This window comes from Oncorhynchus nerka, linkage group LG15, assembly GCF_034236695.1.
Source record: "Oncorhynchus nerka isolate Pitt River linkage group LG15, Oner_Uvic_2.0, whole genome shotgun sequence".
Lineage (NCBI taxonomy): Eukaryota > Metazoa > Chordata > Actinopteri > Salmoniformes > Salmonidae > Oncorhynchus > Oncorhynchus nerka.
The window spans coordinates 49,022,291-49,166,469 of NC_088410.1; the positions used below are offsets into that span (position 1 = coordinate 49,022,291).

The 144,179-nt window shown below is 42.3% G+C and overlaps 3 protein-coding genes across 13 annotated transcripts; 2 read left to right on the top strand and 1 right to left on the bottom strand.

Annotated features, from left to right (window-relative positions):
* Positions 1–21,061: 21,061 nt before the first annotated feature.
* Positions 21,062–59,666, top strand: LOC115142842 (replication termination factor 2-like). Of its 4 annotated transcripts, none has more exons than XM_065001656.1 (10): positions 21,062–21,245; positions 22,596–22,690; positions 22,988–23,081; positions 23,176–23,315; positions 27,294–27,372; positions 32,698–32,868; positions 54,797–54,910; positions 55,861–55,915; positions 58,132–58,209; positions 58,699–59,666. In XM_065001656.1, the coding sequence occupies exons 1-10, from the start codon at positions 21,177–21,179 to the stop codon at positions 58,890–58,892; spliced, it is 1,089 nt and encodes a 362-aa protein (XP_064857728.1). In that variant the 5' UTR covers positions 21,062–21,176; the 3' UTR covers positions 58,893–59,666. The 4 variants fall into 4 exon arrangements, with proteins under 4 accessions (XP_064857728.1, XP_064857729.1, XP_029538490.1 ...); XM_065001657.1 differs by having other exon boundaries at positions 58,702–59,666; XM_029682630.2 differs by lacking the exon at positions 32,698–32,868 and having other exon boundaries at positions 21,065–21,245; positions 58,702–59,666.
* On the bottom strand, positions 30,288–50,780 carry LOC115142841 (beta-1,3-galactosyl-O-glycosyl-glycoprotein beta-1,6-N-acetylglucosaminyltransferase 7-like). Of its 4 annotated transcripts, none has more exons than XM_029682625.2 (5): positions 49,472–50,780; positions 47,048–48,073; positions 45,567–45,662; positions 31,831–32,057; positions 30,288–31,609 (listed from the first exon to the last, which is right to left on the bottom strand). In XM_029682625.2, the coding sequence occupies exons 2-5, from the start codon at positions 48,012–48,014 to the stop codon at positions 31,322–31,324; spliced, it is 1,578 nt and encodes a 525-aa protein (XP_029538485.1). In that variant the 5' UTR covers positions 48,015–48,073; positions 49,472–50,780; the 3' UTR covers positions 30,288–31,321. The 4 variants fall into 4 exon arrangements, with proteins under 4 accessions (XP_029538485.1, XP_029538484.1, XP_029538486.1 ...); XM_029682624.2 differs by lacking the exon at positions 49,472–50,780 and adding an exon at positions 48,636–49,440; XM_029682626.2 differs by lacking the exons at positions 45,567–45,662; positions 49,472–50,780 and adding an exon at positions 48,636–49,442.
* Positions 59,667–61,224: 1,558 nt separating the features above from the next.
* Positions 61,225–77,283, top strand: LOC115142843 (transcription factor AP-2 gamma-like). 5 transcript variants are annotated; one of them, XM_029682633.2, is made up of 8 exons: positions 61,225–61,303; positions 65,236–65,685; positions 65,894–65,945; positions 67,881–67,964; positions 68,961–69,183; positions 72,926–73,044; positions 74,524–74,665; positions 75,672–77,283. In XM_029682633.2, exons 1-8 carry the CDS (start codon positions 61,274–61,276, stop codon positions 75,964–75,966), a joined length of 1,395 nt encoding a protein of 464 aa, XP_029538493.1. In that variant the 5' UTR covers positions 61,225–61,273; the 3' UTR covers positions 75,967–77,283. The 5 variants fall into 5 exon arrangements, with proteins under 5 accessions (XP_029538493.1, XP_029538495.1, XP_029538491.1 ...); XM_029682631.2 differs by lacking the exon at positions 61,225–61,303 and adding an exon at positions 63,643–64,043; XM_029682632.2 differs by lacking the exon at positions 61,225–61,303 and adding an exon at positions 63,643–64,043 and having other exon boundaries at positions 67,881–67,952.
* Positions 77,284–144,179: the final 66,896 nt, after the last annotated feature.

Genomic DNA, 144,179 nt, shown 5'->3' on the forward strand with positions numbered 1-144,179 from the left:
ATCATGAGCAGCTAAATAGGGAATTCTTAGGGAATTCAGTGTCAGTGAGACCTGATGCAGGGAAAAAACATTAATGATCTTCAGAAATACTAGTACAAACCTAGCTCTTACAAAACTGCTTAGTTGGAATCTTAAGATCAGAGTATCACATTTTGCATACATAGCCTATTGTCTATAGCTATGTTTTCAAACAATTGGTGACAGATTTTCATGCAAATACTGTTGAATCGGCATAAAGAAAATATGCACATTTTCCCACCAGTGGTGTTTCCACCAAATTGACTTTTTGCGGATGAAAATCAGTGCGTGATGACGACGTGCATACAAAATGCACTTTTTCCCTGAAATGTTAAGTTATAAAAATGTAAAGTTCAATATGTTTCCATCTCATTTCCAACTCTACCGTTGCATTAAATAGCAAATGTGCCTAGTGTGTTCTTGGCATGTGCACAGTCTACATCAGTGATCACCAACATTTTCTGAGTCAAGGTCATTTTCAGAGTCAAAACGCAAGATGTAACACTCAGATTTTGTTTTAAACTACTTCAAAAACAAGCTTATGCAACATTACCCAATTAAAAACTGTTCTGTAGCAATGATGTTTATGCAGTAGGATATAGCCCCAATACATTATAAGTGCATATTGGCTACGCTTGAATTGCCCTGCTAATGTTTTTCTTCTCAGAATATTTTGAAATTATTTTTCAAAATTGTAGGTATATAAATCATACTGGTTTAGATCATTTGTTGTATTACTTATGAGGCACAGCTGAGTGAGCATAATAATTCGCTTTTTGTATCGAAACAAACTGAACCAATTATATTAATTTGGGGACAGGTCAAAAAGCATAAACATTTATGGCAATTTAGCTACTGTTGACTAACCCAATTCCCTACAAATTTGTGCAACCGCGGCATTCAAACGAAGCTGGATTGAAAACTAATTCGACTGCAGCGACTGTGTTGGCATCAAAATCTGGGATCTGAACTACGTTTCTATTCAAGCGTTGATTGACATGGTAATGGCCCGATAGTATTGGAGAAAAGATGAAAAAAATGGACCCCTCCGACGCTGTACATTAAATTGTGACGTGTCATGACGTACCGTACAGCACGCATAATGCAACTCATTCTGTGTCGTACAGCCTCTCTCCACCAGGTGTAGCGCTTCTCTCACAGATTAAAAACAAGAAAGGGACAGGGTGAGGAGGGATAACTAGTCAATTGTACAAGTCATTACTGCAAGCCATCATGACTCTCAAAGCTGCGACAGACACTGTTCACTTCTGAAGATAACTTTAGCGCCGCTCTTAAAACCTGATTCAAATTCGACACAAACCTTCAAATATGTTTGTAATGATACATTATATAAACTCTTTATAGTGTTTTATTTTCATTTTCGAGATAAGTTGGACAGATCAGGTGAAAAAAGTTGTTTCCCCACGCGACATATCTCTCCCCCTTTCCCTATCATGCAGTAGGTTTCACTTCCCCACCCGCCATTTAAAAAAACAAACACAACGGAGCTCATTGCCTTCTTCAAACATGCAGAGATGGGCAGCATGAAGGTCTCGTCATTGTTTTCGTTGGAAAGGGAAGAAGTTGTGCTTTACAATGGCATTCATATTACAGTTGCCTTGGAAGTATTACATTTTTGGGCACTAAAATAAGGTAAATTGTACATTACAGCGTAATGTACAAAGGTGCGTTAGCTAACACTAGCTAGCTTGCTTTTGCTAGCTAATTTGTTCTGGGATATAAACATTGGGTTGTTATTTTACCTGAAATGCACAAGGTCCTCTACTCCAACAATTAATCCACGGTCAACCAAATTCATTCTTGTCATCTCTCCTTCCTTCAGGCTTCTTTTTCTTCTTTGGACTTTTATATGGCGGTTGGCAACCAACTTTACAGTGCATTACCACAAAGATGAGTACATCTTTCAATCACCCGTATGGGTATATGCTCCTAAAAACAAATACGGAAATGGCACGTGGGTATATGCTCCAAAAAACAATGAGGAGATGGGAGAGGCAGGTCTTGCAGGGCGTTGAGGGTCACAAATAGAACCAAGTTATATTTTAGCGCCTGGCCACACAGACTCGCGAGCGGTGTGGGTGCAATGATTGTTTGTGTACATTTATTTTGCAACGTGAGCGATGTTGTCAGCATGTGGGCTGAAAAAAACGATGTATTATTAGCTAACTAGCTACAGTGCAGGCTAACTCAATGAGCTAGCTAGTTGGATCTAGCCAACATACTGTAGAGATAGCTAGCTAAGTGAATGAAATATCACCAGCTACCAAACTTCATATTAGCTAGCTATCTTGATGTATTCGTCAATGCGAAAAACAAACTCCAAATGAATTTGTAGGTAGCAAGCTAACAACCATGGGGCGGCTATCCTTTCACCCTCCTCCAACTGTAAAAGTGAGAGAGTAGGCTATTCTGGATAGGGCAGGTACTTGTGTAGTTCCAATCACTAGAAGTAAGTACGTAGATAATAGTAACATAATATTCAATGTGGTGTAATTTGAGTATAATGACGTCTGTTTCTTGTGAGGTTTTCTGTCCTCAGATAAAGAGAGCTATGAAAGCCTGTCTACAGATGAAGAGATCCCAAGGAAGAGCAGTCGTTCTCAGTCCTGGTCCTGGGGACTCAAAGGAATGCCATTTTTTTGTTACCTTAGCACTATATAGATTAAGGAAATTAGATATTGAGCTGAACCGGTTTTACATTATTTACATGATGTATAAGAAGTGTAGTGTGCTGTTTAAAAAAATATTTATGTATATATGAATTACAAATCAGCTTTTAACTAGTTAAATCATGTTTCTAGTCTATTGCATAGTTACAATGTGTAGCCATTTGATGTCCCAGGACCAAGATTGGTAAACTCTGTTGAAGTGTATGTTTGTAATACATACAGGCAGACACAGCATCATTCAAAGACTGGAATGTGATACTCCTGGTATTGGATATGACTGAAACATGAGCTCAAAGACATTCATACCTGAACTGCACCTTTATTTGCCAAGGTAGAGTACATGATCAGTGAATATGTTACATGTACAGGCTACAATGTGGGGATCTCATGCATGGTAATAACTACATGTGTATATATGACTTGCATCCTTGGCACAAAGTTATATTTTATTCTACTCAATCCATAGGCTTCATTAATGTCATTCAGACTGTTTTGAAGTTGATACAACTGGCTATGATAGCTGAGGTTCATAGCTAGGTTCTGAGCTAATGTGTATACCAAACGCTTTATGGTCCATACACAGACCGGCGACATAGCTAGCTACACATCCATAGGCATACAGGTATTTTTATCCTCCACTGCACAATAAGCAATAAAATAGTTAGCTAGCTACTTTACTTCATCTGCATTGCATGGCAAATATCATCAAGGCAAGGTTACAAAATGGTAAATTACATTCAATTTGTAGTAAGTAAATCCACATTGATGGGACAGTAGTGGAGAGGGTAGTAAGTTTTAAGTTCCTCGGCATACACATCACGGACAAACTGAATTGGTCCACTCACACAGACAGCGTTGTGAAGAAGGCGCAGCAGGAGCCTCAGGAGGCTGAAGAAATTTGGCTCGTCACCAAAAGCACTCACAAACTTCTACAGATGCACAATCGAGAGCATCCTGTCGGGCTGTATCACCGCCTGGTACGGCAACTGCTCCGCCCACAACCGTAAGGCTCTCCAGAGGGTAGTGAGGTCTGCACAACGCATCACCGGGGGCAAACTACCTGCCCTCCAGGAAACCTACACCACCCGATGTCACAGGAAGGCCATAAAGATCATCAAGGACAACAACCACCCGAGCCACAGCCGGTTCACCCCACTATCATCCAGAAGGCGAGGTCAGTGCAGGTGCATCAAAGCAGGGACCAAGAGACTGAAAAACAGCTTCTATCTCAAGGCCATCAGACTGTTAAACAGCCACCACTAACATTGAATGGCTGCTGCTGCTTGATTTGATTTAAATGGAAGAATACTCTTATTGCAAATTGGATGGCTCTTAAAACAGCCTTTGGTTGTGCATAGTACTATACAGTACATGGTGTTGCCAGGGAACAGCACCCTCTTCGAAGAAGTAGGAGATGAAGATATGCCACACACAGATTGCCTCTTGCTGCGTTGTTGGACCCCATCTTTAAAACTTCCTGTAGAGCAGCAGACTTTTCCTCTGGCACTGTATCGATCTGCAGATCCCGTCCTGTTCCTTGTGTCCATCCTCATGAAGTTATGCAGGACATAGTTAACCTTCACACGCCTGAATTCCTCCAGGAGGCAGTCCCAGATGGCCCTGGTCACCCAACCTTGCATTGTCCTACGCGGTAACTGTATGTAATCGTTTTGAAAGAATCTCCAGTTACAAGGTATATACAGTGCCTTGCGAAAGTATTCGGCCCCCTTGAACTTTGCGACCTTTTGCCACATTTCAGGCTTCAAACATAAAGATATAAAACTGTATTTTTTTGTGAAGAATCAACAACAATGGAACGACATTTATTGGATATTTCAAACTTTTTTAACAAATGAAAAACGGAAAAATTGGGCGTGCAAAATTATTCAGCCCCCTTAAGTTAATACTTTGTAGCGCCACCTTTTGCTGCGATTACAGCTGTAAGTCGCTTGGGGTATGTCTCTATCAGTTTTGCACATCGAGAGACTGAAATCTTTTCCCATTCCTCCTTGCAAAACAGCTCGAGCTCAGTGAGGTTGGATGGAGAGCATTTGTGAACAGCAGTTTTCAGTTCTTTCCACAGATTCTCGATTGGATTCAGGTCTGGACTTTGACTTGGCCATTCTAACACCTGGATATGTTTATTTTTGAACCATTCCATTGTAGATTTTGCTTTATGTTTTGGATCATTGTCTTGTTGGAAGACAAATCTTCGTCCCAGTCTCAGGTCTTTTGCAGACTCCATCAGGTTTTCTTCCAGAATGGTCCTGTATTTGGCTCCATCTTCCCATCAATTTTAACCATCTTCCCTGTCCCTGCTGAAGAAAAGCAGGCTCAAACCATGATGCTGCCACCACCATGTTTGACAGTGGGGATGGTGTGTTCAGGGTGATGAGCTGTGTTGCTTTTACGCCAACCATAACGTTTTGCATTGTTGCCAAAAAGTTCAATTTTGGTTTAATCTGACCAGAGCACCTTCTTCCACATGTTTGGTGTGTCTCCCAGGTGGCTTGTGGCAAACTTTAAACAACACTTTTTATGGATATCTTTAAGAAATGGCTTTCTTCTTGCCACTCTTCCATAAAGGCCAGATTTGTGCAATATACAACTGATTGTTGTCCTATGGACAGAGTCTCCCACCTCAGCTGTAGATCTCTGCAGTTCATCCAGAGTGATCATGGGCCTCTTGGCTGCATCTCTGATCAGTCTTCTCCTTGTATGAGCTGAAAGTTTAGAGGGACGGCCAGGTCTTGGTAGATTTGCAGTGGTCTGATACTCCTTCCATTTCAATATTATCGCTTGCACAGTGCTCCTTGGGATGTTTAAAGCTTGGGAAATCTTTTTGTATCCAAATCCGGCTTTAAACTTCTTCACAACAGTATCTCGGACCTGCCTGGTGTGTTCCTTGTTCTTCATGATGCTCTCTGCGCTTTTAACGGACCTCTGAGACTATCACAGTGCAGGTGCATTTATACGGAGACTTGATTACACACAGGTGGATTGTATTTATCATCATTAGTCATTTAGGTCAACATTGGATCATTCAGAGATCCTCACTGAACTTCTAGAGAGAATTTGCTGCACTGAAAGTAAAGGGGCTGAATAATTTTGCACGCCCAATTTTTCAGTTTTTGATTTGTTAAAAAAGTTTGAAATATCCAATAAATGTCGTTCCACTTCATGATTGTGTCCCACTTGTTGTTGATTCTTCACAAAAAAATACAGTTTTATATCTTTGTTTGAAGCCTGAAATGTGGCAAAAGGTCGCAAAGTTCAAGGGGGCCGAATACTTTCGCAAGGCACTGTGTATATATATGGTAGGTACACCTATAGCTCATCTCTTGGCAGTAGTACTGCAGACTACTTTATCACTGACCTCAACCCAGAGTCTCTCAGAGAGTTCACAGTCAGCCCACTGACACTCCTATCAGACCACAGCAAAATCACAGTCTACTTAAACAGAGCAATACTCAATCATGAGGCATCAAAGCCAAATGAACTGAGTAACATTAAGAAATGCTATAGATGGAAGGAATGCAGTTTGGAAACCTACCAAAAAACAATTAGGCAACAACAAATTCAATCCCTTTTAGACAATTTCCTGGGTAAAACGTTCCACTGTAATAGTGAAGGTGTAAACTTGGCAGTAGAAAATCTTAACAGTATATTTGACCTCTCAGCTTCCCTATCAAGTCTAAAAATCTCAAATAGAAAACTGAAGAAAATGAACAACAATGACAAATGGTTTGATGAAGAATGCAAAAATCTAAGAAAGAAATTGAGAAACCTGTCCAACCAAAAACATAGAGACCCGGAAAACCTGAGTCTACGCCTTCACTATGGTGAATCACTAAAACAATACAGAAATACACTACGGAAAAAGAAGGAACAGCATGTCAGAAATCAGCTCAATGTAATTGAAGAATCCATAGACTAACCACTTCTGGGAAAATTGGAAAACACTAAACAAACAACAACACGAAGAATTATCTATCCAAAATGGAGATGTATGGGTAAACCACTTCTCCAATCTTTTTGGCTCTATAACAAAGAATAAAGAGCAAAAACATATACATGATCAAATACAGATCTTAGAATCAACTATTAAAGACTACCAGAACCCACTGGATTATCCAATTACATTGAATGAGTTACAGGACAAAATAAAAACCCTCCAACCCAAAAAGGCCTGTGGTGTTGATGGTATCCTCAATGAAATGATCAAATATACAGACAACAAATTCCAATTGGCTATACTTTAACATCATCCTTAGCTCTGGCATCTGCCCCAATATTTGGAACCAAGGACTGATCACCCCAATCCACAAAAGTGGAGACAAATTTGACCCCAATAACTACCGTGGAATATGCGTCAACAGTAACCTTGGGAAAATCCTCTGCATTATCATTAACAGCAGACTTACACTTCCTCAATGAAAACAATGTACTGAGCAAATGTCAAATTGTCTTTTTACCAAATTACCGTACAACAGACCATGTATTCACCCTGCATACCCTAATTGACAACCAAACAAACCAAAACAAAGGCAAAGTCTTCTCATGCTTTGTTGATTTCAAAAAAGCCTTCGACTCAATTTGGCATGAGGGTCTGCTATACAAACTGATGGAAAGTGGTGTTGGGGGTAAAACATACAACATAAAATCCATGTACACAAACAACAAGTGTGCGGTTTAAATTGGCAAAAAACACACATTTCTTCACACAGGGTTGTGGGGTTAGACAGGGATGCAGCTTAAGCCCCACCCTCTTCAACATATATATCAACGAATTGGCGCGGGCACTAGAAAAGTCTGCAGCACCCGGCCTCACCCTACTAGAATCCGAAGTCAAATGTTTGCTGATGATCTGGTGCTTCTGTCACCAACCAAGGAGGGCCTACAGCAGCACCTAGATCTTATGCACAGATTCTGTCAGACCTGGGCCCTGACAGTAAATCTCAGTAAGACCTAAAATAATGGTGTTCCAAAAAAGGTCCAGTCACCAGGACCACAAATACAAATTCCATCTAGACACTGTTGCCCTAGAGCACACAAAAAACTATACATACCTTGGCCTAAACATCAGCACCACAGGTAACTTCCACAAAGCTGTGAACGATCTGAGAGACAAGGCAAGAAGGGCATTCTATGCCATCAAAAGGAACATAAATTTCAACATACCAATTTAGGATTTGGCTAAAAATACTTGAATCAGTCATAGAGCCCATTGCCCTTTATGGTTGTGAGGTCTGGGGTCCGCTCACCAACCAAGACTTCACAAAATGGGACAAACACCAAATTGAGACTCTGCACGCAGAATTCTGCAAAAATATCCTCCGTGTACATTTACATTTACATTTAAGTCATTTAGCAGACGCTCTTATCCAGAGCGACTTACAAATTGGTGCGTTCACCTTAAGACATCCAGTGGAACAGCCACTTTACAATAGTGCATCTAAATCTTTTAAGGGGGTGAGAAGGATTACTTTATCCTATCCTAGGTATTCCTGAAAGAGGTGGGGTTTCAGGTGTCTCCGGAAGGTGGTGATTGACTCCGCTGTCCTGGCGTCGTGAGGGAGTTTGTTCCACCATTGGGGGGCCAGAGCAGCGAACAGTTTTGACTGGGCTGCGCGGGAACTGTACTTCCTCAGTGGTAGGGAGGCGAGCAGGCCAGAGGTGGATGAACGCAGTGCCCTTGTTTGGGTGTAGGGCCTGATCAGAGCCTGGAGGTACTGAGGTGCCGTTCCCCTCACAGCTCCGTAGGCAAGCACCATGGTCTTGTAGCGGATGCGAGCTTCAACTGGAAGCCAGTGGAGAGAGCGGAGGAGCGGGGTGATGTGAGAGAACTTGGGAAGGTTGAACACCAGACGGGCTGCGGCGTTCTGGATGAGTTGTAGGGGTTTAATGGCACAGGCAGGGAGCCCAGCCAACAGCGAGTTGCAGTAATCCAGACGGGAGATGACAAGTGCCTGGATTAGGACCTGCGCTGCTTCCTGTGTGAGGCAGGGTCGTACTCTGCGGATGTTGTAGAGCATGAACCTACAAGAACGGACCACCGCCTTGATGTTAGTTGAGAACGACAGGGTGTTGTCCAGGATCACGCCAAGGTTCTTAGCGCTCTGGGAGGAGGACACAATGGAGTTGTCAACCGTGATGGCGAGATCATGGAACGGGCACTCCTTCCCGGGAGGAAGAGCAGCTCCGTCTTGCCGAGGTTCAGCTTGAGGTGGTGATCCGTCATCCACACTGATATGTCTGCCAGACATGCAGAGATGCGATTCGCCACCTGGTCATCAGAAGGGGAAAGGAGAAGATTAATTGTGTGTCGTCTGCATAGCAATGATAGGAGAGACCATGTGAGGTTATGACAGAGCCAAGTGACTTGGTGTATAGCGAGAATAGGAGAGGGCCTAGAACAGAGCCCTGGGGGACGCCAGTGGTGAGAGCGCGTGGTGAGGAGACAGATTCTCGCCACGCCACCTGGTAGGCGCGACCTGTCAGGTAGGACGCAATCCAAGCGTGGGCCGCGCCGGAGATGCCCAACTCGGAGAGGGTGGAGAGGAGGATCTGATGGTTCACAGTATCGAAGGCAGCCGATAGGTCTAGAAGGATGAGAGCAGAGGAGAGAGAGTTAGCTTTAGCAGTGCGGAGGGCCTCCGTGATACAGAGAAGAGCAGTCTCAGTTGAATGACTAGTCTTGAAACCTGACTGATTTGGATCAAGAAGGTCATTCTGAGAGAGATGGCGGGAGAGCTGGCCAAGGACGGCACGTTCAAGAGTTTTGGAGAGAAAAGAAAGAAGGGATACTGGTCTGTAGTTGTTGACATCGGAGGGATCGAGTGTAGGTTTTTTCAGAAGGGGTGCAACTCTCGCTCTCTTGAAGACAGAAGGGACGTAGCCAGCGGTCAGGGATGAGTTGATGAGCGAGGTGAGGTAAGGAGAAGGTCTCCGGAAATGGTCTGGAGAAGAGAGGAGGGAATAGGGTCAAGCGGGCAGGTTGTTGGGCGGCCGGCCGTCACAAGACGCGAGATTTCATCTGGAGAGAGAGGGAGAAAGAGGTCAGAGCACAGGGTAGGGCAGTGTGAGCAGAACCAGCGGTGTCATTTGACTTAGCAAACGAGGATCGGATGTCGTCGACCTTCTTTTCAAAATGGTTGACGAAGTCATCTGCAGAGAGGGGAGGAGGGGGGAGGGGAGGAGGATTCAGGAGGGAGGAGAAGGTGGCAAAGAGCTTCCTAGTGTTAGAGGCAGATGCTTGGACTTTAGAGTGGTAGAAAGTGGCTTTAGCAGCAGAGACAGAAGAGGAAAATGTAGAGAGGAGGGAGTGAAAGGATGCCAGGTCCGCAGGGAGGCGAGTTTTCCTCCATTTCCGCTCGGCTGCCCGGAGCCCTGTTCTGTGAGCTCGCAATGAGTCGTCGAGCCACGGAGCAGGAGGGAGGACCGAGCCGGCCTGGAGGATAGGGGACATAGAGAATCAAGGGATGCAGAAAGGGAGGAGAGGAGGGTTGAGGAGGCAGAATCAGGAGATAGGTTGGAGAAGGTTTGAGCAGAGGGAAGAGATGATAGGATGGAAGAGGAGAGAGTAGCGGGGGAGAGAGAGCGAAGATTGGGACGGCGCGATACCATCCGAGTAGGGGCAGTGTGGGAAGTGTTGGATGAGAGCAAGAGGGAAAAGGATACAAGGTAGTGGTCGGAGACTTGGAGGGAGTTGCAGTGAGGTTAGTGGAAGAACAGCATCTAGTAAAGATGAGGTCGAGCGTATTGCCTGCCTTGTGAGTAGAGGGGAAGGTGAGAGGGTGAGGTCAAAAGAGGAGAGGAGTGGAAAGAAGGAGGCAGAGAGGAATGAGTCAAAGGTAGACGTGGGGAGGTTAAAGTCGCCCAGAACTGTGAGAGGTGAGCCATCCTCAGGAAAGGAGCTTATCAAGGCATCAAGCTCATTGATGAACTCTCCGAGGGAACCTGGAGGGCGATAAATGATAAGGATGTTAAGCTTGAAAGGGCTGGTAACTGTGACAGCATGGAATTCAAAGGAGGCGATAGACAGATGGGTAAGGGGAGAAAGAGAGAATGACCACTTGGGAGAGATGAGGATCCCGGTGCCACCACCCCGCTGACCAGAAGCTCTCGGGGTGTGCGAGAACACGTGGGCGGACGAAGAGAGAGCAGTAGGAGTAGCAGTGTTATCTGTGGTGATCCATGTTTCCGTCAGTGCCAAGAAGTCGAGGGACTGGAGGGAGGCATAGGCTGAGATGAACTCTGCCTTGTTGGCCGCAGATCGGCAGTTCCAGAAGCTACCGGAGACCTGGAACTCCACGTGGGTCGTGCGCGCTGGGACCACCAGATTAGAGTGGCCGCGGCCACGCGGTGTGGAGCGTTTGTATGGTCCCAGCGAGAGAGGAGAGAACAGGGATAGACAGACACATAGTTGACAGGCTACAGAAGAGGCTACGCTAATGCAAAGGAGATTGGAATGACAAATGGACTACACGTCTCGAATGTTCAGAAAGTTAAGCTCACGTAGCAGGAATCTTATTGACTAAAATAATTCAAATGATACAGTACTGCTGAAGTAGGCTAGCTGGCAGTGGCTGCGTTGTTGTTGTTCTATCTCTCTATAGTGCTGTTTCTTGTATTATGGTCTCTTGTGTACAACGTAGAACACCAAATAATGCATGCAGAGCAGAATTAGGCCGATACCCACTAAATATCAAAATCCAGAAAAGAGCCGTTAAATTCTATAACCACCTAAAAGGAAGCGATTCCCAAACCTTCCACAACAAAGCCGTCACCTACAGAGAGATGAACCTGGAGAAGAGTCCCCTAAGCAAGCTGGTCCTGGGGCTCTGTTCACAAACACAAACACACCCTACAGAGCCCTAGGACAGCAGCACAATTAGACCCAACCAAATCATGAGAAAACAAAAAGATAATTACTTGACACATTGGAAAGAATTAACAAAAAAACAGAGCAAACTAGAATGCTATTTGGCCCTACACAGAGAGTACACAGCGGCAGAATACCTGACCACTGTGACTGACCCAAAATTAAGGAAAGCTTTGACTATGTACAGACTCAGTGAGCATAGCCTTGCTATTGAGAAAGGCCGTCGTAGGCAGACATGGCTCTCAAGAGAAGACAGGCTATGTGCTCACTGCCCACAAAATGAGGTGGAAACTGAGCTGCACTTCCTAACCTCTTGCCCAATGTATGACCACATTAGAGAGACATATTTCCCTCAGATTACACAGATCCACAAAGAATTCGAAAACAAATCCAATTTTGAAAAACTCCCATATCTACTGGGTGAAATTCCACAGTGTGCCATCACAGCAGCAAGATTTGTGACCTGTTGCCACGAGAAAAGGGCAACCAGTGAAGAACACACACCATTGTAAATACAACCCATATCTATGCTTATTTATTTTATCTTGTGTCCTTTACCATTTGTACATTGTTAAAACACTGTATATATATATAATATGACATTTGTAATGTCTTTATTGTTTTGAAACTTCTGTATGTGTGATGTTTACTGTTAATTTGTATTGTTTATTTCACTTTATATATTCACTTTATATATTATCTACCTCACTTGCTTTGGCAATGTTAACACATGTTTCCCATGCCAATAAAGCCCTTGAATTGAATATAGGAATATGGAAGATAATGTCATTATTAGACTTTTACATCACCAGGTAGCATGTGACAATAACAGGATGATATCAAGGATAGCATCACAAATGAATACATAAGTACCACTTGAAGCTTGATGATGAGTTGATCATTTGAATCAGCTGTGCAGTGCTAAGGCAAAAACAAAATGTGCACCTCTTTGAGTCCCCAGGACCAGGACTGAGAACCACTGCTCTTAATTGGGACTTCTTCATCTGTAGACAGGATTTCATAGCTCTCTTTATATGAGGACAGAAAACCTCACAAGAAACAGACTTAATTATACTCATTACACTGCACTGAATATTATGTTACTATTATTGTAGTATCTTGAATAGACCAACATATCATAGGAGGACACAGTATGTAATCTTTACTTGTCATTTATTAGTAACTGATTTACACCACTATCTATCATGGAGACCAATACTCAACTATCTCTATTGCTCACAGAACAGTTACCAATATAGACTGGTGATGGCGCCGCCTATTGGTTAGATGAGCCAGCATCATTTATCACACTATAACAATCCTCCCCCCATAAATCTGAACTAACTCTTGGTTAGTTTAACATGTTCAGATTTAACACCTATTGTAGGAGTATTACATCAACAGTTACCATTATCATTGTAACTGGTAAGTCATCTCTTCACTTAGCATCAATAACATAACCTTACAGTGTGTTACTTACATCAACTGAACAACTGATTCAATGTTTTTATTGCCATTTCACTTTTGTTTATTGGAAGCAAGGGTAGACTACCTTACTTCCTAAAGGAGATAAGGGTGCATACTAGCCCATGAGAAACAAATATCTCCTTTACTTTCCTAACTCTTTGTGAGCGTCGCAATTCCCCTCTAGGTGAACCTTAATGCCTTAATAAGTGCATTGTACGTTGGTGGCCGTGGAGTACATGTGTCCTGTGGTAACTCCTCGCCTGCTGGACTGAGCTCTGTGTTGCATGTCATTGGCTCTGCATAGTCCTGTTCCTGTCTGCTGTCCTCGTCTCTGTTGTCTGTCACTGGCTCTGCATAATCGGTTTCCTGTCTGCTGAACAGCTGATCAACGTGCCTACATACTCTTCTACATCACTAGCACAGTTTACGACACTTGTCATGTGATTTCTTGAACCAGGCCAGGTATCCATTTAGGTCCATACCCAAAGATCTGGGTACACCGTACACTGAGTCAACACCTCAATACACCTCAACATCATCTCCATTATCATCTCAACCAGTGAAAGTCCGGTGGTTGAATGTGGCGTGACACGATAGCTAAACGACGCTCTACTCAGTTTTGTCTCCAACGAGTCACCTGCACTCTTTTTCATTAGCTCTTTGAACGTCTGAACAGCTCTCTCTGCCAAACCATTCAACGCAGGATGGTGTGGTGCAGAAGTGACGTGTGTGATTCCATTCTTTGTCATGAACTCCTTACTGTTCTCACACACAAAACACTGAGCATTGTCTGAAACAATCATCTCTGGAATGCCATGAATACTGAAACTGTTCCTGAGGCACTCCACGGTAGCAGCAAATGTAGCTGAGCTCACTGGATATACATCCATTTTGAGTGAGCGTCTACTATCACCAAAAACATCTTCCCTATGAAAGGGCCTGCATAGTCTATGTGTAGCCTTCTCCAAGACTTACTGGGCCACTCCCATGGATGGAGTGGTGCACTAGCAAGTGCTTTCCTTTGCTCTTGAGATGTGGTGCATGACTTTACCTTCGTTCAATGTCAGTCCAAATTAAGTCACCACATGTAGCTCCTGGCCAAGCCTTTCATTCTGGTCATGCCGGGATGACTCTGATGTAGCTGCTCGATCATCGGTGTGTGTCCTCTATCTGGAATGATGGCATGGGCTCCCCACAGCACACAGCCGTCCTGGACACTGAGATTGTGCTGCCTCTGTTTGTATGGAGCAAACTCGGGTCCCACATTATGATCTGGCCACCTCCTCAGTGTGTACTCACGGACCCTCGACAAGACTGGATCTTTCGCTGTCCAGCTCTGGATTTGCTGGGAGGTCATCATTAGGCTGTTCTCCTGATCCAACATCCGCACTCGTTCCTCCGGAGGCAGACTGCTTGGACACTCTGGGAGAGGGAGGCGGCTGAGGGCATCTGCATTACCATTGTCCTTGCCTGCTCTGTAAGTAATAACAATCTCATATGCTCGTAGTGTTACTGCCCATCTCATAACTCTAGGAGATGCCATCTGTGGCACTGCTTTTATTTCATTCAACAGACTGATAAGAGGCTTATAGTCTGTACAGATTTCAAACTTTCTCCCATATAGATACTTATGAAACTTCTGCACCCCGAATACGATAGCTAACCCCTCCTTATCAAGTTGTGAATAGTTCTTCTCTGCAGGTGAGACAGTGCGTGATACAAACCCTATTGGCTTCTCCCCCCCATCTGGCATGCGATGAGACTTGGGGCGAGGCATCACAGGAAAATATCTGTTATTTTCCTTCATCATAATGCACTAACACTCTGCTCGACTGCAACAGTTATTTTGACATTTTGAAGGCCTTTTGTTGTTTTGATCCCCAACACCATGGCTTGTCCTTCCTCAGCAGCTTGTGCATATGAGCCAATAGTGTCAACAGATTCGGTAGGAAACTATTATAGTAGTTGATTAGACCCAGATACAATTTCAGTTCTGTGACTGTGGTAGGCATTGGTGCATCCTGCACAGCCTTTACTTTCTCTAGCACTGGATGCCGTCCAGTAGCGTCCACCCTGTTTCCTAGGAATGTCACTTCCTTCTCCATGAAGCTGCACTTACTCCGTTTCAAACGTAGCCCAGCCTACTCCAGTCGCTGTACACTCTGTCCAGTGTTCGGATGTGGTCCTGATTATTTCTTCCTGTCAGGAGAATATAATTGAGATACCCTCACAGCGTGCAGTGTGTCTCCATAGCTACAGTCCTGTGCTAGCTTCCTTAGCTCCGCCACATATTCAATTAAACTTTCCTCTGGTTTTCTATTTCTTGAGTTGAATTTCCACGTTTGTACTATTTCATTTGGTTTAGGATTTAAATGTGTTTTCAGTACACTCACCAAGTCCTCAAATGATTTCTCCCCTGGCTTTGCCGGGCTCAGTAAATTGCTCATCAAGGTATATGTTTGCATGCCCACACAGCTCAGTAGAATGTCCCTTTTCTTTGCCGCGTCTGCATTCTCATTTGCAACCCAAAAAATGGTTTAGGATTTCGCAATATTCTTCCCACAACTGTGTCTTGTTGTCAAATGGTGCCACCAATCCTACTGTGCCTGCCAACCTGTCCAGTCACACACTGTATTTGCTAGCTTCCCCACGTCAATAGCTGTCACTCGCTTAGCTTAGCATTTCCTAGCGAACTAGCATGCTAATATTCACTCACGTTAGTTTCACCGTTCATAACTCCTAAAATTCCGTATTCTCTCCGAAAACTTCTTCTGATTTTGCCTCGTCGTCAAATATAGTATCTTGAATAGACCAACATATCATTGGAGGACACAGGATGTAATCTTTACTTGTCATTTATTAGGAACTGATTTACATCACTATATATCATGGAGACCAATACTCAACTATCTCTATTGCCCACGGTTACCAATCTAGGACCGGTGATAGCGCCGCCTATTGGTTAGATGAGCCAGCATCATTTATCACTCTATAACACTCCTCCCCCCATAAATCTGAACTAACTCTTGGTTAGTTTAACATTTTCAGATTTAAATCCTACTGTATGAGTATTCCAACAACAATCTCCGTCCTCACTTCTAGGGACTGCCCTATCCAGAATAGCCTTCTCTCTCACTGTGACAGTTGGGGATGCTAAACATTATCCATTCACCTTCCTCCATGGCTGTTAGTTAGCTACCTTCAAATGCATTTGGAGTTTTTTACAGTGTTAAATACATCAATATCAATAGCTAATATGAAGTTAGGTAGCTGGTGATATTTCATTAACTTACCCAGCTATCTATACAGTATGTAAAGTTGGCTAGATAGCTAGCTAGCTCATTCAGCAGCTCATTTGAGTTAGCCTGCACTGTAGCTAGTTAGCTAATAATACATCAATTTTTTTTCCAACATTTTTGAAATGTATTTACTTTACTTGAATAGATTGTCCCAGCCATATGGACAACTGGAAACAGGGCAGCAAAGTTTGTTTGTCACCAGAGTGTTTTATTGCATATTGCTATTGAACTGTTTACCCATTTAATAACTAGACCTTCATTGCTGGATTGGCTTGTGGGGAAAGCCAACTCCACACTATTTATCCCGCATCTGGAGGAGACAGTGGAAGAAACACGTTTGGCAAATCGAAACCTTGCTCATCCAGTGGACCCAAATCGACTTTATCTGTTACTGGGTCAGGAGATGATGCCACTCCCTCTGACTCACCTCCTGGTGCTGCTGGCAGCGATATGTGTGGCAGAGCCCCTTACCACTCACCAAGAGCCAGAACCTAGAGATTGAAAACGCCATTGGGTACTTTAGTAGAACTGAGCAGGGAGATGGACCAACCGCAACCCCTGCAGCCTCTTTCACCACCACATCTATCCCCAGCTCCAACCCCCACCCCTCAGTGCCCAGGTAATCAGGTAATGTTGGTGGGCAGCGACAGCTGTGGGTGCCCTGTTGCATGGTGAATATTGGAGGAGAGATCTGCACCTACCCTGTGGGATACACTCTGCAGGGGGCAGCAGAGTGCCTAGATATAGATGAGTGCAAAGGGGATGGGCCAGGACCATGCATTCTCTATGCCAACTGCACAAACACACCCGGCTCCTACCTGTGCAAATGTCTCCGTGGTTACCTGATGGGTACAGGAGGATGCCAAGATATTGATGAGTGTGCTCTAGCTGAAGTGACAGGGCTGCAGGCGTGTGGGTCTGGGGCTGACTGCAGGAACACCCCTGGATCCTTCTCATGTTCCTGTCCAATTGGATACGTTATGGCTCTCGATGGACATAGTTGTGTGGACGTTGATGAGCGCAGCTTTGAGGAGCAGTGTCGCAGGGAGCTGGGGAACGTGTGTGTGAACACCCCTGGTAGCTTTGTGTGTCAGCCTGGATTCAGAGCCGAGGTCCCAGCCTGCATCGGCCTCACTCACCCCTATCTGAGATATCGATTGCAGCCCTCATCCTCCACATGCAACATCCGTTTTGCCAGTCACATTCTGTTAAAGGTCCCCAAAGCACACACACCCCTGGGTCACTCCTCTTTTCAGTTCAACTGCATCTAGCCACTGGAATAAGCTGTAGCAAACACTCAAACTGGACAGTTTTATCTCAATCTCTTCATTCAAAGACTCAATCATTGACACTCTTACTGACAGTTGTGGCTGCTTTGCATGATGCATTGTTGTCTCTACCTTCTTGCACTTTGTGCTGTTGTCTGAACCCAATAATATTTCTACCATGTTGTGTTGCTATCCTGTTGTGTTGCTACTGTCCCATGCTGTGTTGTCATGTGTTGCTGCCTTAGGTCTCTCTTTATGTAGTGTTGACTCTCTTGTTGTGATGTGTGTTTTGTCTTATATATATATTTTTTTATCCCTATCCCTGCAGGAGGCCTTTTGGTAGGCCGTCATTGTAAATAAGAATTTGTTCTGACTTGCCTAGTTAAATAAAGCTACTTGCTATGCTCATTTCTTGATGCACAATCGAACGTGCTGCTATATGCTGCCAGCACGCCCACAAGCGAGTCACAATGGGCGGCCTAAGTGGCATGCGGCAATTACCGATTGCTAGTGAACATGCCGCGTCCCACGCTACCTTCGCGCAGCCCAAATGTCCCCCGTCCTCTCTGCTTCTCACCGCTTTCCTTCCATTGAAAATGAATGGGAAGCGGTGTTTCACCACGCGTGCTAGTGAACATGGGGCCAGAGAAAGTGAAATATTCCTCGATATTAAAAATGACACAAGCTGCAAGTAATAACAACGCAAGCTTGTCGAAACGCTCATTTCATGGCTTGTAAATATGTGGAACAAAGTTCTAACAGTGCTGAATAACAAATTACATTAGCATACTCATAAAAACAATAGCTCTTTGCTCTATTGGTTTAGTCTCTCTAGTTATGGTTTTAAAAGTTTTTAAATCTCACATAACTTGTGTGCGTTCGAGGCTTATTTTTTGTTTTACTGTCTATGGCGCGAGGAAACTGCAGACACCGTGATCTGAGCTATCTGATTGGCCAGCGGTAGACCTTTAGGTGCACTTGATTTGCTCTCTGGGCCTGCGGGGTAGCTGAAGTTCTACCTGAAGTACAGACACATGAAATTGTTCAAACACTTTGCTTTCCCGGCCCTGGGCTGCTGAATCAAGTGCAGCTACCGTCAACAGCTTGAACCGAACAAATAAATAGGAATGCAAGGCTTTATCGTTGGGTTTTTTACAGAAATGTTGTCGCTCAACTAGGAATGGATTGGAGATCGACCAGAAGATAGTTTGGTGACCACTGGTCTACATGATTAGATTATTATGGAAAGAGTGAGAATATTTGTATTTGTCAAACAGCATTCAATTGTCGATCATGTGTCACCAGAATAAGACACTCAATAGTTTTTTGGAAAGGAGCATCTAGCATTTTCACCACCCTGTGAAGTTCATCATATGTTATTTAATCAATAGCCTAATAAACTGCATGCTTTCCCTAGTCGTAGTGGGAGGACCACCCACCATATCATCGTGTGATTTCAATATGATGGTTATTATATCAATATTTGCGCATAAAGGCATCTTCACTCTTTTTAATAAAGTATGACTTGCTTAAACTGTGGATGGAAATGTGGTTAATGACTGGATTTAAGGAGGGGTGGTCCTGCTGTCTCCTTTTCCTGGAATGTGGCAGAATATGTCACTGGTAACTGAGTGGGTGGCCAAGCACTGCTTGGAGGCCATGCATCAGGTCATTGATATGTTTCAGGAACTGTAAAGACAGAGATGAATCGTGATGAACCCTTACCTAAGGTCTTCACTAAATAAGACATAGCCTAGCAAGTACATTGACTATGTTGCCCCTCAGCAATCTGAGAGAGAGAGAGCCTATGTTTTGCTGTCTATTTACATTTCTTAGTCAGCGGGCTATATAACTTCTGTACCCCTTCCATTTGTTCCCTCCCCCAACCTTCCATCCAAGCTATAAGATTCCTGCCAAAAAAGAGACTCCAAAATGTTAAAAAATAACGCGTTTGGTGTTCGTCAATAGGCATGTGGGAGACTCCCCACACATATGGGAGAAGGTACTCTGGTCAGATGAGACTAAAATGGAGCTTTTTGGCCATCAAGGAAAACGATATGTCTGGCGCAAACCCAACACCTCTCATCACCCCGAGAACACCCACAGTGAAGCATGGTGGTGGCAGCATCCTGCTGTGGGATGTTTTTCATCGGTAGGGACTGGGAAACTGGTCAGATTTGAAGGAATGATGGATGGGGCTAAATACAGGAAAATTCTTGAGGGAAACCTGTTTCAGTCTTCAAGAGATTTGAGACTGGGACGGAGGTTCACCTTCCAGCAGGACAATGACCCTAAGCATACTGCTAAAACAACACTTGAGTGGTTTAAGGGGAAACATTTAAATGTCTTGGAATGACCTAGTCAAAGCCCAGACCTCAATCCAATTGAGAATCTGTGCTATGACTTAAAGATTGCTGTACACCAGCGGAACCCATCCAACGTGAAGGAGTTGGAGCAGTTTTGCCTTGAAGAATTGGCAACAATCCCAGTGGCTAGATGTGACAAGCTTATAGAGACTTACCCCAAGAGACTTGCAACTGTAATTGCTACAAAAGCTTGCTCTACAAAGTATTGACTTTGGGGGAGTGAATAGTTATGCACGCTCAAGTTTTCTGTTTTTTTGTCTTATTTCTTGTTTGTTTCACAATAAAAAATATTTAGCATCTTGAAAGTGGTAGGCATGTTGTGTAAATCAAATTATACAACCCCCCCAAAATCAATTTTAATTCCAGGTTGTAAGGCAACAAAATAGGAAAAATGCCAAGGGGGTGAATACTTTCGCAAGCCACTGTATTTGTAAGGGTGTGAGAACCATGAGCCTCCTAGGTTTTGTATTGAAGTCAATGTACCTAGAAGAGGACAGAAGCTAGCTGTCCTCCGGCTACACCATGGGGCTACCCTACAGAGTGCTGTTGAGGCTACTGTAGACATTCTTTGCAGAATACTGTGTTTTAATCCATTATTTGGTGACGTGATTATATTTAGTTCAGTTTTTTCTAAAAAAGGATCACACTTAAATGTTTGACTATTTTTATTTTTGAAATTCACTGAGGATGGTCTTCCCTTACTCCTCTGATGAGCCTCCACCGGTTTAAAGTCATGGTGATCAACTGCACTGATGGAGTGCAAATCACAGAAAATAGGTGTGGCAGTTGCAGCAGTAAAAAATAAATATTTGGGTGTGAGAGATTTTAGTGCAGAAGGTCTACATAACGTTTTGAGAGATGGGGTTCCATCCTCCCATGCCGATGGCCTGGTGTTGGGTCATTTTGGGCCAAAGTAGTGGGATGGGGTGGTGGGTATTGGGGATAATGTATACGATAGATGGTTGTGCAATGTAAAATAAAAAAATGTACCTTCCCATTTTCATTGTGACCAAAGTGTGCAATCCGCACTCCGACCTGCGAAAGGCAGCAATATGCAACACAGCGTCTAGTCTGCCGGAAATACAAACGAAGAAGAAAATATTACGCGTTTGTTTTACAACCAGCCTGTTCGGTTTTTCTCCTTCAGACCAGTCCAAGAAATTACTTTTGTGCTATTTGTTAAAATGGGATGTGACGGTGGAACTATTCCTAAAAGGCATGAGTTGGTAAAAGGCCCAAAGAAAGTTGAGAAGGTATGTTGTGGTATAACGTTAGCTAGCTTTAACCTATCGTAGCAGGCGTAAAATAAACGAGCTAGCCTGCACTTTAGCTAACCTTCTTTCAAACATGTTAGCCAATTTAAAAAAATGCTAACTGGCTTCGCTAGCTAACGTTTTTTCTTTATCAGGGAAGATGTGTCCGCCCAAACTGAACTAATGTTAGATCAATTAAATGTATACATTTAGGTAGCTAGCTTTCTTGTATTAACTGGTTAACACGCCATGTTCACACAGTCAGCTAACGTTAGTTCTAACTGATTTAGCGCCTATTGACGATGGTATAGTCTGACGGAAGATGTTTTGTAAGAGGACCGACGCTGGCTCTAAACGTTAACACACATCACTTGCGGTACGTTTTTGGAAACATAAGCAACGTAGCTACCTTTTCATATCAGATAAATAGTTTAAGAAACAAAATGTTAAATTACCATACACCTTTTTATATAGGGTTAGGGTTCCCACACGGCCATATTTCCATGTTTACAACGCTTTTTTACGCAACACACGGCGTGGACTAGATAGCTACCTGTGTTAATTAGCATCTCAAAAGCATGGGGCCCGGGTGGGTATAATTTGTGTTACGTTCCAACATGAATCTGTTCCAAAAACTTAGTAACTATCAAGGTTGCCAACAAACAACGCATACAAAGTTGTATAGCGGCAGAATAAGATACCGGGTAGGGAGGGAGTGGGCAATTTTGTGGAGTTTTTCACTCACCACGTTTATTCCGAAAAATGCCTGTCCTGGTTAGCCTATGGACAAACATTAAGAATAAACTACGTGGTGAGTTGATGCCTGTTCGGCAGCAAGTTAGCTAGGTGAATTGATCATGCTACTTTGTGTGCGTTGTTTGGTGGCATCCTTGTTTACGACGTCTTTGGAACAGATTCATGTTGGAACGTTCCACAAATTATACACACCCATGGGGACCGGTTAATATATTTTTAGTTTTTACATTTGAGTCATTTTTTTTCCAGTCCCACAAAAAATGCCGAAGCCCTCACTCTGTCAACCATTATTATGGTGTATGCCTGCCTGTAAGTCTTTGCTAGTGTCTGTGTGTTAGAAACGTGATTTATGTTTCTAGAACCATAAACAGAACATGTAAGGTTCTTGGACTAACATTAGGCTCCTTTAGTCCATTATTGGGCTAGCTAACAAGGGGCTTTATGGCACAGGTGGTAGTCAATCAGAGTTGCACCATGGCTGTAACCTCTCTATCACTATTCTTGCAAGCAAAGTATTTCAGATATAACCAAAAGCAACTGAACAGTGCAGTGGGCAGCAGCTAAATTGAATGTGTAAATCTTTCTGCACTACAGGTTGACAAAAATGCAGAGCTTGCTGCCCGGTGGAAGTACTGTGCTCTCAGTACAGAGAAACTCCGGCGCCCTATTGTTGCTTGTGATCTGGGAAGGTGAGGACTTTTTCAAATCAGTTTGTTGTGAACTAGTCATATAGTATGACACCATTTTGTTTCTAGCAATCTACAATATTTTGTGTTGGCATTATCAGTCTCCTAGGTGTCCCTATTAGATAATTGGATATAATCAGCCTTTTAGTAATATGAAAATCAAGAAGTAAGTGCTACTTGTTGATTGGGTGCAGTTAAGAATTAAATGGCGCTGAATATTATTAGCTTAGGTATAGGCTACTTTTAGATACTTCTAATCACACATGGATTTCATAATCAAAATGCTATTCTTGCTTACAGACTCTATAACAAAGATGCTGTGATTGAGTACCTTCTGGATAAATCTGCAGATAGACCCAACAGCGAGGTTGCATCACACCTTCGTGGCATTAAGGTATGGTAATTTGCCATGATTTCAGCTGAGGCCACATATAATTTCATTATCTAAAGTGAATCAAGTGTGTGTTTGTGTGTGTGTCATTCCACAGGATATAAAGGAGCTGAACCTGACTGACAACCCAGCCTGGGAGGGCGAGAGAAGGAACACCAAAGGGGACCGCTATGAGGACATGCACTGTGCCATGTTCATCTGTCCTGTGGTGGGCCTGGAGATGAATGGTAAACATAGGTATGGTGTGTGTGTGTGTTGCTATGGTGTGCACTAATGAATATGACTCTATATACAAGCATCTCATCAATGTCTGCATCTTATCAATGTCTTTCAATGACAAGCGTAGAGTGGGGCATTTTGACCCGGAAGTGTAATCTCACGATGTCTGCATTTTGCTGAGTTCTGGCACTGAATCATGTCCATTAACCTAGAGCCTGAGTGCCAGCCTGTCTGCGCTATAAGTTTTTTAACTCCGTCACAAACTGATCTGGGACCAGGGTATGTGCAGTAGGCCTCAGTGCTAGACTATAGAGATGAGATTCTGAGTGATGATGTGAGCCACTACACTATTTGTGCATTGCCCCATTTTTATTTCTTAGGTCTAATGCAGCCTTAAAAAAAGAAATGTATCTCTATTTAAATCATTTCTGGGTAATAATTTTAGAACCTTACTGTAATTGTTTTCAATTAAAATGGTCAAAAATAAACAAAATGCTTCTTAGAAAATATAGCAATTTCTCAAGCAAGAATTTTACATTTACATTTAAGTCATTTAGCAGACGCTCTTATCCAGAGCGACTTACAAATTGGTGCGTTCACCTTAAGACATCCAGTGGAACAGCCACTTCACAATAGTGCATCTAAATCTTTTAAGGGGGGTGAGAAGGATTACTTTATCCTATCCTAGGTATTCCTGAAAGAGGTGGGGTTTCAGGTGTCTCCGGAAGGCAGGGACAGGCAGGGAGCCCAGCCAACAGCGAGTTGCAGTAATCCAGACGGGAGATGACAAGTGCCTGGATTAGGACCTGCGCTGCTTCCTGTGTGACGCAGGGTCGTACTCTGCGGATGTTGTAGAGCATGAACCTACTAGCCCTGGGGGACGCCAGTGGTGAGAGCGCGTGGTGAGGAGACAGATTCTCACCACGCCACCTGGTAGGAGCGACCTGTCAGGTAGGACGCAATCCAAGCGTGGGCCGCGCCGGAGATGCCCAACTCGGAGAGGGTGGAGAGGAGGATCTGATGGTTCACAGTATCGAAGGCAGCCGATAGGTCTAGAAGGATGAGAGCAGAGGAGAGAGAGTTAGCTTTAGCAGTGCGGAGGGCCTCCGTGATACAGAGAAGAGCAGTCTCAGTTGAATGACTAGTCTTGAAACCTGACTGATTTGGATCAAGAAGGTCATTCTGAGAGAGATAGCGGGAGAGCTGGCCAAGGACGGCACGTTCAAGAGTTTTGGAGAGAAAAGAAAGAAGGGATACTGGTCTGTAGTTGTTGAGATCGGAGGGATCGAGTGTAGGTTTTTTCAAAAGGGGTGCAACTCTCGCTCTCTTGAAGACAGAAGGGACGTAGCCAGCGGTCAGGGATGAGTTGATGAGCGAGGTGAGGTAAGGGAGAAGGTCTCCGGAAATGGTCTGGAGAAGAGAGGATGGAATAGGGTCAAGCGGGCAGGTTGTTGGGCGGCCGGCCGTCACAAGACGCGAGATTTCATCTGGAGAGAGAGGGGAGAAAGAGGTCAGAGCACAGGGTAGGGCAGTGTGAGCAGAACCAGCGGTGTCATTTGACTTAGCAAACAAGGATCGGATGTCGTCGACCTTCTTTTCAAAATGGTTGACGAAGTCATCTGCAGAGAGGGAGGAGGAGGGGGAGGAGGATTCAGGAGGGAGGAGAAGGTGGCAAAGAGCTTCCTAGTGTTAGAGGCAGATGCTTGGACTTTAGAGTGGTAGAAAGTGGCTTTAGCAGCAGAGACAGAAGAGGAAAATGTAGAGAGGAGGGAGTGAAAGGATGCCAGGTCCGCAGGGAGGCGAGTTTTCCTCCATTTCCGCTCGGCTGCCCGGAGCCCTGTTCTGTGAGCTCGCAATGAGTCGTCGAGCCACGGAGCAGGAGGGGAGGACCGAGCCGGCCTGGAGGATAGGGGACATAGAGAATCAAGGGATGCAGAAAGGGAGGAGAGGAGGGTTGAGGAGGCAGAATCAGGAGATAGGTTGGAGAAGGTTTGAGCAGAGGGAAGAGATGATAGGATGGAAGAGGAGAGAGTAGCGGGGAGAGAGAGCGAAGATTGGGACGGCGCGATACCATCCGAGTAGGGGCAGTGTGGGAAGTGTTGGATGAGAGCAAGAGGGAAAAGGATACAAGGTAGTGGTCGGAGACTTGGAGGGGAGTTGCAGTGAGGTTAGTGGAAGAACAGCATCTAGTAAAGATGAGGTCGAGCGTATTGCCTGCCTTGTGAGTAGAGGGGGAAGGTGAGAGGGTGAGGTCAAAAGAGGAGAGGAGTGGAAAGAAGGAGGCAGAGAGGAATGAGTCAAAGGTAGACGTGGGGAGGTTAAAGTCGCCCAGAACTGTGAGAGGTGAGCCATCCTCAGGAAAGGAGCTTATCAAGGCATCAAGCTCATTGATGAACTCTCCGAGGGAACCTGGAGGGCGATAAATGATAAGGATGTTAAGCTTGAAAGGGCTGGTAACTGACAGCATGTAATTCAAAGGAGGCGATAGACAGATGGGTAAGGGGAGAAAGAGAGATTTTACCAGGACTGTCTGGGAGTGGTCTAGGTGGGGAGGAGGGAAAATGAAAACGAGTTATTGGCAGAGGTTTGGAGCTCTCTTATTGGTCTATTAACTAGTTTCAAGTATTGTGCACAAGTACAGTGAAATGCTTTTCTTGAAATCTCTTTTCCAACAATGCGGTAATCAATATCCGTAGTACTATAAAGTAAAGTAGAACAAAAACACACAAGTAAGTAATTAAGCTATATACAGGGTCAGTGCCAATACCATGTTTACAGAGTGCAGGGATACTGAAGTAGTAGGGGTAGTTACATTTTATGCCATGTAATGCATGTGGACACCTGCTCGTTGAACATTTTAATTTTTTAATCATGGGCATTCAAATGGAGTTAATCCCACCTTTGCTGCTATAACAGCCTCTACTCTTCTGAGAATTTCTGTGGGGACTTACTTCCATTCAGCCACAAGACCATTAGTGAGGTCAGACACTGATGTTGGGTGATTAGGCCTGGCTCGCAGTCGGCGTCCCAATTCATCCCAAAGGTGTTCGATGGGGTTGAGGTCAGGGCTCTGTACAGGCCAGTCAAGTTTTTCCACACCGATCTTGAAGAACATTTCTGTATGGACCTCTCTATGTGCATGGGGGCATTGTCATGTTGAAACAGGAAAGGGCCTCTTCCAAACTGTTGCCACAAAGTAGGAAGCACAGAATTGTTGAGAATGGCATTGTATGCTGAAGCGTAAAGATTTCCCTTCACTGGAACCAAGGGGCCTAACCCAAACCATGAAAAACAGCCCCAGACCATTATTCCTCTTCCACCAAATTTTACAGTTGGCACTATGCATTGGGGCAGGTAGCGTTCTCCTGGCATCCACCAAACCCAGATGAGTTGGTCGGACTGCCAGATGGTGAAAAGTGATTCATCACTCCAGAGAACGCATTTCCACTGCCCCAGAGTCCAATGGTGGCAAACCAGCCAATGCTTGGCATTGTGCGTAGTGAGCTTAGGCATCTACTGTCAATATTTGTCTATGGAGATTGCATGGCTGTGTGCTCAGTTTTATACAGCTGTCAGCAACGGGTGTGGATGAAATGGCCAAATCCACTAATTTGAAGGAGTGGGGAGTTTCTGGCACCAGATCCCATTTGACTACAATACCACTTATGGCTGCATTTACACAGGCAATTCTGAACTTTTTTTCATTAATTGGTCTCTTGACCAATCAGATCAGCTCTTTTGCCAAAAATTGGGCAAAATATCGGAATTGGGCTGCCTATGAACCACAGTGGCAGCTTGGCTTGATAATGATCCCCTGTCCAATCCCAATTTGCTAAAATATCACCATTGCTAAATACAAAAGTTTTGGTAAGAGGGTGATAATTCCTATGGCAGAGTTATTTTCATGTACTGATGGTAGCACTATATTTTCCCTTACAATAGACGTGTTGCATCACAACCTTAACCCTAAACCTTATACGATCTTGTTTCTCTCAGGTTCTGTTTCCTGCAGACCTGTGGCTGTGTGTTTTCAGACCGGGCCCTGAAAGAAGTCAAGACTGAGATCTGCCACAAGGTAGGACACAAGGTAGAACAGTGCATTCGGAAAGTATTCAGACCCCTTGACTTTTTCCACATTTTGTTTTGTTTCAGCCTTATTCTAAAATTGATTAAATAGTTTTATCCCTTCAATTTACACCATAATGACAAAGCAAAAACAGGTTTTTAAAAATGTTTTGCAAATTATCACATTTACATAAGTATTCAGACCCTTTACTCTGTACTTTGTTGAACTACCTTTGACAGCAATTACAGCCTCGTCTTCTTGGGTATGATGCTACAAGCTTGGCACACCTATATTTGGGGAGTTTCTGCCATTCTTCTTGGCAGATCCTCTCAAGCTCTGTCATGTTTAATGGAGAGCGTCACTGCACAGTTATTTCCAGGTCTCTCCAGAGATGTTTGATCAGGTTCAAATCCGGGCTCTGGCTGGGCCACTCAATGACATTGAGACTTGTCCTGAAGCCTCTCCTGTGTTTGCTTTGCTGTGTGCTTAGGGTCATTGTCCTGTTGGAAGGTGAACATTCGCCCCCAGTTTGCGATCCTGAGCACTCTGCAGCAGGTTTTCATCAAGGGTTTCTCTGTACTTTGCTCCGTTCATCTTTCCCTCGATCATGACTCGTCTCCCAGCCCCTGCCTCTGAAGAACATTCCCACAGCATGATGCTGCCACCACCATGCTTCTCTGTAGGGATGATGCCAGGTTTCCTCCAGAAGTGACTCTTGGCATTCAGGCCAAAGAGTTCCATCTTGGTTTTGTCAGACCAGAGAATCTTGTTTCTCATGATCTGAGAGTCTTTTGGCAAACTTCAAGCAGGTTGTCACGTGCCTTTTACTGAGGAGTGGCTTCCGTCTGACCACTTTACCATAAAGGCCTGATTGGTAGAGTGCTGCAGAGATGGTTGTCCTTCTGGATGGTTCCCCCATCTCCACAGAGGATCTCTGTCAGTCACCATCGGGTTCTTGGTCACTTCCCTGACCAAGGCTCTTCTCCCCCGATTGCTCAGTTTGGCCGGTCGCTCTACAGACAATTCCTACTACTTATTGGGTTGGTTTTTGCTCTGACATGCACTGTCAAATGTGGGACCTTATATTGACAGATGTGTGCCTTTTCCAAATCATGTCCAATCAATTGAATTTACCACAGGTGGACTCCAATTAAGTTGTAGAAACATCTCAAGGATGATCAATGGAAAAAGGAATCACCTGAGCTCAATTTCGAGTCTCATAGCAAAGGATCTGAATACTTTTGTAAATACGTTTTTTCTTATATACATTTGCAATAATTTAGTTCATTTTAGAATAAGGCTATAATGTAACAAAAGGGGAAGAGGCCTGAATACTTTCCGAATGCACTGTAAAACATACACCACATCTATTCAACAAGCTCTGTGCTACATTTGTCAAATTAGTAACAAAACAAGGTACCACCATGGTTAACTTTTTTTGGTTGGTAAAACCAATAAGAGGGTAGGCTCTCACAAAGTAGATAGACTCCAATATCTTCATTTTCCCCCCACTAGCAGCAGCAGCAGGGGAAAAAGCTTTCTCACAGGTGTTTCAGTCCAAGCCTTCAGTGTGTACTAAAATAAGATATTGGAATGTTCTGTATGCAAACCTCTACCCTCTTATTATTGAATCAATTACTACCCTGTCTACACATTTTCCTTTGTTACACAAAACCTGCTGTTATAGTCAGTCATCTGTATTTTGACAGTAGAGAGAGTTTTCAAATGGAGGGTGGTGCTGTTTGTGTCTTCTACTGTAGATTAATCAACCTTTAGGACGGCGTGTCCCTGCACAGTTGTCAGACAGGTACATAGAGGTGGTGCTAACTGTGAACCAGTTAGCTGTTTGTGCTCACATGTGAATGATTAACCTTCCGGTCTGCTGTTTTTGACTTGTTTGGTTACTTTGAGTTCCATGGAGTTGGCCACAGGTCCATTTCTGTTCTTATGGCGTCAATTGTTTTCCTTGATATGGAGATACGAATTTCCCTGGTTTGAAATTTCGAAATTATACAGTATCTGTGGTTTAGCAAAGGAAAGCAAATAAAATGTTGGAGCTACTGTATCTGATTGCAATCTTTTACATAGAAAAGTACCATGGTGCCCCATTCACCATGCCTGCTGCACTGTGTTCTAACATTTGTATTGATTACATGTTCTATTTAAGGTAAGAATGTAATAGGTAAAGTAGGACACACAATGCACAGGAAATCCTATTGAGAAACAGCAGATCGCCTCCAAAAAATCAATGTGCTGTAACTTTACGACAGTAAAAGCCCTCCTCGGTGTCATGGAAACCAGATAACCTCCCCAGCCCTGTGCCTGTCGTTATTTCCAATCCCATGATGCCTCCTGCCAGCTGACCGTAACCTGAGCCAGACTAAATGACGAAGCTGCCAGATGATTGGAAACCATGTGGTGCTGTGGTATTTGTTGCGAAAACCTGACCCCAGGCCACACATTGACTAGAGTCTGATTTCAATGATACTCTTATTTTTGGGGGCAAGAGGAGCAACATCACTGTCTCTGATCTCCATCTTGCTAACTACTATTTTGATTTTTATTCAAACAGATAAAGTAGTGACGTAGGCAGTGGTGTAGTTCCTCTATGCCAAAAGAGTCCATTATTGAAACCAGACCCTAGTCACTGTTAGCCAAGGTCAAATTTTCAGGACTACTGTGGAATCGGGAGAGCGAGCAGCACAACAGGTCACCTTTCCGACTCCATCAGAGCGTGAGAGCAGCATTGTTGTGGTTGTCCACTTGTGGGAATTTTCCTTGCTAATTCTCAAGGGGGAACAGATTCAAGTGCCTTGTCCATTTGCACTGCATGTGATTGTATGATTTGTTTGCAAAAGGGCCTGTTGATACAATTTGCACAAAGTCAGGAAGCAAAGTGAAGATCAAGCTAAGTTAAGACCAAGTGAATTTATAACAAATGTTTAATGTATTCAAAGCATTTGGGAATTTCAGTGAATAGCTAAACGTCCTTTACAGTGAACAAACGTTAAAGTGCATGCTGTATGATTTCCACTTTCAAGCCCTTAATATGTTACATTTCTTGAAATCAATTGAAATATGGTTTGATGTCAGTGGCAGTTCACATTTATTCACATTTATTGTACCCTATTCTCTTAAATTGACAACATACACAATGTAACAATGTTTCATGTCAGTGCAAATGTTTAGGCCTATTTGGCTTATTATACAGTTGTACTTTGCCAGTACTAAGCTCAGAGGGTATCATTTAGCAGTAGTTGAAATTATCAAAACAGTGGGACATTTTTTTTTTATGTAACTTTAAATAATTATTAACATATTTTTGTAGTAGTTGCAAAACAAATAGGAAACAATGTTAACGGGTCATGATAAGCACACGCAACATTTATACCTTTTAACAAACACACCTGTTTACTGTTCTTTGTTAAGCTTTACATATCAGCCTCAAGGCCTTCGTCAGAGCTTTTGTCAGTGTTTTACATTTTTTGAGATTGGAGTATAAGGAAAACAAGCATATGTTACCAAATATAACAAGGTGTATTTCATAACTATTCTAATAGTGTGTACATAATATATTAAACAAGACTGTGAAACCACAATGAGGACATTGACCCGTCAAGCAAGTTTTCATAAATCATTGGGTACAGTACAAGAAAAAACGTCAGTTATCTGAAGTGGATGCATTAACTTAATGTTCACATTTACAACATAACAATCACAGACAAACATATGTAAAGCTGTCATAAAATGAGTGCCACTTTATTTGCAATAGGCAATCACACAATATAATAGTTTACTTTTAAATGGATTATTCTTAACATGTAATCGAGTGTGTGAGTGAGTTGTTGTTGAACTGGCAATATTCAAGTTCCCACATCTAAGCAGCCATGTCCAGAGAGCTCTGTATTGCTCTCCCTTGTAAAGGTTTGCCGAGTTTCTTAGGTACAGTGGCCAGTTGTTACAACACATCTAAGCAACCATGTCCACAGAGCTGTCTGTTTTTTTCTGTAAAGGTTGACAAATGTCTTTGGTACAGTGGCCCATGTGGTTCTTTCAAAGTGCACCACAGGTCAGTAAAGGTCCTTGTTTGATGTGGGGGGAGACTTGTGAATTCTTTAGTGATTATGGTTGCATCAGCCACTGTGCCTCTTAGTGATACACAGAGCCTAAATTTACCACAAAGTGTTTCCGGACAACTGAGATATGTCAATAACAAGTCTTCCCTGCTCACCTCGCAAACAGTTTCCTACGAATGGAGAAGAATGTTAGATAATTGTCGCTTAGCTTTTGATTGCGTGTCCAAGCAGTGACTTTCTCGAGATTTGCGCTAAACGCACCAACAGAAATGCATCAAGGCCCTAGCAGCACACTTTAGTACAGCCCTCTGAAGTGATACAATAACCAAGTATTGGGAGAACTACATCCATTTTGGTCAGGAAGAACCCCACAACCTCGTCAAAGTCCTACCGTGGCATTGAAAAGAGAGGTGGCATTGCCTTGCGTGGCAAGTTGCCACCATGACTGGATGGGAACCATGGCTTGCTGCAGGACCTTGTCTCTGTGCCACTGCTCCAGGCAATCCAACGCTTCTGGGAAGGCCTTGCTCTCAAACTTGTTGGCAAACATGCTGTTTCTGTCGATGATCCACTGCAAATCCTCCAGACCATAGATGCAGATGTCCCTAACATAGCGGCCTGCGGAAAGAATGCAGCAGAAAGGACATAAAGATGAGATTCAGCTCGGTATCAAAGTCTATCAACTGCTGTTGCTCAAACAATGGCACCGGAAGGGATGGCTGCCGTTCTACGGGCTCCTAACCAACTGCGCAATATTTTTATTTTTTTCCGCACCAAAACTTTTTTTGGTACATAATGTTTCTGCTACCTTCTCTTATGACCGACAAGAGATTCTGGATATCAGAACCGTGATTACTCACCCCAAACTGGACAAATACTTTTTTTCTGTAATCCGTCTGACGCAAAGGATTTACTGCTGCTCCCGGACCAGGTCCAAATCTCCGTCATTTGCATGAAGAGGAGACGGAGATACAGAGGCCGCAGATCTGGGTGCCTCGTGAGAATTAAGTCAGCGACTGGGTAACCCGCCTCTCCCATTCGTCCTATTGGCCAACGTGCTCCATTTTTGAGACGATCATGCTAAAGGGACATTTAAACTGTAATATCTTGTTTCACAGAGTCGTGGCTGAACGACGACATGGATAATATAGTTGGCTGTGTTTTCCGTGCATCGGCAAGACAACAGCTACCTCCGGTAAGACGAGTGGTGGTCTGTTTATTTGTCAATAACAGCTGGTGCGAATTTTTTTGTATTAAGGAAGTCTCAAGGTTTTGCTCGCCTGAGGTAGAGTACCTCATGATAAGCTGTAGACCACACCAACTACAGCAAGACCAATTCAAGACCAAGACCGGAGAAAATCGAGTCAAGACTGAGACCGGGACGGGGACAAGAGGTCTGAGACTGAATCAAAACCAAGGACAGAACAACGTGAGTCCAATTCAAGACCATGATTGCAATTTTGTCAAATCACCACCAAAGTAAGAGTTCAAAATGTCGAGTATTTCTGTGTTTATATTTCAGAACAACATATGGATTCTTTAGACATTCAGAATAGTGAAAAAATGCAAACTGAGGGAAAATAGAGCCACTCTACAAATTATTACTAATCCCAAGACAGTGGGGAACAATGGGCCTTTACACCTTCAGAGAAGGGCTAAGAATTTATAAAATGATATTATTTTCAATGATGTTCTGATTTAATCTCTTCTGTTTTTGTTGGAAAGGGTTAACACTGAAAAAAAAAAAATATCCAACTAGGATTTTTCTTTGCTGGTCTCTGGGGAGATAAATATAGTTAAGTCAGCCATTGGCTAGGCCTACAGAAGCTAGATAAAGACATCTGCCATTCAACTGTATACGGGTAACATTTTGGAGTGGTATCAACCAATAACATTTTGACTTAATGGGTGGGACCATTTTTACAAAAACGTATGGAAACTTCTGCCTTGAAGGCCAACAGGTCAGTGCACAATAGCAAGCAGTAGTTTCCCCACGGTCTCGCTAGCTTTTGTTGTCGGCTAGTTTGCAGCTGCTGCAGCAGGTCTTATCAAAGAGGATGTTGCTGCTAATTTGATAGCGTCTCCCTTTTCATGAATAATTTTCAACTAGAAGTTATGTTTCAAATGATCATCTGAGTGGAACTGTTTTTATTTATTGCAGAGCGCTTACTTTTGTTAGCCATCTCTTGGGAAAATAACTTATGAACAGTACTAGTCAAAAGTTTGGACACCAACTAATTCCAGGGTTTTTCTATATTTTTTAAAACTATTTTCTACATTGTTGAATAATAGTGAAGACATCAACTATGAAATGACACACATGGAATCATGTAATAACCAAAAAAGTGTTAAGCAAATCAAAATATATTTGAGGTTCTTCAAAGTAGCCACCCTTTGCCTTGACAGCTTCGCACACTCTTGGGATTCTCTCAACCAGCTTCATGAGGTAGTCACCTGGAATGCATTTCACTTGACAGGTGTGCCTTGTTAAAAGTTAATTTGTGGAATTTCTATCATAATGCGTTGAACCAGTCAGTTGGGTTGTGACATGGTAGGGGTGGTATACAGAAGATAGCCCTATTATGGCAAGAACAGCTCAAATAAGCAAAGAGAAACCACAGTCCGTCATTACTTTAAGTCATGAAGGTCAAGCAATCCGGAAAATTAAGAACTGTGAAGGTTTCTTCGGGTTCAGTTGCAAAACCCATCAAGCGCTTTGAAACTGGCTCTCATGAGGACTGCCACAGGAAAGGAAGACCCAAAGTTACCTCTGCTGCAGATGATAAGTTCATTAGCGTTACCAGCCTCAGAACTCTGCAATTAACTGCTCCTCAGATTGCAGCCCAAATAAATGCTTCACAGAGTTCAAGTAACACACGTCTGAACATCAACCATTCAGAGGAGACTGCGTGAATCATGCCTTTATGTTTGAATTCCTGCAAAGAAACCACTAAAGGACACCAAGAAGAAGAGACTTGCTTGGGCCAACAAACATGAGCAATTGACATTAGACAGGTGGAAATCTGTCCTTTGGTCTGATGAGTCCAAATTTGAGATATTTTGTTCCAACCGCTGTGTCTTTGAGACACAGAGTAGGTGAACGGATGATCTCTACATATGTGGCTCCCGCCGTGAAGCATGGAGGTTTGATTTAATTTACAGCACCAGGATGAATGCCACTTTTTAAAACATTTTCTAACAAAAGACCACGTAAGATATGGTCGTTTTCATATATTCTTAGAATTTGGGGGAATTACGTATTCTAAGGCACTGGTAACTTTGTGCTAAAGGTGAAATGTTTTTTTGCAATGGGAAGTAATAGTTGTCAATTAGTAGTCAATTATGATTAGGAAATGTTTATTGGTTGTGTTTTTGTATTCTTAGGATTTGGTCCTACTGGCTTTTTATGTAAGTTTATGGACTGCTTATTCTTTAACAATGCCTTGGATAGCTCTTTTGTCCCTTTTCACACTTATGCGGAAACCTCACCTGGCTTAACTTCTTAGCCTTTTGTTAATCACACTGTCATCTCAGATGTTCAAAATATGCTTTACAGCCAACGCTAGACAAGCATTTGTGTAAGTTTATCATGGCATAATGCTATGCTAGGCTCTGCTAGCAGCAGGCAACATTTTCACGAAAATAAGAAAAGCAATCAAATTAAATAATTTACCTTTTGAAGAACTTCAGATGTTTTCACTCAGGAGACTCCCAGTTAGATAGCAAATGTTTACTTTTGATTACTTTTGTAGGCTCCCATTTGTTCTTCACGTTTGGCTGAGAAATTGGCCGGAAAATGAGGTCACTACAGCGCCAATCTTTTTTCCAAATTAGCTCCATAATATCGACAGAAACATGGCAAACGTTGTTTAGAATCAATCCTCAAGGTGTTTTTCACATATCTATTTGATAATATATCCGCCGGGACAATTGGTTTCTCATAAGAAGCGATTGGAAAAATGGCTACCTTTTACTTTACGCAAGATTTTCTGCGGGAGCCATCATGTGACCACTTGCTCAATGTGGTCCCTTACGGCTATTCTTCAACATAAATGCGTAAAAAGACGTCACAATGCTGTAGACACATTGGGGAATACGTAGAAAGCGTAAGCTCATTTGTAGCCCATTCACAGCCATATAAGGAGTCATTGGCATGCAGGGCTTTCAAAATATTGGGCACTTCCTGGTTGGATTTTTATCTGGGTTTCGCCTGTAACATCAGTTCTGTTGCACTCACAGACTATGTTTTCTATCCAAAGCTGTCAATTATATGCATAGTCGAGCAGCTTGTCGTGACAAAATATCCCGTTTAAAACAGGAACGTTTTTTTATCCAAAAATGAAAATACTGCCCCCTAGTTACAAAAGGTTAACTGGTGCCCCCAGAGACGAAACCTCTCATCACTCAACGCCTAGGTTTACCTCCACTGTACTCGCACCCTACCATACCCTTCTCTGTACATTATGCCTTGAACCTATTCTACCACGCACAGAAATCTGCCCCTTTTTAATTCTCTGTTCGCTCTAGATGACCAGTTCTTATTGCCTTTAGCCGTACACTTATCCTACGCTGGACGCTTTTGACTTAGAGTATGTGGACAATACCTAGGTGTCTGGTTAGACTGTAAACTCTCCTTCCAGACTCACATTAAGCATCTCCAATCCAAAATTAAATCTAGAATCTGCTTCCTATTTTGCATCAAGGCATCCTTCACTCATGCTGCCAAACATACCCTCGTTAAACTGACTATCATACCATTCCTTGACTTCGGCGATGTCATTTACAAAATAGCCTCCAACACTCTCCTCAGCAAATTGGATGTAGTCTGTCACAGTGCCATCCATTTTTGTCAACAAAGCCCCATATACTACCCACCACTGCGACCTGTACGCTCTCCTTGGCTGGCCCTCGCTTCATATTCGTCGCCAAACCCTCTGGCTCCAGGTCATCTATAAGTATTTGCTAGGTAAAGCCCCACCTTAAAGCAGCTCACTGGTCACCATAGCAGCACCCACCCGTAGCATGCGCTCCAGCAGGTATATTTCACTGGTCACCCCCAAAGCCAACTCCTCCTTTGGGCGCCTTCTGCTGCCAATGACTGGAATGAATTGCAAAAATCACTGAAGCTGGAGACATCTCATTCACTAACTTTAAACATCAGTTGTCAGAACAGCTTACCTATCATTGCACCTGTTTTTATTTATTTTTATTTCACCTTTATTTAACCAGGTAGGCCAGTTGAGAACAAGTTCTCATTTACAACTGTGACCTGGCCAAGATAAAGCAAAGCAATGCGACACAAACAACAACACTGAGTTACACATAGAATAAACAAAAGTTGTCAATAACACAACAGAACAAGTCTATATACAGTTTGTGCAAATGGCGTAAGGAGGTAAGGCAATAAAATAGGCCATAGTAGCGAAGTAATTACAATTTGGCAATTAACACGAGGGATAGATGTGCAGATGTGCAAGTAGAAATACTGGTGTGCAAAAAAAGTAAATAGAAACAATATGGGGATGAGGTGGATATTTGGATGGGCTATTTACAAATGGGCTGTGTGCAGCTGCTCAGATAGCTGATGCTTAAAGGTAGTGCACCTGTACATATCCCATCTGTAAATAGCCCACCCAACTAGCTCATCCCCATGTTATTTTTTCCCTCCTTTGCACCCCAGTATCTCTACTTGCACATTCATCTTCTGCACATCTATCACTCCAGTGTTTAATTGCTAAATTTGAATTATTTCACCACTGTGGCCTATTTATTGCCTTACCTCCCTAATGTTACTACATTTGCACACACTATATAGACTTTTCTATTGTGTTATTGACTGTACGTTTGTTTATCCCATGTGTAACTCTGTTTGTGTCGCAGTTGTAAATGAGAACTTGTTGTCAACTGGCCTAATAAAAATGGGGAAAAATTACATCATGCTGTTTGTGACTGCTGTCTTTCTATCGGCCCTATGCCAAAAAAATCCCAAATGGCCCGCCCAGCGACGTGTGTGAAAAATTATACGTTTTTCATATAGATTTTTCAGATTTTTACTCTCAAAATCTAAAAAAGTGTATAGAAGAAAAAACAAACATTTATTGTCTAAATCCACATCAATGCACCTCTTGGTGTTAGGGGCCAGTATTTTCATTTTTGGGGAAAAAACGTTCCCCTTTTCAACGGGATATTTTGTCAGGAAAAGATGCTAGAATATGCATGTAATTGACAGCTTTGGATAGAAAATACTGTTTCCAAATCTGTAAAGATATTGTCTGTGAGTATAACAGAACTGATGTTGCAGGCGAAAGCCTGAGAAAAATCCAATCCGGAAGTGCCCCAGGTTTTGAAAGCGCTGCGCTCCAATACTCCCTATTCAGCTGTGAATGTACCATCAACGAGCTTAAGCTTTCTACGTATTCCCCAAGGTGTCTACAGCATTGTGACGTAGTTTTACGCATTTCTGTTGAAGAATAGCTGTAGGCGTCCACATTGCGTAAGTGGTCACATGGTGGCTCCGAGAGAGATTCTCGCGTAAAATACAGAGGTAGCCATTACTCCAATCGGTCCTAGTGAAAAACTAATTGTTCCGACGGGAGTAGATCTAGTAGATATTAGAAAAACACCTTGAGGATGGATTCTAAACAACGTTTGCCATGTTTCTGTCGATATTATGGAGCTATTTTTTTTTTGTGGTGACTGCAATTTCCTTGCGATTTCTCAGCCAAATGTGAAGAACAAACGGAGCTATTTCGCCTACGAAAATAATATTTTGGGACAAAATGAACTTTGGCTGTCTACCTGGGAGTCTCGTGAGTGAAAACATCCGAAGTTAATCAAAGGTAAACGATTTAATTTGATTGCTTTTCTGATTTCTGTGACAAGGTTGCCTGCTGCTAGCAAGGCATAATGCTATGCTAGGCTATGATAAACTTACACAAATGCTTGTCTAGCGTTGGCTGTAAAGCATATTTTGAATCTGAGATGACAGGGTGATTAACAAAAGGCTAAGCTGTGTTCCAATATATTTAACTTGTGATTTTCATGAATAGGAAGATTTTCTAGGAAGATTTATGTCCGTTGCGTTATGCTAATTAGTGTCAGATGATGACAACGGTCCTGTTCACGGGATGGGGTGTCACTACAGGTTAAACCACATCAATCTGATTGGGTGGGCCTTTCAAGCCCGATAGGTTCGCCAGTGCGCAAATATGTCTATAATAGATAAGGCTCTTAAGATATTGTTTCAAGAAAGGAGTGTATATATTTAGCCTGGTGAAGCGGTTTTATGCCCTTATGAATGGAAGATGATAATTCTGAGTTTTCTACCCCGCTGATCTCGGGAGGAAATTACGAGTCCTCACTGTCCAAGACTGAGTACAAATGTATCTGACTGACACTGAGTCCAGTACGAGACCAGTGGTGACCCGCCATTCAGGGCAGGTGGGGCACACTGACTGATTGGACTGATCATGTCAACATAATACTTTCAAAATCATAGCTAACAAGCTAGACAAGCAGTCATCATCATGAATCATCATCATCTATCACGTCGACAATCTACTGGCAAATCCAGAAATTATAGATTAAACGTATTGGTGCTCATCGGCCATTGGACATAAACACTTTTGGACACTACAGTGAAAATGTGTAACTTTGTTAAAGCAAGGCCCCTGCACTATGCAAGGATATGGGCAACGAACACTTTTACAACATACAGAAGAACGCTTGTTATCAAGGGGCAAAGTATTGACACATTTTTTTAAATTGAGAGACTAGCTTAAAGTTTTCTTTACTGACCATAATTTTCACTTCTGACCGATTGCATGATGACTAGTTTCTCACACGACTGGCCTATCTGGGTGATGTTTTTTCTCGCCTGAATGATCTGAATCTAGGATTACATGGAATCTCCGCAACTATTCAATGTGAGGGACAAAATTGAGGCAATGATTAAGAAGTTGGACCTCTTCTGCGTCTGCATTAACAAGGACAGCACACAAGTCTTTCCATCATTGTATGATTTTTTTTTTTTGTGTGCAAGTTAACTCAAGCTTACGGACAATGTCAAATGTGATATAGAGAAGCACCTGAATGAGTTGGGTGTGCAATTATGGAGGTACTTTCCCGAAACGGACGACACAAACAACTGGATTCGTTATCCCTTTCATGCCCTGCCTCCAGTCCCCTTTCCGGTATCTGAACAAGGGAACCTCATCGAAATTGCAACTTGCGGTTCTGTGAATATTTAATCAGAAGCCACTGCCAGATTTCTGGATTGGGCTGCGTTCAGCTTATCCTGCCTTGGCAAATCGCGCTGTTAAGATACTGATGCCCTTTGCAACCAAGTACCTATGTGAGAGTGGATTCTCAGCCATCACTAGCATGAAAACTAAATACAGGCACAGACTGTGTGCGGAAAATTATTTAAGACAGACTCTCCAATACAACCCAACATTATAGAGTTACGTGCAATCCTTTCAAGCGCACCCTTCTCAGTTATTTACAATTTTCGATGAGCAAATAAGATTTTATATGTAAGATGGTTAAATAAAGAGTATAATTATTGATGATTATTATTATATTTTGTGCCCTGGTCCTATAAGAGCTATTTGTCACTTCCCTCGAGCCGGGTTGTGACAAACTCACACTGATTTGTTATGTTTAATAAATGTATCGTATAGTGTGTGAGGCAGGCTTACAATGATGGCAAAAAAACATTTGAAAGTGCATTGACCCTGTTACTAAGGGGGTACGCAGTTGGAGGTTGAATGCTTTGAAGGGGTTTGGGACTATAAAAAGTTTTGGAGACACTGGTCTAGAGGGTCTACACCAGAAGTTAATGGTTATCCGTGGGAAGAATGTATATGGTGGGTGCAATTAAGCTTGGAATGTGCTGAGTGCAGGGAAAACGATCACGTGGTGGCACTGATAAGGGGAGAAAGCCGTGGATTAGTGATGAAGGGGGTCGAGGTCAGGTCACATTAAGGGAGAAGGAACAGTTTATTTTCCGTATCATTTAATTTCCTGCCTAGCAGTATATATGCCATGTTTAGTGAGGAGGAGCCCACCTAAATTGGGGTATTTCTATTACCACTATTGGAAATGTGTTTTTGTCTGTTCAGGTGTTTGATCCTTTGGGGTGAATAAACTTGGCCTTAGGTTCTATATATCAGAGTAAGAATTCAACACAAGCAAAAACTAAAGCAGGCGGTACGAGTGACTCGCTCAATACGGAAGTGGTCAGATGATGCGGATGCTAAGCTACAGGACTGTTTTGCTAGCACAGACTGGACTATGTTAGGGGATTCATCCGCTGGCATTGAGGAGTACCGTAATTTCCGGACTATAAGCCGCAACTTTATTCCCACACTTTGAACCTCGCGGTTTATACAATGACGCGGCTAATTTATGGATTTTTCCCGCTTTCACAAGATTCATGCCGCCAAAAAACTGAGCACCGTCACATAATGTGACGTAAATCGAACGCGCTCAAACTTCCCATCATTCTGATTGCGGTAGTAATTTTGTCACCCTCATCATGGCAAAGACACGGAGAAATGCATATGATGCAGCTTTCAAGTTGAAGGCAATAAATCTGGCTGTTGGAAAAGGAAATAGAGCTGCTGCATGGGAGCTTGGCCTTAATGAGTCGATGATAAGACGTTGGAAACAGCAGCGTGAGGAACTGACTCAGTGCAGAAAGACAACAAAAGCTTTCAGAGGGAAGAAAAGCAGATGGCCCAAAGTATTTGCAGCCACTCGACATCAGTGTAAATCGTGCATTTAAGGTGGCGCTCCTTGTTCAGTGGGAGGCTTGGATGACAAGTGGGGAGAAATCCTTCACTAAAACGGGCCGCAGGCGAAGAGCATCTTATGGTCAAGTCTGCCAGTGGGTCCTGACAGCGTGGAGCATTGTCAAAAAATCCACTATCATCAACGGGTTTCGAAAGGCTGGACTGCTGCGTGTTGAAGGGGCAGCATGAGCTCAGCGGGGTATTTGCCTCCGGATGAAAGTGACGAGAGCGACAATGAAAACGATCCAACATCGGATGAAACAATTCTGAGGCTATTCAACTTCGATACCGAAGGAGATTACTTCAGTGGTTTCAGTGCACAGGAGGAGGAAGATAGTGACCAATGACTTTCTTGGTAGGCTACTGTTTTAATTTGTTACAAGCCGTGTTTCGTTAAAGCCTATTTATTTTTGTTACAAGCCGTGATTCGTTTAAAGGCTGTGTAAAGTTCATTTGTTTCAATGTACCGGTAGGCACCTGCGGCTTATAGACATGTGCGGCTTATTTATGTACAAAATACATTTTTTAATAATTCAGTGGGTGCGGTTTATATTCAGGTGCGCTTAATAGTGCAGCAATTACGGTATACCATATAAATCACCCACTTTATCAATAAGTGCATCAATGACATCATCCCCACAGTGACCGTACGTATCATATCCCAACCAGAAGCCATGGATCACAGGCAACATCGCAACCAAGCTAAAGGCTAGAGCTGCCACTTACAAGAAGCGGGACACTAATCTTAACGCTTGTAAGAAATCCTGCTATGCCCTCAGATGAACGATCAAACAGGTAAAGCGTCAAGGCTCTGACATTCGTCGGCTTGCAAACTGTTACGGATTAGAGGGAAGCCCAGCCATGAGCTGCCCAGTGATGTGAGCCTACCAGACAAGTTAAATGCCTTTTATGCTTGCTTCAAGGCAAGCAACACTGAAGCATGCATATGAGAGCACCAGCTGTTCCGGAGGACTGTGATCACACTCCGTAGCCAATGTGTGTAAGACCTTTTTAAACAGGTCAACATTCACAAGGCCAGGTGTACTCCAGCAGATTCTGGCAAGTGTCTTCACTTATGGCCTTGCCTACACCTAGCAACTTGTTTTTTAAATTATATGAGCAAAAAATATTCTATTGTTTTTGGAATGGCCAGACAACATTTAACAGGCCTATTTATATAATGAATATGAATTCGGAGGGCAGAAATGATTACATATGAAACGACTAGACCTCTCACAAGGCTTCAGTCACACAAAAGCTATACCGAAATCCGAACTCGTTCTCTAGCAGATTGTCTCACCCCATGTTCAAGAGTGGCCTTTTTCTTTTTTATTCAGATTACATCCTGTCACTTTCGGTTATTTGAAAATAAAATAATCTCAAAAATGTATATTTTTGAAACAACCCATAGAATGTTGGTTGCAATTTCAGTTTAATCCACCAGAAAAGACGGAACAGATATGTTTAAACTCAAATATATTGATTAAAATAATAAATGAATGGGGACAAAATATTTAAACTGTATAATCTTTATAAATGATTTCATAAATAGGACTGTTAGTTGTCACTCATGCAGCTAACAAAAATATGGAAATGTCTTCTATACTCAAAATTACAACTAACTAATTGCAGCATTACTGCAAAAATGGAAGAGGCAAGTGGAAGGTTGGAGAAAATAAGGAACGTGTCAGCCCTGCATTAAAGACCAAAATTGGTTAAAGAAAATTTAAGGGTCCAAAAATTGACACCTCTGCCATATAGATTGCTAAATAGTTGGGAACTGTTGACACACTCCAGCCACATGAGGTCTATCATTGTCTTGCATTAGGAGGAATCCAGGGTCAACCACACCAGCATATGGTCTCACAAGGGGTCTGAGGATCTAAAGTGGTTTTCCACTTTAATTTTGAGTGTGACTCCAAATCCAGACCTCTATGGGAAGATAAATTTGATTTCCATTGATCATTTTTGTGTGATTTTGTTGTCAGCACATTCAACTATGTAAAGAAAAAACTATTTTAATAAGAATATTTCATTCATTCAGATCCAGGATGTGTTATTTTAGTGTTCCCTTTATTTTTTTGAGCAGTATATAAAGGGAACACTAAAATAACACATCCTGCATATATATATATATATATATATATATATATATTATATATATATGCATGCATACATACATGCATACACAGCCGAAGTCAAGTTTACATACACTTTAGCCAAATACATTTTAAATTAGATTTTTCCGCAATTCTTAACATTTAATCCTAGTAAAAATAATCTTTCTTAGGTCAGTTAGTTTCACCACTTTATTTTAAGAATGTGAAATGTCAGAATGAGAGAATTATTTCTTTCCGCTTTTATTTCTTTCATCACATTCCCAGTGGGTCAGAAGTTTACATACACTCAATTAGTATTTGGTAGCATTGCCTTTTAATTTGTTTTACTTGGGTCAAATGTTTCTGGTAGCCTTCCACAAGCTTCCCACAATAAGTTCGGTGAATTTTGGCCCATTCCTCCTGACAGAGCTGGTGTAACTGAGTCAGGTTTGTAGGCCTCCTTGCTCGCACATGTTTTTTCAGTTCTGCCCACAAATGTTCTATGGGATTGAGGTCAATACCTTGACTTTGTTGTCCTTAAGCCATTTTGCCACAACTTTGGAAGTATGCTTGAGGTCATTGTTCATTTGGTGTACCCATTTGTGACCAAGCTTTAACTTCCTGACTGATGTCTTGAGATGTTGCTTCAATATATCCACATAATTTTCTCCTCGTGATGCCATCTATTTTGTGAAGTGCACCAGTCCCTCCTGCAGCAACGCACCCCCACAATATGATGCTGCCACCACCGTGCTTCACGGTTTGGATGGTGTTCTTCGGCTTGCAAGCCTCCCCCTTTTTTCTTCCAAACATAAAAATGGTCATTATGGCCAAATAGTTCTATTTTTGTTTCATCAGACCAGAGGATATTTCTCCAGAACGTACGATCTTTGTCCCCATGTGCAGTTGAAAACCGTAGTCTGGCTTTTTATGGCGGTTTTGGACCCGTGGCTGCTTCCTTGCTGAGTGGCCTTTTAGGTTATGTTGATATAGGACTCGTTTTACTGTGGCTATAGATACTTTTGTACCTGTTTCCTCCAGCATCTTCACAAGGTCCTTTGCTGTTGTTCTGTGATTGATTTGCATTTTTTGCACCAAAGGACGTTCATCTCTAGGAGACAGAACGCGTCTCCTTCCTGAGCGCTATGATTTCTGCGTGGTCCCATGGTGTTTATACTTGCGTACTATTGTTTGTACAGATGAACGTGGTACTTTCAGGTGTTTGGAAATTGCTCCCAAGTATGAACCAGACTTGTGGAGGTCTACAATTTTTTTCTGGGGTCTTGGCTGAATTCTTTTGATTTTCCCATGATGTCAAGCAAAGAGGCACTGAGTTTGAAGGTAGGCCTTGAAATGCATCCACAGGTACACCTCCATTTGACTCAAATTATTTCAATTAGCCTATCAGAAGCTTCTAAAGTCATGACATCATTTTCTGGAATTCTTTAGACTGGAGCGTCAGCCTTTGTGGGTTCGATTACAGGCTCAAAATGGCCAGAAACAAAGACCTTTCTTTTGAAACTTGTCAGTCTAGAAATGAAGGCTATTCCATGCGAGAAATTGCCAAGAAACTGAAGATCTCGTACAACATTGTGTACTACTCCCTTCACAGAACAGCGCAGACTGGCTATAACCAGAATAGAAAGAGTGGGAGGCCCTGGTGCACAACTGAGCAAGATGACAAGTACATTCGAGTGTTAGAGTTCCTCTGTCCAGTATCTTTTCTTTTTATTGGACAGTCTGAGATATGGCTTTTTCTTTGTAACTCTGCCTAGACGGCCAGCATCGCTGAGTCGCCTCTTCGCTGTTGATGTTGAGACTGGTGTTTTGCGGGTACTATTTAATGAAGCTGCCAGTTGGGGACTTGTGAAGTGTCTGTTTCTCAAACACAAACACTCTAATGTACTTGTCTTCTCGTGTATATATTATCTCCGTTATTTCGACTAACCTGTACCCCTGCACCTTGACTCGGTACCGGTACCCCCTGCATATAGCCTCTGTTATTTTATTGTTGCTTTAGTTTATTTAGTAAATATTTTCTTAACCATTGTTTGGTTAAGGGCTTTTCAGTAAGCACCTGTTGTATTCGGCAAATGTGACATACGATTTTGATTTGTGTGAACAGTTTGCTTCCTAATCAGAAGACTAATCTGGAATCAAGGAGCCAAACATGCCCTAGACAAGTGAGGTCAAGAGTAGAAACTGACTTTGACCGGGATAGGGAGTTGTTGTACCTTTGCATCCATTGTGTACTGTCCCCTCTTGGTCCCTCCATTTGATTGTCCGGATCTCGCCACCCCAGCCGCCTCCTACATGACTTCCTGGCGCTTCTAGGAGCAGATAATCGATCCAAAACAGATCATTTCATTCTCACTTTTCATTATAGCCTCTCACGTGTCACTTGCAGTGCCTTCAAAGTTTTCATACCCCTTGACTTATTCCACATTCTGTTGTTACACCCTGAATTCAAAATGGATTACTTTTTTTTTTCTCACCCATCTACACACAATTTCCCAGAATGACAAAGTGAAAACATGTATTTTGAATTTTTTTGTTAATTTATTTAAAATGAAATACAGAAATATCTCATTTACGTAATGTCAATACTTTGTAGAAGCACCTTTTGGCAGCGATTACAGCTGAGAGTCTTTCTGGGTAAGTCTCTATGAGCTTTCCACACCTGGACTGTACAACCGTTGCCCATTATTCTTTTCAAAATTCAAGCTCGTCAAATTGGTTGTTGGTCATTGCGAAGCCATTTTCAGGTCCAGACATCGATTTTTCAAGTGGATTTAAGTAAAAAAAATGTTACTCGGCCACTCTGGTAAGCAACGCCAGTGTAGATTTGACCTTGTGTGTTAGCTTATTGTCCTGATGAAAGGTGAATTAATCTCCTAGTGTCTGGTGGAAAGCAGACTGAACCAGGTTTTCCTGTAGGATTTTGCCTGTGCTTAGCTCCGTTCTGTTTATTTTTTAATCATGAATAACCCATAGTCCTTAATGATTACAAGCGGGGGGGTTGTTGAATCTGTGTTTTGAAATGAATTGCTCGACTGTGGGACCTTACAATTATCTGTATGTGTGGGGTACAGAGACAAGGTAGTCGTTCAAAAGTCCTATTATATACTATTATTGCAAACAGTAAGTCCATGCAATTTATTGTGTTAAGCAAATTTGTACTCCTGAATGTAGTTAGACTTGCCATAACAAAGGGGTGGAATATTTGACTTATTTTTCCTAGCCACTGTGCTTCTGCATTTCTTTCTCTTTGGGGTTTTAGGCTGGTTATCTGTAAAGCACTTTGACAACTGCTGATGTAAAAAGGGCTTCATAAAATACATGTCATTGAGCTACGCTGGTTTACTTTACTTCAAACAATGTGGGCATGTTGAACCCATTCCTTTTAAGTTTCAAGGCTAGAAGTAATCTTTGAACACCCCAAATAAATGTACTGTAAGTCAGCCTTTCACGAACTCAGTTACTAGGCCACCAGGATTTATCGACTAAGCATAGCCATTTCGTCTCCTAGGTTTTTGCTTTTGGATACATTTCAAATTGGAAAGGTTGTGCGTGGCATAGCTATGCACTCATGGAAAGATTGTAGATGTCTTATCTGTTTTCCTCACGGATTTAACATTGATATAAGCTCAGAACCACTTGTGTTACAGAGATTACAAGTTGCTTTTTATGTGCTGTTTGTAAACTTGTACTTTACCTTTAATGTGATTGAGCGTCACCCAGTAGTGCTCATCTGGGCTGAATGCGTCCTTGGACCACTCTAGCAGGTCTCTGGACACGTGACTCCTCAGTACAAACTCCACAAAGGTCCTGGTTAGTGCGTAGTAGGCTGTACCAAAGTACATCTGAAGCCTGTGGGGCGGAGCACCTTTCTTTGGGCCTCCGTGCTTGGGGGCCACGTGGGAGCCCCTGACTTCCCTGTACTGCAGCTGAGTCCGGTGACTCATAGCCGCAGGCTGCTTGATGCCCGGGGTCATGTTCCTGTCTCTCCACTCCTTGCTCTGCATGTAGCGCACCAGCTCCAGGTTGCTCTTTACAGGGAAGTCCTGGCCACACAGGTTGAGCACCTTCCTCCAGGGCACAGGCGATGCCGCCAGGTCCCTCATGCAGTTGATGTCGGCCTGCAGCCGTGAGAAGCCGGCATAGGTCACCATCTCGCTGTGGCTGGCCAGGAACACATTGGGAAAGCAGCCCACAAGGCTCTCCACGGCTTCCCTGTACTCCCGCGGAGCCTTGGCGTCCACGTGGATACAGTAGACATTCTGCGGCATGTAGATGGCCCGAAGCAGGCGCACCAACAGCTCCAGCTCCTTGTGGACAGTGAGGATGAAGGCCAGAGGGTAGTCTTCCTCCTCCCGGCTCAGCGGGCTGGTGATGAAGTGAAGCTCCCTCACCAGACGGGAGCAGTCCTGGTCCCCACCTCGACTTCCCATACTCAGAAGATAGCTCTCCACCTGGCAGTCATGGCGTTGCCATGCTGTTGAGCCCTTGGTGCTGGGGAGGAAAGCTTGGCAGTACTTAGAGAATGGCCTGCAGCCCAGGGGCCCACTCTGACCCTGGGGATCTGTGCCAGCCATGGCCCTCAGGTAGATGACTGAGCAGATGAGCATGCATATTCCCAGGCAGAACAGGAAACTGCACTTTGCGCCTTCCAGCTGGAGCATAATAGTCCAGCACTGGACGGACACCACACAATCACCGGCAGCAAAAGACCAGGGTTAGGCTGTATTGTAAAATGACAAAGCCAGACTTGAGACATTAAAATTATTTTAAAGACTCATACCCTTCCATACTTTTTATGGAAGATTATTGAAAAAAAAACACAATTATCTGCAATGTTTTACAACCGTAAGAATAATCTGTTTCCTCATTGCAATTCATACAGGGATTCTTTCTAGAGATATTTAAAAACCCAGCACACAGCAAAGATGAGTAGCTTTTTATGGAGTGCTTATTAATCCGATCACAACAGATGATACAAGTGAGTAGAGAGGAAATACTTAGATAATGCTGCTAGATGGACTAAGGAAGCTGGCTCAGGAAATTGAAGAAATGAATCATTAAGCAATGCAAGAGACAGACTCCTAGACATCAGAATAGAAATGCACATTTGAATTTTGAACCTAGCCATGCAAACAAGGTTTGTATTTTTTCAGTATACAGGTTTCGAAATATGGAAATGCTCTAGCTCCTAGATACACAATACCCTGGATCTAAATAGGATCACACAGCCATAATTAACATCATACATTTTCTTAATCACTTGTAAATCAAAGTAGGTCTACCTGTTGTTCCTGCTAACAGATTATATTTTGTAAGAAGTGAGCTACACTGCTTCGCTCATTCACTGCACTACCACTGGTGGAGAATCAATAAGAATCCAGTTGCTCTTATAACACCCTCTGCAGTTGCCTGATAGCACACTAGAGAGACTTATTCACCAGAGACTTACTAGAACCCGATAATCAGTGGCAGCCTGTTAAAGAGATTTGGACATTGGGCTTGTTATGTGAATATGTAATGAAATCCCAAGGGTCTCCCACATCAACTACACAGGCCATTGTGACATCAAGGAAAAAACCTACAAGATTGGTCTATGCAGTAATTATGTCAACAGACAGGTAAAGTTGAATAGAACCCCCAGGGATTTATCTCATTCTTGGCTTACTGATTCGGAGAGAGCCGTCTTGTTTGCTTATGGCAAACTGCCATTGATTTATTGTTTGTAGTTAATGGGAGACTTTTTCACGAGAAATGAAACCGTCAACTGGCGTTGTTTATTTAGAAACTAAGCAAACTATGTGTGGATAGCAGTGTATCATCCAGTGTGCAAGATTTTTTAAAATGTGAACCACCTGTTGCCATTATTAGTTGGATTAAACACTGCTAGTTCTCATGGAGCCATGCTTTTATTTTATCACCTGTTAATGGATTGAGTAATTTACCAGATATTCCGTCACTCTTAGGCATTTGTAATTGAAAGCTCATTGTGGGAATGTTTAATACCACACACATCATTGCATACTACCCTCAGCAACATTTTGATTCAGGGCAAATACAATCTACCGTTAGTTACCTCCAAGTGTTAACACGCACACAGAGGAAAAGGCTATCCAGTTACCTTAATTGCAGTTGAACCCAGGGTCCTTTTGCTGAAGAATAGGTTAAACATTAAGCGCCTTAACAAAAAATGGCGAGCCGGAACTAACAGGGAGTCAAGCCAGGCACACGCTGGGAGCTGGAGCCATGGGTTGTCAAGGGATGGGCTGGTGGAGCTGATGCTGCTGCAGTTTGCTGTGCGTTGCTTTTGTTGTGGTTGTCTCAGGGCGGCGGGTGGCTCGCAAGGTCGTTGTGCTCCACATCCGTCTCTGTTTTGAGCGTGTGTGTGTGCCTGCGTGTGTCATTTCTCGCTCTCACGTCTGTGGCTGAGGCGCTCCCACTGCATCCCACCTGAGATGAGGGCCGGCCCTGCCTGGTAAGGGCGGATTCTCTCTCATTTGGCGCACACACACACCCATATACAAGCACTGGCAACCTTTCCCGACAGTCTCCTACCACCTTTAAAATGATCTTCAACTGCCTCGCTTAATTTTTTTTCTCTCTTCATCTCTCACCCCGTATCGTTATTTCTCTCTCTCTCCTTTCCCAATTTTAGATTTAACACAAAGGCTAAGCAACCCCAATCTTCCTTCCAATGTCAGATTTGCTGCAGTCGCAGCATGGATTATGGATCTTATCCTCGACTCCTCTCTCTCTGCCTCTCTCGCTCCCTCTCTCCTGGGAGAGTTCTCAGATGGTTCTGCTGCTGTGGCTGGTTTAGTGCTGTGCAGAGTAGAGTGCCGCCGGAGGCAGCGACAGCCTCAGCCAGTGTTTTGTTTGCTGCCTGGTCAGCGACTGAGATTAGTTCTTGTTGTGTTAACAGGGGCCACATGGCCAGAGGTCACATTGAGCTGACACCAGGACACAATAGGTCCCCCCTGCTGGTGGGCTTTTGTCTTTGTGTGGCCGAGTGTGACGTTATGAGTGTGTGTATATGAACATGAGTGTGCACGTGAGCGTTTGTCACTCATTAATGAAAATAAACATTCACTAGTAATGCACAGGTCTGTTTTTATTAAAGAAGGGGGGAAGAACACAACAGAAGCTGTTGATTTGAGTAGAATAGTCATTTGTCCCTCCATTATTCCACAATTTTGCTTTTAGCCTGCCAAATTATGGATATAATGGCCTCCCCTCTTATCACTTTCTGTTAAATGAGGAAGAGCTCGGTTTTTGTTTGGAAAGTGTATTGGAAAGTTGGAAAGCAGTTGGCATCAGTTTCTGGGATTACTTATCTCTTTCCAGTGATCCTGCTGACCAAGGAGGGGTCTGAGAAGCTATTTGGCATCGCAGCTAGCCTAGCTGCTAGCTAGCTGCATATCAAGCTAGCGAGGTTTTCTTGAATGCAGCCCGCGACAAGGTTAGCCATTGTGGCTGGGACCGCGGATTGTCCCGGGTTTGTGGCTGTCTAGATCCCTGCTGTTGTTTTCAATCTTCCCTGTGACCTGCCCTGTCTGGAACTGAGAGGAGTAACAGCGTAACATACGTTGCTAGCTACTATGACAAGACCAAAGCCGTCGGGAGTACCATTGAGGACAGTGGTGTCTATCACACGTGAAGGATATTTTAATTGAACAAAAGAGACCTACGAGCAGTTGTTACAAGAAAATAGCTTCAAGTGTTTTGTCCAAATTCTGACCAGAGATTTCCAGGACCTGAAGAACAGTTTGCAGTTTTCCCAGGGTCAGCTCCATGAGTTGAAACAAGAGAATGGCAAGATGACAGCAATCTGTAAGTCATTGAGCCTTTTGGCCCGACAGTCTAGGGGGGATGGTAGTGAGACCCGTAACATAACTCATGCAAATTTTATTAAAAGTAAAAGTGAGAACGAAATAACCAGGACAACTGAAATCTACCGTCAAACTCTAGGTTTATTAATAAACACACGGTAATGGGGGGAGCAGGAAAAGGGGCTGAGCTGGACCCAAGGAAAGAAACAATAAGCATCCAAAACACCCCTAAGCTAGACTAGCCTACTTTAACAACAGCTAACTAACTAACCAAAAAAATACAGTGGGTGGTCCGCCCAGTTCTAACTAGTGTATTTAACAAAGTTCACCTACGGGTAGTGTATGCCCATGGGCGACTTGTCTTGGTTTCCCCCTTTTCCCACCAGCAACAAACAAACACCATAACCAAAAACAATACTCACAGGTGATGACAAAGTGCTATGAGGTGCTTAAACAAAAGAGAGGTTAAGACACAAAGCAAGAGTGAAACACAGAGACCTACAGACATGGCATTTACAGAGAGATTGAGCTAGAGATTGCTCTAGAGCAAACAAATGATGGGGTTTTTAAACCATGGGGAAGGAACTGTGATAGGGTAGGAAATAGGAGGAGGTGTGTCTTCTGATTGATGATTGATTGTTGACTGATTGGGGAGTGATGGTTTTCACCTGTGAGGGGAGAAGGAGAGAAAAGAAACACACACAGGATACACACACACAGGATAACTGTATCCGTAACAGGAAGCTTCTCTAATGTCAAACATGTAAAGTGTGGTGTACCACAGGACAGCTCTCTAGGCCCTCTACTCTTTTTGATTTTTACCAATGACCTGCCACTGGCATTAAACAAAGCGTGTGTGTCCATGTATGCGGATGATTCAACCATATATGCATCAGCAACCACAGCTAATGAAGTCACTGAAACCCGTAAGTGCTAGACCTCAGCTGAATCTAGTAATGGATGGTGTGGCTGTTGAACAAGTTAAGGAGACTAGATTACATATAGATTCAATAGATGGGGAGAGGTCTAGCCGTAATAAAGGGATGTGCTGCTTTTTTGACACAACAATCATAAAAGCAAGGCTGTAGGCTCTAGTTTTGTCTAATCTTGATTATTGTCCCGCCGTGTTGTCCAGTGCTGCAAGGAAAGACCTAGTTAAGCTGCAGCTGGCCCAGAACAGAGTGGCACGTTTTGCTCTTAATTGTAATCAGAGGGCTGATTATAAATACTATGCATGCCAGTCTCTCTTGGCTTAGTGTTGAGGAGAGACTGACTGCATCACTTATTTATATAAGAAACAATGTGTTGAAAATCCCAAATTGTTTGCATAGTTAACTTACACACAGCTCTGACACATACACGTATCCCACCAGACATGCCACCAGGGGTCTTTTCACAGTCCCCAAATCCAGAACAGATTCAAGAAAGCGTACAGTATTACATAGAGTCCTTATTGCATGGAACTTCCTTCCATCTCATATTGCTCAAATAAACAGCAAACCTGTTTTCAAAACACAGATAAACACCTCGCTGCACAACGACTCTCCCCTATTTGACCTAGATTTGTGAGTTTGTGTGTATGCATTGATATGTAGGCTAGCTGTGCCTGTATGTAGTTCTGTCCTTGAGCTGTGCTTGTCTTTTGATGTTCTGTATTAAGTCATTCTGTATTATGTCTCATGTTTTGTGTGGACCCCAGGTAGTGTAGCTGCTGCCTTTGCAACAGCTAATGGGGATCCTAATAAAATACCAAGTACCGAATGTGTGATAGTCATACTGCATATTTATTTTCTACAACTCTTTGCGTACACGCTGCGTTAAACCACATACAGTACATGTGGAAAGTACACCCCATAATGACAAAGCAAAAACAGGTTTTTAAAATGTTTGCGAATGTTAAATTAAAAACAGGAATACCTTATTTACAAAGTATTCAGACCCTTTGCTATGTTACTCAAATTGAGCTCAGCTACATCCTGTTTCCATTGATCAACCTTGAGATGTTTCTAAAACTTGATTGGAGTCCACCTGTTGCAAATGCAATTGATTGGACATGATTTGGAAAGGCACACACCTGTCTATATTAGAGACAGGGTTGTGTCAATGCAGAAATCTGAGGCACACATTTTATTCAGCTTTGTTCAATTGTATTCTTCATACTATAAAATAATGACACGGAATAATAAGTAAATCTTTTCTGCTAAATGACCTAGTGCAGCCCATAGCCATTTGGCATATCCACATCAGGACTTAACATAAGGACAACTCAGAGTATGCTATTATTTTCCTCTGAAATAGATTACATTTTCTACATGCTTCTTTAGACCGGTCTAAAATAAATAATGGATTTAGGAGGTGTGGAAGCCAGGAGATGCTAAATGTGTATGTTCGTTAACTGTCAATTGCCGTAAGGCCGGCAGTTAGTTGCTTGACAATCACTGGCTGACAAAATTTTGTGAAAACCACAGGCCTAGTCTCCACATGTTATTGGATTGTCAACCTTGCAGAACCAAAAATGGGTCTCTGTTGAAGGTTGTGGGTCTTCCAGCAGGACAACAACCCAAACACACGTCAAAAAGCACCCAGGAACAAACATTGAACTGTTCTGGAGTGTCCAGCGATGACTCCAAATCCGAATTCCATCAAACCTATGGCGAGATGTGAAAACAGCAGTTAGTGGAAGGCACCACTCGAGTGGGACAAAGAAGAAGCTCTTTTATGGCTACAAGAAGGCACTTTTTTAAATATTTTTTATCTCAAGTATTAGTTCCTGGGTGCCATTTTGTTTTAGTTAGCTTAATTAGGCTAACATTGTATTTTTTTTTTTTAATGGTTCTGAAATGGGGAATTATTTTAGAAAGGTACAGGGGTGCCAATATATTTGGCCACCACTATCTTAGTACTAGACTTAGGTTATTTACTGTTTTGTGATTGTAAGTAACTATGTTCCATTGAGATTTGGATAGTATTATTTACTAGGGCTGGGAATTGCCAGTCACCTCACGATACAATATTATCACGATATTTAGGTGCCGATACGATTATGTATTAACATTTTCAGAATGATATTTGTATTGAGATTCAATACTATGATTTTGAGATTCCATGGTCCAAATATAATGCTCACTATATGTCTGCTGCAGAGGGACAAGAGAGAGCCATGAGAAAGTTAGTTTTGATCAGTCATGGAAATAAAAGCTCCCTATTTAAAAAGTAGATGGAGAACAAGCTATGAAGGAAAAATACAGAAGTTTTGGTGCAAAAATAATATTGCGATATTGTCAAAATAATACTATACTATATATTGTCAAAAATAATATCCCGCAATGTAACTATCCCCCCCACCACCTTCTTGCTTCATGTCCTTGTTATTGTGGCTCTAAAGTACACAAAATACATGTTTATATGTTCCTATATTTGCATTGTACATTGTGAATAAAATACAAGACAACATACCCGTAGGGGAGTTTAGAATCCCTACATGTGTTTTCCTTTCATAAACCATCCCCGTAATGTTAAATTAATGGATTCAAATAAGATACTCAAAAGCATAACATATGTCATGAAAACAATGTATAAGAATGTCTGGGCTTAACTAAACCTTCTCTTGGTTGCAGTGTGGCGACCCGTTCAAAGACGAAAACCTTGTCGTCCTCAACGGGACCAAGGAAGAGGTGGGAAAACTGAGGGAGAAAATGGAGGAGAAGAGGGCCAAGGCGAAGGCAACAAAGGTACACATTCATAGAGTTTTCTAATAAAAAATGTAGACATGCATTGATGTCAGTGAAAATTGTACTTACTGTAAGTAGAAGTAAAGATTCTCCCCTTACCGGTTATGTCAGTTACCTGGAATTTACTGTTAACATTAACCACGTTTCCATCCAACCATTTCATGCGGGTTAATTACATGATGCATAAAAAATGTAATGTGCTGATGGAAACATGAAATGCCGGTACAATTGTATAAATGCCAACAGGACAATTCGTTCGTTTGACATGGTGGAAACTTTTTGTGTCGGTAAAATGAATTGTGCAGGAAATGGCGGTGGAAACTACTTTATTAGCAAATATTGATATAATAACAATCATATTGATGGAAACTTGGAGTCATGTGGCGATATGTTGTGTGGTCCTCCCACTACGATTTGGGAAAGCGTGCAGTTTATTAGGATACATAACTTTTGGTGTTTTTTTATCATAAACTTCACATGGTGGTGAATATGCAAGGTGATGCGCTTGATGCTCCTTTCCAATAAATATCCAGGGTTTTATTCTGGTGACATTATGATCCATGCTTGGCTGCCGTTTGACAAATACAAATAAGATCAGGTAGCCTACCAGCACTGTATCTGCGAGCTGTTGGCTAGAGCGCATATGCCAAGACCAGAGTGGGCACTTTTTCTAAACAAGTTTTTGTGACTAAACCATCAGTAGAGTTGAAAATGTGATGGAAACCCATTTAACTTGTATTTTTCATTCGGTGCATGGGAATTTAGCAACAAAAGTAATTTTTTATGTGCACTATGTCATCACGCAGAGCCTTTTACCCGCAAAAGGTCAGTTTGGTGGAAACAAGTCTCTGGTGGGAAAATGTCCATATTGTTTGATGCAGATTCAAGAATATTTGCATGAAAATCTGTCATCAATTGGATGGAAACCTAGCTAATCTTTTTTTTTCTAGAAACCAAAGAAGAACAAAGTTGCAGAGACTGTTGCCAAGCCATCTGACTCAAAAGGTAGGAAGTGACGATGATGCTTGACAAATATAATATTTTGGTTTTATATACACACAGGCAAAAATTGGTGCAACCAGTTTGCAGAATGAATTACAGTTTTGCTTTTCTATATTGATATTGCCCCCCACCTAGCTCAGTTGCCACCCACTTAAAATAATTTGGACTTTCAATAGAATTGAATAACATTTTTGGGATACCCATGTAGCGCTCCTGACAAATTGTTTTCTCAATTACAATTGAAATCTATGGGAAACACAGGTGTAAATACCATTAAAAAAGCATAACATGCCAATCACATCAACCTTCAGTCATCTAAGGTTATGTCTGACAGGGATCTACATAGTGATGGAAAATATGTCCACAACGGCCAATGACATGAGCTAGCAAAGTAACCATGCAAAGCTTGACCTTATTAGTTGCTCAAACACCAATTGCTCATATTTGTTTTGGCTGCTTTTGATTGCGTAATAGAACACATTTACATTGTATTATGTAGACTTGGGCTAAACGGCACCCTATTGCCTATGTATTGCACTTATTTTGACCAGGGCCCATACGGCTCTGGTCAAAATTAGAGCACTATGTAGGCAATAGGGTGCCGCTTTGTATTGCATGTATGTGTATAGGTTTGTGCCTTACTGGTTAGTTATTTATTTGATAATGCCCGAGAAGCTGGTGTTTGGAGGATATATTGTAGAGGGCCGGCAAACCGTGACAATATATCCTCCAAACACCTGCTTCGAGGTGTTACCAACATATTCAAATAATGATTTACATATTTTCATTAACGTTATCTTGATGAATTTTTTTCCATACTATTTCATCCATCCACAATAGTCGCGACACAAATCTAGGGTTGCTACCCAAACCAGATGGACGTTCGTTCTATCGGTTCGAGTTCCAGAGACGCGACCCAGTCATTGTCTTTTTGTTCTGTATCTATGGCTGCAACCAAGTTGTTCGTTCTAAATGTTCCAATGCCATACTGGCTGGCAACATTCTAATCCCATGCTTGCTAGCTAGCCAACTACAGCTAACTTACAGTAATGTCAAACATTGCAGCCAGAATAACAGCAAAGTAGCTGCATTTGCGTTTGTTTAAGCTGTTTTGAAGTGATATTTATTTAAATACAGTGTATTCCGAAAAATTTCAGACACCTTGACTTCAAGGGGTCTGAATGCTTTCCGACTGCGCTGTACATCCAAAGCAATGAGCTAACGATGTGCTATTTCCCCCCGTGCAAAAAAAATATGCTCTCTCTTCAGGACACTGTTGTTCAGAGAAGCTAGCCAACAATACAGCTAACACAGTTTCAAACTGGAGCTGGAAAGACCGCAAACTAGCTGCACTTTGTTTTGTTTGTCCTGTTTTCTATCAAAAGGTCTTTGTATATATCCATAAAAATTATACTGATTCATGATTTCAACTGGCTGAGAAAAGCTGCCTGCCTGTCTTATCCCTCCAGCTGTTCATTACTATGGGACAGCTGCCGATCTAATTTGAATATTGAAACAACGTTGCAAATGTTCAGAGAGACAGACAGCAAGGTTTATACAAAATTCTGCTGTTAAACTAAATGTTAGTCTAAAAGAAATGAGATCATGTCTAGATTATTTTTATAGTGGACATCAAGTTTATAAATTGCATAGCTGGGCTGATGAGACAGTGGATTGCGTAGTCAGATGGAACATGGTAAAATGGCATGGTAACTTGTGGAATAGATATCAGCTGGAATGCGCTTTTAGCACATAGTGGTTAGAAACAGAAGGTCCATGTTAGCCTTTATGCAACGGGTGGGAATAATCCTGACTTACTGATTGGTTAAAACTGCATTCCGGCCAATGTCCGTTCCACATGTTTACCATCCTCCAAACACCGGCTTCTCGGGCATTGTCACTTCAATAATTGCACTCAAACTAACTTATAGCTTCAATGAGAAAATGTCTTGATCTGAGGTAGGTGGATGTTCATCAGGTCAACATTTGTTTTGACCCACTCCAGCCCACTTTGATTAGCTTTTGGAACATACAAAATGTTCAAATAATTAATCATAATCACACTATTGTAAAAGATTGTACCTCTCTTTTCAGACAGACAGGAGCTTCATGAAATGTTTTGGAAACATTCTGTTTTTCTCCCCAAAATGCCAGTGTTATAGATGTTTGTTAAAACGTTCTATGTATTTCTTGTTACCATCTTTTTTGTTCCTATATAGAAAATCCAGAGTCCACTGAAACTGTTTCTTCAGAGGGCCAAACTTCAACACAAAATGGTGGAGACAACAGCCAGCCAGGTATTTGTGGTTTATTTTACTAGGAAGGGATACTTCAGGATTTTGAGGCCCTTTATCTACTTTCCCAAGTGTCAGATGAGCTCATGGATACCATTTATGTCTCTGCATCCAGTATGAAGGAACTTAGAGGTAGTTTCACCAGCCAATGCTAACTAGCTTTAACTTAATGACTGGAAGTCTATATGGTATGTACTAGCATGTTGCCAGTTACTATAGACTGCCAGTCATTGCGCTAATTCTAGTTAGCAATTGCACTAACGCTAGATCTTGCCTTTCAGACACTATAACCTCTCCATACAGTTCATAACTCAGCAGCATGATGTTTCTATCGTTATAACTGTCATTGTAATATTGAGGAAAGAATTAAACCCTTAAAGTGTGTGTGTGTATTTGGGGGGGTTTGAGATAGGCAGAAGACCAATTTCCATTTGGCACCAAAAAATTATTTTATTTTATCCAATTAATGGTAATTTTGTCTTCTCCCGCTAGCAGTCCCTGAACCCCCTGCTTCTTCCAGCACCAAGGTGGTTACACCCTCGGCGGCAACCGGAAGCAAGAGGTCCATCCAGACCATGGAAGAGAAGTCGGAGACCTACAAATCTCTCTTCACCAGCCACAGTTCAGCCAAACGCACCAAAGACCAGACGTCTAACTGGGTCACCCACACCCCCTACCATTTCTAAATTACTTCACCTCCCCTAGATCACCACCAAGTGGTCATGGCAGGCAACACACAACCAGATTGTGTATTTGAAGGGTATCTATAAAAGGTTATTAATAACACATTCATAACCCATACTTAACACATTCATAAGAAGTACGTGAGCATTTCATAAATGCTTATGTCAACAACCGCAAGTTGATAATTCACATTTCTGCATTTCTGTGACGAAGGCAATATCAACTTGCTACTATGAGGGTTATGAAGCTTATGTCGGCATCCTTCAAGTAAAGTCTTAAGGAAGTTGACATATTTCTTATAGGTATTCTTGGCTCAGGCTAATGAATCAATAGCCTATAGGAAGCACTATTAATGCTCCTTTTTCTAGGAATGGCTGTATTATATGTAGGTCTTATCTAGGTATGGATAGGTGTAGATTTGGCAAGTCATTATGGTTTGCTATGCAATATGACATAAATGTTTTGAAAATATATCACAAGGGCATAGTTTATTTTTTTTTGTATAGGAAGTGGAATAGTGAGTGTTTTTGTAGTGTTCATTCAAAACATGCTTTCAATAAGCTCATTACTTATGTCTATACTCAATTTGAATGTTTCCTCCAAATAGCTTGTCACCCACCACCCATCAAAATATAGATGGGAGAAAAGAAGTTTTTATTCACATGTGCATATTTCATTTTTATTTAAATATTTACCTTTTGATATAATTTTTCCCACTTTGTTTGGGTTGAACAAACATATGTCAAAATAAAGACTATGTCCTTTTACTTACAAAATGCATTATGTTTTTATATGGAACAACATTATAGTAGTGTGTACAAGTAAAGGTGCATTAGGTCGACTCAATACGGGATTTGTTGTCCCTTTCAATTTGTATTTTGGGTGTGTTGCCAAACTACTGCTTTTTTTTACTGTATATTTATTGTAACTACTGTACCTCACCTTTTCATGACACTGCAGGTGTTTTTCAGGTTTAAGAGTGGGATTGTAGGATTTAAGGTATACTTGGATTTCAATTATATTAGCCTACTTTTAGTACACGACCATGAAAGTGTAAATGAACCCAAAATAGCGCAAATTGCAAATGTCATTTAAGTCACACGAAGGTGTCAAGGCTTTAATAATTCCTGTCACAAGATGGCAGCAGAGTTGTAATTTTGACTTAGATTCTACTTAAGAGTAGTATAACTCTGGAACTCTACTCTGCGGATAACTAGATTATATTAATTTAGGATATGACCACTGGAAAAAGTCGCATTGGAGAATTCTGTTTCTCATGCAAGTAAATTAATTAAATACATTGTGTGTAGGCCTACTCTTTTGAGGAAAGCTCCTCAACGTGTCAATTTGATGTAGCCTATGCCCTAAAGGCCTGTCTACATACTCTGAGTTTTATGTCTCATTCTTCCCTAATCCCATGCCCTTGTAAAAAAAAAAAAAAAAAGGGTACCTTGTATTTTCTTCTTAATTATTATGCATTTACATATAACCATCTTCATGTAGTCCTCAAATATGGATTAAACTGAAATAGGGCGACCATGCATTTATTCTCATGAGTTCATTCACATGACATTTTCATGGTACATAGTTTATACATTGACAGTCAAGAGAAAAAATATTTTCTTTCAACGCAATTGTGCAAAAATAAATACAAACAGTATAGGCATATGATTAGTCGTATGATAATGTGCATTGTGATTCGTCAATTTAAATGAAACTTTGAAGGAAAGCCAGGCTATGCATTTGTGTTAGCCTTCAGCAGTTCATTGAACGAAAATTCGAATGCGTCAATGTGTTGTAGTAGGTAGTAAGTAGTTTGGTTGACAGGTATTTCGCTATAGGCTATTCTTATCCTCTGGCATTTGACTTTGAAAATGCGAACATTTTTCAGGATATATATTTGAATCTATCTACCCTACACACGTTTACGATAGTCTAAACAATACATGTGATGTTAATATGGGACGGGGTTAAATTAGTCCAGTTGTTTCGGCTCAAAGAATCCCCACAATACATTGTATTAGAAAATTGAGCTGTAGTTGATCGAAAAGGAAAGAAACGAAAATGAATGGGCCTAAGCCTATATTGACAGCTCCTCACATGGTTTACAAAATGATTTATTCGACGAAGATACACTTTCATAAGTAAAATTTTACTCTGCATTGTGTAGATTCAACAGCAATACAATTTCAGAGAGCTGTAGAAAAGTCTAACCGCGTCAGAGTAGTTTACAACTGGAATTTGCATAGGCCTTCACTCAGGTGTATTACCATGTAGGGCGCATGCGCATTCCAAGAAAACCAGGTGAAATCAGCAATTTTGACCACTTGGGAATTCACTCATTCGTAGCCACATCACTGGAATTATACTGCGTTCCTTGCAGATGTCTTTACTGGAGAGGCTAGACTGGCGGGTAAGCGAATGCATGTTTTGCTTTATTGTATTATTTAAAAACATTAATGGGTTATTCATTGTCTATCTTTCGACCTAAGTCAGCTCATTAATTGTAGGTTATATTGTTTTAGCACCTTTGAAATAGGCTACTCCGCGGTATTTGATAGTGGCTGCTAAATATGCTATTTGAATTCATTATTAAAGACCATAATTATGATCATATCAATCAATCAAATGTATTTATAAAGCCCTTTTTACACCAACCGATGTCACAACGTGATAATAGACCATATAACGTTGATCCATTGAAATAAGGTGGTCATCGAGTGCTCACGATTTAGGAATTTGAAATCCTGCAGAAGATACATAGTTTAGGCCTGAATTTGCCATACACCTGGTCACTATACACATAACTTGTGTGACTTAAAAATACGTGACCAACGGCGACTAAGATTCATAGTTCATATTGGCAACTGGTTTTCTGATAACTTGGCTTGTGCTATTCATTTCAAGAACATTATGTATTCTGGTTTTCACAATACTCAGTAGACCAAATCTGCTCCATATAATAACATCTACTATTATAGACTACACTAGATAAATGGTTCAATGATAAAATACTATAAAAACAAATTTCAGTTAGGCTACTTAGAGATTGTGCATGTGCTTCAAAATGGATAATTTGTCTCTGAATTTCTTAGTTGTACATAGGCTATATAGCCTACACGAGCTAGCTTCTTCAGTGTGACAGATAATATTAGCATAATTCAACTCTTTATTTTTCTATTTCGAAAGCGCATTTCATTTTCACGTTAAACCACTTGGCCCATGTGACACCTAACTTATTGCTAATTGCTTTAATGGATAACGATTTACTTTACAAGTGTCTATTCTATCAATAGTCCTTTTTTAAACGAATTGGTCTTGACATGATAGTCATTGAATTTTTTTAAAAAACTGTTCACAACGCAACGGCAAGGCTCCTCTTGCGTGTCTAACGTCGTTTACTCTGTACAACGGCGATGTAAAGATGCCTTCATTAATTAGTGAGCATTCATTTCTGGTTTATATCACATCACGGACAGAAGAACCACACGCAGCTTACAGTTCATGGATGAGTTGATCTTCGTTACCCAATTGTAATTGTTTCCCAGAGACGATGATCACATGCGCGCAACAGGCAAAGAATCGCATTCCCCAAACCTTGATGATACATTTAGACACCTGTATTGTTCTCCCATGCATATAAATGATTATCAGACAGAAAATTATTCACACCATTAAGTTACTGCTGTAGCCTATCTCTAGGACTCATTATATTTCACAATAATATTGGAAATTTAACAATTAAAAGAAAATCCCAAGCATAAGTGTAGGCCTATTGTGTTTAAAACACAAACGTCCTTGTGCTTGAAGTAATGCATATCAACACATCAAAGGGAACCTTTATTTTGGATATTGCAGTGCTCCACCATAAATGTTAATTAAACTTTTTCGTTGAGATCCCCTCGTGCTTAGAGGTTTCGAGAAGAAAGATGCTTTTAAGCCTTGGGTCTTTGAGGTTTGTGAAGGCACCAAACTACAACGTGAAGCTCCGTAATGCAACTTTACATAAGTAAGTGTACATAGGTTTAAGTAAGTGTAAATTATTTAAACAATTAAGTTTAGCATGGAAATCGCAATATTTGATATGAGCGCCTTGAAGCTTGATGTATTAAGGCGAAATATGCTAATTCGTTTTTCAGGCTGTTGGCAAGCAATGGTGGTGCGCTTTGCCAGTGAATCCAACGCCTGGTCTCATCGAATATAAAGTGAGAAAAGTAACAACATTTTGACAGCCCTGCAATGTTATTGGCGTGGATCGCATTGAAGTATACGCGCATAATGTTTTACATTGATTTTCGTATAGGCTATTGTTTTGCAAATGTGCTCATTGCATTGATTATCGTATTGCTTAACATGGCAAAAAATACATTGATTTTCGATTACATTCATAGGCTATAATTGTTATCACTTTTTAAAGCAGGGTTTCCAACTATAATATTAATACATTTAGTTATTCAGACACAATTACCAATAATAAGATAATAATAATAAAGCAGGCCTGTTATTATTATTATTATTTAATTAATTAAGCTACAGTAAGGTTATCGGAAGTATAATCCTATAATATCTGTGTCATGCGAGCAACTGCAGACGGACAGCAATATGATTGGCTCCAATAATAACCGATAACAACCAATCAGCAAACTTTTATTCTGCCATATTCAAGATGACATCATGACAAAGGCACGCCCCCTAAAAATATCTAACCTATGCAAATTTAGTACACATGCTTCCAAGCGGGTTCAGTAAGGAGAAAAGGTTTGAACATCATCACTTTGTCCGTCAGAGGGAGTCAAGTTTCTTATTCAGCGCTTCTTCCCATATTCACTGAAGAACTGCTTACTGAGTCGTTGGGATGGAAAGGGAACTTGCTTGACAACCGTTTTCACTCAGTTGCTGTTGAGACCTACGTTGATAGCCGCCCGAATCACGCTCAAACGTCAGTGCGCTTCAAGGAACCGCCGCCCTCCTCTCGAGTTGAAGAAGTTGATTCATGATTTCTAGGAAGTACAGTATTACTTCATTTCCTACCTGGATTAACTCGTAGAAAACCATCAATTTACCTGGTCAACCTTCTTGGTGTAAAATTTTGCCTGTCAGAAACTATGCTGTGGAAACTAGCAGATAACGTGAAGTACGAGGACGACTGCGAGGTAAATTCTAGCTATACACATAGACAAACCGCACGGCATTAGGCCTGCGTTTCAACAAGGCTAGGATTTATGAAAAAAACATTTAATGAAAATGTTGTGGCCCTCATGCGCTCCATCACACCATCGCATCTGAAATTGGTAGCCAATTTTATGGATCTTTTTTTGCGCGACAATAGTTTTTAGGCAGACTTGATAAAAGCTTTACAGAATGAAAAGGATTTTGATGGAACATTTTTTAAATGATAAAGCATTTGGAATAAGACAGATCGGTGGTCGGTTTATGCTATTTTCGTTGTCACTATTTGCTTTTATGGAATTCATATTAAATGCAAGTTCAAGTGCATTAGGGCACCCATGTTTGGTTTTCTGGTTTCTTTGCATTGTCAATATGTTTCTAAATATGCAACATTATTAGATGTCTATAGGCTAATCTCGATGGGCGTTTGACTATCCGCAGAATCTCCTCGACTAATGCATTGGCGACTGACGCCATGTAGTTTTGATTTCAGTAAATCACTTTTAGATGAGTCTATATGGATTGTAAAGTACATTTTTTTGTTACACGAGTGGGATTTTAATGAAAGTGGAAAGCTTTTTGATTTATTTAGGTTTATTTCTCTGAGCTAGGCCTAAATCAGGTTATTGTAAATAATTCAAACAAAAATTACAAAATTATTATTGTTATTATTATTATTATTATTATTATAGGCCCACGTGGGTAGTAAAATAGGTCCCTCCTGTGTGTCTATTGAGAGCTGACCATGGTGACAACAATATCTCAACAGTCCACATAGATTGCATAAACTATCAGAAAGTTTTTCAGTTTAACAAAATATGCATTATTAGGCTACTTTGAATACTAAAACCACAAATTGCCTATTTTTTTCTGAAAAATAGCCTGACCTCCAGAAATTGAGTACTGCAATAAAATAAAAAATGTGCCTGATTTCGCCCACTAAATGTGAGCCTAGGCATGACTGTTTAAAACATTTCACTATATAGACCATGCCTTCCTAAACGATGGTGAAAAATACATCTCGATGTCAGGCCTAGCTGTCAACACAGTTGTTATTTCTAATTTTGTCGACGATTGTTGATTCACTATGAATTTGGTTGATTGACAAGAGGCACAACTTTTTATAATTGATCTTAATATCATTGTCAACCTTAACGAAAGTCTCTCTGTTCCCAGGAAAGGCACGACGGGAGTAGCAATGGGAACCCCCGGTTACCTCACCTCCCCGCAGTGAGCCAGCACCTTTACAGCCCGTCGCCGTCTCTCTCCCACTCAGCCAACTCAGACTTCCAACCCCCGTATTTTCCACCTCCCTACCAGCCTATATCATACCCCCAGTCCAGTGACCCCTACTCGCACCTCGGCGACCCTTTCAACATCAACTCCATACACCAGTCGTCGAACCAGCAACAATCATGGCCGGGGAGACAGGGTCAAGAAGGACCCCATTCGCGAAGCGGACTCGCTAGTCAGATTCTGGGCCTGGAAGGCGGCTCCTCCGCCTTGAGGAGAGAAGGTTTCCGACGGCCAGAACTGCTACCGCCTCACGCTCATAGCATTGAGTCATCCGTCATTGGTGATAATATAGGACTGCACGAAATGGGCCATGGCCTGGATGATGTTCAAGTGAGTGATTTCATTGTGATTTTGTTGCTGACTTTAAATTGAAAGAAGCATGACATCTAAAACAATAAAAACATATAGGCATGCAACAAAGGCATGGTTTTTATTATGGTGTCATGTAATGGATGGAATGGAAATGGCATATTTCATAATGCACTTCCTTGTAAGAATGACCATAACATCACTTATATTAAACTTGTTTTTTTTTCAGCATGTAGATGATCACAGTATTATAATGGCAGATCAGACGGTCATCAAAAAAGGTGAGTTTATTTTACTTTCCACATAGCTACTTTACTACTGTATATTAACTAATTTATTAAACTCATTGATAAAATGGTGAAAATGCTTTTACCATTTCAAGACAATACACTTACTGGTTTGTGAGATAGACATGCTTGGTGTATAAGGCACTGCGTGTGCAGTCCGGCATTGGTGTGCAACAGGTAACAAGGATGCAATAGAGAAACATTGAGTGCTATTTCCATGAACTCCATCCCTGAAATTGCTTGTTACTAAGTACATACCTGGAAAAATCTTCTTCAACAAATATTTTGCAATTATTTGTACAGTGATGTCTTTACATTTGATTATAAAAAATCGGAATGGGAAAGGCTTTTCGCTGTACTTGTTCGTACATACATTGATAATCCTCCGTAGTCACGAGGTGCACTTAACTAAGCCTAGTTTGATCCTCTATGTGTTCTCGTGCTGAGGTCGTTTGAATAGCGCACCGGAAAAATAACCTTTTCAAAATAGCAGGCTATAGCTGACAAGATGTAACTGTGAGGACATTGTGCAATCCTTGAAATCCTGTATTGACTGGGGAGAGAGGGGTAGAGAGGGGGAGAGAGAAAGAGAGGGAGGGAGGGGGAGAGAGAAAGAGAGGGAGGGAGAGAGGGAGAGAGAAAAAGAAAGGGAGGGAGGGAGGGAGGAGGAGAGAGAAAGAGAGGGAGGGAGGGAGGGAGGGAGGGAGAGGGGGAGAGGGAAAGAGAGGGAGGGAGGGAGGGAGGGAGGGGGAGAGAGAAAGAAGGGGGGAGAGAGAGAGGGGAGAGAGAGAGGGAGAGAGGGGGAGAGAGAAAGAAAGAGAGGGAGGGAGAGAGAAAAAGAAAGAGAGGGAGGGTGGGTCTTTAGAGGCCTACGCCAGTGCATTCGACTCCTTTTGAATTCCAGTTAAAAGCCGCCCAATGGATTGCTCTTCTCGAGACTCGCTGGCTGACATTCTGCGAAACCAGCTTTCGCTGGGGTGTGGTGTCCTACTTGCAATTCAGTCATTTGTTGGGGCATGAAATGTTTTGAATGAGGAGGATTCAGAGTGTCATCTATTGCGCCTTCCTTCAACAGTCTTTCACTCAGAAGAAGGCCATGTTGTGCATTGATTTGAAATCCTGCACCACTTTTGTAACTCAACAAATTTATTGATGTATGTCGATATTGAACGGATCATACGAGTAGTAAATGTATTATAGGTTTGTTAAAACAACATCACTGTAGATATATAGGTTCAAGAACTGTAATGATAGATAACATTGTTGTGGTATGGTGGGTGGCTACAGTTAGTAGTGTGAATGACATGTCCTTAGCAACATTGGCAAGAATGGTAAAGAGTAGTTGATGTTGTCTTTTCTGTAGTAAAGCCTACGTGTATAATGCTAAACTGCTTGCTCCACAGGATGAAGCATGTGAACAAAAGTATAGTTAATATGATATAAAATAGCCTAATGTGCATGCTCAAGTATTTATTTATGTTTTTAGACAAAGGATTTTGATGGCCATCTAGGCAGTAGAAATTTTGAATATGATATAGCTATAACCGTTTGTTTTAAAGCTACCTAAATGCTCCTAATGCCTCATTTTGCATACATATGTATTTTTCTCAGTTGCAGGCATTTTGGATTTGAGACACACATTACATTGGTGGACATTGTTGATTTTCAGATTTGAATCAATACGATAATCTGATCAAGCATACAGTATTAAGGAGGTAACAAGTTGTATGATAAAAAAAAATAGTTGTCATTAAAATGTGCAATGGCTCACTTTATTGGCCTTACACTCAAGGGCAGACTGTAGGTAGCCTACAGCCTACTAGTGTACATTATTGTAAACGGTGAAAGCAAAACTTCCCTCTTAGCTGTTTATCCAATAGATGAGCTCTAAATCATAATTTTGCCCCCCTTTTGTGATTCTTCTCTCAGTACTAGGACTACGAGGGGGCAGGAACTTTGATCGCTTACAGAGGACTTATTATGAGGGGGGCATTCTTGCTGGTGAGGACGAAGGTATATGTAGTGTACTTTGTATGTTTGTCTGGGTGTGACTTGTTTAGTTTGACCCTTGAACTTTTGACCCAAAATGACCACCCAGTTTGCCAGTTGGACAAGTCTTTAGATTAGGTTATTTTTAGCCACTCAATTAGAAGTAGCTACAGACCCTTAAACGTTTAATCCAAAATGGCTGTCTAATATAGGCCCTGTTTCTGTATATAATTCTTCAGATAGGCATGGCAAGGCAGGGAGAAGGGATTAATTACTCCTCACCTTCTCTCTCCTTGTCTCCTTCTCAAAACCCATTGGAGGAGAAGGTCAGAGGGGAGGATACTCTGGCGTTCTCATCCAATGGGTTTTGAGAAGGAGACAAGGAGAGAGGAGGTGAGGAGTATGCAATTGCAATCTTTCCTCTGTGAAGAAGTATGGAGTAGTTGTGGATGTCATGTCAGTGGGTGGTAGGAATGAGGGGACGTTTAGCTGTGACACCGCAGGAATTATCGTTATCTAGTTAATGGCTACTTAGGGTCTACGTTTTGGCTTCCACAAAGTAAACATGTTTGTTCTTTACGTGTAACAGTTCAGTCACCCTGATTTTTTACAAATCATTATGATGGTGTTAAATTTCATAGTTTATTATAAGGACAAGCATGTTAAAGTTGGAATCCAAGCTGCAGTGTTTGGAGGTTACAAACAGTCTGGATAAGATTTACAACTGTCGGCAGACGCAGCCAGTCTTGATGACTCAACCTGAATTTCTCAAAGAAACAGTCTCTTCTCCGATAACATTTTTACAATGTAGCACAAACTCCAGAAAGTCCAATAATGTTGTCTAGTGTCCGTCTGTCCTCGCTGCAAAGCATTCCCAATGGGACAATACAGATACATTTACCTTGATACTCCAACTTTTACTCTTACTTTTACTAATCCTACTCTCATTATCATTTCTCTTCACATCTATATTAACCTACACTCATACTAACCACTCCTCTCTCACCACCCCTTCCCCAGGCCCCATGTCTCTCCCCAAGAGCAACTCACTGGGTCTGCCCTTCCAGAAGGAGTCCCTGCTAGGCATGGTGTCCAACCCCACCGAGGTGTTCTGCTCAGTGCCCGGACGCCTCTCGCTTCTCAGCTCCACCTCCAAGTACAAGGTGACTGTGGCTGAGGTGCAGCGGCGTCTGTCCCCTCCCGAATGCCTCAATGCCTCCCTGCTGGGGGGAGTCCTGCGCAGGTCAGTTATCGCACAACGTCAATCCATTGTGAGATGGTTCTGAGACATTATAAGGGGTGTTAAACATGTATTGCAAAGCATTATAACATCATCATAATACGCTATACGGGTCGGCTTTAAGTTTTTAGTTTTAGCCTGAAGGGTTAAATAAACAAATGCATTATAACTGCATCATAATGCATTATACCGGCAGGTGTTGCCGTTTTTTTAGTTTTATTAGGTGTAATTGTGAACAATGGCCAATATCTAGTCTGTTAAAATATGGTTCACAGCAGCTCAAAGGATCAGTGATTGTGGTACAGCTGATGTGATGTAGTTAGGAGATCACAGAGAGATGTGCATACAATACGTTTCTCAGTGTACTCTGATGTTGCTCCTGTTTTACAGCTATTGTTAGTGAGCCACTTCCGGTTGCTGGATACTAAATGAGTAAAAGATTGTCGCCCTATATTTAGTTGTACGCTCTTAGCAAAGAAGTTGCTATCGCGAACCTAAAAGGGTTCTTCGGCTGCCCCCATTGGAGAAGCCTTTGAAGAACTTTGTTTGTTCCAGGTAGAACCCTTTTGGTTCCAAGTAGAACTGTTTTGGTTCTACCTGGAACCTAAAATGGTTTTACCTAGTACCAAAAAGGGTCCGCCAATGGGGACAGCCGAAGAACCCTTTTGGAACCTTTTTATATAAGAGTGTAGGTCTATACTGTGAAAAGTTAATACCTGGTTCATGGACAGACATTCATTTAGGAAAGTTTAGTGATTCTCTAAAAGCAGATGTGTCGCTGTTCGACTTCATTGTTTGTGTGGAAGCACCGTGACTACCTTTGTACGTGCTCTGCAATTCCGGGTACTTCGCTTTGGGGATATGTTACATCAGAGTAGTTGGCACCAGTATGATAGATAGAGTGTGTTTGTGTGTTGGTGTGTTTGTCTATGAGTTCAGGGGGTGGGGCTATAGGGCTGTTTTAATTGCTGCTGAGCGGTTGACCTTGTGCCCCATATATCAGCAGGCAGTCTGTTGAGGGACTAGGGGTTCGCTCCTGCCTATTTTTGCTGGGAATGCAAGTTTTTTTCAACTTCCATGTGACCCCGCCAGTGCCACACACACACACACACACACACACACACACACACACACACACACACACACACACACACACACACACACACACACACACACACACACACACACACACAGTTAACTAGGTCATGAAGCGATAGGCGAGGGTGTGGAGGGAGCGGGGCAGTCACACACACCAAAGACACTGTCTCTCACCCGTCACGGAGGGAGCGAAGCCTGCCACACAGTCATGCGGAAAACTGAATTGGCTACAGCGAGTGGGGAATTTTAGTGTGTGAGTGTGTGTGTGTGATTTCCATTCTATGTTCTTAGGGCGGGAGAAACATAATTTGACTGGAATATTTCCGAATCCAAACAGTGTAGTTATTCCCTCTGCAAGTCAATCAAACCAATGAAATGTCTGTATAAGGACAAAGTGGAGTCACAATTCAATGGCTCAGACACGAAACGTATGTGGCAGGGTCTACAGACCAATCACGGACTACAAAAGGAAAACCAGCCACGTCACGGACATCGACATCTTGCTTCCAGACAAACTAAACACTTTTTTCCCACTTTGAGGATAATACAGTGCCACGGACGTGGCCAGCAACCAAGGACTGTGGGCTCTCCTTCTCTGTGGCCGACGTGAGTGAGACATTTACCCTCGCAAGGCTGCCGGCCTAGACGGCATCCCCATCCCTCAGAGCATGCGCAGACCAGCTGGCTGGTGTATTTACGGACATATTCAATGTCTCCCTATCCCAGTCTGCTGTCCCCACATGCTTCAAGATGGTCACCATTGTTCCTCTACCCAAGAAGGCAAAGGTAACTAAATAACTATCAACCCTTAGCACTCACTTCTGTCGTCATGAAGTGCTTTGAGAGACTAGTCAAGGATCATATCACCTCCACCTTACCTGTCACCCTAGACCCACTTCAATTTGCTTACCATCCCAATAGATCCACAGACGATGCAATCGCCATCACACTGCACACAGCCCTGTCCCATCTGGACAAGAAGAATACCTATGTTAGAATGCTGTTCATTGACTACAGCTCAGCATTCAACATCAGAGTACCCTCCAAGCTCATCATTAACCTTGAGGCCCTGGGTCTCAACCCCACCCTGTGCAATTGGGTCCTGGACTTCCTGACGGGCCGCCCCCAGGTGGTGAAGGTAGGAAATAACATCTCCACTTTGCTGATCCTCAACACTGGGGCCCCATAATGGCGCGTGCTCAGCCCCCTCCTGTACTCCCTGTTCACTCATGACTGCGTGGCCATGCACGACTCCAACTCAATCATCAAGTTTGCAGACAACACAACAGTAGTAGGCTTGATTACCAACAATGATGAGACAGCCTTCAGGGAGGAGGTGAGGGCACTCAGAGTGTGGTGTCAGAAAAACAACCTCTCACTCAACGTCAACAAAACAAAGTAGATGATTGTGGACTTCAGGAAACAGCAGAGAGAGCACCCCCCTATCCACATCGACGGGACAGCAGTGGAGAAGGTAGAAAGTTTTAAGTTCCTCGGCATACACATCACGGACAAACTGAAATTGTCCAACCACACAGACAGTGTGGTGAAGAAGGCGGAACAGCGCCTCAGGAGGCTGAAGAAATTTGGCTTGTCACCTAAAACCCTCACAAACTTTTACAGATGCACTATTGAGAGCATCCTGTCAGGCTGTATCACCGCCTGGTATTGAAACTGCACCGGCCACAACTGTAAGGCTCTCCAGAGGGTGGTGCGGTCTGCACAACGCATCACTAACTACCTGTCCTCCAGGACACCTACAGCACCCGATGTCACAGGAAGGCCAAAAAGATCATCAAGGACATCAACCACCCGAGCCACTGTCTGTTCACCCCGCTACCATCCAGAAGGCGAGGTCGGTACAGGTGCATCAAAGCTGGGACCGAGAGACTGAAAAACAGCTTCTATCTCAAGGCCATCAGACTGTTAAACAGCCATCACTAACACACTGCCTACATACAGACTTGAAGTCATTGGCCACTTTTAATAAATGGATCACTAGTCACTTTAATAATATTTACATATCTTGCATCACTCATCTCATATGTATATACTGTATTTTATACCTATAAAAATCTATTGCATCTTGCCCATGCCACTCTGTCATTGCTCATCCATGTATTTATATGTATACATTCTTACTCCATTCCTTTACTTAGATTTGTGTGTTAGGTAGTTGTTGTGAAGTTGCATTTCGCTACACTCTCAATAACATCTGCTAACCATGTGTGTGTGACCAATAAAATTTGATTTGTGTCATAGTGTTTTTTTTTTTTAGGTTAGGATGGCACTTTTTCATATGATTTATTTGTTTTCAAAAGTGAATGATGAGGTCTCCTTCAGGAATGGGGGAGACTTTTGCTGCTAGGTTTTCTCAATGTAGTAGGAAGTCTGAAGTTTGGGTGACAGCCCTTACAACATCACTTATTGATGCTTACTTTTCGATTCGTAGAAAAAACATTTAATCACAAATAGCCTATAGAATGGAATATGCTATATTCTTCAGTTGGAGGGACTGTATGACCGTTATGAATTCAGACATTTCTACACGTTAAATGACCCCAATGTGGCCTTGTTCATATGAAAGCAGACATTTGTCAAGTAACGATGATGACACTAACTGTATTTGTCCTTATTTTTCCAACAGAGCCAAGTCTAAAAATGGTGGCCGGTCATTGAGAGAGAAGTTGGACAAGATTGGGCTCAACCTGCCCGCTGGAAGGAGGAAGGCTGCTAATGTCACCCTGCTAACTGCACTGGTAGAAGGTATGCTGCCCTCTTCGTATTTAAAACTGTGGTCAATGAGCCAAAAACATATATGACATCATAGAAATACAATGCATAGAACTCGTCTCCATCTTTACTCCTTGAACAAGTTGGCTCGTCCAAAATGGAGAGCCAATTGAATTAATTGTTGCACATATACAGAGATGTGATAAACAACATATCATTTGGATGTCTTTGTAGTCATCCCATCAGAGATGGTCATTTTGTTTACACCACTTCCACTGGTGTTGTACCATCTATTCATTATATTTATATGGTTAACCTAAACTCTGCGATTCCGTTACTGTGACATGATTACCTAAATTATTATAATATTGGCTGTATAAAAGTTACTGGAACTTGGCTTCAATAGCAGCTGTGGCTGGTCTTTGTCTTGTAATTTCCTCATTTTTGGTCAAAATGGCAGTGACTTAGCTGATGTTTGATTTGGTCTTTCACTACATTTAACTGCCTTTTGAAAATCAAGGAAGCTTTGACATTATCCACCTGGACTGTCTTGGTGACATTTTGAGGTTACCAAGCAGCTGGCCAAGACCAGTAGAGTAAGAGAGTAGCCCTGACACACAACTTCACAGAGTCCAACCCTTTCTATTACAGCGGTGGCATTATCTAATACAGCACATGTGACCAAAGGACAAAGAAACATGTAGCGTGTAACCTTCCTGTCTTTCAATTCACACAAACTCTTGAAAGATGTAAAATACCCATCTCCTCAAATAATTTTCAGGCCGAAGTATTTCATGAAGGTTTTTCTTGTTTAGATCATTGTTTTTAGGCTGGATAGTCACCTCTGTCTACTTTTTCATTCAATTCCGTCTTTGACGCTTTCGTCAGTCTTATCTCGGCTAGACAATGTCTAAGCAATGACGCATAGCTGTGTGCCTAGCCGCCCGAAGCCCGAAGCCACGTGTCATTTCATTTTTTCTCCCCCATATAAACTCTACTCACTATAAATGGAGTGACAGTTCGGTGCAGGAGAATGACTCGGGGCCAGTGATATTTAGAGACCTTCAAAGTCTGAATTAAGGCTTGTTATAACGTGTTTGACTTGCCAGGGGGGTTAACTGACCTTAAAGCCTAATGTTTCTGAATAGCTACATTCCCCAAGTGATCTGTGTGTCTATCAATAAGTGCCTCTGTTCGGTGCTACAGGCTACGTCCGGGTGCAGTTAGCCACATAAGCCCATTAAAGACCATGCAGGAAGTCACCCCTGAAGATGGGATATATTCATCTCAGTGGCACAGCTTCCCCCGAGCCAAGAGACTAAGCGCAACTGATTTTCTTTTAACGTTGCACCACTTCAATGTTCCCCTTTCTACATATACTGCCCCTGTGGGATGTGGGATGTCAGCAAGACCACATTCACACTTGTCTCTTAGATAAGTTTTTTGTATTTTGTGTGTGTGTTTGTTTGTGTGTTTTATGTGTGTGCAACACTTGTGTGTTTGTCTTTATAGGTGAAGCCCTTCACTTGGCAAGGGATTTTGGCTACGTATGTGAGGCAGAGTTTCCGGCAAAGGCCATCGCTGATTACCTGGGTCGACCACATGTGGAACGCAATGAGGTCAACTCGCGCAAGAACATGCTCCTTGCTGCCAAGTGAGTCTCTCTCTCTCTCCTCCAAATTAAGGGATGTACCCTGCGGGTTTTGAACATATGTGACGTTTTGGACTCGGTTAAAACCTTTTCGAATAGTTTTCAAGCTGCTCTTGATTTATAAAACATCTTGATGTCTTCACTACTTTTAAGACCTCCTAATTTCATAGTGTGTACATGAAACAGTGTACACATAAAAGTGAATCATTGTCACCCAGACATAAATCCAATAGTCCATGTCTGGGTCATGTACATTCCGTTTCCTTTATCTAATTTCTGTCATCTTAAAAATAAAAATAAAATGTGTGTTTGCGTGTGTGTGTTGGCCATAAATTTTTCCACTGTGCTGTGATGTTTCACAAAAATTCTGAACCTTTTGATTCTCATTGTTTCTACAGGATTGTAAATGAAAGATGAACACCTTTGCTAAGAGTATTATTATATTATTGATTGATTGACTATGACTTTTCAAATCACCCAGCAGTTCTATTTGCAGAGTTAGCTCCAAGTACATTTTTTTCAGCCATTCCTGAACCTGTGACCAAAAAAAAGCTACACATGAGCAGTACCAAAAAAAGTGATCTAATGATTCTGTCTCTTTGCAGCAAAATCTGCAGTTCTAGGATTGTTGTATCCCCCTTATATATAACTTTCTATTGGATGCAAGAATTTTGTATAATAATTTAATTTGAAAAAACAAGGTTTTCAATCCAACGTAGTTTTGAATTCAACGTCGTTTTGTGTATCAGTTCATAGACCATGTGCCATGGAAAATCTCCCTATTATTTTGCAAACTGTATGTACAAACTGCTGTACATTTTTTGGTCCTTAAATGAAACTGGTATACTTTTTTATTTATCACAATTTTCCTTAGCCAATTTTGGTCTTTAAAGCAGAGCCGACACACAAGTTCCTCACCTTATACCTATATAAATCCAATAGTCTATGTCTGGGTCATGTACATTTCTTTACTTTTATCTAATTTCTGTAATCGTTTTCTTTTTAAAAGGCAAATCTGTAAGGAGTTCACCGACCTGCTGACTCAGGACCGCTCACCTTTGGGGAACTCGCGGCCGGCACCCATCCTCGATCAGGGAATCCAGAGCTGCCTGACCCACTTCAGCCTCATCACCCACGGATTCGGCTCGCCCGCCATCTGCGCCGCCATGACCTCCCTCCAGAACTACCTAAACGAGGCCCTCAAACAGGTGGACAAAATGTACCTGAGCTCTGGCAGCGACACGCAGGGCTCCTCCGACAACGGTAGCAAATCCTCCGACAAAATGGAGAAGCACAGGAAATGAGGAAATGCTCTCACATTGGACTGTATAGCCCCCCCTTTCTCCTTTGGACTATTTTGACGTCCTATTTAGTAGCGAAGTTGTCGATATGATTCCAATTCTAGATCATTTGTGTTTTCACACAGTTGAATTTACGATTTCCTGTGCTTATGGCCTGTGCTCTTTTACGAGTAGAGTTTTTCAAAAGACTTGTCACTGCTTTTGCGTTGTTACTACCATTGGCTGGTTTCAATGCGAGATCAACCTACCTTGGTGCCTACTGTAATAGTAGGTGCATAAGCTGCTTACAGCCAAAGGGCCTAGACGCTGTTGACACGGGGAAAGGAACAGAAAACAGACTTTGTTGTTTCCCTATAGGACATAATTTCAAGATGGGTCATTGTGTTTGTAAATTCTTTTCAGCTATTTTCCTTCCTCTTCTGTCTGGAGACAAATCCTCTGATTTCCTCTGTCTCTTCCGCGGTGCTCAATTCCCATTGGACTTACCAAAGGACGTTGTTTTACAGGAGATAAGAAAATCCACTTCATTCTTGTTTTCTTTGATGCTCAAATTTTCATAACGACTTCAATGGGTACGGTGTTATTGTGCTTTTTTCATGGGAGCTTCTTTCGTGGGTCTGGTAAAAAAAAGAAAAAAAAGAGCCTGTTTCTTTGTTTGTCTACATTCCCCAGAAACCTTAAAGATGATTTGCAATGGCAGCCATTCAGTGTTCGATGACGGATGGCTACTTGTGGGTTGTGACAAAAGCCACAACAATGGGGTCTTTGTTACTTGTATTCCTGTCTTTAAGTACTTATATTGGCCATTGGTTCCTTTAGTATTTTTTACAGTTTGCAATGTAAAAGGAATCAGTCCCCGACCAGATTAGATATCCCTCACCTTCAGTACAAACTATTCCATGTTGATGTTAACTGTATCCAATCCTAATCAGCCATTTTCATCTAAATTGTATCTCTTTTAGCCAGAACACCAGCAAAAGTGTATGTGTTATGTTGTGTGAGTGTGTGTCTGTATGCAAAATGTATATATTTCTTTTTGAAAAATAGTGTTTTTAATTAGACAATGAACTACAAACAGAGGATTTCCCCTGTTATCTTTACCTTTAATGTAAATATTTTCTAATTTATGTTGTAATTTAATGGGATATGTAAATAATGGTATCATTATGGTGTGTGGCTTAACTTTTTATAATGTGTTAAAGTTTTATAAAATGGGTTAGTTTTTTTAAAGTAGAGGTTAGGCAGTTGGTATGATATGCTTTTTGAATATGTGTAAAGCTGTTTTAAAGTTATAGGAAAGAATATAAAAAGTCAACCCTGTGCATAACAACTCTGTTGATATTCTCCCATTTGGGCAAGAGTTCTGCCTTGCATAGACATTTGAAGAGATCTGAGGCAGTGGCTTCTCTCCCTCTCTTGCAACACACACACACACACACACACACACACACACACACACACACACACACACACACACACACACACACACACACACACACACACACACACACACACACACACACACACACACACACACACACACACACACAGCAGCAGCAGCAGCAATGTCCAACAGGCAAAACATTTTCAGTTGTGTGTTTCATTAATTATGGGCAAGTCATTTGCGTGAAGATTTTCCTATTAATAAATGGTAAAAAGAATGGGAACAATGGGCATCATTATGTGTAGTAACTTAGCTACACAAATAAGCGATGTTGCTTGGTGCATGAGGATGGTACAAAAAGGCATCATGTGAGAACAAAACATTTCTAGTTTATGTTTTCACTTAGTTAACCATTTGGTTCACAACACACATACTTGTTTGTCTCCCTAAAGATTTATTTTGTATTTGTATTTTTTTGTTCCCCTTTTTACATTTATATGCCCAACTTGGGAACAGGTGTTTTTGTGTGTTGCCCAATAAAAGCTGATCTCTACTTTAGCATATAACACACTGACAAATGTACAAGTATGTTGGATGTTTCACAGTAGGTGACGATTTTGATCTGCGAGGAAAAAAACAAAAGTGCTATGGTGCTCAATGTGTTGACTCTTGAGCAAGGCCGCTTAATCATCACTTACCCATCCCCACTGAATCATATGGCAAGTCTTTGTTTACACGGATCACAGAAACTCTCACAACACAAATCCCTGCCCCCATTTGAAACAAAATGTGTCATACCATTATGCATATTAGACACTTGACTCAGATTTCAGAGTATGTCTCACTTAAGTGACACACATGTGTAGGAAGCCTAGTACATACCTCCTATCTAGGCTATCCCATGCCTCATTGAAATGTGTTACCACTGACCTACTTTTAGCATATCTATTTTACTACCCTGTGTCTTACAGTGTTGTTTGGAGTGTAACAAAGTGCCTAGTTGGATAAATAGAAGCTGTTTGACTCATGTCATACCTAGCAGCCCAACAAGTAGGGGCCTCTCCCTTAGAACCTGTTTGACCTGTCAGTCTCGCTATGGCTTAGCGCTCTCTAGCAGTTGTCTGTAACTGCCTTCAGTTACATTTATACATGTTCTTCTCCAGAGGGGTTGAAAGCTGAGACAGGGGAACTGCTTCAATTGTCTTCGATGACCAATCTAGCACGGTTGCGGCAACATTTCCTTGCCTCAATGGCATTGATCACAGGTTCTTTCTTTTCTTCCCTCTCTCAAGCTAGCGTTAATGTTTGTCTACTGCCAGGCGTTGCTTTTTTGTTATAAGCTTTAGCCGCAAGCTAGTTATTAGCTACAGTAGGTAACCGTTCGCTCTTTTGAATGCCGCCCTCAGTGGATGTTGGGAGTTTTGTGGGTTTACTGTCACATGCTCAGAATGTTATGATGTTTGAGACGGCTGTGGGTTCTGAATTACCATTAACATTCTTTGCCTTCCAGGTTTTTAATGACAGGTTTCACTCCATTACGACATGTGCAATGTTCAACGAAAGCTGAATGATCCTGTATTTGTGACTGCCCATTCATCACAACTAGATCTTCATTTGCATTGGCCATATTTTATCCCTCTATGGTTGAAGTGACGCACCCATTCACTCATTTTCAAATCAACATAGGACGGTTTATATGTGAAGCAGGTTTGGACCTGTTACATCTACCTGTACCTGAATCTAATATGCATCTTTTCACCCAAACATAATTGATGAGCTAAAATATATATTTAGATGCCCAAAGCTAGTTGTAAATGTTCAATTCATTGAGCCATAAACATATTTTATGTAAGCTGTGACTCGATGACCTTTCTATATAGGTCGCGGGAAGTCACATGACACGGTGGTGGCCAGCTATGCAAGATTTGGATGTTCCAAGGATCCCGGATAGTGGTGTGAGTTGTTGAATTCTCAGAAAATGGTGGAAGCGGATACCGAGTTTGAAACTGATGGTGTTGGCAAAGATGAGTGAGAATGAAGCTGATGAGAATACTGGATAGACTGCAGTCGTTAAATGACGGATTAAGAAAGCTAATATCGCAGTTAAAAGGCTGTCTAGTATGACTACTGCTCATGGCACAACTTCTTCACAGTTTTGTAGTAAATCAAATCACACTTTATTTGTCACTTGCGCCGAATACAACAATTGCAGACTTTACTGTTAAATGCTTACTTGCAAGCCCTTAACCAACAGTGCAGTTCGAAAATATTTACCAAGTGGACAAAAATAAAAAGTAATAATAAAAAGTAACACCATATGAATAACAATAACAAGGCTATATACAAGGGGCACCGGTACCGAGTCAGTATGCGGGGGTTCAGGCTAGTTGAGGTAATCTGTACATGTAGGTGGGGGCGAAGTGACTATGCATAGGTAACAAACAGCGAGTAGCAGTAGTGTAAAGAAGAAGGGGGAAGATAGTCTATAACTTGGGTGACTGGAGACTCTGACAATTGTATGGGCTTTCCTCTGACACCGCCTATTATATAGGTCCTGGATGGTAGGAAGCTTGGCCCCAGTGATGTTCTGGGCCATTCGCACTACCCTCTGTAGCACCTTACGGTCAGATGCCAAGCAGTTTCCATACCAGGTGGTGATGCAACCGGTCAGGATGCTCTCGATGGTGCAGCTGTAGAACTTTTTGAGGATCTGGGGAACCATGCCAAATCTATTTAGTCTCCTGAAGGGGAAAAGGTTTTGTCGTGCCCTCTTCACGACTGTGTTGGTATTTTTGGACAATGATAGTTTGTTGATGATGTGGACACCAAGGAACTTGAAACTCTCGACCAGCTCCACTACAGCCCCGTCGATGTTAATGGGGGCCTGTTCAGCCCTCCTTTTCCTGTAGTCCACGATCAGCTCCTTTGTCTTGCTCACATTGAGGGAGAGGTTGTTGTCCTGGCACCACACTGGCAGTTCTCTGACCTCCTCCCTATAGGCCGTCTCATTCTTGTCGGTGATCAGGCCTACCTACCACTGTTGTGTCGTCAGCAAACTTAATGATGTTGTTGGAGTCGTTTTTGGCCACGCAGTCGTGGGTGAACAGGGAATACAGAGGGACTAAGTACACACCCCTGAAGGGCCCCAGTGTTAAGGATCAGCGTGGCAGACGTGTTGTTGCCTACTCTTGCCACCTGGGGGTGGCCCGTCAGGAAGTGCATTTTTGGTAGGAGTGCAGTTTTAGGATAAGAAGATGTACAGTACCTGGGAGATCCGTTTGATGTTGCCAATCTGTGAGGGTGACCAGTGAGGGTGACCAGAAGTGGAATTTTGTTTATTTTTTGTGTGCTGGCAGAACAAAAGGAGCGTGTGTTGCACCTCACCAGAATCAAGGAGAAAGAGGAGACTGCTTTCAATTTTCAGAGCAGTGCACCAATCCAGGGCGTGATTTCTGGAGTGTCTGTGGAAGTTGGGGCTGAGAAGACTAAGATGAATATTCCTGGAGTAGTTGGGGGTCGACGATTGAAGCGTATGTTCAATGGAAAGAAGATAGAGAGTACGTCTGCATTAGTATTTTTTTATGTCGCTCCCTACATTTGTCAAGATGGGATATGTGTGTTACCCTGAGGGCATTTGTCCCTAGGTTACTGCAGTGATTCAACTGCAAATAATTTTGACATGTGTCAAGTGTTTGCAAAGAGTGTGACTTGAGTAATTATTTTGCTGCAGATGATGATGTGGAATGTTGCAGTTGTGGTGGGAATCATGTGCATGAGCTGCCTGAATGTCCTGTAAGGGTGAAGGAGGCAGAGATTGCTAGGATAAGAGCTCCAGCGTGTCTCCTATGCAGAGGCAGCGAGTAAAGTTAAAGGATGTTCTAGTGGTTCTGTTGCCGTGGATACACTGCACTCCAGTGCTGTGGGTGCCGTTCGTAAGGTGCAGAATCCAGATACCCTTCTCGTGAAGAAAATACATCTTTGGGCATTTTTTGCTATGGTAATAAACTGCACGGAATCAAATAAGAACTACAGAAATATCAATGTCATCGGATCTGCAGCTGAACACTTCTTGGGAATGAAGGATGTAACCGGTGAGGCGCTGACCAGAGCAGCAGTTCTGTCCTCTTAGGTCACCAGATCTGAGTAGGGCTCTGAGTGTATTCTGATGGACTAAAGGATTTTGTTTTTAGTTTTCTATTTTGTTTTCAGATGTTTGAGTGGATTAAACTTGAGTTTATTTCCCTTTTCCATTTAGAATTTCCCCCTTTCTCTGCTCCACGCATCCAGTAGTGGGTGGCAATACATCGTTTCAGGTGTAGTCCTCCCTAAAACACAGCTGAAGAAGAATGACATTGTGGTCCAAAATGGAGGAGGACAGATCGTGAGACACTCACTGGCTTCAAAGAAGACAAGAATCCTAAATTGTTACCCAAGTTGTGTGAGTCATTCTTTTGGCATATTATCCTGTCTTGATTGAAACAAATGGGTTCAGTTAACAGCACCTTAGTGGGAATGTGTTCATGTATGCTTGACTGCATAACAAAATGTCAATGAGTCAATTCCACAGCAGCTCATCACTTATTTTATCTACTTCCTTCTTGCCCTTTCCTAACAGACACAACATAACCACCATTCAAATCTGCTCCTCATTAAGAGTAATTTGCAGTTGCTCTAATCGGTACTGAAACTCTTGACCACTGAAACCACTTAATTGTGCAAGGTTGAAAACATGCCATGTCACATCCCTATCAACTACAGCGGTTCCTTATTTCCTCGTTTAGAATATCACTCATTGTCCCTTGAAAATGGGTACAAGACAAAAATCAATACAGATAAGAGGGACACAAAAAAAGGGTCTAACCTGGGACTTGATTTTAGAGGAGGAGGAGGAGGAGGAGGAGGGGGAGGTGAGTTAAATAATGAGAACACCAAACAACAATGGGGATGGTAAACAACTAATCCGGGGGAGAAAATATGGAAGAAATTAATCTAAATTACAGATGAAGATATGTTTTCTAAAGGGGGGTATAGACCCAGGGAAGTGGGGAAGGGGCAAGGAGAAGGGTGCACTCACTGCCTAAGTCACTCCTCTTCTCTGCTTTTTGTTCTTTTATTTTAGACTCATTCTGTGGGAATGTGGTGGCCTGTCCCTCTTCCTCTCGCCGCCCACCCAAACACCCCTCCTTCTCCTGCTCCTCACACATCCTACCAATTAGACTGCAGTGCAGGCTGCAGTGTCGCCGGGTCCACAGCCATCCCTCTATCCCACGCCTCCCCTCACAGACAACAGATGTTTAGGTTTCTCAGGGAACTAGCTCTGCTAGCTACCTCCGCTAAGAACCAAAATAAGGATTTTGTCCTCTTCTCTGAACTGCTAACTAACTGTAACTAGGGACTAGGACTCCACTTCTTATGATAGAGGTCACATTTATCAAGGATAAGATTTCTCCCACTTTGCTATGGCCTCCTCTTCCTCCGTCTTTCTATTTAGCACAACAGAAAAACAGATAAATGACAAGATGGCCGACACCGAATCTCTAGCCAAATGAAAAGCATCTGTTGTCTCCCTAATAAACATACCTTGTCCACCTATCTAGCACTGAGCAACAACAGTAATTGGAACAAGCTGTTTTGTCAACAAACAGGCCTACATGTACAGACTTGGTACTATGCGGCCCAAATGGCTGAACAAACACAGCCTTTACAGCAATGGAGTTTAAATGTCTAATCCTATTAGTATTGGACTTTGACATTTTTCCAGTATTGTCTTCATTTTCAATGGATTATAGCCCTTATGGATTATGAATGTATTATTGATTTCTCCCTTCCACTTCTCTCCCCTAGCTCTCTCTATCTGTCTCTTTCTCATTATTCATCACATGGCTGATTCCCAAGCCTATTGTGCTAATGATTGTTAGCGGACTGCTAATGCTATTGCAATGCGTTAGCAATTAGCATTGGGTGGGAGGACTCTGTAGGGAAGAGGGATCAGAGTCACCCACGAGCCACCTGTTAGCCAGCCCAGCCCTGCCCAATGCATCATGGGAAGGCTTGGTGATGCCAACTGCTAATCAGTGCATGACACTCACATAATGTAAACGTAAGAATTCTGGCCAATAGAATTGCAACCATTTTCGAAAAGCTAAGATTTTAAAGCTGGAATCCTTAATGGTGAAACTGCCGCGTCCGTTTGCGATATTACAACATCAAAGAAGTTACTGCAAACAGCAAACATAATTTCCCCCTCAGACATCATTGCACGTGTGATAGAAGCGCAGAATCATTTTTTTTACCACGTTGGGCAACGCTCCTCACCTCCACTTTGCCAACAAAACAAAAACAAATAACTGTGGCTGTGGGACAGACAGTAGTGCTGTTTCCCTTACTGTGGATTCCACCTACGACTCAAAAATAGCCAAAACGAAGCACGTTATGAAATGTTATTGTAGATACTGTTACTGCAAAAGTGGAAAATTACAGATACAATTATGGAAAACTACCCTAGGTGACAGCAAAAAAAGTCACTTTTCCCACATAACTGAAACACAGTAAGGAGGTGAGAGAGGGATTTGGACAAAAGCTGATCTTTGTAATGGCCTACTGACACACACAGCACATTGAGCATACATTAATTGTTCAGTTATAGTATAGATATTTCCAATGCAATAAAAAGTTTAAAGATCACCAAGAGCACGTTGTGTTGAAGCAAATGTTGTAGCAGAAAGCAAACGACCAATGAAACAAAGTACATACAGCCTTCAAATGACCATTTTTTCCCCTTGAGGCCACCATTATAAAACAAATTGGGGTTATTCTGCTCATAACCCCCGAATTAGACCGGCCCACTTGGCAAAAGATGGACCAACCCATTTTGCACTGCCAGAACTGCCCTATAACCAGTCCGTCTCTAGCAATCTTTAGACTGTCTAATACATCACTGACAATATCAACACATAATACAAATACACTTACTGTAACAAAGTGTATTTCAAGTAATCAATGGTACGTAAAAAATCACAAGACTGGATTGAACTTCATGACTCAAATTTATGTGCGTGGTATTTGAAGGTGTCATGCGTAGGTTATACACTGTCATACCTCTAGTTGTAGTGGGCCACTGCATCATACCCACACTTCATGGGACATTATCTTAACTGTCATCTTTTAGTCATGCCTTTAAAGGGAAAACAGCCCATACTGAATATTTTATTCTCTGTTTCAAACTTTAGCCTTGAGCCTTTAGCCTTGAGCCTTTAGCCTTGAGCCTTGTCGACCCTTGTAAGGAAGTCATCAGGATATGTACAGCAAAAAAAAAAAAAAAATATATATATATATATATATATATATATATTGGTTATCATTATGCTAATACACATGCACAGTAGATAGAATTTACTTCAACATTATTGTGACTCTTGAAGGTCCTGAACTTATAATAATAAATAAAAAACATCTGGGTGAGATGCGTTGTTTGATTGTTTGTGTTGGTCGTTGTTGCTATGGTATAGTTAGAAGTGTGGAAAATAACTGTCCTTGAGGGGAGGGATGGATAGTGGGGGTGGGGTGGGGGTGGGGTGGGTGGGTGGGTGGGGGGAGCAGGGATGCCCATAAGCAGGCACAAGCCTTTATGGTTCAGCTAAAGGTAAAACTCATTACTCCCACAGACAGTCCCTAACCAGCTGTACTGCATGGTTAAAGCAGATGCCCCCAGGTATTTTGACTTTTGACTAATAAAGAAAGTAGAGCAAGGGAGAAACACATGAAAACATCGTACAGGGAGGGCACATACTGTCATTTTAACCATGCAAGCAGTTCTGGGAAATTGAGGGAAGTTAATCATGATGTTGAGATATAAGCAGAAATGTATATCGGAAATGTACTGAAAGTTAGAAAGCTAGTAATAAGTCGGAAGCTTGAGATATTTATGTAAATAATCAAAATGAGATGTGTATCTGTTAAAGTTAGAGACAATAGTAAACATGTGAGACCAAAGCTGTGCTTTCTTTGACAATAAATGCTTCCAGTATGGAGTGAATCACTGGAAACCACATTAATTTCCTGCATGTGTTTATTCAGCGGAGATGAGATACAAGCTGTCCAGACTTGTTTGCAATGTGCAGGATCAAGGGGGAAAAGATGAGTTGAGAGAGAACACTATATCCAGGCAAGGGCCATGGCTGACGATAAGTGTTCTTTAAATGTACTGTGTGACAATCACTTGAGGACTAGACAAGTTAGACAACACCAAAAGGGAAAATAAATTACAATCAGTTAGGATCCTTTCTAAGAGCAATAAGAGGGATGTATGTGATTGACATTGGATTTCTCAAAAGAAATGCATTTGCAAAATGTTTTAGTCTCAGGTCAACAATTGATTTATGATACATTGTTGGAGGAACCTACCTGGCAGATTGGTGATATATATATACTATTATTATTATTTCATAGCAGATCCCATACTCACCAGCATGCCCACTTATTAAAAACGATAGGGGTGTGATCTGACAGCAAAATTGCCTTAGAAAAGGTGGGCTTCCTTCTCCATCCACATACCTCACTCACACCTTATAACACCCATGTGCCATAGCAACCACAGCCAGTGTCCTAGGCCTGTTGAGTATTATGGTGTTGGAGAAAGACTCATGTTTACGGTATACTCTGGCATCCGGCCAGGGCACAGATTTCTGCCTAAAGAGGGAAGGTGGTGATGAAAAGGTTCAATGCCGCCTTGTCAAATCGGCTACCCCCTCTTCAAGCAACAGGGAACAGAGGAAGAAAAGCATTGCTAGTCTCTTTACCTGAATTGGGATGTTCTCTACCCATCATTCCATTAATTCACATCTAAAGTCCTTCTAGTTCATGCACACAACATGTCCAACTCTTAAAGCTCAGTAAAAGCTGAGTGATATATATTGAACAAAAATATAAACGCAACAGTCATCAATATAAAAAAAATTGGACTAAGTTACAGTTCATATAAGGAAATCAGTCAATTTAAATAATTCATTAGGCCCTAATCTATGTATTTCACATGACTGGGAATACAGATATGCATCTGTTGGTCACAGATACCTTAAAAAAAAGGTAGGGAAAGTGCATCAGAAAACCAGTCAGTATTTGGTGTGACCACCATTTGCTTCATGGAGTGCGACACATCTCCTTTGCATAGAATTGATCAGGCTGTTGATTGTGGACTGTGGAATGTTGTCCCACTCTTCTTCAATGGCTGTGCAAAGATAATGGATATTGGCGGGAACTGGAACCCGCAGTCGTACACGTCAATCCAGAGCATCCCTAACATGCTCAATGGGTGACATAAATGCTGAGTATGCAGGCCGTGGAAGAACTGGGACATTTTCAGCTTCCGGGAATTGTGTACAGATCCTTGCAACATGGGGCCGTGCATAATCATTCTGAAACATGAAGTGATGGTGGCGGTTAAATGGCATGACAAAGGACCTCAAGTTCTTATCCACAAAATGTCACTGATAAAATGCAGTAGTGTTCTTGTCTGTAGATTATGCCTGCCCATACTATAACCTCACCTCCACCATAGGGCACTCTGTTTACAATGTTGACACACCGCCATACACGTGGTCTGCAGTTGTGAGGCCAGCGTTCTTTATAACAAAATTGGAGGCAGCTTATGGTAGAGAAATGAACATTAAATTATCTGGCAACAGCTCTGGTGGACATTCCTGCAATCAGCATGCCAATTGCATGCTCCCTCAAAACTTGAGACATCTGTGGCATTGTGTTGTGTGACAAAACTGCACATTTTAGAGTGGCCTTTTATTGTCCCCAGCACAAGGTACACCTATGTAAGGATCATACTGTTTAATCAGCTTCTTTATATGCCACACCTGTCAGGTGGATGGGTTATCTTGGCAAAGTAGAAATGCTCACTAACAGGGAGGTAAACACATTTGTGCAAACAATTTGAGAGATATACGCTTTTTGTGCGTAAGGCTAATTTTATTTCAGCTCATAAAACATGGGACCAGCACTTTACATGTTGTGTTTATATTTTTGTTCAGTATAAATAACGTTCTGGGAACATACTTTTTGTTCAGTATAAATAATGTTGTGGGAACAGACTTCTAATAACTCTAAACACAGATAGCACATTCATTTGCTTAGGCATTGTGCTAGCAAACGTGCAATCTTTGGAGAATAAAATAGATGAGTTACACGGAAGATTAAACTACCAACGGGACATTAAAAACGGTAACATCTTATGCTTCACGAAGTAGTGGCTGAACGACGACAACATCAACATACACCTGGCTGGTTATACGATGTACCGGCAGGATAGAACAGCGGCTTCTGGTAAGACAAGGGGCCGCGGACTATGTATTTTTGTTAACTACAGCTGGTGCACGATATCTAAGGAAGTCTCGAGCTATTGCTCGCCTGAAGTAGAGTATCTCACGATAAGCTGTAGACCACACTACCTACCGAGAGAGTTTTGATCTGTATTCTTCGTAGCTGTTTACATACCACCACAGTCAGAGGCTGGCATTAAGACAGCATTGAATGAGCTGAATTCCATCACAAACAAACAAGAAAATGCTCACCCAGAGGCAATCCTAGTAGCCGGAGACTTTAATGCAGGGAAACTTAAATCTGTTTTTCCAATTTTAAATCAGCATGTTAAATGTGTAACCAGAGGAAAAATAACTCTGGACCACCTATACTCCACACACAGAGAAGCATACAAAGCGCTCCCTTGCCCTCCATTTGGCAAATATGACCATAATTCTATCCTCCTGATTCCTACTTCCTACAATCAAAAATTAAAGCAGGAAGCACCAGTGACTAAATCAATAAAAAAAGTGGTCAGATGAAGCAGATGCTAAGCTACAGGACTGTTTTGCTAGCACAGATGGCATTGAGGAGTACACCACATCAGTCATTGGCGTCATCAATAATTGCATCGATGACGTCGTACAGTGACCGTACGAACATACCCCAACCAGAAGCCATGGATCACAGGCAGCATCCACACTGAGCTAAAGGCTAGAGCTGCCGCTTTCAAGGAATGGGACTCTAAGCCGGAAGCTTATAAGAAATCCCGCTATGCCCTCCGACGAACTATCAAACAGGCAAAGCATCAATACAGGACTAAGATCAAATCATACTACACCGGCTCGGTTGTTTGTCGGATGTGGCAGGGCTTCCAAAACGAACACCTATGTGAGAATGCTATTCATTGACTACAGCTCAGCGTTCAACACCATAGTACCCTCAAAGCTCATCAATAAGCTAAGGACCCTGGGACTAAACACCTCCCTCTGCAACTGGATTCTGGACTTCCTGACGGCTGCCCCCAGGTGGTAAGGGTAGGTAACAACACATCAGCCACACTGATCCTCACAACAGGGGCCCCTCAGGGGTGCATGCTCAGTCCCTTCCTGTACTCCCTGTTCACTCATGACTGCACGGCCAGGTACGACTCCAACACCATCGTTAGATTTGCCAATGACACAACAGTGGTAGGCCTGATCACCGACAACGATGAGACAGCCTATAAGTTGGAGGTCAGAGACCTGGCTGTGTGGTGTCAGGATAACAACCTCTCCCTCAATGTGATTAAGACAAAGGAGATTATTTTGGACTACAGGAAAAAGAGGACAGAGAACGCCCCTATTCTCATCGACGGGGCTGTGGTGGAGCAGGTTGAGAGCTTCAAGTTCCTTGGCATGCACATCACCAACAAACTAACATGGTCCAAGCACACCAAGACAGTTGTGAAGAGGGCACGACAAAACCTATTCCCCCTCTGGAGACTGAAAAGATTTGGCATGGGTCCCCAGATCCTCAAAAGGTTCTACAGCGGCACCTAGTATGGCAACTGCTCGGGCTCCGACCGCATGGCATTACAGAGGGTAGTGCGAACGGCCCAGTACATTACTGAGGTCAAGCTTCCTGCCATCCAGGACCTCTATAGCAGGCAATGTCAGAGGAAGGCCCTCAAAATTGTCAAAGACTCCAGCTACCCTATTCATAGACTGTTCTCTCTGCTACCGCACGGCAAGCGGTACCGGAGCTCCAAGTCTAGGTCCAAGAGGCTTCTTAACAGCTTCTACCCCCAAGCCATAAGGCTCCTGAACATCTTGTCAAATGCCTACACAGACTATTTGCATTGCCCCCCCCACCCCCACCCCCTCTTTACACTACTGCTACTCTCTGTTGTCATCTATGCATAGTCACTTTAATAACTCTACCTACATGTACATACTACCTCAACTAACCGGTGCATCCGTACATTGACTTTGTATTTGGCGCATGTGACAAATAACATTTGATTTGATTTGAGACACCTTTTCAAAGGAAAAGTCCCTTGTGTAGGGGACCTGCGTGGTTCTCATACCGGTTATGGTGTCCACATACCGGTGGACACCGTAAATCGAAAGCCCTGGTTCCCACTGACAGAGTAGTATATTTTTTGAGCCTGTGTGGATCGGAAATCTGAAACCACTTGCAACTGGGATATCCTTCCTAGCATTTCATTACCTCTTCTGACTGTTCATCAACTTCTGGCTATGTCACAGCCACTGACAAAGCACATGCCTGCTATCCTTACATCAGAACACAGCAGGAGAGAGTGGTTTCATCACTGTAGCACATTCAGAGATCGTTTTATCTAAAGTATTTAATAGATTTTCAACAAAAAACACTTTCTGTTTGTTATAGATGGACAGGATTAATATGAGACGAAAGGCAAGTTCTTAACAAGTTCAGGAGGCCAAGCTTGAGCTTGGTGAAATGTTTTACAGCAATGGGGGCAGACGTTTTGATCAAGAGAGACCTTTATAAAATATTCACATTTTCTCTGTGTGCATATGTATTTTACAGTGATAAGGAAGGTGAAATCTTATAGTTAGTCATTTTATAATTTGACTATACTATATTTATAAAGCATATACTGTAAGTAATTGCAAACCTTATTCATACAGTTTTGTTGAATATGAAATACATAATTTAAAATATTACATTTTCATATTTGTATCATATTTGTACTGTGTAGTTGAGCTTGTGTCCTCAAAAGTGACTATACCTCTGCAATTAATTATAATAATTTTTTACCAGAAAGGTGATACTTTCTTTGAGTATGCAGTATTACTAGTTATTGTTTGTGGCCCTCTCGTGATAAATACTGTAATTACTTTTGGGGATTACGTAGATCTCATTTTCGATTCCATTTAATTACGTTTAGTTGGTTTTAAGATCAGGTATGGCCAATTAGTGGGCACGGTCAACACACCTGAACACACTTAGAGACTCACTTAGAGAGAGTTTTGTTGATTCTGAGAATGGAATATATATGTTTAAATAACATTTTTAGAACCTTTTCTGAACGTTAAACAAGTTATCTTGTGATTTTTGTGGAAAACATTACTTTAAATAGCACCATGAGGAAACCTGGAGGAAACGTTATGCTGAAGTACTGAAATTCACACAGAATAACATTGTATGTTAACATTTCTGAACTATTTGAGAACATTTCCAATGTCAAACCAGTTGGAGAATGTTACTATAACATTACTAAAATTGACATTAAATGTAACCATGTTTAAACGTTTAGGAAATGTTCTGTTAAATTAATGAAATACCAAGAAAATTAAGTTTTTTGTCAAGTTCCTTAAATGTGCTGAGAATGTTCCAAAGCCAAGCAACTATCCTGCACCATTCCCAGAAAGTTATGGGAAGTTTGTATGCAAAATAACCATAGGACATCCAGGCTCTCACCATGCTCCAAGAAACATATGGTTCTCAGAACATTATGTGCTAACTGGGTATGTTGTAATGTGCAGGGCATTAAATTGGCTTACTTTGCTGCAACAAATTGTGGTAGACCGGCTCTCATTGATCCAAGCAGTAGGTTTCCAACACCTTTGAATATTCAAACATGTGTGAGACAGAAAGTAAAAGAATCTGGCAAAAGTGGGAGAGAAAGAGAAAGAGAGGGAGGGAGAGGAGACTTCACATCAATGGCTAGATATGAACAGCATGTTACACTTTGATGACCTGAAATGTCATAACTGAGAAAAAATAAAGGGTCAGAAATCTCCCTCTCTCTGCGGGCTGTGTGTGTGTGTGCTTTCATATGTCTGTGTGTTTTTGTGTTTGTGCGTAAGTGCATATGTGTGTAGTTGCTCGAATGAGTGTGTGTTTGTGCTTGCATGTGTGTGCTTGCATATGTCTGAGATAGAGCATGCTGCCATGCACCTGTCTGTCCTGGGTAAAAAGAGTCTAAACAAGCGTGACTACCACAGACAACAGTTCTGCTGACGCCCACTTCTGGAGAAAAAAAAAATATATAGAGCATGAGAGAAATAGCGAGGAAAGAGAGGGACTGACAGGAAGAAGAGGAGGAGAAAGAGAGAGGCAGAGTAGTGGAGGATAGAGAGATACAGTAGCTGTAGATAGATCCCAGATGGTAGGAACATGAGGCGGATACACTTCTTATCTCAGCATGTTTTCACAATGAGATGTGCTGCACACAGTATTGTGTGATTAAGCTGTGGTCTGACTGCAGCTTACTTACAGTGTAAATATTCAAATCGAATCTAATTTTATTGGTCACATGCACGTGTTGAGCAGATGTTAATTGCGTGAAATGCTTCATTATCAGCGTCAAAGCACTCTACTGTACAGTATATGTGCCATATTAAAACTAGTTTGCAATAGTACAGTGACAGGAACAAGTATGTGAACCCTTTGGAATTACCTGGATTTTTGCATAAAATGGTCATAAAATTTGATCTGATCTTCATCTAAGTCACAACAATAGACAAGCACAGTCTGCTTAAACTAACAACACACAGACAATTATACGTTTTCATGTCTTTGTTGAACACACCGTGTACACATTCAAAGTGTAGGGTGGGGAAAGTATGTGAACCCTTGGATTTAATAAGTGGTTGACCCTCCTTTGGCAGCAGTAAACTCAACCAAACGTTTTCTGTAGCTGCGGATCAAACCTGCACTAAGGTCAGGAGTAATTTTGGACCATTCATCTTTACAAAACTGTTTCAGTTCAGCAATATTCTTAGGATGTCTGGTGTGAACCACTCTCGAGGTCATGCCACAGCATTTTAAACCGGGTTGAGGTCAGGGCCACTCCAGAAGGCGTATTTTCTTCTGTTGAAGCCATTCTGTTGTTACTTCTGTGTTTTGGGTCGTTGTCCTGTTGCATCACTCAACTTCTGTTAAGCTTCAATTGTAGGACAGATAGCCTTGCATTCTCCTGCAAAATGTCTTGATGAACATGGGAATACATTTTTCCGATGATGATAGCAAGCTGTCCAGGCCCTGAGGCAGCAAAGCAGCCCCAAACCATGATGCTCCACCATACTTTACAGTTGGGATGAGGTTTTGATGTTGGTGTGCTGTGCCTTTTTCTCTCGCCACACATAGTGTTGTGTGTTCCTTCCAATCAACTCAACTGTAGTTTCATCTGTCCACAGAATATTTTTCCAGTAGCGCTGTGGAACATCCAGGTGCACTTTTGCAAACTTCAGATGTGCAGCAAAGTTTTTTTTGGACAGCAGTGGCTTCTTCTGTGGTGTCCTCCCATGAACACCATTCTTGTTTAGTGGGCCACCTAATAAGGATCACCTAATAATCCCCAGTTTACAATTGCCTCCTAGGCCCACATGTTCCATGTTGCATTTATATTTTGTTCAGTATACATCGTGGAAGTTTAGCATTAACCACCTCATTGTGTATCATAACACAAACAAGTCCTATGATGTATTGCAACGCCATATGGACGTTGTTATTGAACTGCCACACCCAGGCATGCACGCACGCCTTTTGTTGGTGACACTTTATCTTGATAATATGCAACTGTTTAAACGGAAAATGCACAGATGAAACAATAACAAACCCCCACCTCTGTTTTGGTAAAAAGCTGAGGGATGGGCCTGGAGAAAATAACAACTCTCAGATGAATAGACAGATATGAATGCAATGATTTCAAAATTCTGCGAGTTTGAGCATGTGTCCATTAGGCCTATGAATCTTTCAAAATTCAGCATGAATTAGACTGAGCAATAAAAGCCCCACTTTTATTCCATAGGCTGGGATCTGCACTATGCTGCTGTTGTAAGAGCGCATTTTTCACTGGCTAACAACTGGTTTCAAAAACCATGATTGATAGGCAGCTTAAATTTCTTGAATTCAACCATTATTGGGTTCAAATAGACAATTAGATTTGTGAACAGCCATCCACAACAACCACAATCGGTAAGGTGCAAATAGCTAAATGAGAGAGCAACAGTGTGATTCACATCAATGCGCTATGTGGGTCATTCTATGAAAATGGTGGCTTTTTGAACAGCCAACTTTTACACATTTAAAAAAATGTTTAAATCAAAACTTATAGTCAGATAATAGTTAACCCCTTAACATTATAAATCAACATAAATGACAGCTTAATATATATATATATACACTGCTCAAAAAAAATTAAGGGAACACACATCCTCCAGCATGACCGGTTTGGCGGTGGGTCAGTCATGGTGTGGGGTGGCATTTCTTTGGGGGGCGGCACAGTCCTCCATGTGCTCGCCAGAGGTAGCTTGACTGCCATTAGGTACCGAGATGAGATCCTCAGACCCCTTGTGAGACCATATGCTGGTGCGGTTGGCCCTGGGTTCCTCCTAATGCAAGACAATGCTGGACCTCATGTGGCTGGAAGTGTGTCAGCAGTTCCTGCAAGAGGAAGGCATTGATGCTATGGACTGGCCCGCCCGTTCCCCAGACCTGAATCCAATTGAGCACATCTGGGACATCATGTCTCGCTCCATCCACCAATGCCACGTTGCACCACAGACTGTCCGGGAGTTGGCGGATGCTTTAGTCCAGGTCTGGGAGGAGATCCCTCAGGAGACCATCCGCCACCTCATCAGGAGCATGCCCAGGCGTTGTAGGGAGGTCATACAGGCACGCGGAGGCCACACACATTACTGAGCCTCATTTTGACTTGTTTTAAGGACATTACATCAAAGTTGGATCAGCCTGTAGTGTGGTTTTCCACTTTAATTTTGAGTGTGACTCCAAATCCAGACCTCCATGGGTTGATAAATTTGATTTCCATTGATCATTTTTGTGTGATTTTGTTGTCAGCACATTCAACTATGTAAAGAAAAAAGTATTTAATAAGAATATTTCATTCATTCAGATCTAGGATGTGTTATTTTAGTGTTCCCTTTATTTTTTTGAGCAGTGTTTAATAATATGTAACTACATTACATAAAAAAATGCTTGTGCTGCCTTTTTGTCACTGTTGTTACCTATATTTTAGATGACAATTCAAGCTTTCTAGAATGTAATTTCAGTCTTTTAATTTGCATATATAATCAAAGAAAGAAAAGGTTCATGATAATACTAAGAAATTGTTTGGAAATAGTAATAATTTACTTTAAACATGTACGTGTAAAGTTCTATTGTCTGACATTTTCCGATTTATACTATTGTTATTTTGTAATATTTGAAATAATTGAAGTTGCGTCATTGAATGATTATACCCTTAAAATGTTTACCAATGAATGTAGCAACAGTTAGGTAGATACAAAAAACATATTCAATTAAATTGGGCAACTGCAATATGCCATACAAATCAAATCATATCAAATTTGATTAATCACATACGCCGAGTACAGTAATACCAGTGACGCAATTTAACACCAGTGACACAATGTGAAACCAATGACAAACATAAGATTATTTGTAACAAATGTTATCAATCTATTAGTCATATTTTTAAATACAAATCATTTCAGATTTCATAAAATGGTTTGATTTAATATGAACAATAAAATGAGGATTGTTGGTCAAAGATTAAGACTAAAAGATGAAGCCTATTGACTAAAATGTGTCTTTCATAACACAAAATTGTCATACAAACATATTAAACATGTCCATTAGAACATTAGAAACACTAACATTGAACATAAACTTTAAACTGTTTTCCTAATCACACTGATATGAACATTTTGTATGCAGTAAAACATGTTCATGGAATTTTTCTTGTATTGTTCTTCACTTTTTCTTCAGATATATTTGTCTTTGCCATGTTATTGTGTCGCGTCCATCTTTTATCATCTCTGAGATAATCTCCATTGCCATGTTATTGTGTCGCGTCCATCTCTTATCATCTCTGAGATAATCTCCATTGCTTTCTAGCTACTGACGGTTTCTTCACTAGTAGCCAGTTCACAACTGCCACTTTCACACAGTCAGGTGCTCCTCCACATGTGGAGCGTCACTTGCTTGTGTGACCCCCCCCCCCCCCCCCCAGAAGTGAACTGACTAGATCTCTGAAGCATACTTGCAAGTGATATGTGATTACAATATTGAAACAATAATAAAATGCTAATAAGTATTTTTTATATAATTGTGAAGGTTTTATAAAACATTACGTTGAGAAAAAAGTCTGCGGTGTTATTGATTGTCACTGGCGTTATCGCCATATCACTGGTGTTACCAGCAAGAACAGTAACACCAGTGACAATAACACCAGTGATAAATCTGCAGACAAGATGGAATATCTAAGATGACAGCCACTGTAGCTCAAACCACACTTCTTAAATTATAAGCTATTACTTGTAAATTATTTGTAATATTTATTTGAAATTTTAGTTTTTTTAGTGGTCCACTAAATAACTATAATAGTTTCCTTTGTATTATGACATTTAAAGAGGGAGAAAAATATCTATTTAAACTCAAAATATGTCACGAAACCATGACTCCTGACCTGACGGACAAGCCAATTTCATGGTACTGACCGTGCTCTACAATATATATAAAAAATAGTTTGCAATATAACTTACGTATGTTTTATTAATAATAAAACACTTCAATTACATCCCCGAATTTTTTGGGTGTGTCATTATCTCACACTTTTTTTCTGGTGAATAAGGCCGGGACAGGAAAGCTACCCTTTTTGTAGAATGACCCATGTAGATATCAATAATAAGGGATATCTGTAACGGTCGTCGGTGGAAGAAGGTGAGGACTATGGTACTTGTTCATGTTATTTATTTTAACTGAACAACATCAAACAAAGAAACAAAAAAAGCACAACCGAAACTGCTCCGTCAGGTGCAAAACACACTACACAGAAAGTATAATCACCCACAACTCAAGGGTGAAAAGAGGCTGCCTAAGTATGGTTCTCAATCAGGGACAACGATTGACAGCTGCCTCTGATTGAGAACCATACCAGGCCAAACACAGAAATACCAAATCATAGAAAAAATAACATAGACTGCCCACCCAACTCACACCCTGACCATACTAAAACAAAGACATCACAAAGGAACTAAGGTCAGAACGTGACAATATCCGTAAAACCATATAATTCACAAGAGTATAACAAAATCAAAAACAACTAATTAAAAACATTGACAGGTCAGGGAATCAGTTTCAAGGTCATTTATCAGTGATTTAAAAATACCAGTTTAAAAGTATTTTGTAAGGCGTTCCAAGACGATGGCGCAGAGTACATGAAAGCCCTTTTACCAAATTCAGTTCGGACATTTGGAACAGTTAGCAGGATAAAGTCCAGCGAATGAAGAAAGTACCCACCCCATTTCTAAAGAATAAAAATTCCAAAATAAAAAGGTAGTAAACCCAAAATGGCTTTGTAAATAAAAGTATACCAGTGCCTGAGCCTACGAGTGACTAGAGAAGGCCAGCCAACCCTGGTATACAAAGTGCAGTGATGCGTAAGGGTTTTACAGTTTAAAATAAATCTCAAAGTGCCATGGTAAAGGGTGTCAATTGATCTCAAACACTGAGCGGAAGCATTCATATATAACACTAGCCTCCTTCTGGCTTCAAAAGAAAAACGTGCCTTATTCCTAAAATAAAATCCCAATTTCAGCTTCAATTTTTTGTTGTAAATTGTTGAATATGCAATTTAAAAGAGAGGCCGTCATCAATTAAAATTCCAAGATATTTATATGAGGCTACAACCTCAATCTCCTTGCTCTGACAGGTAGTAATAGGTGAAAGGTTCAGAGGTCTATTTCTTGCTTTAGAAAACACCATTAGTTTAGTTTAGTCAGTATTGAGGATAAGCTTCACAAGGTATGTTGAACAGTATAAAAAGCAGTTTGCAAGTTCTGGAAAGCTTTTGTAAGAGACGAGGCACAACAGTAAATAACAGTATCATCAGCATACAAATGAAGTTGTGCATTTTGGACATTTTTGTTTAAATCATTTATATAAATAGTGAATAAGAGAGGACCAAGTACAGAGCCTTGGGGCACATCATTAAAGACAGACAATTTAACGGACATAAGCCCATCAAATTGAGTACACTGAGTTCTATCAGACAGATCGTTAGCAAACCATGCAACTGCATGCTCTGAAAGACCTACACTCGACAACCTCTGTCTTAGTATAGCATGTTTACTAGTTTAACAACTAGTATTTATTTTCTCAAAAAGCCACGGGCCAAAATTGATACCCTTAAAAATTCTTAGAATTAAAGTAGTCAAAAATGTTGTATTTGGTCCCATATTCCTACCATGCAATGACTACATCAAGCTTGTGACTCAGAAGCTTGTGATTAAGCATCTCCAATCCAATATTACATCTAGAATCGGCTTCCTATTTCGCAACAAAGCCTCCTTCACTCATGCTGCCAAACATACCCTCGTAAAACTGACTATCCTACCGATCCTTAACTTCGGTCATTTACAAAATAGCCTCCAACACTCTCCTCAGCAAACTGGATGTAGTCTATCACAGTGCCAACCATTTTGTCACCAAAGCCCCATATACTACACACCACTGCGACCTGTATGCTCTTGTTGGCTGGCCCACACTACATATTTGTCGCCAAACCCACTGGCTCCAGGTCATCTATAAGTCTATGCTAGGCACAGCCCTGCCTCATCTCAACTCACTGGTCACCATAGCAACACCCACCTGTAGCACGTGCTCCAGCAGGTATATTTCACTGGTCATCCCCAAAGCAATCACTCCTTTGGCCACCTGTCCTTCCAGTTCTCTGCTGCCAATGATTGGAACGAATTGCAAAAATCACTGAAGCTGGAGTCTTATATCTGTACGTCTATTACTCCAGTGTTAATTGTAATTATTTCGCCGCTATGTCCTATGTCTTGCCTTACCTCCCTACTCTTCTACATTTGCACACACTGTACATAGATTTTTATATTGTGTTATTGACTGTACGTTTGTTTATGTGTAACTCTGTGTTGTTGTTTTTGTCGCACTGCTTTGCTTTATCTTGGCCAGGTCGCAGTTGTAAATGAGAAGTTGTTCTCAACTGGCCTACCTGGTTAAATAAAGGTGAAAACCAAACTTGGTGGATGCATTTGCAGTTTGTTGTGGTTGTTTTTCAGATTATGTTGTGCCCAATAGAAATACACTGTAAATAATTCCCTCATTTATTTTGCATAAATACAGTAGAGTTTAGTATTTGAATTCTTTATTTTATGCAGTCATTATTGCTCATCTTCATCAAGGGTGTCAATAATTTCGGACCCCTCTGCAAATACACATATACTGCACACACTATACACTGAGTGTACAAAACATTAAGGGCACCTGCTCTCCCCATGACAGAAACTGACCCGGTGAATCCAGGTGAAAGCTATGATCCCTTATTGATGTCACTTGATAAATCCACTTCAATCAGTGTAGATGAAGGGGAGGAGAGAGATTAAGGAAAGATGTTATAGCCTTGAGACATGGGTTGCATATGAGTGCCATTCAGAGGGTGAATGGGCCCTCAAAAATATTTAAGCGCCCTTGAACGAGGTTTGGTAGTAGGTTTGTGTCAAGAACCGCAACGCTGTTGGGTTTTTCATGCTCAACAGTTTCCCGTGTGTATCAAGAATGGTCCGCCACCCAAAGGACATACAACCAGCTTGACACAACTGTGGGAAGTATTGGAACACTTTCGACATCTTGTAGAGGGAGGGTGGGATTGTAACTCAATATTAGGAAGGTGTCCCTAATGTTTGGTATACTCAGTGTATATACACATACAAGTCACCTCACAGCTGCACCTCCCTCCCATAGCAGGCCAGTCAACAGGGATCCAATGAGAAGGAAACATTTGCAGCCTGTAAACAACCATCCTGTTCTGACATGTTCAAACAATTGCACCACACCAAGCAAGTCTACAAAAGCACTGTGAGTAATTCTTCGGAGAAGACAGACACTATAGCAACATCGAAGGAAACAAATAATAAAGTGAAATTTGCACATGCTTCTCTCTACACTTCTTTTACATACTTTCAGAGGTGTAGTCAATGTCAGAACTACTTAGTAGACAAAATAATTTTATCGCTGTAGAAATGCTGACCTCACAAAAACAGTCAACATCTAAATAAGCTTACTAGGAATCAGGCCTAGGCTCTGGGGTTCAAATACTGTTTCAAATCTTTCAAGTACTTTGTGCGTTTCCTTGAGCCTGCCTGGAGTGCCGGGTGGACAGATTTGCACTTTTGGTACTGTTCTATTGGTTCCATTGCAACATGCAAACTCAATCAAACCCAGCTAAAGCATGTGACATGATTTCAAATAGTATCTGAACCCAGGTCTGTTAGGAATGCTGACCTCACAAAATGCCATATCTGCTGGTCACAGGTCATTGGTGCCCTGAGCTACAGCCTTGGTACTTCCCTTCTATAACCTCTACACTTCACTTCTAAAGGGGACATACAGTAAACGCGTCAACGCAAAGAGAAGAAACACAAATCAACAGGTAACTAATGCGCTGGAAACACAGTCCTCTGCATCCCAAATGGCACCCAATTCCCTATCAAGTGCACTACTTTTGATCAGGGCCCATAGCGCTCTGCCTAAAAGAGTTAGAATATGTAAGGAATAGGGTGACATTTGGGACACAACCTTTATGTATGTATTTATGGATGTAGCCAACAAACTGGATGGACGTCGAACACATACTTGGTGCTCATGTCTTCTGACTTCCAATCCTAGGTAAGTATGCTCAGAAGTCGGACAGTCGACAGCTGTCACAGAAGCATGAGGTGGTAGTGTTTGTTTTTAAAGGTGGAATATTTAGTGTCTGTGCCACAGTTGAAACCCTAGCGGGGTTTCCTCTTCCTGTACATATGCAACAGCTGCCTGGTGAAGTTACAACAACATGGTCTCATTACGTTATGGTCTCGTCAATCATCTTGATAAAAAGTATACTTAAAAAATGGAAATCAACCAAGCCTCCAAAGTGAACATGATGGAAAAGTAAAATGCTTTATTATCTAAACAATGCTCTACAGATGGTCATACTATCAACAAACAAAGGTTACAAAGGTTACTGCTCGCTAAGGTTACGGTTAGGGTTAGATTTAGAATAAGGGTTAGGTTAGGGCTAGGTTAAGGGTTAAGTTTAGGCTTAGGATAAGGTTTAAGGTTATGGCTAGGGTTAGTAGATAGTTAGTTGAAATGTTACTGATAGTCTGTAGAGCGTCTACAGATGGACTTAACAAATAAAGTGTTACCCAAAACGCTTAACATTATACAGGGTTGTGTTATCGATCATCAGACTAGAGGGTAACTTATGCTTATACCTTATTTCCCTATGATCTTTGTGATGCTGTTAGATAGTTTAGTAACTTTTATATTTTGTGCTATTATTTTAATATATACAATACCAGTCAAAAGTTTGAACACACCTACTCATTATAGGGTTTTCCTTAATTTTTTTTACCATTTTCTACATTGTAGAATAATAGTGAAGAAATCCGAAATATGAAAGAACACATATGGAATCATGTACTGTAACCAAAAAAGTATTAAACAATTCAAAATATATTTTATATTTCAGATTCTTCAAAGTTGCCACCCTCTGCCTTGATGACAGCTTTGCACACTCCTGGCTTTCCCTCAACCAGCTTCACCTGGAATGCTTTTCCAACAGTCTTGAAGGAGTTCCCACATATGCTGAGCACTTGTTGGCTGCTTTTCCTTCACTCTGCGGTCCAACTCATCCCAAACCACCTCAATTGGGTTGAGGTTGGGTGACTGTGGAGGCCGGGTCATCTGGCATTCTCTCAACCAACTTTGTGAGGGAGTCACCCAGAATGCATTTCAATTAACAGGCGTTCCTTCTTAATGCATTTGAGCCAATCAGTTGTGTTGTGACAAGGTAGGGGTGGTATACGAAGATAGCCCTATTTGGTTAAATACCAAGTTCATATTATTGCAACAGCTCAAATAAGATGAGATATCGACAGTCCATCATTACTTTAGGACATGAAGGTCAGTCAATACACATAATTTCAAGAACTTTGAAAGTTTCTTCAAGTGCATTTGCAAAAACCATCAAGCGCAATGATGAAACTGACTCTCATGAGGACCGCCAGAGGAAAGGAAAACCCAGAGTTACCTCTGCTGCAGAGGATAAGTTAATTTGACTTACCAGCCTCAGAAATGGCAGCCCAAATAAATGCTTCACAGAGTTCAAGTAACAGACACACCTCAACATCAACTGTTCAGAAGAGGCTTCGTGAATTAGGCCTTCGTGGTCAAATTGCTGAAAAGAAACTACCACTAAAGGACACCAATAATAAGAAGAGTCTTGCTTGGGCCAAGAAACACGAACAGTTGACATTAGACCGGTGGAAATATGCCCTTTGGTCTGATGAGTCCAAATGTGAGATTTTTGGTTCCAACCACTGTCTTTGTGAGACGCAGAGTAGGTAAACTAATCATCTCCTCATGTGTATTTCCCACCGTGAAGCATGGAGGAGTTGTGATGGTGTGGGGGTGCTTTGCTGGTGACATTGTCAGTGATTCATTTAGAATTCAAGGCAAATCAAAATCAAATCAAATCAAATTTATTTATATAGCCCTTCGTACATCAGCTGATATCTAAAAGTGCTGTACAGAAACCCAGCCTAAAACCCCAAACAGCAAGCAATGCAGGTGTAGAAGCACGGTGGCTAGGGAAAACTCCCTAGAAAGGCCAAAACCTAGGAAGAAACCTAGAGAAGAACCAGGCTATGAGGGGTGGCCAGTCCTCTTCTGGCTGTGCCGGGTGGAGATTATAACAGAACATGGCCAAGATGTTCAAATGTTCATAAATGACCAGCATGGTCGAATAATAATAAGGCAGAACAGTTGAAACTGGAGCAGCAGCACAGTCAGGTGGAAGTTAAAACTGGAGCAGCAGCATGGCCAGGTGGACTGGGGAGAGCAAGGAGTCATCATGTCAGGTAGTCCTGGGGCATGGTCCTAGGGCTCAGGTCAGTTGAAACTGGAACAGCAGCATGGCCAGGTGGACTGGGGACAGCAAGGAGTCATCATGTCAGGTAGTCCTGGGGCATGGTCCTAGGGCTCAGGTCCTCCAAGAGAGAGAAAGAAAGAGAGAAGGAGAGAATTAGAGAACGCACACTTAGATTCACACAGAACACCGAATAGGACAGGAGAAGTACTCCAGATATAACAAACTGACCCCAGCCCCCCGACACATAAACTACTGCAGCATAAATACTGGAGGCTGAGACAGGAGGGGTCAGGAGACACTGTGGCCCCATCCGAGGACACCCCCGGACAGGGCCAAACAGGAAGGATATAACCCCACCCACTTTGCCAAAGCACAGCCCCCACACCACTAGAGGGATATCTTCAACCACCAACTTACCATCCTGAGACAAGGCTGAGTATAGCCCACAAAGATCTCCGCCACGACACAACCCAAGGGGGGGGGCGCCAACCCAGACAGGATGGCCACAACAGTGAATCAACTCACTCAGGTGACGCACCCCCTCCAGGGACGGCATGAGAGAGCCCCAGTAAGCCAGTGACTCAGCCCCTGTAATAGGGTTAGAGGCAGAGAATCCCAGTGGAAAGAGGGGAACCGGCCAGGCAGAGACAGCAAGGGCGGTTCGTTGCTCCAGAGCCTTTCCGTTCACCTTCCCACTCCTGGGCCAGACTACACTCAATCATATGACCCACTGAAGAGATGAGTCTTCAGTAAAGACTTAAAGGTTGAGACCGAGTTTGCGTCTCTGACATGGGTAGGCAAACCGTTCCATAAAAATGGAGCTCTATAGGAGAAAGCCCTGCCTCCAGCTGTTTGCTTAGAAATTCTAGGGACAATTAGGAGGCCTGCGTCTTGTGACCGTAGCGTACGTGTAGGTATGTACGGCAGGACCAAATCAGAGAGATAGGTAGGAGCAAGCCCATATAATGCTTTGTAGGTTAGCAGTAAAACCTTGAAATCAGCCCTTGCTTTGAAAGGAAGCCAGTGTAGAGAGGCTAGCACTGGAGTAATATGATCAAATTTGTTGGTTCTAGTCAGGATTCTAGCAGCCGTATTTAGCACTAACTGAAGTTTATTTAGTGCTTTATCCGGGTAGCCGGAAAATAGAGCATTGCAGTAGTCTAACCTAGAAGTGACAAAAGCATGGATTAATTTTTCTGCATCATTTTTGGACAGAAAGTTTCTGATTTTTGCAATGTTACGTAGATGGAAAAAAGCTGTCCTCGAAATGGTCTTGATATGTTCTTCAAAAGAGAGATCAGGGTCCAGAGTAACGCCGAGGTCCTTCACAGTTTTATTTGAGACGACTGTAGAACCATTAAGATTAATTGTCAGATTCAACAGAAGATCTCTTTGTTTCTTGGGACCTAGAACAAGCATCTCTGTTTTGTCTGAGTTTAATAGTAGAAAGTTTGCAGCCATCCACTTCCTTATGTCTGAAACACATGCTTCTAGCGAGGGCAATTTTGGGGCTTCACCATGTTTCATTGAAATGTACAGCTGTGTGTCATCCGCATAGCAGTGAAAGTTTACATTATGTTTTCGAATAACATCCCCAAGAGGTAAAATATATAGTGAAAACAATAGTGATCCTAAAACAGAACCTTGAGGAACACCGACATTTACAGTTGATTTGTCAGAGGACAAACCATTCACAGAGACAAACTGATATCTTTCCGACAGATAAGATCTAAACCAGGCCAGAACATGTCCGTGTAGACCAATTTGGGTTTCCATTCTCTCCAAAAGAATGTGGTGATCGATGGTATCAAAAGCAGCAATAAGGTCTAGGAGCACGAGGACAGATACAGAGCCTCGGTCCGATGCCATTAAAATGTCATTTACCACCTTCACAAGTGCCGTCTCAGTGCTATGATGGGGTCTAAAACCAGACTGAAGCATTTCATATACATTGTTTGTCTTCAGGAAGGCAGTGAGTTGCTGCGCAACAGCCTTCTCTAAAATTTTTGAGAGGAATGGAAGATTCGATATAGGCCAATAGTTTTTTATATTTTCTGGGTCAAGGTTTGGCTTTTTCAAGAGAGGCTTTATTACTGCCACTTTTAGTGAGTTTGGTACACATCCAGTGGATAGAGAGCCGTTTATTATGTTCAACATAGGAGGGCCAAGCAGAGGAAGCAGCTCTTTCAGTAGTTTAGTTGGAATAGGGTCCAGTATGCAGCTTGAAGGTTTAGAGGCCATGATTATTTTCATCATTGTGTCAAGAGATATAGTACTAAAACACTTGAGCGTCTCTCTTGATCCTAGGTCCTGGCAGAGTTGTGCAGACTCAGGACAACTGAGGTTTGGAGGAATACGCAGGTTTAAAGAGGAGTCCGTAATTTGCTTTCTAATAATCATAATCTTTTCCTCAAAGAAGTTCATGAATTTATCACTGCTAAAGTGAAAGTCATCCTCTCTTGGGGAATGCTGCTTTTTAGTTAGCTTTGCGACAGTATCAAAAAGGAATTTTGGCACACTTAACCAGCATGGCTATCACTGCATTCTGCAGCAATACGCCATCCCATCTGGTTTACGCTTAGAGGGACTGTTGTTTTTCAAGAGGACAATGACCCAACACACCTCCAGGCTGTGTAAGGGCTATTTGACCAAGGAGGAGAGTGATGTAGTGCTGCATCAGATGACCTGTGTGATAGAAAAATTACATATTTACCCGATTTGTTTGATAATAATAGTTAACAAATAGTAGGACATTTCTGTTCTGTTTAATTCTGCGTTTCTGTAAAGAGATGGTTTCCTCTCTAGCTTCCTGCAGTTAGTCTGGGTCAAGACATGGGCTTTGCTAGAGATAGCTTGAGCTGACAATGACTTGGTGATAAAAACCTAAAGCTGGCATTCCATATGCAAGATGTGGTGTGTGTGACCCGAGATAGAGATAGCCTGGAAGAGTTTAGAACAATGCCTCATTATCTCATCATTCTGGCACCTGGGAAACTAAGCTGGGTTGGAAGTATAACAACATCCCATGCAGATAACCAGGAGATGGACAAAGGTGGCAAATGGGAACGTTGGAACCAGCCTGACTAAGCATTTTTTGGTCCTATATACAGTTTAAGTCGGAAGTTTACATACACATAGGTTGGAGTCATTAAAACTTGTTTTTCAACCACTCCACAAATATCTTGACATATTTATCGGATTTGTTTGATATTAATAGTTAACAAATAGTAGCACATTTGCAAATAAAATCATTACAAATCCTACAAAGTGATTTTCTGGATTTTTTTTCTCATTTTGTCTGTCATAGTTGAAGTGTACCTATGATGAAAATTACAGGCCTCTCTCATCTTTTTAAGTGGGAGAACTTCCACAATTGGAGGCTGACTAAATACTTTTTTGCCCCACTGTAACCTGAAAGGCAGCTCAGCAAGGATGAAGCCACTGGTTCAAAACCGCCATAAAAAAGCCAGACTACGGTTTGCAACTGCACATGGGGCAAATATTGTACTTTTTGGAGAAATGTTCTCTGGTCTTATGAAACAAAAATAGAACTGTTTGGCCATAATGACCATCAGTATGTTTGGAGGATAAAGGGGGATGCTTGCAAGCCAAAGAACACCATCCCAACCATGAAGCACTGGGGTGGCAGCATCATGTTGTGGGGGTGCTGTGCTGTAGGAGGGACTGGTGCACTTTACAAAATAGATGGCATCATGTGGGTGGACATTTATGTGGATATATTGAAGCAACATCTCAAGACTTCAGTCAGGAAGTTAAATCTTGGTCGCAAATGGGTCTTCCAAATGGACAATGCCCCGTAGTATACTTCCAAAGTTGTGGTAAAATGTCTTAAAGACAACAAAGTAAAAGTATTGGAATGGCCAAAATTCTCTCTACTATTATTCTGACATTTCACATTATTGAAATTAAGTGGTGATCAAAGACAGGGAATTTTTACTATAATTAAATGTCAAGAAATGTGAAAAACTGAGTTTAAATGTAATTGGCTAAGGTGTATGTAAACTTCCGACTTCAACTATAATATCTGTTTGTTCATTTCCAGTTAGGCTGCTCAGCCCAACAGTCAAACCCAATGGTTTCATTATTGCAATAACTAATCGATATTAAATAAAGATGATTATTTTAAGAAATGACAAAGTCTTTCTCAGTACTGAAATTTCAACGACACCTGGCCTCCACAATCACCCTACCTCAACCCAATTAAGATGGTTTGGGATGAGTTGGACTGCAGAGTGAAGGAAAAGCAGCCAACAAGTGCTCAGCATATGTGGGAACTCCTTCAAGACTGTTGGAAAAGCATTCCAGGTGAAGCTGGTTGAGAGAAAGCCAGGAGTGTGCAAAGGTGTCATCAAGGCAAAGGGTGGCTACTTTGAAGAATCTCAAATATAAATAATATTTTGATTTGTTTAACACTTGTTTTTGGTTACTACATGATTCCATATGTGTTATTTCATAGTGTTTATGTCTTCACTATTATTCTACAATGTACAAAATAGTGAAATTAAAGAAAAATCCTTTTGACTGGTACTGTATATTTTTTTAACCAATATTAACTTTACAGTGACCATTTGTTCATCATTTTCCATCCTTCTCTCCCATCCGTCAGAGGTTTGCACCTTTCTTCTAGCTGCCATGCCATTGTAGGACAGAGCTCAGTGATATCACAGGTGATGATGCGGTAAAGGGTTTACAGGGACAAGATGAGTGTAGGTGATCCCCCTCTGCTCCGTCTACTGTCTCACACTGTGTGTGGCGGAAATGTGTGCGTGCATGTGTATGTATGTGGGTATGTGTGTGTGTGTGCATGCATGCTCCATGTGTGACTTTGTGTGTGTATGTGTATGCGTGTGTGTGAATATGTGTGTGTGTTTGTGTCTGTGTGTGTGTGTGTGTGTGTGTGTGTGTGTGTGTGTGTGTGTGTGTGTGTGTGTGTGTGTGTGTGTGTTTGGAACAGCATGTACACTCATAAACATCCTCCAGGCAATAGGAGTCATTCTTGGAATATTTATTTTAGCTGGTAACGCAAAGAGGCAGCCAACCCCTAATCTTGCCCTCAGCTCTTTTCTCTGAAGCACAGAGGAGGGGAGGAGAAGAACAAGAGAGAGGGGTCGGGGGAAGGGAGGGTCAGTATGACTGGAGAGGATTCTCAAAGAGAGAGAAAGAGAGTGGTGGGTACCAGGGACGAATGGGCGATAAATGGAAGAGGACGTGTGTGTGCACCAACGTGTGTGTGTGGGCAGATTGTGGAATGGGGGTGACTGGGGGCTGGGCGTGGAGACCCTGTGTTCAATGGGGCTCTAAGGCAGAAAAGGGGGGGCAGATGGGGGGTGGTGGAGGTGAGGAAGGGGGTTCTACTAGTAAAGAGGGTGCGGGGTGTTCCCGGAGGCTGAATGTGGCTCGCCGTGTGTCTGATTCAATGTGAATGGCAGCGTGCCGTGCGGCCCCATCCCGGCCAAATCCCTTTTGACATTCTTCGCCTTCTCTTAGATGTCGGCGCGGAAGGAAAGAGGGGCACACACAACACCAGAGCAGGCACTGACTTTCTCTCTCTTACAGTCTGTGGAACACACACACACAGTCAGATGCACAGGGCACCTATTCAGTGGTGTGTACATTCTTAACATGCCACATGCTATTTCTTTCACATGGGTCTACATGGACACGTGAACTACAGTATATGTGTTGATGTGCACACTTGGACCTGAAACGGCAGCCTACATGGCTTGTGACAGCTCCTTGTGCCAATACTGCTTTAGCATTTCATCTTGGCTGGTAGATAATACATTTACGCTGCAATTAGAATTTTAGGTGGTCACTTGTCACAGTAAACAAGACCACAATCAGCTTGAATTATTTTGATTGTGAAGCACTGACATAGACACACAAGCCTGTTATTGTATATAGATCCCCAAGATGAATGTCTTTCCTTTTCGAGATGGACCGATACATTTCTATTCTTTCTTGCTCGACTGTCTTATGACAGTGTAAATGTATTTTTCCCTCTTCACTATATTCAGTGTGACACTCCGTTACAGAGGGGACATGTTTGAGTGGATCACAGTTGAGTTCCCATCTGTATTTGGGGACATATTTTACCGTGGCACAGAGGGGGATAGAGTCCTGCTGTTTTATGACAGAGGCTGCAAGTCCTCATGTCATCCTTGTGCCTGTCGTTTGTTTGTGTCTGTCTGTGTATTTCTTTAAAATGTTGGTTATTTTTGGGGGTCAATATTTGTATTTGTTTTGTTATTTTTTGTTGGGGGGGATACAGGTAAATGATCCATTTCAGGTTATAGGTTTATATAACATGTACCCGTAGGCTGCCACTCACAATTCTGTATAAAACAGGGAAAATGAAACAAAAAAGAAGCGGGCCTCCACCCCGAAGATCCCATCCCATTCACCCAACCAACATGTCTCCACCCCCACTCTCGGAAACCAGGTTTTCCACCTCCCCAGCAACTGGGTTTTCTCTTTCACACTTCCCAGCCACAGAGAACACTCTCCCTATACCACCCCTTCCCCATGGGCGTAAAAGTAAAGAAAGTAAAAATGATTCAAATATATACACATACAGTGCATTTGGAAAGTATTCAGATCCCTTTACTTTTTTCACATTTTGTTACGTTACATGTTTTTTTCCCTTTATCAATCTACACACAATACTCCATAATGACAAAGCATAAACAGATTTTTTGCAAATGTTTAAAAAAACTCTGAAATATCACATTTACATAAGTATTAAATTAGCTAAACAACTACCGGTAGCCATATTAATAACAAAAATAGAAGAGGTTTTACAATCAGAGTTATTTTCTATCTCGATTGTAAAACCTCTTCTCTTTTCACTTTCAGATATGGTTACTAAACAGCAACCCACAATGAGCCACCAAAAGCTATGTTTACTAGCAAATGTTAGCACATGACTGGAGTTGACTAGCTAGTTAGCCTGGCGCCTGCTAACATGTCATGCACCCCCGCCTTGCATTTGTAACATCAGCAACTGTAAATACACTGAACAAAAATATAAACGCAACATGTAAAGTATTGGTCCCATGGTTCATGAGCTGAAATAAAAGATCCCAGATTTTTTTAATAAGCACATAAAGATTATTTCTCTCAAATGTTTTGCACAAATTAGTTTACATCCATTAGTGAGAATTTCTCCTTTACCAAGATAATGCATTCACCTGACAGGTGTGGCATATCAAGAAACTGATTAAACAGCATGATCATTACACAGGTGAACCTTGTGCTGGGGGCAATATAAGGCCACTCTAAAATGTGCAGTTTTGTCACGCAACATAATTTTTCGACCATAAGCCTCCTTCAACGTATAACCACGCCAACCCAGGACTTCCGCCTCATGTTAGCGTTAGTCTCCAGAGTGGCACAGCGGTCTAAGGCACTGCATCTCAGCGCAAGAGGCGTCACTGCAGTCCCTGGTTCGAATCCAGGCCTCATCACATCCGCCTGTGATTGGGAGTCCCATAGGGCGTAGCACAACTGGCCCAGAAGTTAAAAATGTGTTCCTAACTGACTTGCATGGTTAAATAAAAAATTATAGTGCTTGGCCCCATGTTGCAAGGATATGTACACAATTCCTGAAAGCTGAAAATGTCCCAGTTCTTACATGGCCTGCTTACTCACCAGACGTGTCACAGATTAAGCATGTTTGGGATATTCTGGATCTATGTTGTTCGACAGCGTGTTCCATTTCCCGTCAATACCCAGCGACGTTGCACAGCTATTGAATGGGACAACATTCCACAGTGAACAATGAACAACCTGATCAACTCTATGCAAAAGAGATGTTTCACGCTGCATGAGGCAAATGGTGGTCACATTCCTTATCTACGCCCGTACTAAGGTATCTGTGACCAACAGATGCATATCTCTATTCCCAGTTATATGTCATCCATAGATTAAGGCCTAATGAACTGTAATTCAGTCAAATCTTTACAATTGTTGCATTGTCATGGCTCACATAAACACCATCATCCCAGGAACCCTAGACCCACTCCAATTTGCATACCGCCCAAACAGATCCACAGATGATGCAATCTTAATCACACTCTACACTGCTCTTCTCCACCTGGACAAAAGGAACACCTATGTGAGAATGCTGTTCATTGACTAAAGCTCAGTGTTCAACACCATAGTGCCCACAAAGCTCATCACTAAGCTATGTATCCTGGGACAAAACACCTCCCTCTGCAACTGGATCCTGGACTTCCTGATGGGCTTTCCCCAGGTGGTAAGGGTAGGCAACAACACATCTGCCATGCTGATCCTCAACACTGGGGCCCCTCAGGTGTGCGTGCTTAGTCCCCTCCTGTAATCTCTGTTCACCCATGGCTGCGTGGCCAAACACAACTCACAGTGGTAGGCCTGATCACCGACAATAATGAGAAAGCCTATAGGGAGGAGTTCAGAGACCTGGCACTGTAGTGCCAGGATAACAACCTCTCCACCAATGTGAGCAAGACAAAGGAGCTGATCGTGGACTACAGGAAAAGGCAGGCCAAACAGGCCCCCATTAACATCGATGGGGCTGTCTGGAGCGGGTCGAGAACTTCAAGTTCTTCAGTGTCCACATCACCAACAAACTATCATGTTCCAAGCACACCAACACAGTCGTGAAGAGGGTACAACAACACCTTTTCCCCCTCAGGAGACTGAGAAGATTTGGCATTGGTCCTCAAAAAGTTCTACAGCTGCACCATCGAGAGCATACTAACCGGTTGCATCACAGCCCGGTATGGCAACTGCTCGGCATCTGCCCGCAAGGCACTACAGTAGGTAGTGCGTATGACCCAGTACATCACTGGAGCCAAGCTTCCTACCATCCAGGACATATATACTAGGCGGTGTGAGAGGAAGGCCCAGTCCCCCAAGTCATAGACTGTTCCCTCTGCTACTGCAAGGCAAACGGTACTGGAGCGCCAAGTCTCAGACCAAAAGGCTCCTTAACAGCTTCTACCCCCAAACCATTAGACTGCTGAACAACTAATAAAATGGCCACCCGGACTATTTACATTGACCCCCCCACCTCCCATTTGGTTTTACACTGCTGCTACTCTCTGTTTATTATCTACGAATAGTCACTTTACAAATGACTTCGACTAGCCTGTACTCCCGCACATTGACTCGGTACCGGTATCCCCTGTGTATAGCCTCATTATAGTACATTTTTTGTGTTACTTTTTGATTTAATTTAGAAATTCATTTTAACTTTAGTTTATTTAGTAAATATTTTAACTCTATTTTTTGAACTGCATTGTTGGTTAAGTGCTTGTAACTAAGCATTTCACAGTAAGGTTTACCGTGAAATGGTAGCGCATGTGAAAATAACATGTGATTTGATTTGTTGCATTTATATTTTTGTTCAGTGTAATTTTACGATCTTGCTATGTATCATAATTGACAAGGGTTGAAATTGGTTATGATTATGACTGTGGATTCATTTCAATCTCACAAAATTATAGGCATTGATGCATTACATGATTCCAACAGATGTAAATAACAAGTATTGCATTTACTGTTGTAAATCTCTAAAACTGAAGCTGGTTTAATTATAAAAAATATTTGCCTTCGCATGCCTGATAGACATGGCTGTAGGTAGATCCTGTCTGCCTGCCTACCTACCTACCTACCTACCTACCTACCTACCTACCTACCTACCTACCTACCTACCTACCTACCTACCTACCTACCTACCTACCTACGTACAAGGTCACTGTGAAATGGTTGAGGGTTATGCCATATTTATTTATTTTTTAGGTTAGATATTGTTGTAAATGTAATCTCTGCACCTGTGCACATGTATGCATGTTCAACTAGTCTACCCTAATGTTGATGTTATGCTGGCACAGATCAAACTGTACAATGGAGTACAATTATATTGTTTTGTCTTACAAACAATACCATGTGGTGCCTGGGCTTCTTTCCTAGATTGGATTCTAAATGTAGAATTCCTTTGCCTGTAGCAGAACTCCCGTGAGCTGTATCCCTCATGAGGGATTAGAAATCTTGCTGGATTTCAAGCAGATGACTCACAAGGATCTGAATGGCAGTTTGATCATGACAACTCCTTACAAAGCTTTACAAGTATTCCCTGAACGTACTGAATTTTCGTACTGTTTCACCATGACAACCAGTTGTCTTACCTACAGATTGTTACACCAGATTATGTGATTTAATCAAAGATTTTTGGTATCCATCACTGGGAGTTACAAGATATGTACTGTTTGGTGTAGCACAGAGAATTTTCGACCAACCTTAGCGATGCCGTCTTCGTCCTCGATTCAGGGAAACAGGAGTCACATCAAATGTCCGTGTCCAGTTGCAGTTTGAATTGCTCCATTATTAAAATGTACTTTTCTTGCTCCATGATGTAATACAAAAATGTGTACACCGCCATCTTGTCTGTTTCTATAACGACACAGGTTGAGACCCAGATGCAGACACAGGAGGCAGATGGTTAGAGTCTCTGATATTTATTAAAATACAAATCAAATTGTATTGGTCACATACACATGGTTTGCAGATGTTATTGTGAGTGTAGCGAAGTGCTTGTGCTTCTAGTTCCAACAGTGCAGCATTATCTAACAGCTCCACAACAACTACCTAATACACACAAATCTAAGTAAAGGAATAAGAATATCTACATATAAATATATGAATGAGCAATGACAGAGAGGCATAGGCAAGATGCAATAGATGGTATAAAATACAGCATATACATGAGATGAGTAATGCAAGATATGTAAACATTATTAAAGTGGCATTATTAAAGTGACTAGTGATCCATTTATTGGCCTTGAGATATAAGCTGTTTTTCAGTCTTTTGGTCCCAGCTTTGATGCACCTGTACTGACCTCATCTTCTGAATGATAGTGGGGTGAACAGGCAGTGGCTTAGGTGGTTGTTGTCCTTGATGATCTTTTTGGCCTTCCTGTGACATCGGGTGATGCAGGTGTCCTGGAGGGCAGGTAGTTTGATGATGCGTGAGGGTTTTACTTGAGAAGGCATAGTTAAATATAATACAAAGAAAGAAAAAAACTGTTCTTGTATATTTTTTTTGTACCGTCATCTTTGAAATGCAAGAGAAAGGTCATAATGTATTATTTCTGTCACGCCCTGGTCGAAGTATTTTGTGTTTATCTTCATTTATTTGGTCAGGCCAGAGTGTGGCATGGGTTTTGTTTGTGGTGTGTATGTATTGGGATTGTAGCTTAGTGGGGTGTTCTAGTTAAGTCTATGGCTGTCTGAAGTGGTTCTCAATCAGAGGCAGGTGTTTATCGTTGTCTCTGATTGGGAACCATATTTAGGCAGCCATATTCTTTGAGTGTTTCGTGGGTGATTGTCCTTAGTGTCCTTGTTCCTGTCTTTGTGTTTGCACCAGATAGGGCTGTTTCGGTTTTCACATTTCATTATTTTGTAGTTTCTTCATGTATAGTTTTTTCCTTCATTAAAATATAATGAATCATCATCACGCTGCATTTTGGTCCGACTCTCCTTCTCCACAAGAAAGCCGTTACAGAATCACCCACCAAAACAGGACCAAGCGGCGTGGTAACAGGCAGGAGCAACAAAGAGAGGAATGGACATGGGAGGACGAATTGTTCGGAGAGGGACCCTGGGATCAGCCTGGAGAATATCGCCGCCCCAAAGAAGAACTGGATGCGGCGAGAGCTGAGAGGTGCTGGTATGAGGAGAAGCAACAGCGGCAACAGGAGCAACAATATCTGGACTACACAACTTGGGAGGAGATAGACAGGTGGGCGGTCGACCCAGGGAGAGTGCCGGAGCCCGCCTGTGATTCGATGGAGCAGTGTGCAGAAGGTTACGAGAGAATGAGGTTGGCGAAGCAAGCACGGCGGCGCGGAAGGAAGCCCCAAAAATGTATTGGGGGGGGGATCAGGGAGAGTGTGGCAGAGTCAGGAGTCAGACCTGAGCCAACTCTCCCTGTTTATTGTGAGGAACCAAGGAGGAGACCAGAACCAGAGCCGGTGTTGGAGGTGAGCGAAGCAGGGACTGTGAAGGAGTTAATGGGGAAATTGGAGGAGAGAGTAATGAGGGAGTTGCTGTGTTGGTGTTTTAAACATGGAATTCGCCCGATGGAGCGTGTCGGGGATTTGATGGCACCTGGGACAGCGCTCCATACTCGTCCTGAGGTGCGTGTTAGTCGGCTGGTGAAGTTGGTGCCAAGCCTCACGCACCAGGCCTCCTGTGCACATCCCTAGCCTTGCACGTCCTGTGCCAGCACTAATCTCAAGATCTCCAGTACGCCTTCACGGTCTAGCCCATCCTATGCCACCTCCACACACCAGCCCTCCGGTGGCAGCTCCCCGCACCAGGTTTCCTGTGCGTGTCCTCGGCCCAGTACCACCAGTGCCAGCACCACGCATCAGGTCTACTGTGCGCCTCGCCTCTCCAGCGCTGCCGGAGCCTTTCTCCTCTCCTGCGCTGCCGGAGTCTCCCGCCTGTTCAGCGCTGCCCGAGCCTTCCTCCTCCTGCGCTGCCGGAGCCTCCCGCCTGTTCAGGGCTGCCGGAGCCTTTCTCCTCTCCTGCGCTGCCGGAGTCTCCCGCCTGTTCAGCGCAGCCAGAGCCTTCCTCCTCTACAGCGCTGCTGGAGTCTCCTGCCTGTTCAGCGCAGCCAGAGCTGCCAGCCTGCATGGAGCAGCCAGAGCTGCCAGTCTGCATGGAGCAGCCAGAGCTGCCAGCCTGCATGGAGCAGCCAGAGCTGCCAGTCTGCATGGAGCAGCCAGAGCTGCCAGTCTGCATGGAGCAGCCAGAGCTGCCAGTCTGCATGGAGCAGCCAGAGCTGCCAGTCTGCATGGAGCAGCCAGAGCTGCCAGTCTGCATGAAGCAGCCAGAGCTGTCAGTCTGCAAGGAGCTGCCAGTCTGCAAGGAGCTGCCAGTCTGCATGAAGCAGCCAGAGCTGTCAGTCTGCATGGAGCAGCCAGAGCTGCCAGTCTGCAAGGAGCTGCCAGTCTGCAAGGAGCTGCCAGTCTGCACGGAGCTGCCAGTCTGCACGGAGCCGCCAGAGCTGCCAGTCTGTAAGAAGCCGCCAGAGCTGTCAGCCTACATGGAGCAGCCAGAGCCGCCAGTCAGCGTGGAGCAGCCAGAGCCGCCAGTCAGCATGGAGCAGCCAGATCCGTCAGTCTGCCAGGATCCGCCAGTCAGCCAGACTCTTCCAGATATGCCAGTCAGCCAGACTCTTCCAGATCCGCCAGTCAGCCAGACTCTTCCAGATCCGCCAGTCAGCCAGACTCTTCCAGATCTGCTAGTCAGCCAGACTCTTCCAGATCTGCTAGTCAACCAGACTCTTCCAGATCTGCTAGTCAACCAGACTCTTCCAGATCCGCCAGTCAACCAGGATCTGCCAGAACCGCCAGCCAGCCAGGATCTGCCGGATTCAGCTACCTGCCTGAGCTTCCTCTCGGTGCTGAGCTTCCCCTCGGTGCTGAGCTTCCCCTCGGTGCTGAGCTTCCCCTCGGTGCTGAGCTTCCCCTCGGTGCTGAGCTTCCCCTCGGTGCTGAGCTTCCCCTCAGTCCCGAGCTTCCCCTCAGTCCCGAGCTTCCCCTCAGTCCCGAGCTTCCCCTCAGTCCCGAGCTTCCCCTCAGTCCCGAGCTGCCTCAGTCCCGAGCTGCCCCTCAGTCCCGATCTGCTCCTCAGTCCAGTGGGGTTCTGGGTGAGGACTACTAGGCCATTGTCGGCGGCGAGGGTGGACTATCCAAGGACGCGAGGAGGAGGGACTAAGACCGTGATTGAGTGGGGTCCACGTCCCGTGCCGGAGCCGCCACCATGGACAGACGCCCACCCGGACCCTCCCTATTGTTTTGAGGTGCGTTCGGGAGTCCGCACCTTAGGGGGGGGTTATGTCACGCCCTGGTCGAAGTATTTTGTGTTTATCTTCATTTATTTGGTCAGGCCAGGGTGTGGCATGGGTTTTTGTATGTGGTGTGTATGTATTGGGATTGTAGCTTAGTGGGGTGTTCTAGTTAAGTCTATGGCTGTCTGAAGTGGTTCTCAATCAGAGGCAGGTGTTTATCGTTGTCTCTGATTGGGAACCATATTTAGGCAGCCATATTCTTTGAGTGTTTCGTGGGTGATTGTCCTTAGTGTCCTTGTTCCTGTCTTTGTGTTTGCACCAGATAGGGCTGTTTCGGTTTTCACATTTCATTATTTTGTAGTTTCTTCATGTATAGTTTTTTCCTTCATTAAAATATCATGAATCATCATCACGCTGCATTTTGGTCCGACTCTCCTTCTCCACAAGAAAGCCGTTACAATTTCAGCTCCGGTGAAATTTTGATTTTGGCCACTAGATGGCAACAGTGTATGTGCAAAGTTTTAGACTGATCCAATGAACCATTGTATCTCTGTTAAAAAATTGGTATCAAGACTGCCCAAATGTGCCTAATTTGTTTATACCTTTTCATACATGAGTTCCAAATATCCCCAGAGTGAGTTTTTGATGCACGTGTTACAATGTTCCCTTCATTCCAGAATGTGATTGTTACGCAACAGTACATTTAATCCGTGCTGCCCTCAAACCAAGGCACGCAGCCTGTTTTTATTTATAGGTTGTTTTCAACTTTCTAACAAGTTTTTATTTTCTAAGAACAGTTTGAATTGAGGTGTGTTCCACCTCCTCATTCATTCACATAAAATTTGTCATTTTTACTTTTGCGGACAATACATTTTTTTGACATTTCTGACCCGGACAAAATTCCATATGCACTTCCCAAATGTTTGTGCAGTTCCAAGTCTGCAGACATTTGCACATCTCCTGTCAGAACAGGATCTGCACACACGTGTTCACATTTTCCGTCTGTTGCCCGTATCGCGGTCATTGTTGATTTCATTACTAATAATAACTTTGGAAATATGTGCATTTCTATCAAAGTAAGTGCCTTATTACGTTATAATATTTTCTGTTTGTCGTGTTATGTCGTTTCCTCTGTAGTTCACTGTATGTATGGAGCATAATATATTATTGTATATTCCTTATAACCACAGATACGCGAGGTAACGTTACTCATTTCATAACCTTTATGGTGCTATATTCATTCGTGTTTATGTAGCTAGCTATATTCTTCTATTATCGCTGTAAAACAATGCTAATTGTGTCAGATAAATATTAGCTTTTGTTGTATTTTGAAGCTACCCTGGCCTTATGACTCCCAAGTGGCGCAGTGGTCTAAGGCACAGCATCTCAGTTCTAGAGATGTCACTACAGACATCCTGGTTAAAATCCAGGCTGCGTTTCTATCAAAGTAAGTGCTTTATTATGTTATAATAGTTTATCGCTTCCTCAAGGTGTCAACAGTCTTCAGACATAGTTTCAGGCTTTTATTTTGAAAAATGAGCCAGAAAGATAACATTGCGTTAGGTGGTCACATGAGTTTTGCTCGCGCAACAGAATTTGGACAGCAATTGTTTTTCCCTCTAATACTGATAAAGATTTCTTGCGGTTGATATATTATCGATTATATATTTTAAAAACAACCTGAGGATTGATTATAAAAAACGACAAATCAAATCAAATCAAATTTTATTTGTCACATACACATGGTTAGCAGATGTTAATGCGAGTGTAGCGAAATGCTTGTGCTTCTAGTTCCGACAATGCAGTGATAACCAACAAGTAATCTAACTAACAATTCTAAAACTACTGTCTTATACACAGTGTAAGGGGATAAAGAATATGTACATAAGGATATATGAATGAGTGATGGTACAGAGCAGCATACAGTAGATGGTATCGAGTACAGTATATACATATGAGATGAGTATGTAAACAAAGTGGCATAGTTAAAGTCGCTAGTGATACATGTATTACATAAGGATGCAGTCGATGATGTAGAGTACAGTATATACGTATGCATATGAGATGAATAATGTAGGGTAAGTAACATTATATAAGGTAGCATTGTTTAAAGTGGCTAGTGATATATTTACATCATTTCCCATCAATTCCCATTATTAAAGTGGCTGGAGTTGGGTCAGTGTCAATGACAGTGTGTTGGCAGCAGCCACTCAATGTTAGTGGTGGCTGTTTAACAGTCTGATGGCCTTGAGATAGAAGCTGTTTTTCAGTCTCTCGGTCCCAGCTTCGATGCACCTGTACTGACCTCGCCTTCTGGATGATAGCGGGGTGAACAGGCAGTGGCTCGGGTGGTTGATGTCCTTGATAATCTTTATGGCCTTCCTGTAACATCGGGTGGTGTAGGTGTCCTGGAGGGCAGGTAGTTTGCCCCCGGTGATGCGTTGTGCAGACCTCACTACCCTCTGGAGAGCCTTACGGTTGAGGGCGGAGCAGTTGCCGTACCAGGCGGTGATACAGCCCGCCAGGATGCTCTCGATTGTGCATCTGTAGAAGTTTGTGAGTGCTTTTGGTGACAAGCCGAATTTCTTCAGCCTCCTGAGGTTGAAGAGGCGCTGCTGCGCCTTCTTCACGATGCTGTCTGTGTGAGTGGACTAGTTCAGTTTGTCTGTGAAGTGTATGCCGAGGAACTTAAAACTTGCTACCCTCTCCACTACTGTTCCATCGATGTGGATAGGGGGGTGTTCCCTCTGCTGTTTCCTGAAGTCCACAATCATCTCCTTAGTTTTGTTGACGTTGAGTGTGAGGTTATTTTCCTGATACCACACTCCGAGGGCTCTCACCTCCTCCCTGTAGGCCGTCTCGTCGTTGTTGTTAATCAAGCCTACCACTGCTGTGTCGTCCGCAAACTTGATGATTGAGTTGGAGGCGTGCGTGGCCATGCAGTCGTGGGTGAACAGGGAGTACAGGAGAGGGCTCAGAACGCACCCTTGTGGGGCCCCCGTGTTGAGGATCAGCGGGGAGGAGATGTTGTTGCCTACCCTCACCACCTGGGGGCGGCCCGTCAGGAAGTCCAGTACCCAGTTGCACAGGGCGGGGTCGAGACCCAGGGTCTCGAGCTTGATGACGAGCTTGGAGGGTACTATGGTGTTGAATGCCGAGCTGTAGTCGATGAACAGCATTCTCACATAGGTATTCCTCTTGTCCAGGTGGGTTAGGGCAGTGTGCAGTGTGGTTGAGATTGCATCGTCTGTGGACCTATTTGGGCGGTAAGCAAATTGGAGTGGGTCTAGGGTGTCAGGTAGGGTGGAGGTGATATGGTCCTTGACTAGTCTCTCAAAGCACTTCATGATGACGGAAGTGAGTGCTACGGGGCGGTAGTCGTTTAGCTCAGTTACCTTAGCTTTCTTGGGAACAGGAACAATGGTGGCCCTCTTGAAGCATGTGGGAACAGCAGACTGGTATAGGGATTGATTGAATATGTCCGTAAACACACCGGCCAGCTGGTCTGCGCATGCTCTGAGGGCGCGGCTGGGGATGCCGTCTGGGCCTGCAGCCTTGCGAGGGTTAACACGTTTAAATGTGTTACTCACCTCCGCTGCAGTGAAGGAGAGACCGCATGTTTTCGTTGCAGGCCGTGTCAGTGGCACTGTATTGTCCTCAAAGCGGGCAAAAAAGTTATTTAGTCTGCCTGGGAGCAAGACATCCTGGTCCATGACTGGGCTGGGTTTCTTCTTGTAGTCCGTGATTGACTGTAGACCCTGCCACATGCCTCTTGTGTCTGAGCCGTTGAATTGAGATTCTACTTTGTCTCTGTACTGACGCTTAGCTTGTTTAACCTCTTAAGTCGACCCTCTACTTTTTTGAACATTCTGTTAAAAATCGCGCAACATTTCAGCGCCCTGCTACTCATGCCAGGAATATAGTATATGCATTTGCTTAGTCTGTGTGGATAGAAAACACTCAGACGTTTATAAAACTGGTTAAATCACTGCTGTGGCTTTACCAGAACGGCATTTACATCGAAAAGCACAGGAAAAACTGATCACTGAAAATGGGAAAATATATCCATGCGCTACTTGAACCCATTGATAAAGGTGAACCACAATTAATTGACTGAGGTTGCAGTACCTACAGCTTCCACACGGTGTCTAGAGTCTTGTCATTTCCCTTCGAGTTTTTTCTTGGTCAAACACATGCAGGGCACTGTATCTCCTATGGTCTAGGACCGGATATTTTCGTTGAGTTTCTAGCCGGACATTTTTCCAGACGGACAGCTAATGATCTTTACATCGCCTCCTGATGAATTTTATCGCTTATTAACGTTTACTAATACCTAAAGTTGCATTACAAACGTATTTCGAAGTGTTTTGTGAAAGTTTATCGTCGACTTTTTGAATTTTAAAAAATGACGTTACGTTTTGAAACAATGTTTTTTTTTATCACACAGTCTACATATAACGATATCTAGGCTTTATATGGACCGATTTAATCGAAATAAAGACCCAAATAGTGTTTATGGGACATCTAGGAGTGCCAACAAAGAAGATGGTGAAAGGTAATGAATGTTTTCTATTTTATTGTGCGGTTTGTGTAACGCCGAAATGCTAATTATTTTGTTTACGTCCCCTGTGGGTCTTTTTGGGTGTTACATGCTATCAGATAATAGCTTCTCATGCTTTCGCCGAAAAGCATTTAAAAAATCTGACTTGTTGCCTGGATTCACAACGAGTGTAGCTTTAATTCGATACCCTGCATGTGTATTTTAATGAACTTTTGAGTTTTAACTAATACTATTAGCATTTAGCGTAGCGCATTTGCATTTCCAGAGCTCAGAGCAAGCGTCCCGAGTAGAAGCAACAGGTTAATAGCCTTGCGGAGGGAATAGCTGCACTGTTTGTATTCGGTCATGTTGCCAGACACCTTGCCCTGATTTAAAAGCAGTGGTTCGCGCTTTCAGTTTCACGCGAATGCTGCCATCAATCCACGGTTTCTGGTTAGGGAATGTTTTTATCGTTGCTATGGGAACGACATCTTCAATGCACGTTCTAATGAACTCGCACACCGAATCAGCGTATTCGTCAATATTTTTATCTGACGCAATACGAAACATGTCCCAGTCCACGTGATGGAAGCAGTCTTGGAGTGTGGAGTCAGCTTGGTCTGACCAGCGTTGGACAGACCTCAGCGTGGGAGCCTCTTGTTTAAGTTTCTGCCTGTAGGCAGGGATCAACAAAATGGAGTCGTGGTCAGCTTTTCCGAAAGGGGGGCGGGGCAGGGCCTTATATGCGTCGCGGAAGTTAGAGTAACAATGATCCAAGGTTTTATCACCCCTGGTTGCACAATCGATATGCTGATAAAATTTAGGGAGTCTTGTTTTCAGATTAGCTTTGTTAAAATCCCCAGCTACAATGAATGCAGCCTCCGGATAAATGGTTTCCAGTTTGAAAAGAGTTAAATAAAGTTCGTTCAGAGCCATCGATGTGTCTGCTTGGGGGGGGATATATACGGCTGTGATTATAATCGAAGAGAATTCTCTTGGAAGATAATGCGGTCTACATTTGATTGTGAGGAATTCTAAATCAGGTGAACAGAAGGATTTGAGTTCCTGTATGTTTCCTTCATCACACCATGTCTCGTTAGTCATGAGGCATACGCCCCGCCACTCTTCTTACCAGAAAGATGTTTGTTTCTGTCGGCGCGATGCGTGGAGAAACCCGTTGGCTGCACCGCATCGGATAGCGTCTTCCCAGTAAGCCATGTTTCCGTGAAGCAGAGAACGTTGCAGTCTCTGATGTCCCTCTGGAATGCTACCCTTGCTCGGATTTCATCAACCTTGTTGTCAAGAGACTGGACATTGGCAAGAAGAATGCTGGGGAGTGGTGCGCGATGTGCCCTTGTCCGGAGTCTGACCAGAAGACCGCTACGTTTCCCTCTTTTTCGGAGTCGTTTTCTTGGGTCGCTGCATGCGATCCATTCCGTTGTCCTGTTTGTAAGGCAGAACACAGGATCCGCGTCGCAGAAAACATATTCTTGGTCGTACTGATGGTGAGTTGACGCTGATCTTATATTCAGTAGTTCTTCTCGACTGTATGTAATGAAACCTAAGATGACCTGGGGTTCTAATGTAAGAAATAACACGTAAAAAAACAAAAAACTGCATAGTTTCCTAGGAACGCGAAGCGAGGCGGCCATCTCTGTCGGCCCGGAAGTAACCTGAAAGGCCGCTCAGCAAGGAATAATCCAATGCTCCAAAACCGCCATAAAGGACTTTGTGAAGATATATATCCACTGTATTCCAAACTTCTTCAATTTAAGAATTATGGAGGCCACTGTGTTCTTGGGGACCATCAATGATGTAAACATGATTTGGTACCCTTCCCCCAGATCCATTCCCCCAACTCCAAATCCGTAAACACGGGCACCCTCAGATGTCATCCTAACACACGGGCACCCTCAGATGTCATCCTAACAAACTCGTCCTCTAAATACACCTCTGCTGTTTTCAATCAAGATCTCAGCGATCACTGCCTCATTGCTTGCATCCGTAATTGGTTTGCGACCAAACGACCACCCCTCATTACTGTCAAACGCTCCCTAAAACACTTCTGCGAGCAGGCCTTTCTAATTGACCTGGCCGGGGTATCCTGGAATGACATTGACCTCATCCCGTCAGTAGATGATGCCTGGCTATTCTTTAAAAGTGCCTTACTCACCATCTTAAATAAGCATGCCCCATTCAAAAAAGTTAGAACTACGAATAGACATAATCCTTGGTTCACTTTCTGCCCTGACCAGCACAAAACATCCTGTGACGTTCTGAATTAGCATCGAACAGCCCCCGTGATATGCAACTTTTCAGGGAAGTTAGGAACAAATATACACAGGCAGTTAGGAAAGCTAAAGCTAGCTTTTTCAAACAGAAATTTGCATCCTGTAGTACTAACTCAAAAACGTTCTGGGACACTGTAAAGTCCATGGAGAATAAGAGCACCTCCTCCCAGCTGCCCACTGCTCTGAGGATAGGAAACACTGTCACCACTGATAAATCCACTATAATTGAGAATTTCAATAAGCATTTCTCTATGGCTGGCCATGCTTTCCACCTGGCTACCCCTACCTCGGTCAACCCAAATCCAGATAGCTGATGTTCTGAAAGTGCTGCAAAATCTGGACCCCTACAAATCAGCCGGGCTAGACAATCTGGACCCTCTCTTTCTAAAATTATCTGCCGAAATTGTTGCAACATCTCTGATGTCTCTCTGGAAGGCAACCCATGCTCTAATTTCGTCTACCTTGTTGTCAAGAGACTGGACATTGGCGGGTAGTATACTCGGAAGCGATGGGCAGTGTACACGCCTACGGAGCCTGACCAGGAGGCCGCTACGTCTTCCTCTTCTGCGGCGATGTTGTTTTGGGTCGGCTTCTGGGATTTTATCCACTGTCCCGAGTGGTGGTCCGAACAATGGATCCGCTTTGGGAAAGTCATAAGCCTGGTCGTAATGTTGGTAAGTTGACACCGCTCTTATACGCAATAGTTCTTCCCGGTTGTATGTAATAACACTTAAGATTTTCTGGGCTAACACAGTAAGAATAATACATAGATTCTGCATAGATTCCTAAGGACTTGAAGCGAGGCGACCATCTCTGTCGGCACCATCTTTACTAACCAACCATAGACCATTTATATTCATTCATCATTGCCACCAACACACAGAGTGAGTTAGCTATATCAACCATTCCATTTCCACAAACAAACATGTTTACTCTGCTGAAGGTATCTACCAGTCTAGCACTGACTACCATGGCATAGACAAAATTGATTGACAGTGTGTAATCCAAAAAAGATAGCTTATACGATTTAGCTGATGGCTTTCAGAGTTCAGTACATGACTGTAACGTTAGCTAGCTAAACTAATCGGGCCTGAGGGAGAGGTAACTGTCATGCGGTTAGCACGCGCACACACACACACACACACACACACACACACACACACACACACACACACACACTATAATCTTTTTAAGAGGGGGGGGGGTTACTTCCTTAGCGAAAGGCTTGTGCTTGCCCAACCCCACCTTCTCCACCCCAACCCCACCCCCAGTCTGGGTGTCGATATGTGTCCGCTTGGGTTTGTTTGAGTCCCTGTCATGTCACGTACAGTCTGTTGTGTGGCTGCATTTGTCCTTGCCTCGGGCCCAATGTGTCCAAGACAAGCGTTTTGTTTGACTTCAGCCATCTTTGGTTGGAGACCACATATACTGTTTATCTGAGGAGCGCTTGGTCAACAGTTCTACTCCGTATAAGGAATGGATTTTAAGAGTTTAATAATATATTGGGCAAAGGACTGGGAGCGGATATTTCCAGGCTTGTAGTGTTTCGTTCTCATGCTACAGTCAAGAAAATCTGAAGGGGATTTGGAAGATGAATTTATGACTGGATCATTTTAAACTGAATGTGTTTTCTGCATGTTCATGGTTTGTCTGGGATGTGTCCCAAATGGCACGCTGTTCCCTATATAGTGCACTATTTCTATCAGAGCTATGTGTACCCTGGTCAAAGGTAGTGCCCAATATAAGGGAATAATGTTCCATTTGAGATGCAGCCCTGCAGTGCGTATGAGATTAGTGTGTGTGTGTGCAGGTTTCTTCTTCAGTTCTTCATTCTTAATTTTAAGTTTCCTCAGTGAACCAATCAGCTCAGAAAATTACTATGTGCACAGTGTGTGCACAGTCAGCATTCCCCTCCAATGAGCAGGCTGGTGGAACATTTTACGCCATGAGCAGCAAACGCAAACAAGAACCGCTGTTGGTTTAGAGAATGTTATACTTGGATTGTGCATCTAAAATGATCCAAAGGTGATTCATAATATTTATAGAATGAATCTTGATCCAGAAGAGATTCCAGGGAAAGAAATACAGTAGATTACATGGTTTTTCCCATGCTGAATAAATCATGTGAACACTGATATATAATTTACATATTTAAAACGGTATATTTAGGGCTGTCAGACACTGTACCTGTATACAGTATATACTGATACACTATAGTTAAAAAGTTCCCTTAGTTTAGCCTGTGACACAATGTGTGGAGAGCGCCGTGGCAGCACGTACAATTGCAAACCATGGCAAATGGAAACTTTTATAGTAGAGATGTTTATCATTGACAATCTCAATACTTCTGTCTACATACCTTGAAGTACGTTAACACATAACCTATATTTCAGTCTTCAAAAGTGAAGACACACTACTGTTCTATGCACTATAAATCAGTAAAGTACATGTACATTTACCTTCTCAAATATATCTGATTTTGAACTAAACTCCATGATGTATTTAAAAAGCATTTTTATGGTAGTGAATATACATGGATTATGCAAGAGTGTGTTGTGTTGGAACTCAGGGCAAATTACGTACTTGTCTCTTTCAGTGAGTGTCACCCAGACCAACACTGTGGGTCTATCACAAGCCTGCCCTTCCCCTAAGCCCAAAGTAACTCTTCAGAACACAGAATGAAACACAACACAGAGATGGCTTCACCTAGAGGACCCAAGTTTGTAAATATACGGTGTAATCATATCCTTGGAGGGCTTTTGTTTGAACATTGTTACATTTAAAAACCTGTCTGCTTGAAACCTCAGTGAGCAACCCTAGAATTTAGAAAAACAGAATTTAAAAAAAATAATAACAGACAAGAGAGACGAAAAACCCATTGCAGGAGAGTCGGGATACGACTTTGTGGTACGCTTTCAGAAGCCCAGCTTCCATCCCCTGGGCGCACATTGATGTCATTGTCAAACATTGTTCGCACTACCCCCCACCATCACACATCGCCTCCTGCCCCCCACTTTCTCTATCAGCACTCATGCCTCGGGCACTGCAGGCGAGACTTGTAAGGATTAATTAACCAATTAGGAGAACAGCCCTTGAGACACGTTGGGGGCACCCTCTTCGTCATCACCCTGACACTGAGGGGCAGACCTCAATTAGGCTATTCTGGGGACTCCAGGAGAGAGAGAGAGAGAGAGAGAGAGAGAGAGAGAGAGAGAGAGAGAGAGAGAGAGAGAGAGATAATAATGTGTGCATTCCCTTGAGTGAGCAACCTTTTAATTGAATTATCATTAGTCCTGATGTCGATTCCTGTTTCGGGGTCTTTTAGCCCCCTCTTACCCCTGGATGCTGGCGGAATGAAACGCCAGCCCACTCGGTGCTGCTTGATTAGGCTGATAAAGAGGGGAGCAGATGTACCCCCCTCCATCCCTTCTTCCCTCTTTTCTTTAATTACTGCTCATAGTTCATACTGCAGGCGACTCTGACTGACAGTCTGTCTGCATACCTATGGGCAGCATCTCTCCCACACTGACTTTGGGAGGAGACTTCCCTCTCTTTGGGATGAGAAACTTTAGAGTAAGGGCGTGTGTGTGTGTGTGTGTGTGTGTGTGTGTGTGTGTGTGTGTGTGTGTGTGTTCGCGAGAGAGAGAGAGAGAGAGAGAGAGAGACAGATAAAGATAAAGAGAGAGAAAAAGCAATTGAATGAATTCCAGGCATGTTTATGAATCATGTATAATCACATTCCATAATCATATCATTGTATATTAAAGTGGACATGCTCCCAAATTGCCCACTGCACATGCTGCACTACGAGCCAGCCAGTCAGTCATTTGAGATTGACGGATGGCTCATTGCCGGCTGATTGTGGCATGTATTCCCAGTGTCAGCGGTTAAAAGCTGGGCCAGAGACAGCAAGGGGACTGGAGAGAGAGAGAGCGAGGCAGAGAAAAGATGGGTCCTCACACACACACACACACACACACACACACACACACACACACACACACACACACACACACACACACACACTGTCGCCCCTACTTATCACAGCGCTGATCTACATGGTTGTGCATTATGAATAGGCAGGCTGAGATGTATATCCTCTCTAAATGATGGTACCTAACTTCTGGAGGCTAAACACACTTAACCCGAGGGGTTTTTATTTTAACAGACCTAACACAATGACAGTAGAGCAATAGATCGAGGGAGTGTGTCAGAAATATTTCAATGCCGTTATTATGAGCACAAGAGCTTGCGATGGTGCAAAAGGGCTATGTTTTGATGAATAAACAAGTTGTAAGCGGGCTTGGGGGAGGGGTAGATAAGCTTTAATATTGCAGATAGATTGTAGCTTCCATCAATGTAATTGTCTGCATAATTTCCAATCCTCAATATACTTTTTTGTAAATATATACAGTACCAGTCAAAAGTTTGGACACACCTACTCATTCAAGGGTTTTTCTTTATATGGACTATTTTCTAGAAGAATAGTGAAGACATCAAACCTATGAAATAACACGTATGGAATCATGTAGTAACCAAAAACGTGTAAAACAAATCAAAATATATTTTAGATTTTAGAATCTTCAAAGTAGCCACCCTTTGCCTTGATGACAGCTTTGCACACTCTTGGCATTCTCTCAACCAGGTTCACCCGGAATGCTTTCCCAACAGTCTTGAAGGAGTTCCCACACATGCTGAGCACTTGTTGGCTCCTTTTCCTTCACTCTGCGGTCCAACTAATCCCAAGCCATCTCAATTGGGTTGAGGTCGGGTGATTATGGAGGCCAGGTCATCTGATGCAGAACTCCATCACTTTCCTTTTTGGTCAATACCCCTTACACAGCCTGGAGGTGTGTTGGGTCATTGTCCTGTTGAAAAACAAATTATAGTCCCACTAAGCCCAAACCAGATGAGATGGTGTATTGCTGCAGAATGCTGTGGTAGCAGTGATTGTTTAAGTGTGCCTTGAATTCTAAATAAATTGGCGACAGTGTCATCAGCAAAGGACCCCCACCCCATCACACCTGTGGAGATCATCCGTTCACTTACTCTGCGTCTCACAAAGACATGGAGGTTGGAACCAAAAATCTCAAATGTGGATTCATCAGACCAAAGGACAGATTTCCACCGGTCTAATGTCCATGGCTCGTATTTCTTGGCCCAAGCATGTCTTTTCTTCCTATTGGTGTCCTTCAGTGGTGGTTTCTTTGCAGCAATTCGCCCATGAAGGCCTGATTCACTCAGTCTCCACTGAACAGTTGATGTTGATACAGTGGGGAGAACAAGTAGCAGGTTTTCATCAATTATCTCTTTGTACTTTCCTCTGTTAATCTTTGCCTCGATTCGGACTAGTCTTCCAGTCCCTGCGCTGAAAAACATCTCCACAGCCTGATGCTGCCACCACCATTCTACACCGTAGGGATGGTGCCAGGTTTCCTCCAGATGTGAAGCATGTGCCTTTTGGAGCTCTGTCAGTGACCATCGAGTTCTTGGTCACCTCCCTGATGAAGGCCCTTTTCCTTGATTGAGCGGCCAGCTCTTGGAAGGGTCTTGTTGGTTCCTGCATGTGTATTTTAATGAACGTTTGAGTTTTAACGAGTGCTATTAGCATTTAGCGTAGCGCATTTGCATTTCCAGATGTCTAGATGGGATGCCTGCGTGTCGGGTGGAGGTAAGAGGTTAATGAATAAACTTTTGTCAGTGTCGTACATATATTACATCACAGTGGTCTTGAAGGGCCGACCGGGCTCTCTTCCAGGTATGCGGCAGACAAACATCTGTGCTGATGGTATGCCCACCACTTCCTCTTACTCGGGGAAGAGCGAGGGCTGATAACCCAGGGAACACTCAAAGGGCGAGAGACCTGTGGCAGAGCAAGGAAGGGTGTTGTGGGTGTATTCAACCCATACTAGTTGCTGGCTCCAGGTGGTGGGGTTGGCAGAGACCAGGCAGCGAAGAGTTGTTTCCAAGTCTTCTTTGGCTCACTCCACCTGGCCGTTGGACTGGCTGGCCGGAGGACAGGCTGGCCGACGACCCAATTTCCGCGCAGAACGCCTTCCAAAACCGGGACGAGAATTGAGGACCCTGGTCGGAGACCATGTCTAATGGGAGTCCATGGATCCAGAAGACGTGCTGGGCCATCTCTTTGGCCGAGGGTAGCTTGGAGAGAGGAATGAAGTGAGCGGCTTTGGAAAACCGATCCACTACTGTCAGGATGGTGTCGTTACCATCAGATGGGGTGAGACCCATGACAAAGTCCAGGGCTATGTGAGACCTGGGACCATGAGGGACCAGCAGAGGTTGAAGGAGTCTTGTTCTGTGCACAGACCGTGCATGTGGCGCCGAACACGGAAACGTCTGGAATCAGGCCTCCAAAAGCGTTGTCTCACAAAGGCCAGTGGCAGGCAATACTGGAGGTGTGGTGCCACTGCAGGACTGAGGAGGGGAACGCGTCAGGAACAAACATCCGGTTATCTTGGCCCCCAGTGGGGTTCAGCTGGGAACACTGCACCTCACGAACCTGCTTCCCTATATTCCCCCAGCTGAGTGCCGTCGCCAGTCATGAGGTGGGAAGGATGGTCTCGGGTTTCGGTGTTGTAGCCGTGGGGCTAAAGCTGTGCAACAGCCCATCCGGCTTGACATTCTTGGATCCCGGTCGGTATGAGAGGGAGAATTTGATCCTGGTGAAAAGCAGGGCCCATCTAGCTTGCCTGGAATTGAGACGCTTGGAAGTGCGGAGATATTCCAGGTTCTTGTGGTCGGTCCACACAATGAACTGATATTCCGCCCCCTCCAGCCAGTTCCTCCACTCCAACGCCGTCTTCACCATGAGAAGCTCGCGATTCCCCACATCGTAGTACCTCTCTGTGGCGTTGAGACGATGGGAGAAGAAGGCGCAGGGATGTCACCCAGGAAACGTTGCAGCTTCACCCTGGACAATATCTGGGGCCAATCCACCACCGCTCTCACCTTCCCGGGATCCATCTGTAAACTCCCTGCAGTGATGATGTAACCGGCGTTGGAGTGGAGGCACTGGTTGGAGGGGGCGGAATATCAGTTCATTGTGTGGACCGACCACAAGAACCTGGAATATCTCCGCACTTCCAAGAAAATCCTAATACCACGGGAACCTGAGGAGACTTAATGAGCTGGAAATTTATTGTCTCACTGTGGTTCCCTGACACCCGTACCTTGATGGGGGTGGTGTTGTGGGTGACCCAGCCTATAGAGCGTCCTTCCAGCATGCTGACATCCATGGGAATGGAGAGGGGCTCAGTGGGGATGCCTAGCTCGGACGCCAGGGTAACGTCTTAAAAGCTCTCATCAGCCACAGAGTCGAGGAGTAACTGGAGAGATTTTGACTGGTTTCCCCACTGCAAAATGGCATGAAAAGGGGTGCGAGAAAGGGGAGAGGAGAAGTTCTCCATATGGCCCACCAGAATACTTGCTCCTACTGGTGAGCCTGGTCTTTTAGGGGGTGGGTGGAGACAAAATCAATCAATCAATCAGCCGATGTCACAAGGTGTTGTACAGAAACCCAGCCTAAAACCCCAAACAGCAAGCAAAGCAGATGTAGAAGCACGTATGTAGAAATGACCAGTAGTCTCGCAATACAGGCAACTCTTAGTGTGAATCCTGTATAGCCGTTCGGCTGGAGACAGTTCTGCCTAGTTGCATTGGCTCGGGAAAAGGTGAACTGGCAGCATTCGGAGACTATCGGGGACTTTCAGGATGCCTCGGAGGCAAGGTGGAATCCTTGGGCGGGCGAGTGAAATCAAATCCCCTCTCCTTTCTTCATTCCCGTAGTCGCCCATCGATCCGAATGGTCAAGGTGATGAGCAAGTCGAGATCCGTCTGTAGTTCCCGAGGTGCAACATCGTCCTTTACTTATTCCGATACTCAGAGCAGGAACATGTTGAACTGCGCTTCTGGGTTCCAGGCACTCTCAGCTGCCAACATGTGGAAATCTACCTCATAGTCTGTGGGAGTCTTGTCAAAGCTGGAGTAAGTTCCGGGCAGCCTCTCTCCCGGACAATGGTGCAACAATTTTGAACTCTTCTCAAACAATAGCATGGTATTCTTTCACTGTAATAGCTACTGTAAATTGGACAGTGCAGTTATATTAACAATAATTTAAGCTTACTGCCAATATCAGATATGTCTATGTCCTGGGAAATGTTCTTGTTATTTACAACCTCATGCTAATCACACTAGCTTACGTTTGCTCAACCGTCCCGTGGTTCTACTGACAATTGAGATGTACAAACTATGACATAAGGGGGTGCCAATAAAAGGCATTCCCTAATTTTAATTAAGACAATAATGAGTGAGCTAGGATGGACGAAGTCAATATAACTATTTGTTCTGCACTTTTTAGAAGTACAGCGACAGAATTCAATTACAATATTCAATGATTACATTTCTCAAAAACAGGTTATAGGCTACATGTGCACCACCAAGTCAGAACAATAGGCACAATTAAGAGGTGAAAATAGACCAAATTATTAGGGTGATGTAAGGAATTACGCTGGAGACTGAGAAGCGGGTACAGGGAGTGAACATTTAATTAACCACGGACATGGAACAGGACAGGACAGCATCTGGACAGGAACACACAGCAACATTAATGCTGACACAGGGATTGAACCAAAGAAACAGACAGATACAGGAGGGGCAATCAACAAAGTAATGACGTTCAGGTGAGTCCAATAATGCGCTGCTGCATGAGATGTTGACCGGAGATGATGCTCAGGTGCGCGTGACGATGGTGACAGGTGTGCGTAATGAAGGCAGTCTGGAGCCCTTGAGCACCATAGAGGGAGAGCAGGAGCAGGCATGACAGGTGAGGCACATGGGCTACTAACAGCTTACTACACAACATACACTTAGTATTACATACTTCGCTACAGCATACATATCTCCCTGGCATACTACATAATTTATGCAGCAGCATACAAGACATTTTTGGACTCACCGTTGTTGTGCTGTGCTCACTTGAACAGGAAGGTGGTGCGGCAGTCCTTTGTAGACAAATTTTGACAAAACTTTGTCATCAAAATCTGGCATTCTCTGGATTTATGGGGCTTTCAAGACAACTGGGAACTCAAAGAAAAAAAGTTGAATCATGATGATGTATGTCCTCAGGTCGTAGCTCTAGAAAGAGGCCGGAAGTAAGATGAAGTTCAAAATGTATTTTCCCAGTTGTAGCTAATTTTTCCCGGGTCCCCAGTTGTCTTGAGCTCACTAAAGTCAGAATTTGCAGTTCCGATTTAACAGTTGAATGTTTATCATTTTTAACTTGGAAAAGAGACCCTTAATCTTAGACTTGGGACCACACAGCCACAGCCACTCCACTGAATAGCAGCCTAATGATTGCCTTGCAATGCTTGCAGTTAGCCGGTGGCCGGTGAGCACAGATACCTTTTACCTTTTATCTTCATATGACAAGAATGAACTTCTTTCGACAACATCCGGTGAAATTGTAGAGCGTGAAATTCAAAAGTAGTAATATTAAACATTCATAAAAGTACAAGTGTTATACACCATTCTTTCGATTAGAATCTTGGTAATCGAACCGCTTTGTCCGATTTACAATAGGTTTAAGGCGAAGGCATAGCATTTGATTGTCTGAGGACAGCACCTCACCAAATTCCTGCATTAACATGAATTCATAACCTGCACAGGTGTCACAAAACTCAAAAATAGCGATAAAATAAATCCCTTTCCTTTGAAGATCTTCATATTTTTGCAATCCAAAGGGTCCCAGTTATACAATGAATGGTCATTTCGTTCGATAAAGTCCTTTTTTATATACCAAAAATGTCAATTTATTTTGCGTGTTTGATTCAGAAATCCACCTGTTCCAACTCGCCCAACATGCCTACAAAGAAATCTAAAAAGTTACCTGTTAACTTCGTCCAAACAATTCAAACAATGTTTCTAATCCAACCTCAGGTACTAATATGTAAATAATCAAACAAATCTGCGACAGAATATACTGTGTTCAATACCGGAGAAAAAGAACGAGGAGCGTGCACTCATTCACGCTCACCAAAAGACTAGAGTCCTTCTGAGGGATACGTCGAAAGAATGTGATTACTTCTCAATTTTTCAAAAAACAAGCATGAAACAATTTCTAAAGACTGTTGACATCTAGTGGAAGCCATAGGAACTCCAATCTGCGTCCTAATCTTTAGACTTTCCCATAGAAAAGCATTGTCCAATGACCTAAAAAAAATGCCTGAATGAATTGTCCTTAGGGTTACCCAATCAGTTCTGTTATACTCACAGACATTATTTTAACAGTTTTAGAAACATTAGTGTTTTCTATCCAAATACTACCATGCATATGCATAACCTAGCTTCTGGGCCTGAGTAACAGGCAGTTTACTTTGGGCAACTCAGTCATCCAAACTTCCGAATACTGCCCCCTACTCTTAAAAAGTTAAAGGATTTACCAGTAGATTGTCGACTTGATGCATGATGATGGAAGTATGATGTTGACATGATCAGTCCAATCAAAGCTACTGTAGATATAATGTGATTTGCCATAATTTTATCTGTGGCCAATGACCTTGAGCCTTCTTGGATGGGCACTTCTAATGTAACTCTATGGCATCACCCAAGGGGCTAGAACTTTAGAGCTCTACCATTAGACTTGGCGGTGATGTAGTGTCCCCATGAGTGACAGAACACTGAGCCAATCACGGCGCAAAGCTCCGTATTTTCTGCTGGCTTGCTCCACCACCACAGAAAGCACTGAGCTAGGCTGAAACACCTGCATTTTGGAGCTGCCTTACTCAAGAAAACAAAAAAGAGACCATGATTGTATGCGGCTTTATTAACTCAATGATATATATATATATATATATATATATATATATATATATTTACATTGTTTGTAAACTGATATGTGACACGTATTAATGCCAAAATAACATGCTTCAAACATTGTGAATGACGGGTCGCCACTGGCGTAAAGTAACCTTCTGTCTTATGTAACGATACCAAACATAACATATTATGTATAATCTGACTTTCATGGATTTATATTTACTATGTTACGTCTAGTCAGAGACCAGACTGTTCTCTGGGACAGAAATGGATAACAACTATCTGGCATGAAAACTAGAGAGACTCGTTCCTTGTGGGCTAGCCTTCTACACGACTCAGGATAAGTTTATTTAGAAGAACAAGGTCATCTGCATCATTTAACCTTCACAATGTTATCATATGTCATCAAATATCTCTATTTAAAATTAACACAACATCTTAAAACATCTATCTCAGAGGACTAGCCTGACCATGGGGACTAGCCTGAACAGATCCTTTATCATCCTGACCAGAGTTCTATGAACAATCCCATCTCTCTGCTCCTCTCTGCAGTGTCGCAACAACAGAGTAGCAGCAGCAGCAGCAGCAGCAGCAGCAGCAGCAGCAGCGGCGTCTCCATTACATCTGCAAGTGATCTCTTGGAGCACTAGGGAAACATTGTCAGAAAAAAATAGAAAAAGGAAAGCAGAGTTTTTACTGCATACTGACACATCCTGCTCTAATGAGGCCCCCCTCTTCCCTCGACCCATCTGTCCCCAGCGGGACAGGCGGTACCGGGGCCACACGGGGCCCGGACAGCCCCGGCTGGGTGGAGGGGCAATTCAGGGGCCCATCATTAGGAGTCCCTATGATAGCCATTCCCGGGGCCCCTGTGATAACCAACGCACCTCTCTCTGGCTGGTGACCCCCTCTACATGGTACAGTCTCATTAGCTCCGGTTGCAGCAGCTTGTTAACCCTGCTAATTGAAAAGGGGAGAAAGCATAAAATACCCAAGGAATTTACTGTCCGGTCCCGACATCAAAGGACAGTGTGTTAGGTTGGCGAGGGATGGGAGGGAGGGAGAGTATCGACATTGAAGTATTAGAGGACAGACGAGGCAATATAGGGACTGGAGTTAACAGGTGGAGAATATGAGGAGGATATGTTGTAAGTGTTTGGGTTATGTTGTCACCATAAAGTAGTAGCTTTAGACAGTTTGCCATTTTGGTGAGAAGTTTCAAGTTGAAATGTTGAAAAATTCACACCGTACTTTATTCTCTGACAAATGAGGCTTTCGTTTTGCTGAGATACGATCTAAAGTTGACATGTGAAACCTCGATCCATTTTGGAAAGCAGGGGTGGCCTTGAACCTGAATTAGACACTTTTGAATTCACATAGTGTGTCCTAATGTATGCGTTTCTGTGGCATGCCATAGCACGCCCAGCTATCATCACCATCCACTTGGGTGAGACAACAAAAAGTCCCATGCAACTACAGTTTCCAGTAAGCAGTGTCTGGCATGGCTATCATGGGAATAGAAGCCCCTGAGTTGGTATGCACTTGAACTCCTGAAGGATCAGGCTAGGATAACCCTGTTGCTCCAGTGGCTTTTCAGAGATTCGGTATAAACCGGGTTCGGCAGTCATCACTAGCAAACTGAGAAATCCCTGAGGTGCGGAAATCTGCTTTGTCCAGAGGAACATGTAATCCATTTACTGAGTCATCTGTATTTGCTTTGGGATCTATACATGTCATTAACATAGTGATTGTTTGCTTAGTCTTTTCTCGTTTTGTGAACATAAAGAAAAATTGGGCCGAAGTGAAGGGCAGTGGTTTAGTGTGGTATTCCGGTATTCCACTAGATTCTGGGCTCACATAATTGAAGGTGAACCACAATAGCAGCCATGAAATCCCCTAATACCAGGTCATGGATTGTCATTCGATGAGACATTGTCAATAAACCGGCCAATTACGCAATATGTTTAGACATTTTAACGTGATTAAAACTTTGGGTTTTCATGATTTCGTTTCAGTTTATCGTTCATTGTTGTAGTTTATTCGGTTTTCTTGAAGTGCTTCTCAGAAAGCAGCATGAGAAAAATGGTCTGGTTCATTTTTACTGTAACTAATCTTCTTGTCTATCAGTTTTACTTTTCCATCAATTACAGTTGAATTTTGCTATGACTCTGTAGCCCTTTGAATGTTTTTCCCCCCATTCCTTTTGAACGTGGACTGTTCACGCTCAAGGGTCAAATTAGACTGACTTCATCTCGCGACCCATCTTTTTTCTCTGTTTATGTTTTTCATCCTAGAAATACATCAAATAAACTATTAAGATCTCTTTGTTTAAGATGGAAAAATAAGATTTATGATGGAAAAATACAATCATCAATAGCACAAGCTACTGGTTAAAATAGACTTTGATAGAAATGTGGCTTGTGAAAAAGATAGTTTGTTGCAGCTTGAATAGCACAATGAAAAGAAGGACAATTTGAAATTGGTGGTTTATGTTTTGCACAGCTGCATAATACAAAATAAAATATGATGAAAGTGCTTAATCTATGTTAAAGGTAACATCATGAGCCTTCCAACTACTGTTTTATCATCCTTTAAATGACCAGTATGATGACATTCTACAATTTGCCAAACATAAACTATGGGTGATGCCCTGTCAAATAAACAACTGAAGCCAGTTTTTAGCTAGACTTATTTTAATTCGGTGCACACTGATGATCCCTACTGTGTTCAGATTAGTAATGACAATTCTCAATGGACTGTCAGAGAAGGAACAAACTGTCAAAGGAACAAATTGTAATTGTTTTCCCCAGAGACAATGTCATAGCACTGATTGAATTCATTCCAACTTGTAAAATTGCTGCTGTCATAAGCATTCCCCCACTGTCATAAACAGGCAAATGTAGTTTTACTCACCAGTCAGACAGTCAGACTAACGGACTGTCTTTTTCATAAACTCATACCAGTTATTATTATTGTTATGTATAAAGATGTATTTTAATGGGACATTAAGATGGGATTGGTCAATGACTGACAATGATCCAATACATATCACATACACACATCTATGCTCACCTCCCGAGGAGATATCTTGTTATTGTGACTAAATGTGCATTTCCCATCAAAACAACCAAGTATATGCTACAGAAAACCTCTTAAGACTCATGCCTGCCGTGCAGTCACCTTCATCTGGTTCTAATCAAGCCAGCTTAATGTACGCCCCCAGCCCTTTCAGTTCCCTCTGCCTGTTCCAGTGACAGTTTAATCTTATACCGCCAGCAGTATGCAGCAGTCAAAACTGTCAATTGTACTTGTGTAACCCGCATGGCTGAGACATAGCCTTGTTCACTCACGCTAGCCTACATATATAACTGTGCATTGTTGGTGAAGGTATGTTTCCACCACCATGATTTGTGTAAAATGTTACTTTTTTATAGCGTGTCTATACGTGATTCTGAGGCTGTCCTAATACAGTACATGAAGTTACCTTTTTGAGTCATTACATTATACATTTGCTATGTTTACTGGTAATAGGCTTTATGATCTATTTCAAAAAATGAAGTAAGAAATTAAGAAATGTTTTAAAAAAAAGCAATACTGTGTCTATCTATACATAGTATCCATATATTAGCAGAGTTATTTTTTTAAACCAAATATCATGTTGTCCTAACAATACAAAAACAACATTTTCTGGAGCAAATATGGACATTTAACCCAGCACAATGAGTTCAGCAAGACAAAAACCTTTTATTTTGGATGTTTTATATCCATCACAAGTCTCTAGCCACAATCATGTGGCCATAAAAATGGAGACCATGCATGAAAGATGTATTACAGGGACTGAACAGCAAACAAGGACTCTATTGGAGGAGGGCAGTTACATCATCCCTAGTTAGTAAGAACAACATGGTCAGGAGGTTCATAAACTATCCTTGTTGCCTGACAGTCACTGACTAGCAGAGAGTCCATAGGCCAACTGTGCTGTCTGCAAAAGAGAGGTCCTCTGAGGACATGGAAACTATGCAAACGTCTGTGTGTGTGTGTGTGTGTGTGTGTGTGTGTGTGTGTGTGTGTGTGTGTGTGTGTGTGCATGCATGTTCATGAGATACATGACTTACATATCTGAGATAATTACTTAAAATGACAAACTTAATGCTTCTCATTGCCACAATAACTTATTGTCAATGAATATGAAAATGTACAGTACCGGTCAAAAGTTTGGACACACCGACTCATTCAAGGGTTTTTCGTTTTTTTTTACTATTTTTGACATTACTATTATTCTACAACAACATAAAAACTATGAAATAACACATATGAAATCATGTAGTAACCAAAAAAGTGTTAAACAAATCTAAATATATTTTATACTTGAGATTCTTCAAAGTAGCCACCCTTTGCCTTAATGACAGCTTTGCACAGTCTTGGCATTCTCTCAACCAGCTTCATGAGGTAATCACCTGGAATGCATTTCAATTAAAGGGTGTGCCTTGTTAAAAGTCAATTGTGGAATTTCTGAGAACAACATTTGAATTTTAAAGCCATGAAGCGCTATGTGTATGTTCTCACATGCTATTATGAATACAGTGTTGCTTTGTTTTGTGGTAATGTCAGAGGTCAGGAGGAAAAGGCAATGTGAGAAAAAGTGTCTGGGCCTAAAATGGCATACGTTCCCTTCGGGATTACAGACATGATAATGGTATTTTAGACATGACGAAAGACACATCGGAGAAGAAAACATGCAGAACATCATGTAACAAAACATCACCAATCAACAATATGGGATAATTTCAGCCTTGTTCACACTGCAAGCCTTAATTATCAAATCCGTTTTGTTTTTCCTACCCGATACCTAGCTTCCTGTCCGGATCCCAACCTGTCAGCCTGATTGTAGCCATACTAGCCTCGAAGTCGTTCGTTTTATCATTACCTCAGTATATTAATATAATCATATGTCTGTAGCGTTTTTTTATCATTCTTTTTAAAAATTGTGTTTATCCGTTCAGTTAGTGATTTTTGTAGTTCGATTGTGTTCTGTGCATTTTTTTGTCACTTAGCTAGCTAGCAATTCCCTTACCAACCATGGCACTGCTTTACACAAGGTGCTTGCAAGAGCTGCCAAAGATAACAGTGACGGATGTACATCGTCTGACTAAGACAAGTAGAAAAGCACCGACCTCCAAGTTGGAAAAAGGTCTCCAGTTACCTTTTCAGCTATGAAGGTAAATGTAGCCAAGTTGCTTATCAGACCAGACAACGACGTTTACTCAAAGCTGTAACGTAGTTTAAGACATGCCTTTCACAGTAACAAGCTAACATTATGATTGATCATTATTTTTATTCAAAACAGTTTCGAACAGGGACAAAGTCACAGGAGAGGTCAGCATAAGGGCTTGCTGCTACAGGTCCATGAGGAGAAATTAGAGTGTAGGGTGAAATATCAGCTGTTTGTGACACACACAGTCAGAGATGAAGCCTAGTCTTAGACTAAGAAGTTCCTGTCAATGGAGATCTGCATTAAGAGGCATTGCTTAGTCTAGGACTAGGTTTAACCCATGTCTATGAAACAGTTCTTAGTGTAGTAATTGTTCAGTCGTCTTCCTTGCTGTTTATGTAAACTATGTTTTGTTGGATGCATTAGATTACATTTAACTTCTTATGGCTGCAGGGGCAGTATTGAGTAGCTTGGATGAAAGGAGCCCAGAGTAAACGGCCTGCTCCTCAGTCTCAGTTGCTAATATATGCATATTATTATTAGTATTGGATAGAAAACACTCTGAAGTTTCTTAAACTGTTTGAATGATGTCTGTGAGTATAACAGAACTCATATGGCAGGCAAAAACCTGATAAGAAATCCAAACAAGAAGTGAGAAATCTGAGGTTGGTCGATTTTCAACCCAAAATCAACCCGATTTTCAACCAATTGAATTCACAGTGGGATATGGATGAAGTTGCACATCCTAGGGCTTCCACTAGATGTCAAGCATCTTTAGAAAATTGAATGAGGCTTCTACTGTGTTGTGGGCCTGAATAAGAGCTGAATGAGTCAGGTTACTGGCAGAGAGCCATTTCCTGTTCACGAGCATTCCACATGATATCGACCTGCGTTCGATTGCTTCTCTAGACACAAAGTAATTCTCCGGTTGGAACTTTATTGAAGATTTATGATAACAACAACCTAAAGATTGATTCTATACTTAGTTTGAAATGTTTCTTCGACTTGTAATATAACCTTTTGAAGTTTTTGTCCAACGTTCGGCTGGACCTGCACGAGCATTTGGATATGTGTACCTAGCGCACTAACAAAAGTAGCTACTTGGACATAAATAATTGAACAAATCAAGCCTTTATTGTGGATCTAGGATTCCTGGGAGTGCATTCTGATGAAGATCATCAAAGGTAAAGGAATATTTATGACGTGATTTCTGGTTCCTGTTGACTCCAACATGGCGGGAAATTTTATTTGTTTTCTGTGCGCCGTCTCAGATTATTGAATGGTTTGCTTTTTCCGTAAAGTTTAAAAAAAAATCTGACACAGCGGTTGCATTAAGGAGAGGTATATCTATAATTCCTTGTGTACATTTTTGATGAGTATTTCTGTTGAATCGATGTGGCTATGCAAAATCACTGGATGTTTTTGGAACTAGTGAATCTAACGCGCAATGTAAACTCAGATTGTTTTATATAAATATGAACTTTATCAAACAAAATCTACATGTATTGTGTAACATGAAGTCCTATGAGTGTCATCTGATGAAGATCATCAAAGGTTAGTGATGAATTTTATCTCTATTTGTGGTTTTTGTGACTCCTCTCTTTGGCTGGAAAAATTGCTGTTTTTCTGTGGCTTGGTGGTGACCTAACATAATCGTTTGTGGTGCTTTCGCTGTAAAGCCTATTTGAAATCGGACAATGTTGTGGGATTAACAACAAGATTACCTTTAAAACGGTATAAGATGCATGTTTGTTTGAGGAATTTAAATGATGAGATTTCTGTTGTTTTGAATTTGGCGCACTGCACTTTCACCCGTTCATCCCGTTCGGGATTGCAGCCCTAAGAAGTTTTTAAACAAGGGCAAATAACCTTAATAGAAAAGTTTAAACCCGTATTGCTGTAATGAATTTAGTGGCTGTTGCATGTTGCGCCAGTATCTTCTGTTTGCAGATCGTGACACATGTTGAGTAATTTTATAGTATAATAATTGTATTTTTATATCCCCACGTAGGTTGTACTGAAGCCCTATGAGCCAGTAACAATGGCACAACATCACTGTTCATGTGTTGCTGGCACTGCATTACACAACCACACAATTACATTACTATTCCAGTCTTCACACTGTTCCCAGATGGAAACACCAGTCGTTCCACCTGTGCACAGCTGCACAGAGGCCGAGCAGCCAGCAGTGGCATAAGCCAAGGACTATGGTATGTTTTAATAGCTATACCACATATCAACATCAAATGTTTATAATAACATAATGCTAAGAAATTATTTAATGAAAACTTAACTCGTCTCATGATTAGATTTAGAATAGTGCCCTTGTACTGTCTTTTTACAGGGTCTGAAACCTGGGCCCATAGGCAAAATTATCATCACCAAGCCCACCAAAAAGCGCATGGCAGAAGGAGGGATTAGGTGAGTATTTCCTAATAGCCAATATAGTATGTAGTAGCTGGTCATGTCCTATTACACTTTAATTATATAAAATGATTTAATTTCAGGTGGTCAAAGGCACAGCACCAACAGCTGACATGAAGAGAAGACTGGAGTTGAAGATGGAAGCAGCCAGTGAATACTGCAAGATGCAGAATGTCAACTTCTCATCCTGTGGCCTCACCTGTTCTCTTGTCACTGTAAAAAAATGAACTCTTTGTGACATTTTGTGTTTGGCGTATAAGCAGTGCTGTTTATTATCAATAAATGGACAACAGGGTGTTTGACAATGTGGATGGTCACAGCAGGACTGGATCTGTGCATCTGATCCTACAAATCGATTCAGCTCAAAACGACTTCTCACAGTCAACTCCTCTATTTTGTTCCGTAGGTCCTCAATTTCTCTCTGCATCTCTTCCCTCTCAATCAAAACCAGGTCAACTGCAGGGGGCCCAGGCACTGCACAGTACTCGTGGTCATGGTAGCTATCCATCTTTTCATCCTCTCCATCTTCAACATGGTTGTCCTCTACACATTCAGACCTTGGTCTCTCCCTTCTTTCCCAAACACTTTCTATTGCTTGGACATGGTAGTTCATTTATTCCACTGGAATAGCAAAGGTACTGCTCCCTTCTTCAGACGGCGAAGCCCACGAGAATAAATAATAACGTTAACTAGGTACTGGTAGCTAACGTTTGCTAGCTAAGAGACAAAAAGACAGAACACAATTGAATTACAAAAATCACTAACTGAACGGATAAAGGGGTAATGATAAAACGAGCGATTTCGAGGCTAGTATGGCTACAATTAGAATGACAGGACACGATCTGGACAGGAAATTATGTATCGGGTAGGATGTTGAGCGGAAGTGGGCGTTGCTACGTTGTGCAAAATATCTATTCGGACTGTCCAAACAGCAAGTTACAAGTGACCAAATTGGATTTGTGTGTGTTCAGACAGCAGTCATTTGCTGACATGGCTATGCTAGTTGTCATAGTAATGACGGGTGTGTGCGGAGTGGCGTAGGCTGATTGGTGGTGGTGCTCCAGCTTCCTATCACTCAAAAGTCATGCAGCAAGCTAAGGTGACAACAATGCTTATCAAGGACATATCCCAGTTGCTATGAATGTTCAAAATCATAGTGTAAGAATACTTTTAAAGCCTCAAAGGATAAGATGATCCAACTGTGAAAACAAGTCCTTTTTGGCTAGCCTCAGCTGTGGGTGGATTGGCCGTCTGGAAATTCTGGCAAAAGCCAGGTCTATTTCTCTGTTGTCATATTTGTCTATATTGAGCATTTGGCAACGATCGGCCCCTCTATCAAGACAGGCCAACCTGGTTTTCTGCTAGGTTGAGCTGAAGTGGCACAAATTCAACATTCAAAGTCAAACGTGTGAGTGAGACCCTTCTCTGACTCTGTCAGTACTCAGTTAAAACAGAAAAATGGAAGGGTGTATACAGTATATACAGTATTTCATACCTACTATAGTAGACTAATTAGTAGAGTAATAACACATAGCCAGCTACTAGAAAGTGCTTTTTACTAAACACAAGTCATCATGTATTACAATAAAGGTCAATTTGGGGACTGTCTGTGTATATTCACTTCTGAATTTCAGTCTCTTCAACTCAACCAGTGAGTTCATGAGCTGTAGTAACAAGTGACTCTGGTGTCAGATTACATTACATAGCCACTGCACTGAAGGCTGGAAAGTCCCGCACTGAAAGGCTGGTCACTTCTTGGCAGAAAGAGACACCTACACGCCAGGCACTGTCAAACGGAGCACAGCGCTGGAAATCTATCCGTATTCACATAAACTAGTCCCGGCATCGTTCTTTGACAAACACAGAAGGTTATATATTGATTTCAATAGAAGAGAGAGAGAGAAAGAGAGAATGCCAGTTCGTTAATGTAGCCATTGCAACCAATAGAATGTTACACATACAACCATCCCAGCTCTACAGATTTTGCTGTGAAGAAACAGAATCATTAGATCATTTGTTTTGGTACTGTCCATGTGTTTTTGGTCGTAGGTTCAAGAATGGCTGAATAATTGCATTTACCTGGAGCTAACTCTGCAAATAGCACTGTTGGGTGATTTGAGAGTCATAGTCAACCGATCAATAATATAATAATACTCTTAGCAAAAATGTTTATCTTTAATTTACAATCTGTAAAATCTATAAGAATAGAAAGGTTCAGAACGTTTGTGAAACATCACAGCACAGTTGAAAAATATATGGCAAATAGAAACGGGATGGTCCCATCAAAACGGGATGGTCTTCAGAGATAGATGGGAGGGGTTGAGGGTAGTGGAAGGATGAGACCACAAACAAACAAAATATAACTAATGTAAAATATACTGTGTCAGTAAAATGTATATAGTATGTATAAGCTGGAAGTAGAAGCCTAAGC

Excerpts from the sequence above, each read along its gene's own strand:
- LOC115142842 (XM_065001656.1), top strand. The coding sequence starts at position 21,177 with ATGGGATGTGACGGTGGAACTATTCCTAAAAGGCATGAGTTGGTAAAA. Across the intron at positions 22,691-22,987 it reads GTTGCTTGTGATCTGGGAAG|ACTCTATAACAAAGATGCTG; the intron begins GTGAGGACTTTT and ends TCTTGCTTACAG. Across the intron at positions 32,869-54,796 it reads AAAACCAAGGACAGAACAAC|TGTGGCGACCCGTTCAAAGA; the intron begins GTGAGTCCAATT and ends TCTTGGTTGCAG.
- LOC115142841 (XM_029682625.2), bottom strand. The coding sequence starts at position 48,014 with ATGCTCCAGCTGGAAGGCGCAAAGTGCAGTTTCCTGTTCTGCCTGGGA. Across the intron at positions 45,663-47,047 it reads GACGCTCAATCACATTAAAG|AAGCGCCAGGAAGTCATGTA; the intron begins GTAAAGTACAAG and ends ATCTGCTCCTAG. Across the intron at positions 31,610-31,830 it reads CCTCTCTTTTCAATGCCACG|GAAACTGTTTGCGAGGTGAG; the intron begins GTAGGACTTTGA and ends CTCCATTCGTAG.
- LOC115142843 (XM_029682631.2), top strand. The coding sequence starts at position 63,996 with ATGCTGTGGAAACTAGCAGATAACGTGAAGTACGAGGACGACTGCGAG. Across the intron at positions 65,686-65,893 it reads ATGGCCTGGATGATGTTCAA|CATGTAGATGATCACAGTAT; the intron begins GTGAGTGATTTC and ends TTTTTTTTTCAG. Across the intron at positions 69,184-72,925 it reads CTGGGGGGAGTCCTGCGCAG|AGCCAAGTCTAAAAATGGTG; the intron begins GTCAGTTATCGC and ends TTTTTCCAACAG.